A 122,854-nucleotide genomic window follows, 5' to 3' on the forward strand; every position below is an offset into this window, starting at 1 on the left:
CCGTTTCGGCGAAACCTCCGTTCGGCCGAATGAACGTTCGGTGGAAGGTCCATTCGGCGACCTGCCCGTCTGTCAAACGTCCGTTGGCGAAACGTCTTTAGGCGAATCATCCGAGTACCGATGATGTCGCTCACACTGGTACTCAGTGCGCTCGGGGAGGTTGTCTTTCTGCTCAGACCAACAAAAAATTAGAGGGAACTTTGGTTCGGAGCTGAATGAACCAATCACGGTGAGGTATACGGCTCTGGAGGGCGGGACATCGGCCGGGCTGTCCAGTGCCTCGCTCACTCACTCATTCATTCCTCCAATCAGCTGGGCGGAGGAGAAGCCGTGAGGCCGATCACTCCGCTCGGCGCGCACACTCCTCCGCTGCTCTCAGCATAGAACTGAATGAGGCGCTATGATCCGTGATCCAGCCTGTGTCAGTGTCTGTAGCCATCTCCGCGATTGAAACGGAGAGCGAAAGTGCACATGCGCCACAAACCCGCGCGACTGAATGTGAAAGATCAACCCGAGACTCATTCCAAGTGGAAAAACATATTACAGAGCCCCAGAGATGTCTCTTTCAAAGCCTGCCGTGAAGAGAAAGGTCGGTGATGAGCACAGACAGTTTCAAGAAAAGTGGGGAGTGCAATATTTCTTTGTTGAACACAGGGGCACCCCGACGTGTCCCATTTACACTGAAAAAGTTGCGGTGCACAAGGAATACAATTTGAAACGTAATTGTACTACGAGACATGCTGAGGAGTACGAAAAATACCAGGAAGATGAGAGAGCCAACCAGGTTGCCAGTCTTAAAACACGTCTTCTGAGGCAACAGGATTTCTTCAAGAAGGCTACCAAAGACAGTAATGCAGCAGTCAAAGCTGGCTACGCCGTTTGTGAGTTGATTGATCCTGTGCTAAGTGATCCCAAATGGCTCATGGACTTGGCTTTTCTTGTTGATATCACACATGAGCTTAATGTACTGAACAAGAAGCTACAAGGCCAGGGGCAACTTGTCAGTGCTGCTTATGACAACGTGAGAGCATTCTGCACTAAACTTGTGTTATGGAAAGCCCAGCTCTCTCAGACAAACCTTTGCCATTTCCCAGCATGCAAGGCTCTCGTGGATGCAGGCACACCATTCAGTGGTGAGAAGTATGTTGAGGCCATTTCGAAGCTACAGGAGGAATTTGATCACAGATTTGCAGACTTCAAGACACACAAAGCCACATTTCAAATTTTTGCGGACCCCTTCTCCTTTGATGTGCAAGATGCCCCTCCTGAGTTTCAAATGGAGCTCATTGACCTGCAGTGCAACTCTGCACTCAAAGCCAAGTTCAGGGAGGTGAGTGGAGAAGCAGACAAGCTTGGGCAATTTTTGAGAGAGTTGACCCCCAGCTTCCCTGAACTTTCCCAAAGGTTCAAGTGGACCATGTGCCTTTTTGGGAGCACATACTTGTGTGAGAAGCTCTTCTCCACCTTGAACTTCAATAAGTCCAAGTACAGGTCCAGACTTACTGATGAGCATCTTCAAGCTCTACTGAGGGTCTCCACTGCTTCCTCCCTCAAGCCAAATGTGACTATGTGAGAAGAAGCGCTGCCAGGTCTCTAGCAGCAAGGAGTAGGCAAGAGAAGCCGTGTTCAGAATATTTCATGTTCAATGTTCCATTCAAGTTCAGAAAGTTAAAGGTTAAAGAGCTGTTAATACAGACATTTGAAACGGAATAAAAATAATTCATTTTCTCTACTTAGCCAGCCAGTGTATATCTACTGTATGCTCATTAGTATTATTTGGTTTTGTATTACTGATTGATTTATTTTTTATTCATCTTTAAGTTAATTTATTTAATTCATAATTTTTTGTTAAAAAATAAAGATATTTGATAACGTTGGAATGTTTTATCAGTGCTTTTCTTGTGGAAATCCTGATGCGGCCCAGTCTCACCCAGACTCGGCCTCTAGCGGCCCCCAGGTAAATTGAGTTCGAGACCCCTGATTTAAAGCCATTTTCAAAACGGACTATGCCAGACATATGACGGGACAGGCTCGACTTTCATCATTAGCTTCGATGGCGATAGGAAAGAAGGAAGAAAGAAAGGAGGATGGATATTGTGTACAGTTAAAAAGAATTTTTGGTGAGTATAATATGGCTATATTCCTAAATAATATTTCAATTGTGGGCCCGGTTCTGATATCTGAAAAGCTCCAGTGTTTGTATTTAATCACTAAATGCTGCTAGGATGTGGACTTTACCCCAGTTTAATGTTTGCCGTTTCGCCATTGACGTCCATCGCTGTCTTTTCCCGGGGAAATCACCCCCCTGGCCTGGTTGTAATGTTTCAAAAGCTCCAGTATTTGTATTCAATCAATAAATGTTGCTAGGAAGTGGATTTTACCTAATTTTAGTGCATTTTTTGTCATTTCACGTATGGACGTATCGACGTTCATCGCTGTCTTTTTACCAGGGAAATGATACTCTGGGCCCGGTTCTGATGTCTAAAAAGCTCCAGTATTTGTATTTAATCAATAAATGCTGTTTTTGGCTGGATTTTACCCCATTTTCGGGCAATGTTTGCCCGTACTGGTGGAAAGGTTTCTTCTTACAGGTTGGAACGAAAAGCCGCATCCACTGCGGCCCGGAATAGTTTGGGGACCACTGTTGTGCTTTTGCTTTTGCTTTGTTGTTCTGCGGCCTTTGCGACTGTACTGTCTAACTTATAACTATGCCTTTTCTTGCTACTGTCACACAAGTTTGCTTCAGCAACCCCAAGGGCCAATTGATGTAATGTCTTCATAGAAAGGATCCAATTTTTTTTAGTAGCGTGTAGCGTGCGCGGTTCGGGCACACAAGGTGCACGCTGAATGACTGCATATAATCAAGCCCTGCTTCTAACTCCGTCCAATCGGTCGCCCCGCGGGCCGCATGTACAAAGTCACGTAGCACTTCCCTCCTCTGATCATATGCCTTGTATAGTACAAAGTGGTTTCAACCTCGCAGGCAAGTACCCCCCCCCCCAACTGTAGAAATACCGTCTGCATATAGGTAGTCTACCGTCGGCCGGAGTGGCCTGAGCTAATTTTTCCTCATAGGCCTTATCAGGCCCCTCAGTCATTTTGCATCACATTTTCACATGTAGGGAGTCCATACTTTCAATACCCTCAAGCGTCTCAATCAAATCAGCAGCCACAGCTAACAGGACGCTCCCCACCGCAGTCAGTGTATTATTTGGTAAGTCTAGAGCAGGGGTGGCCAACTCCGGTCCTCGAGAGCCGCTATCCGGTCTGTTTTCCATGTCTCCCTCCACCAACACACCTGAATCAAATAATCAGGATCGGTATCAATCTTCTGGATGGCTTGCTGACGAGTTGGTCATTTGATTCAGGTGTGCTAGAAGAGGGAGATATGGAAAACACACAGGATAGCGGCTCTCGAGGACCGGAGTTGGCCACCCCTGGTCTAGAGTATAATAAAAGAACGCAGGTTGGCAACCCTGCAAAACATTTAATTGGCCGTTTTGAATCTCTTTGCGTCTTTTAAACACCATCTTCCCGCCAGCGGAGGGGACCAAAACCAGGCCAAGCTGCAAGGTACTACTAACACAGAAATTTTACACGTCTCTCCTTTCGGATCTCTTATCCAAACCGGAACTGTTTCCAAACGGCGGTAACCTGACCACTCGTCGTTGTCACAAAGACCCTCCGCTTTGTACGCCTAGCACCTGGAATATCCATTTTAATTGCAGTTTTACAAGCTTCGGTGTCACACAAAAAATCTAATCAAATTCCATTCACGAACAATGTGATGTCAGGTTTAACCATATCAAATGCCAGTATTTCCGCTAAATTTAGCTCAACATCTTCATGTTGAAAGTCTTCATTCAATTCATCTTGAGCAGTCATGCCGGCTACTCATGCCGATTGGGCCTCGTTTTAGAGGCCTTCTTGTTTGGGCAATCATGCAATATATGCCGCAATTCTCCACAAACCCAGCAGGCAGCATTTTTGAAAACTTGATTTCTGTTTAACCTCCTCATTTCTTTTCTCCCATTCTTTTGGGTAACATTCCCACGACCCCGCCACCTATCTTTCCGTCGAGGAGGCCCCCCTATTCTTTTTTACCTCTTTTCAGACCTGACACCCAGGTGGTTGTCATTCCCAAGATGGCCGAGCTACGGAGCTTCATCCAGGTGCTCGCTCGCCGCCAAGAGCAAGGAGCCCGGCGCCCCCGTCCCCAAAAGGTTCATCCTCGTGGGATGGAGCGGTGGCTTGAAATTGGGCACCACGCCCGAGACCACCAAGGACGTTGTCTTCCACGGTGGAACAGCCAGCTTCTCAACCGGCGGCATGAAACAAACAATGTTAGAATTTGTCTTATTTTTGGAAATATTCCATGAGGACAGCAAATCAGCAATGTGTATTTTGTTTATGTACATTTTTCAGTCAAAATGGTGGAGAATGATAGCTCCTTTGAAGACAGTACAGTGGTTGAAAAGCAACGACGCTTAGCCACCGGGAATTGCTCTTGATGAAACCGTTGAGGGAAATCAGACTGTTGGAAGAAGAATTGACAACTGAGGCAATTTCTTGAATCTAATTTAACTATCAGAAGGATGAAAAAAGCCAAATATTTGGACATCTAGCATCAAGTTGTAGTCAATGCTTTACTAGTTATCAATTTGTGACTTTGAGCAACCATAAATGCTTTGTCGCTGTCGTCTTCAGACCCTGAACTGGTGACGCTTGCCCAAAAGACGCCACACCTACAAGGCCGCCCTTCCCCTATATTTCCATGGTTCAGTTTGCCATCAAAAGTACTAAGGATGGCCTAATGACACTAAAGGAGATCTACGAGTGGCTCCAGAACCACTTTGACTTCTTCAGGGAAGGAAATAAGCGCAGATGGAAGGTGATTACCACCTCTTTACATTCCATTACGATGAATAATAATCCTCACTGATATTTTTTTGTTCGTGGCAGAAATACGTCCGTGTCACTCTCCCGGCACAAAATGTTCCTGCGAAAGATGTTGCCCAACAGGAATGGTTTCTACTGGACCATTCGACCCGAGGCCAATCAAGGGCTCACACTGGATAAGGTGTACACGGTTTCACACACAATTTTCAATTCTCAACATAGCCTCGGTTTAATGTTGGGCTTTTTCTAAGAGGGAAAAAAAACAGTGTTCCTTTGCAGCCTGGATATAAACCGGTGCCAGCCCAATTTGTCCCTCATCAAGTAAGATACGCGAGCCAGAGAAAGCATTCAAGTCAAAATGTTTTAGTTGTTTTATTAAGGCCAAACAAGGACAAACTACAAGGGTGCTTCAATCAAACCACTCGCAAACGTGTGCAACATTTATTTCGAAACTAATGACATTAACAGATCATCAGTTAATATCGCAAACAAAACATTTCTTTACTTTAGTACAAGTAGTTATTAGTCATGTACTAGTTACATTATATTTTGCATTCTTTTTACTGGTCTAAAAATATGGGCATCGGATCGGTATCGACAAAACGTATATTGAGAAAAATCGGATTGAAACGGAAGTTAAGAAGTCAGTTCAGTCATTCCTATCAATTAATCAGTTAATATCGCAAACAAAACATTTCTTTACTTTAGTACAAGTAGTTATTAGTCATTTACTAGTTACATTATATTTTGCATTCTTTTTACTGGTCTAAAAATATGGGCATCGGATCGATAGACAAAACGTATATTGAGAAAAATCGGATTGAAACGGAAGTTAAGAAGTCAGTTCAGTCATTCCTATCAACTAGTAATTATTTTATCATGTCTTTATTCTAAAATCACAACTTTAATCTCGTAATATTCAACATATGACTATTCTCAAAATGTTACATATATGAGATACGTTTTTCTCATAGTAATACTACATGTGACTTGTCATATTGTGACTGAAATTACGTAATAACCTGATTTCAGATTTGTCGTCCTTTTTTCTTTTCCTTTCTTTGGTCCTAATACTCCCATTTTCACGATTGTTGACATTTGTCTTTTTCACAGCGGCTGAAACTCGCTGTCCAAAAAGCAAATGCTAGTGGAGGTGAGTTGCCCACATGAAATGAAGACAAAAAAGATATTTGTGTTTTGACTTGACTTTTTCTTGCTCCATGACTCCATTCAGAGGGCTCATGAAACCTCTTCTGCCCCAAATGCCATCCCTCCCTTTCCCGGTCCAGCTCCCCCTCAACGCTGCCGCATGTCGTCCTTCGTCCTCACCGGTGGGAACCAGCAGCCCCCGCAATGCCAAACGCAAACGCAGTACGAAGGTGAGACGTGAACTTGTTTAACTCGCTGACGGAGATAGACTTCCGATCCGTTTCAAGGGGAGGGTTAGGTTAGCAGCGAGCCTTCATTTGTTTCCCTCCGTCCCAGTTCAAATGAATTGGACATCAATGAGTGACAAACCCAATTGAGGAATTGAGATTTGGAGAGCAACGTAATTGGACGTCTATCAAAAACGGTCTATGTTGACACTAGGTGGCGCCCTCACAGGGTCAGGCTTTCAATGCAAAACTGCCAAAAATGGAGGGGACGCTTGTTTGCACCCCAAGACATCCGTCCGGCGCCAACAAGCGAACGGCTCCAGGCACAAGAAGAGTCTTGAAGGCCGGCAGCAGAAAGATCGGCTCCTGGTCTGCTGGCAGATCTGTGACTCCAGAACCGACACCCGCTAGAACTGAAGTACTAGAATGAGCCACTAAGAGATGGTGTTGTACAAAAATTGGAAAGTAGGTCAAAATGACCTTCGAATGGGAGGGACCTTGGCTGCAATGAAATCCATCCGCAGTCAGCAGTAAAATATGCAGATTTTGAGCTACAGAGGGTGAAAACGTTGTGAACCTTTATAAATGCGCAATTCAAACCAAAATAAATGAACAATTAATATTACCACGACAATTGGTACTGTGTTTCATGCAAAGTTAGTCATTCTTAGTACTTCCGTGCCACTGTAGATGAAAAGGTTGAAGGAAATTGAAGTGAAAATCAACTTTGTTTGAAAAGCATTAGGGGGGAAAAAGCATTATTTTTTAAAAAATATTTAGAATACATAAAAAAATGTGCCATTGCCATTGTAACCAATTTAAGAGACATTTAGCTCCTTTCAATACCAAATTGAGAATCATCGTTATGCATAAAGGGAGAAGAAATGGATGAAAGCAGGAAAATAAAAAAACTTCCCAATATGTACACATGAGCAAACTGCTTGTTGATAAAAGAACTGTAGGAGTCCAGTGGACGGAATTGCTACTTGTTGTTATTTTAATGGAGTAATTATAAAAGCAGCCTACAGCCAATTGGGAAAATAAAAATAATAAAACCACAGTCGAGTTTAGATTCTTGAAATGTGAAAATCCACCTTTTGTCATTTTTGACTTGTTCCTGACTCCTTAGCAATAATTCAAAGAAGCCCCCAACTTTAGCAGCGTCTGAACGCCCAGTTGCCAGGCGACAAACCCCGTCAGGAAGTGACAAGCCGACATAATTGCGCCCCTGTTTGACAGACATAGCGCTGTGTTCATTAGACTCAATCAAGAGATAGTGCTCCCCCCCCCCCCCAAATATAAAATATATACATCATGACCTTTTTGTCTACTCTAATCACTGTCTAATCACACCAGCCCAGAGTAACGAATGAAATATTCAAATCTGTGGCTTGTTAGCCGTATTCTCCAGTGGTTTTCGTACACACCGCTCCTCGGAATACATCAGATGTTTGATTGACAGCAATATTAGCACCTTTCCCTCCCACGCATTCCTTTGTCAATCCTCCCACATCCTAAAGGGATGCTGGCAAATATAAAGCTATTTATAGCAACTTCAGGTTGGTGTAAATACATGTTTTTGTGTGTGTCGCCAACCCTTTAAATGTTCAAATTTTAAGAAGCGAATGTGATTGCTTTTGCCACCTTTTTCTTAGACTGCCCATGGCAACTACCTCCACTCGTTCGCCATCTGGTGCTTTTCCGACAACTTTAGCGCCACCTAAAATAAAAAAAATAAAAAATGTTAGCATTGCTGAATTGTGTTGTGTGCCATTTTTAAAATCATCAGTATCTCACTCCACTCAAGTGCCCGCTGAGTTAACGCGAGCTCAATCAACGTCTGATGGATGAAGGCAGAGTATTTTGGTATTTTTTACATCACGAGGAGGCATGAAAATTTCCCTTAATTGACACTTGAAACAGGCGTCGATCCAATCTTTCATACGAATATTTATTTAAAAATCCATAGCTCGATACAGAAATAGTCATCTATCATATGTAGTAAGACAATAGTAAGACAATCAGTATTTAACCATGCTTTCTCTGATTATGAATCACAATTTACCCCCGAAAAAACAACAACAACAACTCATCAACCCTGCAAAAATCAAGAAATCTCACTGAAACGCAACAGTACATAGACACGAAATAATTTCTCTCGAGAAGGCATTGCACGAATTCCAGAAAAGTCATTTAAGGCCATGTTTGTACAATAATTTTTCATATAGACTTCAAAACACAATTTGTATTGAGCAAAACGGAACCTGTGCATCCTTTGTAAAATTGTACATGCAAACATAGTGCACACTTCGGAAATATGACGAGCATACCATAGAGTTTTTGGATAGCTTTCGAGTAAACAAAGGTCTTGTGTTTTAACACTTACGTCTAGTGAAACACTTGTAAGAAAGGCAACATGCGCACAAAATATGAAATCATTGAAATTAGATTGGTTTAAAACAAAAGGGAGTGAAAGATTTGCATTTTACGATATCATATTAAATTCTTGTGAAAGTACACTAATATTTCTGAAGTTAACCATATCGTAAGACTAAAGTCACACTTTTGTATCTTTTGGCTGGAGCGAATTAGTCCGACGTATATGGCCGTTAAGAATGGAAATTTAACTCCTCGATGCCTGCATTTACATTTACGTATACTTAAAAAACACATTGGGGGAACACATCATTACATTAAAATACAAATCAATTCATATATTTTAGAATTTTCCTAAAACTCTTCTGCCAAATAAACTTTTTGAATAAAATACTATTTTTTTAAATCTATTTAATTCTCTATACTACTCCAATGTTTTACGTACATTTGTTCATGTAAATTCTGAACCGATGGAGTTAAATTTTCAGACTTATATAACAACCTATCATTTTGTGTTCCTTCTGGCTTTGGCAAATGCTTTTCTAACCCCAAGTGCTAAAAAAATAAAACTACTACCTCTTGGTCGAGCGGGGTGTCGGCACAAAAGCGGGAAGGTAAACCCCTCTCTGGCTTTCCCACCTGTGACAGTAAAAATAAAGCCCACTCTGACCCCTCCTGTGGCGGCTTCTTTTTTTTCCCTGACCCGCCATCTTAACAACGGGTCTGCCTTGAACACGTTTGGGTAACCAAACACCCACGCACAAATAAAAAAAAATGGCACTGCTACACTAGAAAAGCACACAAAAAATACACCTTTTGTCAAAAATCCACAGCACTTGCTACAATTTTGGAACAAAAATAAAACGTTAACGGCAGTTTCGCATTTTTTTCGGGATGTTACATTAGTCCCGCACTGTGATACATCCAAACACATGCTGTCAGTCCTGCCCTGTAGTGTGATAAAAAGACTTCAATACATATTTTCTGTGTATAAATGTTCCGTGAAAATATATTAGATACTTCGGATTTCCACGTGCGATGAACCTTTGCCACGTGATAAGATTTGCCATAAAAGGCTCACAATGACGATGATATCGCAATAGGGCGATAAAGAAAAGACATGGTACATGTGTTAAGAAAGTCATTTCACAATATACAGTACAATTCATAAACCGTAAAGATTGTTTTTTTTATCAATGACTTTATCACTAGCAGATACCCAAATCCATGCCATCCCTCTCACTTCAATCGGATTGGACGTCTATGGCTATCAATGGCAGTAAGTGCGTTCATTTTGTATGTTGGGGAGATTTCATGTTCATTTTCAGTCACTTCCTGTTGATCTTAGGGCATAAAGATGACTTCCTGTTGATTTTGAATGACCCTAAAATGAACAGGAAGTGACCTTCAAATGCCCCCAAACTGCGAAGATTGGATGTAAATGCTCTGGTTTCAGTGCCATTAACGGTATTAAAGCCCAATCCAGTCAAAGTGGAGAACGTGTAGCGCCAACAATGAGTTAAAAGACACTTTTCTAGTGGAATACTTTTCTTTTTAACACCTTTTGGTGAATAAAGTATTGCGATATATCACTGTTTGGCCATATTGTCACACCCCTATCCATCACACAAGGTTTCATTTTTATAAAATACTTTCAGGTGATCCGTTTTTCACGTGGCTCACACATGCATTCATACATTTCACATTCATGAAAGAAAAAAAAGAAATCATTACATTTTCGACAAATGTTTTCTTTGCGTTTTTGACCACTGGGCTCTTGTTGCTCAAACTTTGAGCGCAGCTGCTGTATTTTTGAACACGAGAAGTGATGTCAAGAATGCACATATATACAAACCCCCGAGCGTGTGGGCATCACTGCCAAGGCTGAGAAGAGATCGAGAGCGACTGTGTTTCCATTAGGGCTGCAATCAATGATTCATTTGATAGTCAATTAATCGAAGGCTTAATCGGCTGATGTATACATTCCGTTCTTGTTGTTTTTTGTTTTTTTTACTGTTATGGGACTCATTGAAGCAAGTATGTAGTGATTTAGCATTACAAGTATGCAAAAATGGATTCATGCATTCATTTTTCGAGACGCTTATCCTCACAAGGGATGCGGGGATGCTGGAGCCTATCACAGCCAACGATGGACAGTAAGTGGGGTACACCCTGAATGGGTTGCCAGCCAATTACATGGAAGAAACAACCATGCGCGCACACAGAAAAATGAAAAAGAAAATGGGAAGGAATCTGAATATTTACTCGGTATTTCCCCCTCTTTTTAAATATTCATTAACATTTTTTTAAATTACATATATATATGTATATATGTATATATATATGTATATATATGTGTATGTATGTATGTATATTTATATATACGTATATACGTATTCATATATATGTGTATATATATGTATATACATGTGTATATATATATATGTATATATACATATGTGTATATATATGTATGTATATATATATATATATATATATATGTTTTATATAATTTTTCTAGGCCTCTCAATGATTAAGTGACTATCAAAAGAAAAAATATTTTGATTAAATTGATAAACAATGAGTTTTCAAAGAGTCGATGAACCACGGCAGCCCGAGTTTCAATTCATTTAGAAAATAACGGACAAAAATTCACTAACCAATGAGTTACGAGTAAAATTGAGTGTGGTAATTTACAGAAACATGCATGTTTTAGAGATTTATATCTCTACAGAACTCTTTCAAAAGTAAAAAAAACAAAAATGAAATGGCAAATCAGTGCAAATGGATGGAAACACAGCAGCAAGAGGGGAGATTGTAGAAGGAAGACCAACAGACAGAGAGACAACGGCACCCTCTCTATCACACGCAAAGTCTCGCTAACGCTCAACTCACCTGAAGACAGAAGAATGGTTGAAAGAGGTAGTGCAGGGCCGCTATACGCATGCACGTGGTCCAGGCTACACACATGCAAAAAGGTGGATAAACACCAGGGGTACAGCAGAGTACGGTACAGAAGGGCTACCGGGACCTGCACTACCTGACAAGCGGCAGGAAAAAGAGAGCACAGGTAGAAAAATATGAACAGTAAAAATCCTTACTGTAAACGGCAGGTTGGTTATTTACACGTAAACTCATAGTTCAGTTCAGATTTCTTTGTGTTGTCTGGGGATATTCCTTTTTTTATATATGGAAAAAAACCCTGCTGCTGCTTCTTCTCTTCTCAACATCTCGACTCCAGCTTTTTCAGGCGAAAATATACCAATAGATTCGAAGAATGCTAGGAAGTAAACAGGTAGTGCTTTTTCTCCTCCCGGTTCGGCGCGCGGCCGACGAACCGCTTCCGATCTGCCACTCGCAGACGTGGCGGCAACTTGGGGATCTTGAAAACTCGGGCTTGCTGCGCTCATATCTGGGTTTGGAGCGGCTGTCCGGGAGGGGTGTAGGGAGGTGGCGCGGGCGCCGGTTTGATCCCGCGGGTCCTCATGTAGGAGAGGAACTGGTCCGGGATCTCGGCCAAGACGTCTTTGGCGAGACGGGCCATGCTCAGGATGTGATTCCCCGTCCGGTCGATGTAGTCTCGGAAGGGGACGAACTAGGAAGGAGATATTTTCTCTTGAGGCATTTTTGTGTTCTCAATTGGTTTCAGGTCAGGTGATAGATTTTTGCATTGTCGCTCACAATCACAACAATCATAAGGGAAAGCCATTTATAGAGGAAGCCCTGAGGTGCCAACCCCGCCACGTCTCAGGGACCCCCATTAGCTTTCCGATAACGAGATGCCGTAGGCAAAAGCCAACATATATATTCCAAGCTAAATGGTCCTCTTCCCTGCTTGGAAGGCTTCCTCATGTGTGCATTTCAGCTCGTTAGAAGGAAAGCTAACAAGGGTCCCTGCTTTCGCCCACCGTGGCCACAAGGCAGCACCAGAAAGGTCACTGTGGGGGGAAACGTTCCTTGTTTTTACAGTGTTGAGTTCACTCTCTACGAAATTCTTGCTCAATAAGTCATTGCTCGGACTTCATTACTTTTAGGACGACTTACCTGAACGATATCCCTTTCTGCATATCTTCCTCTGGATGAAATCCGGACCTCATCTCCATCTAATTCAATCATGGCTGAGGATGACAAACAAGAACAAAATTTGAGTGCTCTCAAAAAAACGGTCGGAATGCGTTGCTTACCGTCAAACTCGGCAGGTCCGACTCCCACAATGATGATTGACATTGGCAGGCAGGAAGCCTGTCGGGAGCCATTAAGGTTGGAAAAATTCACAAATTAGATATTTTTTTCTTCTAATATATTTGGAGCATTTTCCGTCAAAAATGCCATCAAATGGCTAAGGCGCTATCCCACGCGTGTGGCTAATGTGCCTTAACATCATGTTTTTTACGTAACCAAATAAAGACAGGCATGTAACGAGTTGTGTCTTGTTATTATTTGTTTTTGTTATTGTGCACTTCGTGGTGAGGCTTTAATTCACATTATACTTATATAATGACAATAAAAGCTTTCAATTCAACATATACTATATAATCCCTGTGTATTATTCTGTAGTCCTTGATAAAAGGTCAAGTACCCAGGAGAGTAGATACTAATATTGATCTATATCTTTAAAAAGAAAATAAATAAATAAAAGTAACTTGATTTTTTTTTGACTATTTACTGCTCTTTCCCTCACATAATTTTATTTAAATCCCCAAAGTAATAATAAATGAGTTTTTTAATTTTTTTATAAATTTATTATTATTTATTTTTTTTAGAATTTAAATTTAAGATCCAAGATGTAGGAATAAATAAAGATAAAATGAGAATATTCAAATTAGCAAATCAGTATTTTCTTGTTTTGTTTTTAATGTGCACAAAACTCCCCCCACGGCTTCTAAATGACAAGCGGAGTGTGTGTAGAAATGCGTTGTCTTGAGGCTACGCGCAGTAGATCATCTTTTTTTTTGTCGCTCCACCATAAAGGTCACCTACAGGCTGAGCCACCCTCTGCGCTCAGTCGTTCTTTCTCTTTTTAAGATTTGTTATTATTTATTCACACAGGTGGGGGGCACGTAAAAAAAGTTATTTTTCCATTCCTATATTCCACACGCACAGGAGCACACTGACTTGACAGTGATAAAGGGGATGGACCTAGGGCGAATAATAAACACATTGTCGATTTACAAACTCTCCAGTTGCATCATTTATGTTTTAGCACGCCCAATTGCAACCCTCCAGGGAGATAAACGTAAATCAGTGGCGGTCCGTGCATTTTCTTGTAGCGCCTTCAACTGTTACGATCGCGCCGCGTCGTCGTGGCGTGATCGGGAATGGATTAGGACCCAGGCGCGGGAAGCAGGACGGGAATCGAGGCAGTTAGCTTCAAACAACATCTTTAATAAATCAACTGGTATCTACAAATCAACAATGGCTTGGAACCAAAACGGCAGCATGCTGGGCGCATGCAGGGACAGCAGTAGCGATCCGATCTTACCAAAACAGGAAGTAATCAGCAGATTGACCGCAGCCGCTCTCTCTGACGGCACGCCAGGAGGGACAAACGGGGCGCTCCTGACATCAACGTATCAATCCAACCCTCAAAAACTATTTTATGGCTATAAAACCTCTACAGCAGCTACAGCTGAGACACGTTATCTTCCATTTGCCGGTTCATAAAAAATAGCTTACTGTCTGAAGTAGGGGAATGGGTATATAAATATATAACTATATATATATATATATAGTTATATATATATATATATATATATATATATATATATATATATATATATATATATATATATATATATATATATATATATATATATATATATATATATATATATATACATACATACATCAGTGGCGGGCGGTGCATTTTCTCGTAGGGCCTTCAACGTATCAATCCAACCCTCAAAAACTATTTTATGGCTATAAAACCTCTACTGCAGCTAGAGCTGCGACACATAAAAAATAATCAATAAATCAATGCACAAAAAATGGGGTAAAATCCACTTACTAGCAGCATTTCATGATTAAATACAAATACTGGAGCTTTTCAGACATTAAAACCAGGCCAGGGGGGTGATTTTCCCAGGAAAAACATTGCCCGAAAATGGGGTAAAATACAGCCGAAAACAGCATTTATTGATTAAATACAAATACTGGAGCTTTTTAGACATCAGAACCGGGCCCAGAGTATCATTTGCCCGGTAAAAAGACAGCGATGAACGTCGATACGTCCATATACGTCCATACGTGAAACGGCAAAAAATGCACTAAAATGAGGTAAAATCCACTTCCTAGCAGCATTTATTGATTGAATACAAATACTGGAGCTTTTGAGACATTACAACCAGGCCAGGGGGGTGATTTCCCCGGGAAAAGACAGCGATGGACGTCAATGGCGAAACGGCAAAAATTAAACTGGGGTAAAATCCACTTCCTAGCAGCATTTAGTGATTAAATACAAACACTGGAGCTTAAATACAAAAACTGGAGCTTTTCAGATATCAGAACCGGGCCCACAATTGAAATACAGATGCTCCCCTACTTACGAACGAGTTAGGTTCCGAGCGATTGTTCATAAGTTGAATTTGTTTGTAAGTTGCTCAGTGCTATATTGTGTATTATAATTTATATTTAAGGCCTATATAAGTATTTTGAAGGTTTATATAAGTGCATTTGTATGTTTAAGGCTTGTATAAGTAACACGCATTGGTTTGTACCAAAAAAAACATTTAATAAAATGGAGAGAATACATACAGTACAGATGCTCCCCTACTTACGAACATTCAACTTACGAACAACGGTACATACGAACATGTCTGCAAATTGCGTTTAAGTCGAAAAATGTTCGTAAGTCCAATTTTGTATTTCGCGCCTTTTTCAGAGTAGTACTTCTTTCCGCCGCTAATACCGACGCCTGGCGCTGTGAGAGCTCAGCTCACCCAGCATCTACCTTCTTCTTCGTTGCAATGCGGAAGTGCGTGAATGTATCTCCAGTGTGCAAAGAACCTTTTTCATTTGTATCATTAAATATCTCATGCATCCATTATTGAATATGGTTGGTAAAAAGCAAAAGGCTTCTATTGAGGGAGTTGCAAGGAAGAGGCAAGCCATTTCATTTGAAATGAGTGGCAATAATAACGAAGCTTGATGCGCGTGAGAGTGGTGAGCGTTGAATCGTTCGACCGTCAGTACCATTTATAAACAGAAAGATTGAGCAGCAGGACCCAAATATTGAACGTTGCACAAAGTTTGCAAATCAATTGAATGATGCCATACAGTGCTACCGCATCATTTATGATGAAAAAAAGAAGAAAACTGCAATTGTCGTTAGATCGCTTCTTTCGGCCAGTTTCTAATACATAAATCTCTCTCTCTATATACAGTACTGTACATATTCTCACCATTTTATTAAATGTTTTTTTTAAGTACAAACTAATGCGTGTTACTTATACAAGCCTTAAACATACAAATGCACTTATATCAACCTTCAATATACTTATATAGGCCTTAAACATAAATTATAATACAAAATATAGCACTGAATCAACTTACAAACAAATTCAACTTATGAACAATCGCTCGGAACCTAACTCGTTCGTAAGTAGTGGAGCGTCTGTACTGTATACATACATTAGAGAGAGAGAGAGATTTACTAGAAACTGGCCGAAAGAAGCTATCTAATGACGATTGCAGGTTTTTTTTTCATCATAAATGATGCGGTAGCACTGTATGGCATCATTCAATTGATTTGCAAACTTTGTGCAACTTTCAATATTTGGGTCCTGCTGCTCGATCTTTATGTTTATAAATGGTACTGACGGTCGAACGATTCAAGTTGTATTCCCGTGCAACGCACATCAAGCTTCGTTATTATTGCCACTCATTTCAAATGAAAATGCTTGCCTCTTCCTTGCACCTCCCTCAATAGAAGTCTTTCGCTTTTCACCAACCATATTGAATAATGGATGCACAAGATATTTAATGATACAAATGAAAAAGGTTCTTTGCGCACTGGAGATACGTTCACGCACTTCCGCATTGCAACGAAGTGGGCAGAAGAAGGTAGATGCTGGGTGAGCTGAGCTCTCACAGCGCCAGGTGTCGGTATTAGCGGCGGAAAGAAGTACTACTCGGAAAAAGGCGCGCAATACAAAATCGAACTTACGAACATTTTTCGACATAAACGCAATTTGCAGACATGTTCGTATGTACCGTTGTTCGTAACGCGAATGTTCGTAAGTAGGGGAGCGTCTGTTTTATTTAGGAATATAGCCATATTTTACTCCCCAAAAATCCTTTTTAACTGTACACAATATCCATCCTCCTTTCTTTCTTCCTTCTTTTCTATCGCCATCGAAGCTAATGATGAAAGTCGAGCCTGTCCTGTCATATTTCCGGCATAGTCCGTCTTGAAAATGGCTTTAAATCAACACAACAATAGATTTGCTTGTGCAGCTAGCTCCAAATACAGTTTGGTAGCTCTTTGTAGTTAGCGCACTGAAAGTGGCGCACACACCCTTTTCGGCTGTAACAGGCTTGCTAGCTTCAGAGTTGACCGCCCTTTCTTAATGATGTCCATTTTTTTCTGGAAAAGTCTGTCTGGAAAATAGCTTTGTGAGCAAATCTGCAACCAAATCCATTTGTTTTCCTGCGTCGGCCATTGTGGGTGGAGTTTGCTAGTCTGGCTGCCTCACTCTGGCTTTGGCCCGCCTACTCTATAGCTAGCCAATAATAGTTGGTGAAAGCAATGACGTATCCCCAAGCCAGCAAAATGGCAATGCCTGTGAAAAAGCATTGTGGGGTTGCCAACTCGAAATCTGATTGGTCAAAAGCAACAGTCTTGTTTAATGCAGCAGAGCCCGCAGAACTGATTGTGAAGGCTTTGAGGCAGATTTCTGATCCTGGCAACAAATAATGGGTGAAATGTGATTGGTTAAATGCTTCAATATGAAAACACACCTGGAAGCAGTGCAACCAGGGGGAAAAGCAATGAAAGGAAGCTAACAGACCATTTGGAATAATAAGTATTGATGGACAAATATAATATATGATTCAGATATTTCTTAGGCCAGCAGAGAAGGCCTTGAAGGCCCTGACGGCCCGCCACTGACGTAAATTATACGTAAAAGCGGAAATACGTGTCGTAAATGTATTCTAAGTCATCGCCAAAGAGCCGTTGTCTACTGCTCTTAAAGTAGAGCTGCCACAAATGATTATTTTTATGGATTAATTTTGTGCGTGTCTCAATCACTTTAGGTTTTTGAAGTTGCCACGACCAAAATCCATCTTTGACTATAGACAAGTAGCAATGTTGGCGTGCACGCCAAAAACAAAGCGAGTGACATCTTGAGCCCTCCCTAAATGCAGTTAAAAAAATACCTTGAACAAATAAAAAATGAAATATTTACGGTTTTATTTTAAGGGAAAAGAAAGGAAATAAAAAAATTGAATAGTTAATATAAAAAAAGCACAAAAGGAAGAATTTTTAAGGACGGTGCCAGTTGCTTGATCGTACAGTATTCAAAAGTGCCTTACGTTGACAATAGACTCCTTGGTCTGGGCCATGTCTGAGATGACGCCGTCCGTAATGATGAGGAGAACAAAGTACTGCGACCCATCTTTCACTGATGCCGCATACCTACGTCCAAAAAATATTTCCACTCAAAAAGCAGCCTTGAGAAGAAAAGTCACCCCAAAGGAGGTTGTTTGAGAGCACTTCACATTACAGCACCGTACTATTTCATTATTAACTTATTTGCTGCCTTTGACGCCGATAGACGTCCAATCATTTTTAAACAGGAACAACATGCCAGCGATTGATCGCTGGATTCAACATGGGTTGCCATCAACGGCAGTGAATATGTTACTAATTTTCCACAACCACTGGCGATTCCATTGATTTAGTGCAAGTGTCATCATTTCCCCAAAGGTTACTTCACGCAATGTCGTGCTTCCAAATGGAAAGTAAACAGAAGCCTAATGACTACATGACTGCCTTTCTTCTTGCAGCAAAAATCACAAATTTGTCCTTTTTTCATTTCTCATTTACAAGCACAAAGCTGCTTACAAAAAGTACTTGGGACATTTGTGCAGTACCTGGCGACGTGGTTAACCACAGGGGAGAAGTTGGTGGGGCCATACAGTTGGACTGACTTCAGGCTCTGGTAGTAGGCTTCCATCACACCATCTATTCCCACGCAGTAAGGATTCTGAGGATTCCCGTTCTAAGTATATACCCAAAGTGGGGAAGTGAAGTGTTATAAATTTGATTACTTACTGAGATAATCTGCTTAATAGATGGTGGAACAAATTTGTGCAATTGAGTTTTTCCACACGGGTCCCCCTGCGAACATCTAGTTGACCTGGACGGGGTTGGGAGGGGTTCAACTCAGATTTGAATTATGTCTACTTTAACACTGAACGTCATCTGACATTTGATTCATACTCACCTTGCCCTAAAACCAGCCCCCCCACCCCAAAGGTCGGGGCCCAGGTGCAGCCGCACACTTAGTACCCTCCTAATTGTCATTTTATTTCATCACGGACGAGCCTGTAGTTTCTATACTCAATAAAAAACCAAGACTATTTCCTTTTTTTTTTACCTTTGACGTTTTTTTTAATAAATTCCGAATGCAATTATTTTTGACTGCCCAAAAACCGAGAGCTTGCAGAAAAAAACAAGGTCAGATATGGATTCAGCGCCCCAAAAGAGTATTTGCAAAAGTGCAACCAGTTGTTTGTCACCTAGATTAATCAGTTGTCAATTAGTACCTTATTTTCCGCACTATAAAGGCGCAACTACAAGACTTAAATTTTGTCAAAAAACGGCAGTGCGCCTTAGACATGGATAAATATTGGTTAATCATTGTATGAAATTCCCTTTAGCACAGCTCCATCTATTGGATCTATAACACAATCCCCTACTACTATAACTACTACTACTACTACTACTACTGCATCTTATAATTTAGTGCGCCTTATTTTAAGATATACATTCACTGAAGATGCACCTTATAGTGCAGAAAATACTCTACTTTTGTGTATCCTCACCAAAGCAAACTCGTGCGAGATTCGGCCGTCAGGCGGCAGTTTGGCGCCGAAGCCGAGCGCGGGGAACATCTTGTCGCTGTCGTAGTCCTGAATGATCTCCCCGACCGTCTTGAGGGCCATGGCGTAGGCATTCAGCTGGTACGGGCTCACGTAGTGGAGTGAGGTGGGCTGAGCGGGGTTACCTGTTAACAAGAAGGCGGTGCCATCGTGTGTTTGTGCACGATATCGGATCCTCGCTCAAACTCACCATTGGAAGCAGTGAAGTCAATGGCCACGGTGAAGTTAATCTGCGTCCTTGAAAGAGAAAAGCGGGGACACGGTTGGTTTATCAACAATGGTCTCAATCCGCCTTTTCGCACCATGCAAACAAAAGTCGGCCAACTGAGCCAGAGTACAAAGAAAGCTTAATAAGAAGACTGGGATTTAGCATATCGCCTATGCTTGTTAAAGTGTGCGAACTGGATGGAGCTTGTGAAGCCTCCACCCACACCACCAACTGTTCACCGTCACTCAAAACACGCCGCTCATGACATCTCGCGCTTAGAAGCAGCCGCCGGCTTTATCCTATTTGTCACCCCAGCGGGCCGTTAAGAAGTGGACGCTCTACAAGTTCTCTGTCATGGGGACTGGACACTCGTCGGTCCAGGCGGGGGAGGGAAAGATGGATAGTGATGGGGAGAAAATGGGCCTGTGCTGTACAAAAATCAAATTTGAATTTGCACAGCAAAGGTTGTACTCCCATGGCAAAAGGTTAAGAAACCTTCATAATAAATAGGAACATTTTTCTCTGACATTAGGTCCAAAATAACTTGATATCAGTGCAAATCAATGTAGACCATTAGAACGTGGAAAATAAATACTACTCTGTTATTAAACTATACACACATACAGACTTAATATTCATATCTGAACGAGACATCTCAGACATGGCGGATGTTTAAAAGGCCAAAATAACAGGAAGGTGCCTTTATGAACTCATGGGCTGCCGTTGACGGTGATGGATGACATTTCCTTATGAGACGAAGCATTTCGCTCAAGAACAAGAATAAAAGCTTTTCCGGCGCGGAACACCTGCGGCGCTCCTGGACGGGTAAGCCCAATTGCGGTTGCTAGGCAACAGCATTCGGCAAAAGTGCCCGGTTCTAATAAGCTGCATTTACCTCGGCTGCAAAGCAATGTCTTCTTTAATTATAGCTCACAATCCCGACTCCTGCTCGATCACAATAGGTTTGCCACAAGTTGTTTTCTAAACCGAGGGAAGCTTTCAAAGGGTCACGTGAAGTCCACTTTCCTCCGTTTTAGCATGAATGCACAGAGTGGCCTAAAATCAGCCGTGTGCGGTCGATTGGTCGCCGGTCTTTTGGTCGCCGGTCTTTTGGTCGCGGTCTTTTGGTCGCCCCGACCGCGACAACGGGCGACCAAAAGACCGGCGACAAAACAAGGTAAAACAACACGGTCTACGCATCAATAAAAGCCAACAATGGCTATGAGCAGTTTCACTGAGCCGACGTGTGAGTGTATAAGAGTTTGTATGTACATGCGTTGTCCCTTTAAGAAGCTACGTCAGTCAGGGTCTTAGCAAGTTCTCCAACAAAAAAACAATAAAAGTCCGGGAAATTTGGAGCTTTTCTTTAGCCTAATAATTACTAGGGCATTAAGTATGACTAAATAGTAATTCGCAGTTTGTATTTAGGGAATTTGAGCAACGATTTAAATGGTAATTATCACTTACCTTCCGGGCGACCAAAAGTACGGCAACCAATCGACCGTGTACCAAAATCAGCATCACAGGTTGCATCCCGATGATATGCTAGCAGATGTTGCGGCTCAGAAAGCATCCGAATGGCTGTACGTAGTTAGGATGGAAACATCATGAGAAGTTTGACGGAAAATCTCATTGTACTTGACAGCGAGCATGTGAGTCGCTTTTCAAATGATAATTTTTGATGCTTTGTTCTCCCTCTGGATGTCATCCCCGCACAATGTGTTCAATACGGGCACGGTTCCTGCATCTATTTTGGTTTCAATACTCAATTCAACAGTCAAAATAAGCTTAGACAATATCTGTCACCATGAGCGACAGCGCAGCCATCAAAACCATCTCCGAATGAACATGCGGCCAACAACTATTCATTTTGATCTGAGACCTTGTGAATAGATCCTTCTTTGTACGGAACCATGGGTGTTTCCAACGCTTTATCGGGCGCCGCGAAAAGATTGATGCGTCTCCTCGAATCCGTCATTTATGCTAATGCAGTCAGCTGATCCTGCTTCTAATTAGGTCCAAATGAGCAATTAGCTGATTGGGTTGTAGCGCGGCAAAGAGCTGTCAATCAGAGGAGAAGTATAGGTGTTAAAATAGACACAAGGGGGAACTTGGCGTGTTTGTGTGAAAAAGTCTGCAATTGGTTCATTAGATCTCAAATGGTAATACAGCTCATGGCATTTTTTGGGGGATAAAAACCTACCAATGCTCTACTGCAGAGATGCCAAAGGTAAGGCCCGCAGGGGGTCCGATCTGGCCCGCTGGGTTATTCTGCCTGAGGGGCACTTTGTAGTTCATTCCTACTGTACGCGTGGAATTAAATGCTTTCATTTTTTTGGACAAGGAGGCCGCCGAAGACAGGGGGGAAAAAGGTCACAAAATTTACTCATTGCCTGCTAGTGACTATGATAGATGTGCAATTCACTTAAACTGGCCATGGATGCTCATCTTTCAATGCCATTGATGGCATTAGATGTCCAATTTTTGACTGGGCCTCCGTTCATTCGCCCCTCCCAGTCGAAATTCTGCGAGTCTTGAAAAATTGAGATCAATCCCTCAATGCTCGACTGCACCCGGACATAAAATCAGGAACGTGCACAAGGTCACGTGAAGCGCGTGTTGAAACAGAATGCAAAAGTGCACAGGGGGGAATGGCCACTTCGAAGGGGGGGAATGGCCACTTCGAAGTGGGAGATGTGTGTGTTTGACTTTGGCGGCGCAGTCATTTTGATTCCCCTCTCACAGGAAAATAGATGCTATTCAGATGAGAGATTATTTTTGGCTTAAGGCAGATGGCAGTTATTGATCACTGGCTGACAGAAGTTGACAAAACATCACCATCAATAATTGAAAGAACTTTCATAGTTGAGTAGCAATTTTAGTGAAAGCAACTTGAAAGCCATGTTGTAACCACAAACCTTTTATTGTTACTGTCAAAAAATAAATATTCTGTTCTCAGTTTCCAGTAGCGATTAAATGGCACTTTTTGCAAGGACTGGCTTAATCCAGGTTAGTCCTGGGAACTGCACCTGTTACAAAACAAAGCGGTCGCTTAGATTTGTTTTGGTGTGTAAATTGTAATTGTTTCTACATCTAGGCCATCACCAAATAAGGAGTGAACGACACAAAGAGAAAAAGACACCGAGTACCTTGATTACGACCAACATTTACAGTAGCGTTTAAGTAGAGCTTTCCCAGTGAACATGTATGTGCTGTGGTAGTTAGCAAAATAAGACCATTCAAATCGAAAAAACCATTTGGGTGGAGTGAATGAGATTGTTTTCTTTCAAAACTTAAACTGATGACAATTGAGAAAAACAACAACTAATTATTTTACATTCATTGTTGTATGTAAAATATCATCAACCCACCTGTTCAAACCTGGGCCACATCTTCACATATTCATGCTGTCCCCATCAGTAATGAGCAAAGTTGCCGGAAAGCTTCCGAATATTCATATTTTTTCGTTATATTTCCGTTTGGTCAAGCTCTGTCAGCCAGCGTGTCAGCACTCTTGAGAAGAATACAACCCCAACCATTTCCCAGTTTCACACCCTCAAACAAAATCAGCAGATTCAGACCTACCCGCCCTTAATGTAGTCTAGGAAGGTGACTTCAATGTCCACGAGGAAGGACAGCAGCGTTACCTTGGGGAGAAAAATGTCAGTCAGTGATAAACTGAAGGTAAATGTCATTTCTTTTTGTCAATGTCAAGACAAAGGGGAAATTGATTACCGTCCCGGAATTTAAGTATTTTTTCTTTTTCTCTTTCTTCTTTGGATTAACCACCTGAAAACAGTGTTCTGCTTGTTTAACTCATTCACCGCAATGACAGACGCACTAACAGTAAATAGTATATGTATGTGTGTACGTGTGTATGTATGTGTATGTGTATGTGTGTGTGTGTGTGTGTGTGTGTGTGTGTGTGCGTGTACGTGTGCATGTACGTGTGTATATGTATAGTTGTGGTCAAAAGTTTACATACACTTGTGAAGAACATGTCATGGCTCTCTTGAGTTTCCATTTATTTCTACAACTCTGATTTTTTTCTCTGATAGAGTGATTGGAACAGATACTTCTTTGTAAAAAAAAACATTCATGAAGTTTGGTTCTTTTATGACTTTATTATGGGTTAACAGAAAAAGTGATCAAATCTGCTGGGTCAAAAATATACTGTTTTGTCACTGCCACGATCAGGAAGAAAACGCAAGCTATCACCTCCTGCTGAGAGAAAATTGGTCAGGCGGGTGAAGATTCAACCGAGAATCACCAAAAAGCAGATCTGCCAAGAATTAGAAGCTGCTGGAACACAGGTGTCAGTGTCCAGAGTCAAGCGTGTTTTGCATCTCCATGGACTGAGAGGCTGCCGTGCAAGAAGGAAGCCCTTGCTCCAAAAGCGGCACCTTAAGGCTTGACTGAAGTTTGCTGCTGATCACATGGACAAAGATAAGACCTTCTGGAGGAAAGTTTGTGGTCAGATGAAACAAAAATCGAGCTGTTTGGCCACAATCCCCAGCAATATGTTTGGAGGAGAAAAGGTGAGGCCTTTAACCCCAAGTTCACCATGCCTACCGTCAAGCACGGTGGTGGTAGTGTTATGCTGTGGGGCTCACGTAGTTCCCATGGTGTTCCAGGTGGCTCAGTGCTGTATGAAGAGCAATGGCAATAGCATCCTCAGTGGACCTGTTTGCTCTATAAGCAAACTGGTGAGGGTCAATTGAGGGAGGGATTGTATTCCTGATATGGCGGGCTACCAACTTTTCAAAGCAATTCATGATCACAGGCGTGAGTGCAACAGGCCTATAATCATTCATGCTGTCAATGGTTGGCTTTTTGGGGACAGGGATAATGGTGGCAGATTTCAGACAGGATGGAATGATTGGTTGTTGCAGGGAACAATTGAAAATTTTTGTGAAGACTCCAGCCAGCTGGTCAGCACAGGCTTTGAGCACCTTCCCAGGTACTCCGTCTGGGCCAGCAGCCTTCCTGGTGTTCACAGACCGCATTACCAGTCTCACTTCCTGTTGCCGGAACGTCAGTGTATTGCTGCAGGGTGGTGGTGGGGGTGTTGAGACTGGGTCTGATTTGTCAGTCTCAAAGCGGGCAAAGAAACGGTTCAATTCCTCCGCTAGTGAGGCATCTGCGTTAACAGACATATTATTGTTATTGTAGTTGGTAATATGTCGTATTCCTTGCCACATCTTCTTTGGGTTATTTTCTGTGAAGTGCTCCTCAATTTTCTTAGTATATGCTGCCTTGGCCTTTTTAATGCCTCTTTTCAGCTCAGCTCTGGCAGCTCTATATTTTATCTTGTCCCCTGATCTAAAGGCGGTGTTACGGCATTTGATGAGTGCCTGTGTCTCATTGGTCATCCAGGGTTTTTGGTTAGGAAAAACCCGTATTCGTTTATCTATAGTGACGTTGTCAATGCAGTTTTTTTATGTATGAAAGTACAGAGTCCGTGTAGTCCTGGAGGTTGTTTTGTACAAAAAGTTCCCAGTTGGTACGGGAAAAACAGTCCCGCAGCTGAGAGAGTGCGTCCTCGGGCCAAGTTTTTATTATCTTTATTTGTGGCGTTGTTTGCCTCCGGAGTGGAGTGTAAGCGGGGGTGAGAGATAGGCAGAGGTGATCTGATCCAGCTAGGTGAGGGAGGGAAGTGGCTTTATAAGCATGTTTGAAGTTAGAATAGACATGGTCAAGAGTTTTGTCTCCTCTAGTATTACAATTTACGTATTGAATAAACTTAGGTAAAACAGTCTTTAAACACGCCTTGCTGAAATCACCAGCGACAATAAAAACTCCATCGGGGTGGTCAAGCTGTTGCTTGTTTACAGCCGTTAGCAGGAGGTTAAGTGCCGTGTTAACGTTAGCATTCGGAGGTATATAGATAGCCGTTACTATGACGACCGTTAGCTCTCTCGGTAAATAATAGGGCCTACACCGTATTGCCAATAACCCTAAATCCGGAGAACAGTGAGTGTCAATGATCCTACTGTCAAAACACCATTCATTATGTATAAACATGCACAGTCCTCCTCCTTTGCTTTTGCCTGTTAATTCTTTTGAACGGTCGTTCCGAAAAAGCGTTCGGCTAGCTAGCGATACCGTGGCGTCGGGGAAATGCGGGTGTAGCCACGTTTCTGTGATGAGAATAATATTACAGTTTCTAACAAAGCTGTTGGTAGCAATTCGAAGTTCCAACTCATCCATTTTGTGGGTGATGGATCGGGCGTTGGTCAAAAAGATACTAGGAAGCGGTGCTCGGTGTGGTTGTTGTTTCAGCTTAGCAGCAAGGCCCGCCCGGCATCCACGCTTCTGTTTTCTGTCCCTTCGCCGCCTTCGACGTGCTTTGGGTGGGCTGGCTAGCCACGGAGATCCCGGAGAGTTTGTTGTGAAATCAGATGTATCGCATATCCGTCCGATAGTGATTAAATCCTGGCGACTGTAAGATAATGAACGACACCGAACTGGAGAGCATAAAGCCACTGCATCAGTGCGCGCCGCCATCTTGCATCATGCATCATCTTGCTCTTCATTGACTATAGCTTAGCCTTGAACACCATAAAACCGGACATTCTGACTGACAAACTCTCCCACCTTGGACTATCCTCTTCAATCTGCTGCTGGATAAAGAACTTCTTGACCAACCGACCACAGACTGTTAGACTTGGTCCCCACCTCTCTTCCTCCATTACACTGAGCACTGGCTCCCCTCAAGGCTGTGTACTGAGTCCTCTTCTGTACTCTCTGTACACATACGACTGTACACCCACCCACCAGTCTAACGCCATCATCAAATTCGCTGACGACACCACTGTGGTCGGACTCATCTCAGGAGGGGATGAGTCGGCCTACAGAGATGAGGTCAACAAATTGTCTTCGTGGTGCTGGGTGAACAATCTCACACTGAACACCACGAAAACTAAAGAAATAATCCTGGACTTTCGCAAACACGGCACAGATCTGGCCCCACTCCTCATAAATGGAGTATGTGTAGACAGGGTCCAGTCCTTTAAATTCCTGGGGGTCCACGTCACGGATAAGCTCTCATGGTCTACAAACATCACGTCAGTGGTGAAGAAGGCTCAGAAAGGACTCAATTTCCTCAGGGTACTTAGGAAGAACAACTTGGGCACCAAGCTTCTAATAACCTTCTATAGAACCACTGTAGAGAGCATCCTGGCGTACTGCATCACAGTGTGGTACGCTGGAAGCACGGCGGCTGACAAAAAGGCCATGCAGAAAGTGATTAACACTGCCCAGAGGATTGTCGGCTGCTCTCTGCCCTCACTGGAAGACATTGCCAGCCCTCGTTACCTCAGCAGAGCCAGGAACATCATAGGGGACCCTTACCACCCTGGTCACAATCTGTTCCAGCTGCTGCCCTCTGGCAGACGCTATAGGTCCCACAAAGCACGGACAAATAGGCTTAAGGACAGTTTTTTCCCCACATCCATCAGAACTCTAAATTTGCGATAACATAACACACATTCCTTTTGCGGTAATATGAAAAGATGTTTGGGTGGTGATCTGCCTCCTACTAGCTGACTGAAGGTAAGTGAAAGACAGTGAGAGGTAAGCGACCTGTATCCATAACAGCAGAATGCCAAATTACAAGATTCCGTAACTATCACTTATTTAGGTCTTTTGCCGAGTAAACGCAGCTTATGGAGAAGCACCACCAATTTCATCACACACAGTTTCTGGGTGTGATGACAAGTAGGCTTTTTTATTGTTGATAATGACAACAGGGCCTATGTCCGATTATTATTATTATTATTATGAAGGAGGAGGATTACCTTCAAATTCTTCAAGATAACCTAAAGTCATCAGCCCGAAGATTGGGTCTTGGGCGCAGTTGGGTGTTCCAACAGGACAACGACCCCAAACACACATCAGAAGTGGTAATGGAATGGCTAAATCAGGCTAGAATTAAGGTTTTCGAATGGCCTTCCCAAAGTCCTGACTTAACCCCATTGAGAACTTGTGGACAATGCTGAAGAAACAAGTCCATGTCAGAAAGCCATCAAATTTAACTGAACTGCACCAATTCTGTCAAGAGGAGTGGTCAAAGATTCAATCAGAATGGTTGTGGATGGCTACCAAAAGCGCGTAATTGAAGTGAAAATGGCCAAGGGACATGTTACCAAATATTAGCGCTGCTGTATGTATATTTTTGACCCAGCAGATTTGATCACTTTTTTCTGTTCACCCATAATAAAGTAATAAAAGAACCAAACTTCATGAATTTTTTTGTGACAAAGAAGTATCTGTTCCAATCACTCTATCAGAGAAAAATCAGAGTTGTAGAAATAACTGGAAACTCAAGAGAGCCATGACATTATGTTCTTCACAAGTGTATGTAAACTTTTGACCACAACTGTATATGTATATGCATATGTATGTATAACTTGTTATTTCACAGTGTACAAGGGGAATAGTCATGGGTATGAAGTAAAATAAGTGCCCTCACCTCATAAACATTGAATTGACTCTGGCCTCGTGATAATTCCCTGTAGCTGGTGCTGAACTCTCCAATAAAGTCATGACTGGGGGGGGAGAAAACTGACTCAAACAAAACACTTGCAATATTCATAAGGAGTCCATTTGTAATCAGAATGAGTTTAGGGAGGAAGTTAAACGCTTTAAATTTTACAGAAAAGGGCCCCATAGATCAAAAACAAGTACAATAATTAGCCAATAATTCTAGGATCCAAAGCCCTCCTCCCCAAAGTGTAATGAACTGCATTAGCTGCTGAGATTGATGTGAAATCAAATATTCATTTGATTTTATGATGAATTTTTTTTGTCATCCTTCAAACAGGCAAACACATTACTATCTTCGTGACACAAGATTTACCTTCCGTCTCGGTCCCAGTCGTACACCTCGACCTTGATTGTTCTGTTCAAAAAAGAAGATAATGAGGCTTTTATTTCTCCCTTTTGGAAGACACTTAAGCGCATCTGGATGAAATTCGTTTCTGGCGCTCAAGGCGCTTTGCTGCAAAAGGTAACGTCATTAAACGCAGCCGAAAAACAAAGCTATTTGTCTGCGGAGTGCTAACTCTCATTAAAAAGAGAAAGATGTATCGCCATCCATCGTGCGACTGGATCTGATGGAGAAAATGCTCATTTCTTTTGCCGGTGTTGCCACAGATTAATTCCGCAGCTTATCTCCAAGTCCAAACAGCCGCATCTGCGTCGGAAATCATCCTTTGCAGCGTACAATCGCGGCTTACGAGGATATACTGTACTAAAGAAGAATGCCTGCCTGAGGCAGATATTCTGCATTACTGTGGTTATCTCCCAATATTTCAAATAGGAGTGAGTGCGTGTCATCCCTGGCGAGGCGAAGCAACGAAACAAGGATAAAGAGCAAGAATGAGAGCGGGAGGGACGATACTTCTAATGAGGCATGTCTTTGTTCTTACTGTTACCGCACCACAAAGCACCTCTTTCCAAACAAATGACTTGCAATTTAAAAGAGCCAAAGCCGGAGTGTACTTTTCCTTCCTCCTCGTACGACGAGTGGAAAACCCAAGGCGGCGTTAATGGCCTTTGGAGCTCCGCGGAGGAGGTCTGATGCGCATCATTACAGGGCAAGAGGTAATATAGTTAAGGAGCAACCACATAAATGAGCCTCACCTCTAGGGATGGCTAAGTGGTGTGCTAAATTGGGACCAAGTAATCGATGAATCTATCGATGAATTAGTTCGATTAGTTGGCTAATCGAGTGACAAACATTTAATGTGTCACAGAATAATTTAAGGACATATAAGACAATTGTTTATGCTCTCAATAACATATATATTTGAATCACTTTCAAAAGAGCATTAAATACTAATACAAAGTGTATCTTCAAATGTAAAAGAATTGTGCTCAGACAAAAACGAACATGGGGCCTATTTCCATCGTGTACCGTACTAGCAGGGCAAACAAAATACCCATTTTACATTCTGTGTTAATAAATGAAATAAACAATTATTTTTATACTTTTTTTTTTGGTTACGACTAGCTCGGTCGTGGAACGTAGTTGGACCCAAATGCAGGGAAGCAGGCAAAGGACGAGTGCGTAGAGTGCTCTAACAAAACTTTTAGTAAAACGTGGCAAGGGGATTAAGAGAATAACAAGGACTTAGAATCAAATAACAAAACCAAACCTGACGGGAAGACATGGGGAAACGAGGAACATGGTGTGCTAACGTGGCATGATGCAAACAAAGGAGGGTTAAGCACACAACCCGACCAAGACTGACAAACGCACAGGGTTTCAATAGACAGACAAGGCTTTATTACAAAGTACACACACCTGGTCACACGAGAGAAGGGAAACCATGAGGGACACAATAGGCGAAAAGCATACAAACCATCCCAAAACGCCAACTACACAACAATTTTTAACCTATTCTCGCTAATATTTATACTGAAATCACAAGTGCTTTATACAAAGAAAATGAAATATACAGCATGTCAAAAGTACTTTTAGCATTCATAATGTACCTACAGTATGTAGTACATTTGAATGTCTCTGCGTAATTTTCGTTCCTATGTTGCAGAGCAGACCTTTAATGAAGTTTAAATAAACTGGAAAAGCAACAGGTGAACTTTTTGAGGGACTCTTCGCTATCTGCCTAAATATAGTCAGGTTGCATTTCCACTATCCTTCAGGCCTATGTTCCGTAACGATACATTGGACCGGAGATTTCAGTAAATCCTCCATTTTGCTTGAAACCTGCCAGAGGTTTAGTGGTTTCCAAGTTTAGCCGAGCTCTCATCTCATATCGCAGACTCAACACGCAGCAAATGTGTGGGAGTGATTGCCCACTGAGCATTTGTGCACTTTGCCCAGTAACACATTGATAAGGCCTAGCTTGACTCCATTGCCCAAATAAACCTATTGTGCCCACACCTGCGTTGTACTAAAGCACCCTTGGAGGAAAAACAGGACCGAAACACTGGATTTTTGCAATCCACGTCCCAGTCAGAATGGATTTGAGTGTACCACCATCAAGAGCAAAATTATACTCGAGCAAACAAAGAGTGCAATTAATTACACGCATTTCATTGTCGTAAATATAATCTGATAGAAACGTGAATTGAGTAAACAATGGTGTTTCATAACTTGACATTCGGATAATTAACCCCGTTCCAACAGGAAAAAAATGACATGGCGTGAAATATTTTGTGCGATGTTGACTCACTATTGCTTTGTTGCCGCGTTAAGAAAAAGACACGCTTCTTCTCGACAAGGCGTTATATTACATTTTATGCTCTGGCGTACCTGTCATAATCCCCATTGCAAAGAGCCCGAACGGGGATTTTGAAAGCCTGCCACACTGGGTTTAATGTGTTCTTCACCACTTCAGTTTTGTGGCAGATGGTGAACCTGAGAAGAGATATAGGAAAAAAAGATTAGTGGGGTGCGAAGTTCTGCCAGCGCCGAGGACCCCTTGCTTCCTCGTACAAATCATCGCCAACGCAAACCAAAAAAATAAAAATTGTAAAAATCAATGAAAGCAATTTTCTCTGGATGCAGAGAAAGATTCAAGCCTCACGAAACTCACGTGCTGTCCTCATTGCTCCTATAGAAAACCAAGAAGGGGTCCGACTTTCCGAAAAAATCTTTCTTGTCCAACTTATTCCCGCAAAACTGCATCATAACGGACTCCTGCGTCAAAGGGAATCAATGGCATTATTGAAACTGAGGAGAAGTTTAGGGTTCATTATAGTACTGCAAGACATTTCAGTTCAAAAGTGTTGAAAAATGAACTTTCAATGTTTTGATTTTCTGCTACGTATTCTTAAATAAAAAGGAATACGCTAGCGAAGGCTGGCCAGTTTACAGATCCGTGATACGACTGTTATTTGCACCTGATTTATGACACAAGAACAGGGTTTATTCTAATGTTTGCTTTATTTCAAGAGTAGTAGTAGCTAACTGTTAATGATGTACATTAATTTAGAAATGACTTTTTTTTTTAGCAATTTGCATGTGGATTATTTAAAATTGAATGAGTTGGATGTAAATTGACTCACCCTGCAGTTATTTAGCTCCTCGGCTTTCACGATAATCGCGCCGCATTTCTTACCGGAAATACCCCTGTAAACAAATACATGAAAACAATATTGTTAAAACAGGGCTGAACGACACAGACTAAAAATAAATGAATTTGAGTCATGATTTTTTTCCTCCTGATTTTTCTCCCTTCCCTTCTAATTTTTAAAGGAGACAATAAAAACAAAAGAGAGACAAATAGTCAAATTAACTTTTTAAACATTTAAAAAAAAAAAAATCTTCTCCCGAGGTAATAATTACACAAAAAGCTACACTTCATTCCAGTAATGAGTCACACAGGATGCGTTTAAAAAAAAGAGACTATTTTCGCAAAACAGGCTCTTATTCACATTTATGTGTCCCACCCTTTCCAGTTACAAAAAGCACTCTGTAGTGTTTGCGGGAAAGTGTCCAACGCTGTGGAAAAGTGCAGATGTTGCTAACAAATTGCGTTTTCACTTCACTGCCGCCCTGGTAGAGGTGGAAGGAGGTGATGCATGAGAGTGTGTGGGTGTTTGTCCCGCCCCCCAACCCTCCACCCGCTGAGTAAACATCACATTGAAGGGAAACGCGACTGATGATGAAAGCCGTAAAAAGGTCGTATGTGTAGCGTTATTGTAACGTGTGTGTCAAATCCTACATAAGACTAGGCTTGGATTAGATGTCTAGCGTCTACAACGGTGGCTCAGGAGGTCTGATAATCTTCCAAAAGCAAGCCTATGTTTGGCGATTAAAAAGAAAAACTGTCAGTAATTGGCTCAGGCAGTCGTTTAAACGGGCTGGAATTGGGGTCAAAGACCTGTACTTGAAAGGAAAAGTCACAGTTTTGATTTCAACACAGGGAGAATGACATACTTACGGACCACACATGAGGCTGGAAAATCAACCCCCGAAGCATCAGAGCGTGAAGGAATATTTCAAAATTTGTGTTTTACTCCATTTCAATTTGTTGGCTTTTAATCTTGCGAATGTCTGCCGACCGTTCAATAAAAAACCTTGAAACTAAGAAGCTTTAAGTATAGTGCCCGTGGAAGATGAATTCTAATATTTCCACTCAGCTCATGTTGAAGTGAAACACGGGTTAAAAGATGATTCTCACAGAAATCTCACAACAATGTGAGCAGATTTAATATTTGTACAAGGGCTTTAAAAGGGAGGAACACATTTATTGCTGCTTTTTATGCCAGATTTTTTAAATACATGAAAGAGAAAAGGACTCTTCGGAATACTTTCTGAATGTATTCAAATTAGAGTAGGAGGGAAAAGCAGTGAATCGCGCTCATCAAGAAACATGGATTTGCAATCAGTCTGACCGGAGACAGGTAATTAAGTCTGGGGCTGCGCTGGGATGCAATGACTATCTATATTGTACATTCTCATCTTGTAATCAGTGACCGGGAACATACAGCAAAGAAGATTGGGCAATCTGGTCCATTTTGCTCGTATTTTATCCTCTCTCGTCTATGATAGCTAGCGTACGAGAGCAGAAAGATACAAATAGGGGGGCGAGACGGCTCACTGAATAATCAAGAGGCAGCAGGATGCGTACAGTATATCAAGTGGGAATCTGATGGTAGTGATGAAAATGCAAATTTACAGATTTGTGGCTCAAGAGGCGTTCAGGGGGGAAAAAACGCGCAACCGTCACGCGTGACTGTAATAAACCGTCATTCAACGCGAAATAACTTTTCCAACTTTACTAAACTAGCTACCCAAAGGTGTTTCCGTGGTTGTGGCGTAGCTTTTGTCACCTCTCGTGCACTCGCTCACACGACATCGAATCCTGCTGGAGATTGATTGCACAATTAAATTAGCTGCAATTAGTTCCCCATTAAAATCCTTAAAGATCTCCCTGATGTGTACGGAATAGCAGGTGTGAGCATGACGGGGCCACAGACGACACATGCAGAAAAAAATGGAATCATAATGAACCCTTTCTCTGCCATTGACGTGGACAGGATAGGCCTTGGAGCCAACAGTGACTGCAAACTGCCAGAGTAGTAAAAGTTTCGGAGAAAGTGATTTCATTTGTGGTTGATGAGGTCAAAGGTTTCTGAGGTCAGAAAAAGATTTTTATGACGAGGTCACTCAAATTTTGCAGAGCCGCAGAAAGAAGAGGCTTTGAATTTGGCTGCTTAGGCATAAGTTTGCTCTCTCCAGAGTGCCCTTCAAATTCTCTGTGGTTTTAATCCCTAGAAATGAATTCAAAGCCTGCGTGTGGGTCTTTAACAACCGCGAACGACATTTGGAAATGTGAAGTATTTTAATACGTACTACTGTCAGATTTCATAGCTGTATGATGAAATGTATATATTTTTATTTAGTCAAGGATGCACGCTTAGAAGGCCCTTAAGTGACTTCACATACCACACAAACAATTTGCTTACAATGCTGATGTAGACTTTATGAAAGAGACACCATTAATCAGTATTGATGCAACTTTGATTCAAGAATTGGCTGACTCACCCCAGAGGTTTTTCTAATCGGCTGCCCAAAGACCCGACTACCTCACCCAGTGTACAGTAGGCCTGACCCAGAAAGTCCTGCGAAAAAGAAGCAATTTGAAAACACATTTGCTCAGTATTCAGGGCTGAAAAAAAGCAGGAGGATCGAAAATGGGGCCGGCTGACACACCCAAACTCTTTCAGCAACCCTCTTACGTTACCTATTGGGAGCTTATATTGGCAAGAAGATTGAGTCTTCCTCCCACTCGCCCCCACAGCTGTCCTCCTCTGTTCCCTTGCCACTTTCTTGCTAAATTAAATTCCAGTCTCACAGTGTGCATAATGAGACATTGCATTGAAGGAGAAAGCTATGAAGGAGGATGTGTGGAAGAAATCCCCCCATGCCCCCCCCCCAAAATAGACTTGGATGTCAGCATAAGTAAATTTGTCACATGAGAGCAGGACATTTTATGTTTGGGCGCTATTTGAGAGTCATGGCACCCCCACATCAAAAATTTGTCAGGATGAGCTAGCATCTTTGATAGTGCATCATCAGAGAGGCATAATAAATTGGGAAGATACTAAAATGAGGAAAGTATGGCCACCCAAGGGGCGAAAATAGGTTTTTGAGTCATATCAGAAATAGTAAATGAGGGAAAATGGCACTGGACTTTAAATCTGATAGTAAATTCTGCTCCTGCTCAAGCTAAATATTTTGAGGGGTGATTTTTGGGATTGGAGTTTGATATATTTAATACAGACGCTCCCCTACTTACGAACGAGTTAGGTTCCGAGCGATTGTTCATAAGTTGAATTTGTTTGTAAGTTGCTCAGTGCTATATTTTGTATTATAATTTATGTTTAAGGCCTATATAAGTATATTGAAGCCTATATAAGTATAGTGAAGGTTTATATAAGTGCATTTGTATGTTTAAGGCTTGTATAAGTAAAACGCATTGGTTTGTACTGAAAAAACATTTAATAAAATGGAGAGAATACATACAGTACTGTATACATACATTAGAGAGAGAGAGAGAGAGCGAGAGAGAGAGAGAGAGAAAGAGAGAGAGAGATTTACTAGAAACTGGCCGAAAGAAGCTATCTGATGACGATTGCAGTTTTCTTTTTTTCATCATAAATGATGCGGTAGCACTGTATGGCATCATTCAATTGATTTGCAAACTTTGTGCAACTTTCAATATTTGGGTCCTGCTGCTCGATCTTTATGTTTATAAATGGTACTGACGGTCGAACGATTCAAGTTGTATTCCCGTGCAATGCTCACCACTTGCTCGCGTGCATCAAGCTTCGTTATTATTGCCACTCATTTCGAATGAAATGGCTTGCCTCTTCCTTACACCTCCCTCAATAGAAGCCTTTCGCTTTTCACCAACCATATTGAATAATTGATGCACGAGATATTTAATGATAAAAATGAAAAAGGTTCTTTGTGCACTGGAGATACGTTCACGCACTTCCGCACTGCAACGAACTGGGCAGAGGAAGGTAGATGCTGGGTGAGCTGAGCTCTCACAGCGCCAGGCGTCGGTATTAGCGGCGGAAAGAAGCACTACTCAGAAAAAGGCGTGCAATACAAAATCGAACTTATGAACATTTTTCAACATAAACGCAATTTGCAGACATGTTTGTATGTACCGTTGTTCGTAACTCGAATGTTCGTAAGTAGGGGAGCGTCTGTAATGGATAGCACATATTCATGTTAATGAACATATATGTGTGGCACGGACAGAGAAGGTGCTTTGTCTGAATGCACTCTTTGTGAAGGGAACTACACAGCCACCTCTAGAGCCAGCCTCTGTTGATGATAACATTGGGAAGAAGGAAAGAGGAAAAGAAAAAGGCACGGTAAATTCCGTTTGTGAAGGTAGATTTTAAATTTTTGGGTGGAGGTGCCATTAAAGCAAAATATTTTACTATTGAAATATATAAATGTGATAAATTATCAATCAAATGACTCAGATAATGATACAAATTGGGTGTCGCTCCAGTCGGTGGAAAAGTCAAATATAGATTAGTTAAAGCACTATTGTCATTAAACATTTTCTGAAGACTGAAATTAATTATCGGTTTTATTATTTATTTATTTATTTTTGGCCCGGCACTTCTTGGTGGTTAAGGTCGAAAAACTACGGTAATTGCAATAATATGCGAGAAAAAAAATCTTAAATGTCCAAATCCATTTGTATCTCATCAGGGTACAGATCGCAAGTGTTGGGCTCAGGATGCGCGCTACATATTTCACATTGCTTCCCACCCGACTCCCAGGTGTGCCTGCAGTCTACACCTTTCATGTTAAAACACTTCTAATGGATTGGTTCTGCCGCTTCTCCCTCTGACACCTGCTGAAAATCTGCAACATCTAAGGAGGTTGCTCGGATAGGGCAGCCCCTCTTCCAAGCCACCACATCAGTCGCTTCTTGAACGGGGCGATTGATTTTGAGATGATGTGATAGCGAGGGGGAAGGGTGGGAAGACAGACTGAAGGAGGGCTATAGGAAAAGGAATAGAAGGAAATTTATGGAGGAACTGGGGAAATGTGATAGAAATGTGACAAAAGGCCAGAGTGGGAAGAAATGATGTCTTGGAATTTGATTTTCTATCACTACCTCGGTTATGGGGTTATAACAATGATCAATCATTGTGAATTAGGTTCGAATTTAGTGGCAGCGGCATCATCAGATGAAAAATCCAGGCCGAAACGGTGCCGTGCAAGATGAGGTACTTACGTGTTTTGACAGATTAGCACTCTTGGAGTCGACGTCGTACCTGTGGAAGGATAGAACTCAAGTGATTGGGGGAAAGAGAACTTGATGGGGAGGGTTACAAGAGCTCAGCTGGAAACACAACGTGGGATTGTCGAGGCATAACTGGGCCAAGCAGCTTGTCACCAGCAATTGCGGCAGAAGCGGCAGGGTTGCACTTGGCAGCATTGCAGGCATCCCCACCCCCTGTTAGACTGACTAAATAGACTAATTGGATGTCACACATATGATTGCAATCTATGTTCTGCACATGTGAAAGAGTAAGAGCGTCTCAGAGCAGACTGAACGTGTGTTCCGATGACCACCCGATCATTGGAGTATCAATCACGCCTGTGCCATCTCGCACAACACCCACCAAGAGAACATTTGATCTCAAAGGGCCTCCCCCTCGTCCCAATATTTGCAGAGGCTATTCAAAAAGAATTGGAGCTGATCAAACAAGCCATTCACTTGACAGTCGGTGGTCATTTTATGGTTTCGGGGCACTAAAAACTGTTGGGCAATATTTTGCGACGGTCCTCCCAAGTAAATTGGATATCAAACACTGTCAATAGCAGTGGAGGAATTAAATTCTTAGTCTAAGGCTTTGACTCCAACTTTTCTCCCCATCTAAATTTTATATCACACCTGCTATACTTAAACTACTAGTTGTTATGGCTACCCTGGCTGCACTGGGCCAAAAACAACATAAACAGAGCCGTGTACAGTGTACTAAAAAAATGTGTACACCTGAGCGTGACAGCAAAGTATGGACTGTCTACATACAAATACTTTCATATGCCAGCGCCAATTTTGATTTCCTCACGTCGCTACCTCAACAGGACCAAAGCATTAGGGGAAAATATTTTTCTCATCGATAAACCAAACATGTGATTTCAACCGAACAGCCACCGCTGCTATTGCAGGAAAATGTCCCATTGTAGACGATGAACCCAAATTGATCCTCCTAATTGAAAAGATGGAAGCTACAAATAACAGTCATTTGCCACACAAAATAGTCACAAGGATATGTTTTCCACGCTACTGAAGCAGATTTTCAATCAACTCTGAGCAGATATGACTAAATCCCAGTGGGTCTATGCGTCCATCTCCTTGGCTCATGCATTAGAATATAATTAGTCTGGTCTTAATAAAATAAAGGCGGTGAAATGCGCTCCTAATTCAATGATGGATGTAATCATAGAAGGTAAAAAAAGGATCACCTACGGGCCGTGTTTCGATTAAATCATTCAAAGTCACAAAGATAGTAGCACAGGACTGATGCAAAAACATACGAAGCCCAAAACATAACGTCCACCTTGTGCAAGTTTCACCTTTTGGCAAAGTTAATGAAGATGTGAAAAACAAAAACAAAAAAAACATTAATCTAACCTTAGTATAGTGTGATTTATAGTCCAGAAAATCTGGTAACCGAACTCCAACTCTGAAGGCTAAAATTAAGTGTCAGACCAAAGAAATGGCTGATTGGCTTGAAAATACAAAAAAATAATCCTTACTTACAAGTCAAATCGAAGGTCCTGCCGTTCTTCAAAGAAATAGTCCAAAACAAATTTCCGTACAAAGTCCGGATTGAGCGTGTTATCGATCACCTCGGTTCTCCCAAACTGGAAATCAAACAAAACATGTAAATAACATACTGAACTAAGTGCTTTAACAGGCTCTTAATGAGAGTGGCAGTGAGCGATGTGCATAAGCAACCATTTGCAGAGTTCACTCAGGAGAAAAGTGGCTCGCTAGACTATTAGACGTAGCGTTTAAATCATGGAAGCAGAGCAGCTAACTGATCATGTCAATGAGGGTGAGGCAGGTTCTGATTTGGCATTTCAAGGAGCCTATTAACAATGCGTGCGGGCGATGGGACCTCTTACAGCCATGAATAACCGCAAATGATTTTCCCGAGAGATTTTAGCCTCTGATTTCCATTTTGGAATTCATTTTGAAACATCGTGGGACGCCTAGATATATGCTCACACGCACGTTTCGGGATAAAACAGTGGCTTAAATGCCTGTTATTCCCTGCTATCAAATCAGTGGCTCTTAATTTAGTGGCTATACAAATATGAAACACTCACCTCTCTCCACTCTTTGTTGCCCATGCCTTGCATGTAGAGGACACAAACTGAAAAACATGGTCGGAAATATACATTATCCTGATCAAAGATTCAAGGAGTGTTGAATATCAAAATGAAAGTAGCAACGATTAAAATGAATAATTTGATTTGAATTCAATCTGGCTGATTTGTTTAATTGCAGCAGTGCTGGAATGGTTTATTTTGTAACTACTCTAGTTAGTTTGATTGATTTGGGAGCATACACTGCTTTCATTTAAAAAATGCTTATCTAACTTATATCAATGTCTTTCGAGTTGCTTGTTATGACAAACAAGTGTGCCTTTATGTTGACGCAAACAAAAAACACTATTGTTGTCATGTCAAGGCATGTTAAGAGATGGAGCCTTAATTCGAAATTGTGCCGTAATTTATTATTTTGCTTAAATATTTTTTTTTTAGATTTCTTAAAAAAAGAATCAAAGTAATAGAAATGTGTTTTTTGGGGCTCACGAATAATATGCTAGGTATAGTTTGCTGTGATAGGCTCAAGCGCCCCTGTGACCGTTGGGGGATAAAGGGAATGGAAAATGAATGAAGGAATGTTTAGCTACACTATATCTCCATCCATATCTGTATGTACAATATCTATATCCATATTGATATAAAAAAATGTTCAAATCTACACAATAATGTAGTCTTACTTGGGTCTGATTTGGAGAAGGTGTCTCTGTCCAGCAGGTTTCTGTGGAGATGAATGATGCACGATTCATTTGTCTTTCAAGGAAGGTGAATCTATACATAAATAATTATTTCAAAGTGTAAAAATGGGATCTCTATGTTTCTACTTTCACCAATCTTGTCAACCCACGGCAGCACGAAACACACGGACTCAGATGAATGCATAAGAATTCAAAACAGCAATTACAAGGTAGACTGAGTCAAATGCAGCGACTGCTCTGAATGAGGCATGATCATTCATTAAAATTCAAGAATAAAGCGATAACAGATACGATGGCACTCCAAAAGAACTCAAGCACGTATTTGAGTGGGGTCGCCCGATTGTCAGTGGGGTTAACTCAGTACAGCTCACAGCAGGCTTTGATGAGAAGTGATAAAGAGATTTCAGCACTCGACTGTGTAACCTTGAAGGCTTGAAGCTGACCAGCAGCCAATTTTCCAACAATCTCTGTTTGAAAGCTGTAACCGCTGGCACACTGAAAATCTCAAAAACCCAGCCTTCCGTTTCAACACATGCTCAGCATCAATCATACAATGAAAGCTCATTTAGCAAGGGTTACCCAAAACTGAATTTCAGGGATGACTACAAATACACATTACAATCTGGCAGTGGAGGGCCGTCAGGGCCTTCAAGGCCTTCTCTGCTGGCCTAAGAAATATCTGAATCATATTATATTTTGTCCATCAATACTTATTATTCCAAATGGTCTGTTAGCTTCCTTTCATTGCTTTCCCCCCTGGTTGCACTGCTTCCAGATGTGTTTTCATATTGAAGCATTTAACCAATCACATTTCAGCCATTATTTGTTGCCAGATCAGATCTGCCTCAAAGCCTTCAAAATCAGTTCTGCAGTGTCTGCTGCATTAAACAAGACTGTTGCTTTTAACCAATCAGATTTCGAATTGGCAACCCCACAATGATTTTTCATAGGCGTTGGCATTTTGCTGGCTGGGACATGTCATTGCTTTCAGCAACTATGATTGGCTAGTAGGCGGGCCAAAGCAGCCAGAGATCGCAAACTCCACCCATAATGGCCGACAGTGGCAAAAACAAATGGATTCTGTTGCAGATTTCTCTCACAAAGCTATTTTCCAGACGGACTTTTCCAGAAAAAAATGGACATCATTAAGAAAGGGCGGTCAACTCCGAGGCTAGCAAGCCTGTTACAGCCGGGAAAATGGTGTGTGCGGCACTTTCAGTGCGCTAACTTAGCTCCACAAGCAAATAGTATATTGTTGTTTTGATTTAAAGCCATTTTCAAAACGGACTATGCCAGAAATACGACAGGACAGGCTCGACTTTCATCATTAGCTTCTATGGCGATAGGAAAGAAGGAAGAAAGAAAGGAGGATGGATATTGTGTACAGTTTAAAAGGATTTTTGGTGAGTAAAATATGGCTATATTCCTAAATAATATTTCAATTGTGGGCCCGGTTCTCATATCTGAAAAGCTCCAGTGTTTGTATTTAATGACTAAATGCTGCTAGGATGTGGATTTTATCCCAGTTTAATTTTTGCCATTTCGCCATTGACGTCCATCGCTGTCTTTTCCCGAGGAAATCACCCCCCTGGCCTGGTTGTAATGTCTCAAAAGCTCCAGTATTTGTATTCAGCCAATAAATGCTGCTAGGAAGTAGATTTTACCTAATTTTAGTGCATTTTTTGTCATTTCACGTATGTCGTATATCGACGTTCATCGCTGTCTTTTTACCGGGGAAATGATACTCCGGGCCAAGTTCTGATGTCTAAAAAGCTCCAGTATTTGTATTTAATCAATAAATGCTGTTTTTGGCTGGATTTTACCCCATTTTCGGGCAATGTTTGCCCGTACGCCATTGACGTTTATCGCTGTCTTTTCCCGGGAAAATCGCCCCCCTGGCCTGGTTTTAATGTGTGAAAAGCTCCAGTATTTGTATTTAATCATGAAATGCTGCTAGGAAGTGGATTTTACCCCATTTTTGTGCATTGATTTATTGATTATTCTTTATGTGTCGCAACTCTAGCCGCAGTAGAGGGTTTTATAGCCATAAAATAGTTTTTGAGGGTTGGATTGATACGTTGAAGGCGCTACGAGAAAATGCACCGACCGCCACTGCAATCTGGAGAGAGTATTTGAAGCGACTGACTTCTCCTCAAAGCACATAACAAACGCTGGCACTCCAAATGAGCTCCCGGGTTCCCCCTGTCACTGCGTAAGACACGTATACAGGATTTCCACCTCAGAGGATAACGTCAATGATTCATAGCTCTCTCTCTCTCTCTCTCTCTCTCTCTCTCTCTCTCTCTCTCTCTCTATCTCTCTCTCTCATTCCTTTGCTATTTTCTATCTCGAGGCAAAGGGTGGAAAACTACAAGCCATCTGATTCAGTCCGATCTAGAGTCTCTCTCTCTCTCTCTCTATCTCTCTCTATCTCTCTCTCTCATTCCTTTGCTATTTTCTATCTCGAGGCAAAGGGTGGAAAACTACAAGCCATCTGATTCAGTCCGATCTAGAGGGATAAAATGTGCCTCACTCGAAACTGCCATTGTACAAGCTTTGGCTTGATTCCAATTAAAACATGCCATCGTTTTGGATTCCATTTCCTCTATTTATCTCATTTGTCCGTTGTCAACAAACACCAAGCCACATTCCAATCATGTTGAAATGTCATATGTGAAAGTAATCTGCATGAATACACGCCATTGCCCTTTTTAAGACCTCATTTATGCTGTCACCCAATAAAGAGTGCAGCATGAAATGCCTTGATGGTTATACATGAAGTTAGCAAAAAACAGTATTTAGAGGACTGATAGACATGTAGATTACATTCATTCCTCCTCTGTTTTGTTTTTGGTCCTCAATGTAACCTTGGGAAGAAAAAAAAATCTGGAGACTAAAATAACATGCACAAAGTCCCAACTGTACATGGTCTAATGCTTATTCAGTTCAATGCATGCTGACTTTGTGTTTGTCATTTTTCAGTCTACTGAATGGTCTTTCTGGAGTATAAATCCCACCAGTTAAAACAAATGCACCAAAATAAATAAAACAGACACATCAGACATTTAAAAAAATAATACCTCTGCTTCAGATCCAAACATTTCTAAATGGTGTTACACACCTACAGTTATTGCTGCACATTTATCACGGGGCACACTTTCTCAAAATCAGATCAGCAGAAGTGATAATTGCATATTTGTCATCATAAAGTGATATCCTATTGTTTTATCTCCTCTATTAACTCTACAATTAACAGCAAAGAGCAAATGCCAACTCCAAATGCCAAGGCGAGCAAGATGAGTGCTAATATGCTGCGCGGGACCTTTGTCCTCTATTTCATTTCTTGAAAAGATCCTCACACGCTTCCAATTGTTTCAAAACAATTTGATATTGACACTAAAGCCATGCGATACGACTATATATCTCACCAAGACGTCATAATACTCATCTATTTTCATTATACGCTACTGTCATGCTTCTGCTTACATTGGATGCTTTTATTCGTTTCGATGTTGGCCAATAAGACAGAATGAATTCTCTGAAGTGAAGTAGATCACTTTGGTTTCATTGCCCAATTGTTTTTTTCCCGCCAAAGAAATTCAATTGTTTGAATTCCAAATTTAGACTAATCGAAAGATAAAGTCAACAAGTCTCCACTACTGTTTTCCATTGAGTCATACACCGGAATCCTTAACCTTCGACGACGTCGTCGGTTTCACGTATGCAGAAGCAAAACGTTACATGATTTTTTTTTATTGTAAAATTTTAATAGTTATTGATCTGAGTGAGTATTGATCATTTCTTTTTGAATACTCTTTGACAAGATTCTATCATTTGATTAATTGGGACTTTAACTTTGCAGTTCTGCTCACGGCACATAGCAACAGGGCAGGAATATTCTGGCAAACGTTGTGCGAGACTGAACACGACAGGGTTGCTCCAAAGTTGGAAAACAGGTCACAGAATATACATCCACAAGCACCTGTCCGCTGCTAGCAAATGACCCTCCACCGCTTCTTTCCCTTTGCATTTTTCATTGGTCTATCCAATTTGATGAGCAACTCTGCGGCGACCGACTGCAGCGGAGCATCAGCAGCTTGTATTTTCTCTCTGCTCCTCCAAGAAGGCTGCCCTAATTCTTCCTGACAAGGGCTGGGAGAGCCAAGAGAACATCTCTACACCGCCGTACGCACGGCGTCGCCTCACGTGTGCGACAAACTACACATCCGTCGTGTACGACACACGTCTGTCCCAGCGGCGTTTCACCTTAATTGCCTTTGTCACGCCGCTTTCACTGTCACTTTAGTCTGACCGGCCTCCATCACCGCATGTCGTGGGTTAAATGCCGTCAGATGCTTTGCGTGTCGGGAAACGTTAAAATTAATACAACGCTATACATATATTTTTGATGAATTGTGAGCAGTGAGGCCCTTATAGCGGCGTTATGAACGCCAAATGTCTGTTCATGCAAGGGGATGGAGAAAAACGGCGTTGGCACGCTATGGCTTAGGGTGCTTTCCTATAAGAGAGTTAGACAGACTGCCTGGAGGAACTAAGACTGTTTCGGTGCTACGTGAGACGGCTGGAGGTGACTTTATCAAGCCTCGCTTTTTCTCTCCCTCCACTTCTCATTGTAAACAAGTCTGCGAGGTTTGGTCGGCGTAAATGAAGGCATTTTACTAGGCCCACGGTCAGAATTTGTCTCCTCTCTGGACAGCCGCTGAATGCACGTTTTAACAAAAAGCTGATTTTCTGCTGAAAAATCTATGTATCCTGCGGGAGCTGATCTACATTCATAAGAAGGAAATGTCACAGTCCGGCCCAATGCTTGCGTGTGCTGAAATTGTTATGGAATTTGTTATGGTCAGTGTTATGGGTGGGAACCTCTGATACCATTTGCGATACGAGGCTCACGATAACTTTATTTCACGATATGGCGATACAGAAATGATTGCTGTGAGGTCATGAAATCATTGTGCAATGTTCTAAACGACTTATTGTTAACAAAAAATAAATAAGCGGAATAGCAGAACTGTGAGGATGGCAGCGAATGAACACGATTCTATTCACTGCCAACCGGAGACAGATTGGAGATCTGTGGGCATCAATGGCAAAAAAATTAACCTGTGCGTTAATTTTGTCTTTTGGAATTTCTTGTTAATTTTAGGTCACGTTCGGTTGGTTTTGAGTGAGCAAGCAAAGTCATGGTACAATCTGTTTTAGGGTAAAAAAAAAAATACAATGTAGCCGAGAGAGGAAAGTTGCTTATGAGTGGCTGCCCTTGTGTAAAATAAGACCATATCAGTGTGACTTTACCTTTACTTATATAAATTCCCCTAAAGCAATATATAATAACAGGGTGTGATGCATTGGTGACGCAAATTGTGACATATCAGGTTTTCCAACCTCGTATTTTCAATGTTACATGTCTAGTTGCGCTGGTAACTCACACAATCCGGCGACTTGCCCAGCGCACCAGTCGAAAGAAAAGAGCAACAGAGGGAAAGGGGTCGATAGTAATTTCCTCACACTGCCTAAATCTTTACTGCTTTGACTCTGAAAGGCAAAACCTGATTACACAACACTATTCCGGCGCTGGTGACACACATGAACACACGGCGCTCGGCTAAGGATCTGTTATTCGTCCAATGTGCCGACTCAATAGATCAATTCAGGGCCGCCTCGAAAGGTTCCTCCGATATACTGTTGCCTTGTCTCACTGATTGCTGCCGTTATTGTGCTTTCAATCAAAAACAAGCAAACTACTGCTGCTAAGACACACATTAAACAAGAGGCAGAAATGTGAATATGGCGTCGTCAAAGGCATTCCTTCAGATCCTTTTGTGCGTCTCACCTGCACTTAACGTGACTCTCTGCGGGCAACCCCAAGGCGGACTCCGACGAACATTTTCTTCAATCCGGGACTGGCTTGAAAGGTTTCTCCGATATACTGTAGCTTTGGCTTACTGATTGCCACTGCCATTGTGCTCTAAATAAAAAAACAACCGAGCTCCTGCTGCTAAGACGGGCATGTAAACAAGCGGAAGAAATTAAACCAAGGCGCCGTCACACGCTCTCATATATATCCTTTTGTGAGCTTTGCCTGCATTTAACGTGATTCTCGGTGGGCAACACCAACGCGGACCCTGCCGTATGCTTCCTGGAATCGTTTTCAAAAAGACGACAGGTATCGGAGGTCACTGAGGACCAGAAAAGGTCAATGCATTTTCTTCTTGTCGGGGCTCCGAATTGAACAGTACATACTGGATGAAAAATAAAATTAGATACGTGATACGTCTCACCCAGGGCACAAGAAATTGGAATTGACCATCAGTGTGAACATGGTGTAATATTTTAGACAAGTCTGACAGGCAGATAAAAGGGAATGGGTGGAGAAAATAGAAATGAATACCTTCAAGGGAACTTTTTCCGTTTCTTTTGTCGACTTCAAATGACATCATTACGTGTCATTATCTATTTTCCCTTGGTAATCTTTCAGCTTCAATTCCATGTGACACTACTACAAAAGCAGGCGAGTGAAATGCATTCAGGGAGAAATCTGGCCTTACATGACCTACAATTGTCCAACTTACTTTTCATGCTGGCTGTGCCCCAATAACCTCAAGGAGACTCACTGGTACTCTATGATTAAATTACCTAAACTCTCCTGTAAGCCAAGACTGGCATTTTTGTAAACAAACAGACTATTTACAATGCACAAAACATATTGTGTCAACAATGACCAAAGAAAGAATAAGCAAGCTTGTTGGCTTCTTTAAACTTATACTTTCCTCTGCAAAAAATAGCCTTTGTGTTATTATTGTCAACAGCTACAAAGTTTGCTGACAGTTTTAAGACTGTAACACAAAAGTCAGAGATAGATGTGGTAAATGGAAATGGTTGACAGAAAAACATGTACGGGTGTTGGAGAAGAAAAAAAACTCAGATTTTTTTCACCTTATAATTTTTTTTTACAAATATATAAAATGGGAAAGGTCATGAACTTGACATCAGAGTATTTTAATCTTCATTTCATAAGTAAGCATGGCAAAAGGAATTAGTGTGTTTATTTTTGCCTATGGGAAATCCTTAGCAACGATCTGTTGTACAAATATCATTGATCATTTATTGACAAGGCATTGCATTTAGCAGGTAGTATCTGTAACATGGTGATCGGTCTTAAAAATGGGCAACTCTTTCCACAGTATTTATGATGGGTTTGCTTACAAAAGCACGCACAAACAAAAATTTAGGTGATTTGAAGTGAAAGTTTCTGAGGTTAGTTTATTCAAAAATCTCTGAAGTTTTAAACAATGCTCCTTTCAAGAAGGGTACTCGGTCGTTTGGTCGCCGGTCTTTTGGTCGCCCGGAAGGTTATTGATAATAATTTAAATCGTTAATGAAATTCCCTAAATACAAACTGTGAATTATTATTTAGTCATACTAAATGCCCTATTAATTATTAGGCTAAAGAAAAGCTCCAAATTTCCCGTACTTTTATTGTGTTTTGTTGGAGAACTTGTTAAGACCCTGACTGACGTCCTTTCCTAAGGGGACAACTCATGTACATACAAACTCTTATACACTCACACGTCCGCTCAGTGAAACTGCTCAGGGCCATTGTTGGCTTTTATTGATGCGTAGACCGTGTTGTTTTACCTTGTTTTGTCGCCGGTCTTTTGGTCGCCCATTGTTTGGGTCCGGGCGACCAAAAGACCGGCGACCAAAGGACGGCGACCAAAAGACCGGCAACCAAACGACCGCACACGTTCGAGAAGCATCTGGTTTCAGATGAATGACTCACAAAAGTCCCTGTTGCATGTGGTTCGGGCTATAGCGAATTCTCAGGCATTGATCGGCACAATTGCTCCAGACTACATCTGGCTTTTCCTGTTCCAATAGAATCAAAAACATTATCAGAGTAAGCTTCAGTTGCAGACTGAAAGGTGGGATAGGTCAATATTTTTCTTCTAGCTTTGCACTCTTCCCAATTCCATCGTGCATTATGAGTCCATTAATTATGAATATCAAATTGATGAATGCTAGTCACTTGTTTACAAATCATCGTGTCTTCCTCAAAACCCCAGTGAAAGCATTGAGAGCAGCATATGTGTTAACTTCATCTGAATTAGGAACACCCTTGCGGCATATTTTTGCACAAATTACACACATTTTCACAGAGTGATTTTAACATTTACGTCTGCAGTGTTTCTCACGTTAGGTTTATTATGAAAGACAAAGGTGATTGTTTGCGACACATTATCATCACTAATACAATGCTGCTCTGAATTTCTCCCGTTTGTTAGATAACTTTGTAACCATGGAGATATTGTACATTGGCTGGGGTGTGGAATAACGACACGCCGTATGCATCACGGGTTGGAGAGGCGCGCGCTAGTGGTGGCATTTCAGCTCTGCCTCAGGTTGGAGGTGGGTGGATGGCCACCATAATACCCCCCCCCCCCCCCCCCCCCAACATCACCACCAGCACGTTCACCCTCCCGAGGGGCTGAGAAGCCAGGTGACTCAGACATGAGCAAACTCTGCCAAAACATGTTCATGAAATCTGCTGGAATAAAATATGAGGTCTACTAGGGATGTCCTGATCACATATTTTTGCAGGCGATTCGAGTCACTCAATTTATAGATCTGCTGATTCAGGGTCCTGTCATGTGTTAAAAAGGGAAAATATAGCACAGCCAAATGTCTTTTTGCCTTATTCGAACAAAGATATGCAACATTAAAGTTATATAAAAGGGTTATTGGAATAAGGTTGCAAAAAAATAAAGTTGAAATATTCGGTTCTCATAAAAAAAATAACATAAGCCCCCGTGATTGTAATTTTATTGACTTTAACAAAGATTGCTTTACTAGTGTACAAATAGATAGAGTATAAAATGTACTGTATAGGTATTTTTTGCAATGTAACTCTGAATTATTTTAATTTAGAAAATAAATAATGCAATGAGAGGAATTGAGGTCCGTTGATTGTGATTTTTTTTACCTTAATATTGTCGCTGGAAATTTTCTCTTAGCTCTGCAAAGGTTGTTTTACTAGTGTAAAATAAAAATATAGTATGGTATTGTATATGATTTTGTTGCAATATGCCACAGCATAATTTTGTTGTTTTTTGTCCTTCATATTTTCAGTGCCATTGACAGTTCTAGACATCAAACCCATTTCAATTGTAAAGGCTGTCATTGAGTGATCATGTTTTACTGCTACTGACGGTGATAGACATCCAATCCAGTTTGACTGGGCCTAAATCGCTGTCAGCCCTCCCAGTCAAAATGGATTGGATATCTATCGCCCTCAATGGCTGCCAGGAAGCTAATACTTTAAAATGGATATACAGACGCTCCCCTACTTACGAACGAGTTAGGTTCCGAGCGATTGTTCATAAGTTGAATTTGTTTGTAAGTTGATTCAGTGCTATATTTTGTATTATAATTTATGTTTAAGGCCTATATAAGTATATTGAAGGTTTATATAAGTGCATTTGTATGTTTAAGGCTTGTATAAGTAACACGCATTGGTTTGTACTGAAAAAAAAAAAACATTTAATAAAATGGAGGGAATATGTACAGTACTGGAGAGAGAGAGAGAGAGAGAGAGAGAGAGAGAGAGATTTATGTATTAGAAACTGGCCGAAAGAAGCGATCTAACGACGATTGCACAGTTTTCTTCTTTTTTTCATCATAAATGATGCGGTAGCACTGTATGGCATCATTCAATTGATTTGCAAACTTTGAGCAACGTTCAATATTTGGGTCCTGCTGCTCGATCTTTCTGTTTATAAATGGTACTGACGGTCGAACGATTCAAGTTGTTATATGTGCAACGCTCACCACTCTCACGCGCATCAAGCTTCGTTATTATTGCCACTCGTTTCAAATGAAATGGCTTGCCTCTTCCTTGCAACTCCCTCAATAGAAGCCTTTCACTTTTTACCAACCATATTCAATAATGGACGCACGAGATATTTAATGATACAAATGAAAAAGGTTCTTTGCGCACTGGAGATACGTCACGCACTTCCGCATTGCAACGAAGAAGGTAGATGCTGGGTGAGCTGAGCCCTCACAGCGCCAGGCGTATTAGCGGCGGAAAGAAGCACTACTCGGGAAAAATACAAAATTGGACTTACGAACATTTTTCGACTTAAACGCAATTTGCAGACATGTTCGTATGTACCGTTGTTCGTAAGTTGAATGTTCGTAAGTAGGGGAGCGTCTGTACATTTGAAATTCCTGTTTTTTTTTTTTTTTTTACAAGCTTCTGATCCTCTAAAAAAATTACTTTTCTGATTACATAATAGGATCTGGGACATCTCTCATCTCTACAATAGAAAAGCACATCAAAACAAGCCTGGGTAAGCAGCAAGATGTTTGAATTTCTATAACCGCTCATTAGCACCATTGCTTTGGAATGTGCCATGGCAACAACACAGCGTTTCGAAAGTGAAAGTTCTGTTGTGTTGCTGGAAAACCCCCAAATGGCTGAACCAATGGAATATTCGACATTCTTTTTATGATGTCAATCTTGGTTTCCAGGGTATTTGTTATTGCATGCTTGGAGCCATAATGCACTCTGATACTTGCACTAAAACACCATATCTACCTCACGTGGGGTAAAGCGAGACCGGTTTGACAAAAAACGCACATGAAAAAAAATCCTGTGCAAAAGTTGTTATACGGCGTACACAATTTGAAATGATCAAAAAAACTATCAAATATGGGAAAATCTTATAGGTTGACAGGTATGAGGAAAGTGTAACTTGAGGACAAGTGCGTCGTAAAGTAGAAACGACATAGGCCGAGGACAGTGTAACTCGAGGACTCGTTGTATTGCGATGAAATGGCTTGGGAAAACACCATCACTCCAACTTAATGAGTTTTGAGACATTTATTCTTTTTTTCCTGTAAAATATTCATAACGAAGCATCCATATGTTGTTGTTTTCCACCTGTCAAAAGCGTTTGCCAGCTTAAAAGGGGGCAATTCCTATCTTTGAACAGAAAAACGTTCTCCCAAAAGATTTTAAACCCACACGTTGTCTTTCTGGCGTCATGTCACACGACATCACCCACGTGCTGTATTTTTAGACAGAAATCTGCGTCATATTAACAACTCAATCAATGTCATTAATGTCGATGGACGTCAAAAATGTCATCGGCGTCGCTCCTCCGTTGCCACCCATTTTGACTGCCAAAGTTCGAACTAAAATCACGTTAGCGCTAGTATTTGCTCGCTTGTGAAAACTGGTTTACAAATCCTGAAACCAAACAAATTGGAGGTTGACGACTTAAAGTGTCCAGTGAAGGGAAATTTCGAGTTGAAACTGGGCACACGCACGCATGCAAACTTGGCCGCACTTCAGTAAACAAAGATTTGGTAAGAATTGGAAAGAAAAACAAAAAATGAGGGTAAAATCCTACCTGCACGACACCGTGATTTCAACTTTGGTGGCTGGTAAGGACGCGTTGAGAGGGTCGAAGTCCCCTATCGACGCCATGTTCAGGAAACTGTTGTTCATCCTGTCAAAAAGGGGTTTGTTCGCCACTTTTTTTCGGCTTTTGCGATCCGCCCCTTTCTCCACTCCCTGCGGACGGCGGCGAATGGGCGACGCGGTGGAATGGGAGCCGTCCCCGGCGTCGAGTGGAGCCAAAGTGCGGAAGAGAGAGCGAGACGAGCGCTCAGCTCGAGAGTCGTGCGTGAGTGATGTCACTTCTCTCTCGCAAAAACAAACATTAGCACGAGGACGCACAATAAAAGGCGTTTTTTTTCGTGCACATATTCACGTTAAGAAATTGAAAGGTCGTTTTTTTGTTTTGTTTTGGAAATAAACTACTGAAACAGGGCATTTTTGTCGAAACGCCGAAGGGAAAGGGAAACTGACTTGATGAATTAGTTTGATGGTGAAGAACTGTGTTTTATTATTGGCATAATAACAACATGGCTGTTTTGCGTTTTCATTACAGAAAGATAATGTATTTGGTTTTGTTGATTTAAAAAAATCTTGTTTTGACACAAAAAAATCTACACGATCATGCATGCATTTTTGTCATTGGTAACATCAAAGTGAAAGCTGTCTGAGAAATTCATTCATTCTTTATCTGAGCTGCTTATCCTCACAAGGGTCTCAGGGGTGCTGGAGTCTATCCCAGCAAACAATGGTTAGTAGGTACACCTACTGGCCAGCCAATCACAGGGCATTTGGAGACTGACAACCACTACGGACTGTTTGGTGAAGGGCAATAAATTTATTTTAGGCAGTGGCGGTCAGTGCATTTTCTCGTAGCGCCTTCAACGTATCAATCCAACCCTCAAAAACTATTTTATGGCTACAAAACCTCTACTGCAGCTAGAGCTGCGACACAAAACATAATCAATAAATCAATGCAGAAAAATGGGGTAAAATCCACTTCCTAGCAGCATTTCATGATTAAATACAAATACTGGAGCTTTTCACACATTAAAACCAGGCCAGGGGGCGATTTTCCCGGGAAAAGACAGCGATGAACGTCAATGGCGTATGGGCAAACCTTGCCCGAAAATGGGGTAAAATCCAGCCGTAAACAGCATTTATTGATTAAATAAAAATACTGGAGCTTTTTAGACATCAGAACCGGGTCCGGAGTATCATTTCCCCGGTAAAAAGACAGCGATGAACGTCGATACGTCCATACGTGAAATGACAAAAAATGCACTAAAATTAGGTGAAATTCACTTCCTAGCAGCTTTTATTGACTGAATACAAATACTGGAGCTTTTGAGACATTACAACCAGGCCAGGGGGGTGGTTTCCTCGGGAAAAGACAGTGATGGACGCCTATTGTCCAGGCATTGGTGTGGAAGATGCTACCACCTACCTGATGCACAGGTCTCTTTCACACCTGGAGAACACGGGAAGCACGCTGAGAATGATGTTTTTTGTCCTCTCCAGTGCGTTCAACACCATTCAGTCGGCCCTACTGAGAGGGAAACTGGAAGAGGCTGGAGTAAGGAACCACCTAGCCGCATGGATCATCGACTTCCTCACTGACAGACCACAATATGTGAGACTCCAGGACTGTATGTCTGATGTGGTAGCTTGCAGCACAGGGGCCCCACAAGGCACAGTGCTCTCCCCACTCCTCTTCTCCCTCTACACATCGGATTTCAAACATAATACAGACACCTGCCACCTCCAGAAGTTCTCTGACGACACCGCTATTATTGGACGAGTGACGGACGGGAACGACCTGGAGTACAGGGGCGTCATCACAGCCTTTGTTGACTGGTGTAGGCAAAACCACCTCTACATCAACACCAGTAAGACAAAGGAAATGGTCATCGATTTTCGGAGGAATCCTCAACAGACCACTCAGGTGAACATCCAGGGTACAGACATTGAAATCGTGGAGAATTTTAAGTATCTGGATGTTCACCTCAACAACAAACTAGTCTGGTCCACAAACATAGATGCCCTGTACAGAGCCAGAGCCGCCTCTACCTACTGAGGAGTCTACGGTCCTTTGGAGTGTGCAGGACACTGCTGAGGACTTTCTACGACACTGTGGTGGCATCTACAGTGTTTTATGCAGTGCTCTGTTGGGGATGTGGGAGCACGGAGAGGGACAGGAACAGGCTGAATAAGCTGGTCAGGAGGGCCAGCTATGTTCTGGGCTGTCCTCTGGACTCTGTGGAGGAAGTGGGAGAGCGGAGAATGCTGACCAGGATGATGTCCATCATGGACAGCACCTCCCACCCCCTGCATGAGTCTGTGGAGTCCCTCCGAAGCTCCTTTATCACTAGACTGTGGCACCCTCATTGCAGGAAGGAGCGCTTCTGCAGATCCTTCCTCCCATCAGCTGTCAGGCTCTTTAACAAAACAAATGGCTGAGTGTTAAGACCTACCGTATGAATGCATGTATATTTATGTGTATGTATGTATATATGTGCTAAGCAACACGCTTATTTATTTATATATTTATTCATGTATTTATTTATTAACTTACTTATTACCTATCTATTTATGTCTAAAATGCCTTTCCTATTCCTTTATCCTCACCCTCTTGCTACTGTGACAACGAAATTTCCCAAATACGGGATGAATAAAGTTATCCAATCCAATCCAATGGCGAAACGGCAAAAATTAAACTGGGGTAAAATCCACATTTTAGCAGCATTTAGTGATTAAATACAAACACTGGAGCTTAAATACAAACACTGGAGCTTTTCAAATATCAGAACCGGGCCCACAATTGAAATATTATTTAGGAACAGTGGCGGTCCGTGCATTTTCTCGTAGCGCCTTCAACGAATCAATCCAACCTTCAAAAACTATTTTATGGTTATAAAACCTCTACTGCAGCTACAGCTGTGACACATAAAAAATAATCAATAAATCAATGCACAAAAATGGGGTAAAATCCACTTCCTAGCAGCATTTAATGATTAAATACAAATACTGGAGCTTTTCAGACATTAAAACCAGGCCAGGGGGGTGATTTTCCCGGGAAAAGACAGCGATCAACGTCAATGGCACCCTTTTTTAATGACGTTTTTTCAGAGGGCTGGAACGAATTAATTTGTTTTCCATTCATTTCAATGGAAAACGTCCGCTCGAGTTACGAGAATCTCGTCATACGAGCTCAATTCCGGAACGGATTAAGCTCGTATCTCGAGGTACCACTATAATTCGCGATCATGCGATCAAAATTTCGTGATGCGACCAAGCCAGGTCTTTTTTGCATATCTTTCGTGTATAACAATATTTACGAGCACGGAAACTATTAATTCAGACGAGTTTCTCCTAAGACCAGGAAACGCACAACGCGCATGCGCGGGCAAAAAGAGGGCTTTCTGGGTAATGAAGTATACTCGTGCACACAACACCCATAGGCAATGGCAACCTTTCTCAGAATAAAACTTCATTACCCACAATCAATACGTGGGTAACCTCAACTATTGTATTTCCTGTTATTCTTTCTAAGGAAAGAAGCTCCCGCGATCATTCTTTAAAGACTATTTCTCGTTGGCAAGTGATCGTGCGTTATCCTATTGTGAGGACATTTGTGTGCATCATTTTGGGAATATTTTGAAGGCAATACAACAGCAAACAGTCCATCGATAGCGAACGTGAGGGTGGAGGAATGGCAAACTGCCAACCCGGAAAACGAAGGTAACAAAAGATTACAACAAAATTAGAATTCAGTTTTGTGTAAAGTTACATTAAACGTATGTTTGAGTGTCTGTATATATTAATTCAAGTTAATTTAAATTTGTTTGTTCCGTTTACGAGTGCGTTGTCTTAGAAAAACAATCGAACCCCACCTCCCCCCCCCCCCCCCAACGTCTCTGTCTCCCGTCGGCGAAATCTGCCCAATTTTAGTTAGATTAAACACATTTTATTACTATTAAACCACTAGTTATGTGTTACTTTGTTAATAGATGGCAAATTAGAAGAAATAAAACATTTTTTCCAATCCAATATCCTGTTTTTGGTGTTTTTTCAGAGGGCTGGAACGAATTAATTTGTTTTCCATTCATTTCAATGGAAAACGTCCGCTCGAGTTACGAGAATCTCGTCATACGAGCTCAGTTCCGGAATGGATTAAGCTCGTATCTCGAGGTACCACTGTATATGATTCAGATATTTCTTAGGCCAGCAGAGAAGGCCTTGAAGGCCCTGACGGCCCGCCACTGTTTAGGAATATAGCCATATTATACTCACCAAAAATTCTTTTTAACTGTACACAATATCCATCCTGCTTTCTTTCTTCCTTTCCTATCGCCATCGAAGCTAATGATGAAAGTCGAGCCTGTCCTGTCATATTTCCGGCATGGTGCGTTTTTAAAATGGCTTTTAATCAACACAACAATATACTATTTGCTTGTGCAGCTAAGTTAGCGCACTGAACGTGCCGCACACACCATTTTCCCGGCTGTAACAGGCTTGCTAGCTTCGGAGTTGACCGCCCTTTCTTAATTATGTCCATTTTTTTCTGGAAAAGTCCGTCTGGAAAATAGCTTTGTGAGCAAACAGAATCCATTTGTGTTTGCTTCTGTCGGCCATTGTGGGTGGACTTTGCGATCTATGGCTTTGGCCCGCCTACTAGCCAATCATAGTTGGTGAAAGCAATGACATATCCCAGCCAGCAAAATGCTAATGCGTATGAAAAAGCATTGTGGCGTTGCCAGCTCGAAATCTGATTGGTTAAAAGCAACAGTCTAGTTTAATGCAGCAGAGCCCACAGAACTGATTGTGAAGGCTTTGAGGCAGATCTGATCTGGCAACAAATAATGGCTGAAATGTGATTGGTTAAATGCTTCAATATGAAAACACACATCTGGAAGCAGTGCAACCAGGGGGAAAAGCAATGAAAGGAAGCTAACAGACCATTTGGAATAATAAGTATTGATGGACAAAATATAATATGATTCAGATATTTCTTAGGCCAGCAGAGAAGGCCTTGAAGGCCCTGACGGCCCGCCACTGATTTTAGGACCATGATTGTTTTATTACCATAATAACCCGGCTGGCTATTTAGCAGTGGCGGGCCGTCAGGGCCTTCAAGGCCTCCTCTGCTGGCCTAAGAAATATCTGAATCATATATTATATTTTGTCCATCAATACTTATTAAATAATTCCAAATTGTCTGTTAGCTTCCTTTCGTTGCTTTCCCTTGGTTGCACTGCTTCCACGTGTGTGTTTTCATATTGAAGCATTTAACCAATCACATTTCAGCCATTATTTGTTGCCAGGGTCAGAAATCTGCCTCAAGGCCTTCACAATCAGTTCTGCAGGCTCTGCTGCATTAAACAAGCGTCGATAAGACTGTTGCTTTAACCAATCAGATTTGGAGTTGGCAACACCACAATGCCTTGTCGCAGGCATAGGGATACGTCATTGCCTTCTCGCAGGCGTAGGGATACGTCATCGCTTTCACCAACTATGATTGGCTAGTGATAGAGCTAGCCAGAGCTAACAAACTGTATCTGGAGCGAGCTGCACAAGCAAATATGTTGTTGTGTTGATTTAAAGCCATTTCCAAGACGGACTATGCCAGAAATATGACAGGATAGGCTTGACTTTCAGCATTAGCTTCGATGGCAATAGAAAATAAGGAAAAAAGAAAGGAGGATGGATATTGTGTACAGTTAAAAATGATTTTTGGTGAGTAAAATATGGCTATATTCCTAAATAATATTTCAATTGTATGAAATTCCCGGGGAAAGTCGTCCTCCGGGCCCGGTTGTAATGTCTGAAAAGCTCCAGTATTTGTATTTAATCAATAAATACTGTTTTCGGCTGGATTTTACCCCATTTTCGGGCAATGTTTGCCGGTATGCCATTGACGTTCATTGCTGTCTTTTCCCGGGAAAATCACCCCCCTGGCCCGGTTGTGATGTCTGAAAAGCTCCAGTATTTGTATTTAATCATTAAATGCTGCTAGGAAGTGGATTTTACCCCATTTTTGTGCATTGATTTATTGATTATTTTTTATGTGTCGCAGCTGTAGTTGAGGTTTTATAGCCATAAAACGTTTTTGCTGAAGGCGTCACTAGGAAATGACGGACCGCCACTGCTATTAAGTATTCCTTCCATTATGATAATGTATTTCCTTCGATTGACAACCACATTGACACAAGCTGTGCTAAAAAAGTAAACTTATGATCCATAAAATACAACAGTACCAAAAGATAATACATAAATGCTGGTGCTTAAATGACACATCCCATCCCTTTACCGACATATGGTGTTATTGCCCTTATGTCAACGCCATTATAACAACCAATACTACAAACTTACTCAGATGTCACCTTGCTTGTGATTCTCATTGACTTGCACTTTTATTGAAAGTATATTAGATATTTCCTCCAGGCAAATCCCAGGAGCAGCCATTATCATTCACCTCTCTCACTCCCACATAACCTACATCTACCTGCTTTAAATTCCCAAATTGATTCTTCCAACGAGGCACCAGATATCATTTTCTTTCAGGGCCACTACCCTCTCATTTTCCCAGGTAAAAAGCCTTTTAAGAGGCATATCAAAAACAGACCCCTTCCAATAATCTTGGTGAAAACGTGACGAGCTGCCGAAGGGGGGCACGCTTAGTTCAGATTAAGTGAGCAAAACCGCACTATCACGGCTCATCAGTTCTGGTCATAAAGCAGCAGCAGCAACGTTGGTATTTTTAGCCGCATGATTCATTCAATTGGGAGCTCGGGGCCGGAGACGGGTAGATATTGACCGGATCCACCTGAACCATGCTGTTTGCAATTAACTGCTCTTTAATTCTGTTTTCTTTCATAATTAATACAGTATTTGCAACAAATACCCAGTAACTCTCCAACTTTTTATATGGTTCATGATATTATCCTTATGGAGGAAATCAATTCAACCCAGTGAGTAGTCCCCCCCGATCCTTTGAGACCAATTAACGCATTGCCGGTTTAGTATATGAACATTAAATATTGATTTTTCAGTTACACTTTTCCGTCTCTTTTCTCTATAATTCACGAGGAAGAATAGTGAAAACTGCTTGAGTGAAAAAAGTATAAAAGTCATATAAATCCTATTTTAACATCAGGCAAAAACACTTATTTCTCCTGAGTACATGTGAATATACTTGGTTTTATTACATTGCCAAAAGCTTTTTTCCTCGCCTTGTTTTGTAAACTGAATGCTAATTTAGAAAAGTTTCATGGCTCATCATGGCGCTTTGCTACCATCATGTGGACAGTACACATACATAGAGTTTCATCTTTTTTTTTTTTACAGTACAACAGTACAATACGTATTTTGAAATGTATTCTCACACTGCAGCAAGGAAGACAGCAACAATATTTACACTTAAGTGTAATTTCAAAAGTGAAAAAGTCAAATGTACAATTTGGGAATTTGGTCCTTAGGAATCTCACTCAAGTTCAAACGGAAGATGACACATCTGACTCACATTATCTGGATATATGAAGAAATGCTTAATGAATGGTGCACGACACGAACACAAATTTCTTTTTCTGTTGTTGCTGCATTAATAAAGCCTTAAGGCTACAGGTATTTTGTGAAAGAAATCAGTGTCTTGACTGACAAAGTATGGGGAAAAATGCTTTACTTTAATCTCCTGAGTTATCCTAAACTCTCGTGGCTTTAATTCTGTTCTAAAAGAGTGTAGCTACCAGAAAAAAGTGGCAAAATGCAGCTTCAGCATTATTTTTCTCCTTGGGTTGACAGGGCAACGACTAGGAAGAGGGACATTTGCCCAAAAGTGTTGCTGGGGTAGCGAAAAGTTCATTAGAAAAAGTTTGGAAATGTCTTTTTCAATACACTCCCTCTGCAAGAGATCCCTTAGCTTCCCAAATCTTCACTGTGCGGTCGCTAGGTAAAACAAAATAACAAGGAAAAAGAATCATGAGTGAAGTTGTAAGGAGTAATTAGCCACGAAAAATGACAAATCACCATGCGACTTACTCCGAGGCAGTGAAGAGATGACTGCTGTTGGTCGCCAGGCTATTAATAGGGCTGTCATGTCCTTGGACGTGGCCGAGGGGCGCTAGTGAGTCAGCGTGCCACAGACGGAGGAGTCCTCCCCTGCATCCGCTGAGGAGAGCAGACGATCCCGGAACCACACCCAAGGCACTGACCCAATCTATCTGAGCACTGACCGACTGCCAAAGAAATGTTTTGCCTTAAAGGCCAGCAAAAAAAAAGTAACTTCAGTTTACCTGCAGCAGTCGCTTGCCAGCCAAGTCCCACTTTTTGATGGCGTGATCTCTTGAACTGGTGTAGGCAAAGTCCCCGCACAATGCTAGGGACTCCACGCTGTCCTGATGAGAAGGATCCAACGTATGGCATGAGCTGATACTCCCTTGCGCACCTTCCGCCACCTCGAACATCTGCCAAACAGATATTTTTGGGCCCTTTTAATCCAAACTCAACGCCACGTCTCCTTCTGGGCCTCCCTTACTTTGACATGATGGTCTCTGGAGCCGGTGAGCACCAGATCTTGTCCGTGACCCAAATTACCGACCGTCAGACACGTGACCGCTCCTAAATGGCCGGTCAGCTTCCCCGTGGACGCGAACCTAACACGCGAACAGGTTTTTATGAATTTGACGACTTTATGCCCGATTCGAACACGGTCGACTCACTTTCGGAAATCCCACATGCGCACAGCGTTCCCGGCGGCGGCGTACAGGAAAGAAGCGGCGGGATTGATGGCTATTTGGTTGATCTGACATTCTCCTGGAGGGATGGTGAAACTGCTGACTGAAGAACAGGTGTCGCCTGGACCGACTTGACCTGACGCCCTTGAGCAACCATTAATTTGATAAACAACCTGATCTCCAACTTGATGATTATGGTAGCCTGCGTACTTACGTAAGTGTGCGTATACATTTTGCACAATCCCGTATGTCCCACACTTTGATGTATGCAGTTGAAACAGTAAAAACAAGGCTGGAGGTATACCTGTAGAATGACAAAAAAAGAGGAAAAAAATAAATAATAATAATAAATACATTTAAAACAAATCAGACGAGCGCTCGCCGATTGGGCCAAACAGAAATTCTCACCTGACTGAGACGACGCTACTAGGGTGATCCGCTAAAGACATGATCTCCTGTCCAGTCACCAAATTCCACACTTTACACGTTCGGTCTGAGGGGAAATTTGCCATCAGTGAGGACAGGGTATATTTCCAGTTTTTCAACATTTCACCTTTGGATCCTGTGAAGAGAAGATCTTCCGTGGCGTCCACGCTGAGGATGGGCTTTGTGTGACCCTCAGCAATGTGGACACATTGGAATTTGGATGCACGGTTGGTCTTGGGGGGCGCTACGGGGTTAAATAAGCCTCTGGAAAAGACGAGGTAATAATTAGGTGAATCAATCGGTGGTTTCAATTTTGCATTAAAGGTCAGAACAGTTCAGTTGTATTTCACTTTTATAGACGATACAGTAACAATCAGCTATTACAATTCAAGTGAGTAAAGTACTCGAAAGTGTTTTCAAGCTTTTCCTGTGAGTTGAAAGGAATACTGCGAGATTACGTGGAGTACACTACCTTACTCCTCGGACGGGAGTCAATGTATCACTACTTCATTTGTTTGTTCATTCACCGCATCCCCCCGCTTCAAACGGATTGGACATCTAGCACCCTCATGTCTCACCGTGCCATGATAGTAATAACTTTACATGAGAGTGAGGATGTTTACTTTTATCTTTATACTTTACTTACTTATTGACTTGGTTCATTTAGACTTAAAAGTCTGAATTCTGAGAACACTTAAAATCTGAATTCTGTGTTTAAGTCGAGAATTCAAACTTTAAAATCAAAATTCTGTCCTTAAAATCAGAATGCACATTTTTTTCTTCAGTGGCCTTAAATCCTCTTGCATAGTTTTCCTGTTGCTAAATTTTTACAAAGAAAATCATACCTATGGCAGTCAAAAACAGGACATTCATCCAATCTGAAAAAAAAGACAAAACAAAATTAGACAAAGTATGCATCACGTCATGTTTTTAGTAGACATTCTTACTCCGTTTTCGCTTCACTTTCTCTCGTTTTAGGAAATGTTTGTCCCTTTTCTTGCAACTTTCTCCGTGTGAGCGGCGAGCGCTCAAGCTGCTTTCTTTCAGCACCGTTTGTGGGCGACCTGGCTCGCAATCTGTGGAAATTTGAATTCTTAGGAATTCGAGGAGTGAGGCTTCAAAGCTAAATATAGCTAAAACACTCTTACATTCCGGATAGACATGTCGGGGATTCGCAGCCCGGGTCCGCAGGTGCTTCGAGGGGAAGCAAAGGACCCGAGAAGTCTTCGACAGGTGAATCTATTGAAGTGGCGTAGAGAAGCTCCATCTGTGTAGTGGTTCTCCTGCGCGCCTAGCGAACCAGCGGTAGCAGCAGTAATTTAAAAAAAAAACCTAAATTCATCAAATACGGCGAGATTACGTGCAGTACACTACCTTACTCCTCGGACGGGAGTCGCCACATAACTTCATCATATCTGATGGTAGCATGCTGAAACATCACATTTTGAAAAGGGGACATTTTACTGGCTAAATGCCTATTAAAGTCCCACTGTCGCATTTTTACACACTAATTAAATGATTGCATCTTGACAGAGTATTAAAAAAATAATGATCAAAACTCACACATAACTGCAATAAAGGTGCAATTAAAAAAATGGTAATGGTGCTATGAAACTAAGCACAACAAATACATTGGAGGGAAAGAAAAGGTAACTGAGGGGTTTCCAGCAGGTATACATCGTGACCTTGCTGACAAATTTCTGTTGTTACGATGGAAAACTTTAATCTATGCAGATGACTCAATGGAAAGCGGTAGTTGAGACTCGTTGACTTTATCGTGCGACGAGTCGGAATAAGAAATTGTGTTAGAGGAGGAATTAAGTCCCAAAGGACATGATTCCGGGGACATTTTACTATACAAGTTCAAACTAAAATCATAACACGGTGCAAGTGGGTGAAAAACAGAGAGCGCCTGACAGGAATTCATCTTGGGCCCCATTAACATCGGATCTCGAGCACCAAGTGTCTTAAATGTACGCCTCTCGACTCTAAAAGCAAGATAGCGAGATAGAAAAAGTAATTTGTCATCTGAAAGTATTGAAATCAGGATTTTCTTGACTCGTGCACTTTTGAACTTTTTGAACTACAGGTTGGGCCTCCGTTGAATCCAATCTATGGGATTCCGTAAAGTAACCCCTGAGGTGACTTTAATGTGGGTTTAAAAGCACCTGCTCTCTGCAACTGGGCTGGAGGTCGACTCATCGCTGCTGCTTTCTTCCCCATTTTCTACAAAATAAAAACACAATGAACACGTATTTTTAGGAATGACTTTTTTGATTTATTTGTGGTTTCATTGCATGGAAGAAATACAACGGAAGGTCTGACGCAAGTTAGGGTGCAAAGGGAGATAAAAACCTTGTGTGACAAGAAACACGTGACAAGATTAGACACAGAAGGAAATAGACAGCTAAAAGACCAAATGATTTTCTAACAAAAGGGTCAGGCCAAGTACACAGAAGATTCCTTCTTAGGAGTGTAGAAGTGAGAACCTCTGGAAAGGTCCGACTCACCTGGTGATAGGTAACCTAACTCTTGAGTTCACAGAAAAACAGGACAAGAAGAGATCAAAAACCCATAGACGAGATTCCAACCAACCAACCAACCACGCAAATTGTGTACGGTGCCAAAGTTTCAGACCTTGGAGAGCGCTCCCCAGCAGAGCGTCCAACTCTGGGTTGATCTCGGCTTTCTCCTTCAGCATGTGGAAGAGGAGTTGGTTCTGCGTGGCGCTGTTGATCTCCGTCTGCTTCAGCCGGCCCTCCATCACCTTCAACTGGGAGTCCTTCTGAGCCGCCTGCAGTCCCTGAAGTTTGACAAGAAGCGGGTTCTCACACCAAAGGGACGTTTTCCCACCTCGCCTCCGTCACCTTATTGATGGCCATCGTCATGAAACGATCCAAAAGAAAACGAGCCTCCGATAGACTACACGAGCTGACCACTGCCGTCAATTCCACTGCGTCTCCTTCCTCCTGCGACCCCAAATCAATCGAGCATGGATTTTTGGAGAAATACTTCAAAACTAATGATGGCGGCAAATTTACCTTGGCTTCCTCCATCTGCATGATGTTGGCCTGGCAGTCGGCGATGCTATCGTTGATGTAGTCGATGTTAGCGCCCAGAGACTCCAGCTCCTCGTTTAAGGAAACTAGCGAGCGCTCGGCATATGGAGCCGCCTCCGCCACCGCTTTGGTTTTCTTCCTGGTCACCCGCTCTTTCCGCTTGGTCAGTTCTTCTCTTTGCTGGAATGGAAGGAGAGGTGATAGCACATACTCACACAGAGAGCGCAATTTTTAAAAAGGTTACTACCTTCATGAGGCGATACATGTCCGTTTCCATGTTGGAGATGGTCATCCGCTGCATGATGATGTTGCTGACGCGACGCTCCAATGACTGCCATTTGGCCCTGGGGGTCCGGTTGAAGTGGCTACTTCCCATCCGTACTGGAGAACTCCTGAAGGTAAAGGCTGCTTGTTTGGAGATGTCTTTGACAAATTACTTCGAGACACAGAGTTCAGATGCTCCACCTGACGCCATAGGACGTCAACATTCCCGAGGAATACGGCCTTCCTGGAGCATTCCGATGGGATGAATCGGGAGGGGTTTCGGGTATGCTAACTTTTCTGTTGGCCTTGCCGGACACTGGCCTCACCTGCCGTCTCAGAGCTGTCACCTGCAAAATAAAAGAAATTCAACAAAAAAAACAAGATAATCCACACAAAAAAACAATAATACAAAAATAAACGTCACCTCTTCGTTCTTCCTTCGTAGGATCAACTCTTGCTGTCTTTTTTGTGCTTCGAGCTGCTTCACTTGATGCTGTAAGAAAGGTTTTACCTCAAGTACTTTTCAGGTTTTGTCATACCTTGACACTTTCCGCACCTCAGCTCTACGGTGGTCTTTCTTCAAAGAGGCAATCTCCCTGTTCCTCTTGCATTCGGTAGCCCTGTTACGCTCCTGTTGTTCCTTCATCTGACGCATCAGCGCTACCTGGAGGTCAAACATATGACCAAGCTACGTTTTCTAGCCAAAAGAATTGCAAATAATGTGGCAACAAGGCTTCTTATTATAAAAATAAATGAGAAAGCTACCGACCCAAAGGAGCAAACATAGGAGCAAACATGGTGCAATCAGACCAAAGTCAAACCGTTGCAGAAAAATTACATACATTAAATACATTTATGTGTATGTATGTATGTATATATGTGCTAAGCAACACGCTTATTTAATTATATATTTATTCATGTATTTATTTCTTGACCTACTTATTACCTATCTATTTATGTCTAAAATGCCTTTCCTATTCCTGCATCCTCACCCTCTTGCCACTGGAACAACGAAATTTCCCAAATACGGGATGAATAAAGTTATCCAATCCAATCCAATCCAAAAACGTTCCCTACTACGTACTAAATCATGTGCAAATGAAAAGAGCAAGAAAGAAAAAATCTGTTTTGTAAGCAAAAAGACAGGTAGCGCAAGTGAGAGTGCCATCGAGAGCTTAAATTTAGGTAGCGAGAATGTACAAATAGGAAATTGTAAACTCAGTAATGTCGAGTTTTACTTTTCGGATGACTTTGTTTGCTTGTGTTTGATTATTTTGTTTAAACTATTTTCTTGGGTGCAACTTGTAATGTTTTGCATGATTTCAAAAATGTGTAAACATTTTTGTAAATATTTTGTGGGAATCTTTTTCACGATTTCTGATTCCATACCAAAAGTAGTCATGAAACAAAGAAACAATCTTACTCTCCAACCACTTTTCAGCAATAACGGCAAGTTTTTTTTATTTTTATTTTTTTTATTGTATTTTTCTTTTTTATGCAAAATAACATAACTCGGCCGTGAGTCTATGACTCCCTGTGTTTTGGAGACATTGTATTTAAAAAAAAAAGAACCTTAGTTTTCTTCATCTCGGTGACGTCGACCTGCAGTTTCTTAAGTTGCTTCTCGTACTGTGACTGGTTCTTGAGCAGGCGCGCGTGCTCTTTCTGAGCCGACTGGAGCTTCTGCAGCTCTTTGTTCATGGAGTTAAGTTTCCGCTCATACTCTGCCTTGATCCGCTTTGCCTTCTCTTCCGTGCCCGACTCCACTGAACCTGCGGGGAGCCCAATTTGAAATGGAATGGCATCCCACCTGGGGCGCATGAAAGCACAGGCCATTGTATTCCTTCTCACCCATGTTATGTAGCACTTTATCCCGCTCCTGCTGCGTATCTCGGATTTTATTCTGCAGCATGACCAGCTTGTGCTCGTACTGCTGCTTGAGCGTGTGGAGGCGCCTCTGGCTGTTCTCCAGCTCGTCGATCAGCTTCTGCTTGATGGCGATCTCGCACGTGATGTTGGCCAAGTCGGCCTGGACGTCGTCGTCTGCCACCGGAAGGCTCTTGTGAAATCTCTCTTTGTATAAAGCGGTTCAGGTTTTTTTCAACAACAAAAAATTACCCTTGTCTTCTAGCTCCTCCGATTCGGAGTCCTCGGACGTCTCCTCCCCCGCTGTGTCCGAGTCTTGTTCCTCGCTGTCGCCTTCTTCGCCTTCTTCGTGGTCGCTGCCCCCCTTGTAAAATGGAAAAAAAATGCAGATTTCAAACACTATGTGTGCTGTTAGTGGTATACATTGGAAAAAAAATTGCTACTTCAAAAAAACATTTGTCTCCAAGTAAGCATTTATATCTGAATGCTACCTACGAATTACAGGAATACATCAGATGACATATCTGAAACTAGAATTTAGACACAATCTTGGTGAGACTGATTTTTTTGCAGTGTAACTACAAAGCTGGAGTTACTAAGTATCCGTACAAAATGGTAATTACGTACCTCTGCTTCATTGCTGCCTCGTTCCTGGTCATTGTCTGGAATTTCTTCCTTGATAACACTGGGGGGAAAAATATGTTTTAGTACAAAATGCAATTTCTTGACAGATTTGCTGTTGATTTTCAACCAAAATCACTTTTTTTTATTTCTGTGTGATCATCAAGAATAGAACAGGATTGCCAGACAACAAAGGAGAGCAAAGCCAACTATTAGATAGTGTCGGAAAAGTCGGGGATTAGCAGTGGCATGCTTTTCAAACGGGAAAAATCTCCTGAAATCCTTCAATTCAATTACGCGCTGGTTTATTGTTGCAGATGAGGTGAAAGAGAGTCTTTCTGTTGTTCACCAACATCTTATTTGTCAACAATTCCGCATTCTCGGAGCAAAGTAAAGCCTTTTCGGCCTGTAATTGAAATGAGGTTCAGGTATTTGTCTTTCTGTTTCCTGGGTGGTATAGAGCCAACCTGGCATCCTGGTGGCGAGCGTTCTATTGGCACTGCCTCAGTCTTCGGAAAGAGGATTCAGAGTTTTAGAGAGGTAAAACAATAAAGATGAAGCATGAAAACGAGGGGGGAAAAGCGAGCAAAATAGATGAAAAAAAACCCTGACCTAAAAATCTACTTTTTTTTACCTTTTTTTCTTCTTCCTTTCCTTCTTTTTGAGCTTCTCCAGGTCTTTTTTGGCCATCTCGATGACATCTTTGGCCTCTTTGTCAGGGGCCAAGAGGGCCGCGGAGAAGGAAGCGGGGCCGGTGTAAAGCGACGACCGAGTGGAGGCCCGCGAGAGGTTCTTCCTGAGGTTCTCGTTGAGGGCCTCACTTTCCAAGAGTTTGGCTCTGTGAAGGTCGGCCCATTTTGTAATCATTTAAAACCACAGGGAACGGAAATTGGAGCATCTTTTTGGGATGAATGGAGAACCTGAGCTCCTCGATTTCCTTGATGTAGTTGTGTATCATGTTGCCGATTGCCTCGTTGCCTTCACCTGACAGTAGACACCGAGCTTCAAACGTTTCAATTGCTTTATCCGTTTACAGTAATACCTCGTTCATCGCGGTTAATAAGGTCAAATACCTGCCGAAATAGGTGATTAACCACAAAATGTTTTTATATTCCCTATTTATTATTATTTGAACTTTTGAAACCCAAAATGGCGAGCGATGGCAGCATAAGTGTCCCCTTCCTTGTATTTCCCTCCTCTTCCTCACTCGTGGGAGCCGCACTAACAAACACTGCCCTCTAGCAGCCGGTGAAATATTGAGACTTGCTCCCCCTCATTTCGTGTTTGTATTATTGTTCCCACTCTACACTTTTCATTTAAATTTGGCGTATCTAAGACGCGATTTGGTGAGTCTGCAATAGTCGGTCAGCGAAGTGGCGAGGTATTACTGTACATGCCGCCCTTCCCGTTAGCCAACCTGCTTTGGCAAGCGCCTGATTAGCTCCGTCGCTGAGGATTTGAGTGAGTCGAGCTCGCTGGGCGTCGATGGTCTCCTTCATGGCCTTCACCCTCACCCTCAGATTGTTGTTGTCCATCTGCAGCATGGCGTTCTCGTGGACCAAGTCATTGATGCCCTCCACGCCGTCCTCGCCCACCGTGCGCTTTCCCTGGATGAGAAAGTCTCCGTCAGTACCCCCACTCTCGACCTCCGCGTCGGTTTGACACCGTCACCGTTTTGTACTCCATCAGCTCCATCTGCAAGCGCGCCATCTCCGTTCTCAAGGCGCTGATCTGCTGACTAGCTCGATCCTGGTTCACCGTGACCTTATTTTTGATATTCCGCGCCCGGTTGGCGTACTTGAGGGTGTTGAGGGTCTCCATGAAGTCGCGATCTGACGGGCTGATGCACGCAATCATCATGGTTTGACTGGAGGAGGCGTAAAAGTGGCGGGGTGGGTTCCTATTTCACGCAAAGGAGGATCAGAAAAGGCAGTGTTTTTTTCCACAAACCTGTTGCCGCCAAGCGAATCCTGGAGAAGCCGCGTGAGTTTAGAGTCTCGGTAAGGCACGTGGGTGGAGCGTTTACTCCTGTCGCCCAGGGCGCTGATCACGTTACCCAAGGCCAGCTGAGAGAGAAAAATACAACGATGATTGATAGACATCCAATCATGCCTCTTTCCAAACTACTGCTGTGAGTTTGAATGGTTTTAGCACAAGTAGACGTCCAATCCCTTTCAACTGGGAGGGACAGTCTCTCAGCAGGCAAATGGAATGGATGCCATTTGTTTGATATTTTGCTCAAATTATGGAATAGTTGAAGATTACCAGACCAGTATTTCACATTACAGAGTATTTTGAAAACTATTTTAAAGTCAAAACAGATTGAAATAATACGTCAACAGCAATTGTATAAACCACATTACTGAATAATCAAAATAAAACAATTGAATGGAATTCCATATAAATAAAACCATACATTTCACATATTTTAAGACAATCAGATAAAATGGGAAATCAATTGACACAATAACATAGATCTATGAAATAAAAGAAATAGTAATTCTAAAAAACACATTAGCAAATAATAAAACCAAAAATAGATGAACTCTTTGATGCCTATGACATGAAAAGAATCCAAAGATGGCGCCGTTCACGCGGGAGCCAGTGGCAGTAGCTCTGTACACTTATGTTTTTCGTTTTTACAGCCCTTCTATCTTTTTTTAATTACATTTTAATATTTCTTAATACATTCCTTTTACTTTACTTTGTACTTTATACTTTAATGTTTTTACAACTTTCCTTGTTCTGTTAGCCTGGCTTCTTTCGGCTACTTCTTTTTTGGAACCATTCAGCCATGCCTACGCTGTCACACACATGGGACTAGCTGTTACAATACGCAGGGGAAGGAGCAACACCTCGGTGTCGCCGGAGATTCGGAGCTGGACAAAAGTGCCGGGAGAAGAGGCAACGCTTCTGACCAACCATTCCATCGTGGGATAAGATGGAAGAGCTGTCGGTGCTTACCAGCAAGTCGAGGTACCCTACTCTGCTGCTGTTGTCTTCGGCTCCAGACTACTGAGGAACTGTGCGGATGGGCTTGGAGGAGTGACTCTGCATGTTCTCTGCCTTGGTCGCAGTCTGTAGGGGTTCCCCATCTCGTGGAGGACTTCCTGTGTGTGGTTCCAGTTTTTGTCTAACTTTACAACATCTTTTTGAGTCTATCCGTTTTTGCTACCGAAACCAAGATGGCACCGTTCAAGTGGCAGCCGGTGGTGGTAGCTCCGTCCACTCTTGCTCGTTTTGTGTTTATGCTCTGGTGATTCTTAATGATCCCATTGACTTTGATTTGCTTTGTACTTTGTGCTTTTGCTGTTCTTCGGCCTTTGCAACTGTACTGTCTAACTCAGGGTTAGGCAAATTTTTCGGCCCGGGGGCCACATTGACTTTAAAAGATTGTAAGGCGGGCCGGGTCAGCACAAGTTACGATACATATAAAAAACTGCATCCGATAACAGTGCATATGAAACATAAACAGAAAAAAGGACTAAAGTATGAACATACTCATCACTCATTTGGGATTTATGGGGTGCCTTCTTGGTTTTCACACACGTACAGCCAAATAACATCAGAATCCTCTGTGCCATCTTCTGGATGTTTGGAAATTTGGCTGCACTTAATGAAGCCTAAAACTCACAGACTTTCAGAGAGTTGAACTTGTCACATTGGAGATCAATCAGTTCCAACTGCAACTCCTGTGGAACCGTTTCCGGGTCTTGTGAGAAAGGACATGACACCAGCTGTCAATTTTTCCAAAATCACAAAACCGACGGCAGAATTGCTCATGCAGGTCATCCAATGATTTCCTGTATTTTTTCACATCCGGGGGCCTCTTTTAACGCAACCAGTGTTGGGAAATGAGCAAATGACTTGTCTGATATTTGCTTGAAAAATAAAACCTGCTTGGTTTTGAAGGCGGATGGTTTGCTTGCATTTCATGCACAAACTGTTTTTTCTCTTGTAGCTTCACATTCAGCTCGTTCATGTGTGTCAGGATGTCCACAGTAAAAGTTAAATGTTCAGAAATGTGTCAGTATTCTCAAGTAGCTCCCACACACATTTACATACTTTTACTAGGCTAGTGCGCCATCTATCGGGGAAATGAGGCTATTGGATTGGAAAGGGATAACTTTATTTATCCCGTATTCTGGAAATTTTATTGTGACAGTAGCAGAGGGTGATTAGACAGAACAACAAAGCAAAAGCACAAAGTAGAAAGCAAATCAAAGTAAATGGGATCATTATGAATCACCAAATCAGATCATTAAGACAGAAAAGCAGCAAAAACACAAAACAAGCAAGAGTGGACGGAGCTACCGCCACCGGCTGCCACTTGAACGGCGCCATCTTGGTTGCGGTAGCTAAAACAGATACAGACTCAAAAAGACGTTGTAAAGTTGGACAAAAACTGGAACCACACAAAGGAAGTCTTCCACAAGATGGGGAACTTCTGCAGACTGTGACCGAGGTAGAGAATATGCAGAGTCACTCTTCCAAGCCTATCCGCACAGTTCCTCAGTAGTCTGGAGCTGAAGACAACAGCAGCAGAGCAGGGCTCCGCTTCCGGCCTGGTAAGCGCCGACAGCTCTTCCATCTTATCCCATGATGGAATGGTTGGTCAGAGCATTGCTTCTTCTCCCGGCACTTTTGTCCAGCTCCGAATTTCCAGCGGGATTGAGGTGTTGCTCCTTCTGCTGCGTATTGTAACAGCTACTAGTCCCATGTGTGTGACAGCGTAGGCATGGCTGAATGGTTCCAAAAAAGAAGCGGCAGAAAGAAGCCAGGCTAACAGAACAAAGAAAGTTGTAAAAACATCAAAGTAAAAAGTATGAAGTACAAAGTAAAGTAAAAAGGAATGTATTTAGAAATATTAAAATGTAATTAAAAGTAAAGATAGAAGGGCTGTAAAACACGAAAAACAAATAAGAGTGGACAGAGCTAATGCGACTGGCTTCCGCGTGACGGCGTCGTCTTGGAAAAATAAAATAAAAATTAAATTATAATAATTTGGACAACGTCGGCGGGCCGGATTAAAAGGCCTAACGGGCCGTATATGGCCCGCGGGCCGTAGTTTGCCCATGTCTGGTCTAACTTATAACTATGCCTTTTCTTGCTACTGTCACAATGAAATTTCCCGAATACGGGATGAATAAAGTTATCCAATCAATCCAATCCAATAATAATAAGAAAAATGTAGACAAATAAATACAAAAACAAGGACAAAGCCCCAATAATTTTATACGAAAAAAGATTAACAAATGAAAAAGATATATCAATCAATCAAATCAAAATCAAATCAAAGCCTTTATTGTCATCATACACAGCTGCGTATAACAAAATTGGTGGTGCTACTCCATAAAGTGCGTTTTCCCAGTTAAAAAAAACATAAATAGTAATATAAGAGTATAAAAAGTCACATCCTGGCTAGGTAAATTCTAAAATATTGCACAGTCTAAGATATTGCACATTGTTATTGCACACCCGGAAGTTATTGCACAGAAGGGATTGTGTGTCGTGCTAACGCAAGTTCAGAGTCCTGATGGCTGTGGGAAAAAAAAACTGTCCTTAAGTCTATTTGTTTGTGCTTTGTGAGACCTGTAGCATCTGACAGAGGGCAGCAGCTGGAATAGGTTGTGACCAGGGTGGTATTGGTCCCTGACAATGTTCCTGGCTCTGCTGAGGTAGCGAGGGCTGGCAATGTCATCCAGTGAGGGCAGAGAGCAGCCGATGATCTTCTGGGCAGTGTTGATCACTCTCTGCATGGCCTTTCTGTCTCCTGCCGTGCTTCCAGCGTACCACACTGTAATGCAGTATGCCAGGATGCTCTCCACAGTGGCTTTATAGAAGGTTACCAGAAGCTTAGTGTCCAAGTTGTTCCTCCTGAGTATCCTCAGGAAATGAAGTTGTTTCTGGGCCTTCTTCACCACTGCCGTGGTGTTGGTTGACCAGGAGAGCTTGTCCGTGATGTGGACCCCCAGGAATTTGAAGGACTGGACCCTGTCTACGCATACTCCATTTATGAGGAGTGGGGCCAGATCTGTGCTGTGTTTGCGAAAGTCCAGGATTATTTCTTTAGTTTTCGTGGTGTTTAGTGTGAGATTGTTCACCAAACACCACGAAGACAGTTTGTTGACCTCATCTCTGTAAGCAGACTCATCCCCCCCTGAGATGAGTCCAGCCACAGTGGTGTCATCGGCAAATTTGATGATGGAGTTAGACTGGTGGGTACAGTCGTATGTGTACAGGGAGTACAGAAGAGGACTCAGTACACAGCCTTGAGGGGAGCCAGTGCTCGGTGTAATGGAGGAAGAGAGGTAGGGACCAAGTCTAGCAGTTTGTGGACGGCTGATTAAGAAGTTCTTAATCCAGTAGCAGATGGAAGAGGATAGTCCAAGGTGGGAGAGTTTGTCAGCCAGAATGTCCGGTATTATAGTGTTGAAGGCTGAGCTATAGTCAATGAAAAGCATCCTCACATAGTTCCCGTGGTCCTCCAGGTGGCTCAGTGCTGTGTGTAGAGCTATGGCGATGGCGTCCTCAGTGGACCTATTTGCTCTATAGGCAAACTGGTGAGGGTCAACTGAGGGAGGGATTGTATCCCTGATGTGGCGGGCGACCAACTTTTCAAAGCACTTCATGATCATAGGCGTAAGTGCAACAGGCCTATAATCATTCCGGCTGTCAATGGTTGGCTTTTTAGGGACAGGGATAATGGTGGCAGATTTCAGGCAGGATGGGATGATGGATTGTTGCAGGGAACAATTGAAGATCTTTGTGAAAACACCAGTCAGCTGGTCAGCACAGGCTTTGAGCACCTTCCCAGGTACTCCGTCAGGGCCAGCAGCCTTCCTGGTGTTCACAGTCTGTAGTACCTGTCTCACTTCATGTTCCTGAAGCTCCAGTGTACTGCTGCAGGGTGGTGGTGGATGTGTTGAGACTGGGTCTGATTTCTCAGTCTCAAAGCGTGCAAAGAAACGGTTCAGTTCCTCTGCTAGTGAGGCATCTGCGTTAACAGACACATTATTGTCATTGTAATTGGTAATATGTCGTATTCCCTGCCACATCTTCTTTGGGTTATTTCCTGTGAAGTGCTCCTCAATTTTCCTTGTATATGATGCCTTGGCCTTTTTAATGCCTCTCTTCAGCTCTGCTCTGGCAGCGCTGTATTGTACATTGTCCCCTGACCTGAAGGCGGTGTTACGGCATTTGATGAGTGCCTGTGTCTCACTGGTCATCCAGGGTTTTTGGTGAGGAAAAAACTGTATCCGTTTATTAACAGTGACGTTGTCCGTGCAGTTTTTGATGTAGGAAAGTACAGTGTCCGTGTGGTACACGGTCGATTGGTCGCCGGTCTTTTGGTCGCCCGGAAGGTAAGTGATAATTACCATTTAAATCTTTGCTCAAATTCCCTAAATACAAACTGGGAATTACTATTTAGTCATACTTAATGCCCTAGTAATTATTAGGCTAAAGAAAAGCTCAAAATTTCCCGGACTTTTATTGTTTTTTGTTGGAGAACTTGCTAAGACCCTGATGGACGTAGCTTATTAAAGGGACAGCGCATGTACATACAAACTCTTATACCCTCACACGTCGGCTCAGTGAAACTGCTTATGGCCATTGTTGGCTTTTACTGATGCGTAGACCGTGTTGTTTTACCTTGTTTTGTTGCCGGTCTTTTGGTCGTCGGTCTTTTGGTCGTTGTCTTTTGGTTGCCGGTCTTTTGGTCGCCCGTTGTCGCGGTCGGGGTGACCAAAAGACCGGCGACCAAAAGACCGGCGACCTAAAGACCGGCGACCAAAAGACCGGCGACCAAAAGACCGGCGACCAAAAGACCGGCGACCAAAAGACCGGCGACTAAAAGACGGCGACCAAAACACCGGCGACCAATCGACCGCACACGGTCCGTGTAGTCCAGGAGGTTGTGGTGTTCAAAAAGTTCCCAAATGGTGCGGGAAAAACAGTCCTGCAGCTGAGAAAGGGCGTCTTCGGGCCATGTTTTTATTATCTTTATTTGTGGCCTTGTTAGCCTCCGGAGTGGGGTATATGAGGGGGTAAGGGACAGGCAGAGATGGTCTGATCCAGCAAGGTGAAGGAGGGGTGTGGCTCTATACGCATGTTTGATATTAGAATAAACATGGTCTATAGTTTTATCTCCTCTGGTGTGACACTTCACGTACTGGATAAACTTAGGCAGAACAGTTTTTAAACATGCTTTATTGAAGTCACCAACGACAATAAAGTCTCCATCGGGGTGGTCAAGCTGCTGTTTGTTTACAGCAGCTAGCAGGAGGCTAAGTGCCGTGCTAACGTTAGCATCCGGTGGGATGTAAACAGCCATTACAATGACAATCGTTAGCTCTCTAGGTAGATAGAAGGGCCTGCACCGTACTACCAAGAGCTCTAAATCTGGGGAGCAGTGAGTGTTAATGATCCTACTGTTGCAGCACCATTCTTTTCCCTGATAATTCTTTCGAACGATCATTTCGGAATAGCGTCCGGCTAGCTAGCGATACCGCGGCGTCGGGGATTTGCGGGTGTAGCCACGTTTCCGTGATGAAAATAATGTTGCAGTTCCTGACAAAGCTGTTGGTAGCAAGCTGAAGTTCCAAATCATCCATTTTGTGGGTGATGGATCTGGCGTTGGTCAAGAAGATACTCGGAAGCGGTGCTCGGTGTGGTTGCTTCCTTAGGTTAGCAGCTAGGCCCGCCGGGCATCCGCGCTTTTGCTTTCTTTCCCTTCGCCGCCTCCGTCGTACTCTGGATGGGCTGACTATCCACGGAGATCCCGGTGGTCTCGAGATGTCCTCGGGGATATTGTAGGTCCGTTGGTAATCTGTTGTGATGGATATATCGCATCTCCTCCCGAGAGTAATTAAATCCTGGTGACTGTAGAAAAAGTTTGCCTCACAGATGTTAGTAAATAACGATAAGATTGAGAAAACAAAACACCAAACTGGAGAGCATAGAGCCGCTGCACCCGTGCGCGCTGCCATCTTGGATAGAAGGCAAAATAGAACGTTATTTAAAAGTAAAATTTTCAACAATTCAAACGGACAGAAAATAACTTATTGGAACCAGTTTCAGACAAATACATGAAACATTGTGCCAAATGATGGCATTTTGATCTCCAGAATGCTTAAAAAACAATGGAAAAAAAAGAATAAAACGTCATCTTACCAGTCCACAATTGATGGAGATACCTTCCTTGGCCCGGTCTCCCGTGGCCCCGGTTCTCTTCAACCTTTCGGACCCGGCCAAATCCACAAAGTGGAACTTTGCCGACAGCGTCTCAAACTCGTCGATCTCCGAGTTGCCAGTCCGACGGTTGTCCGTGGCGTTCTCCTGGAGCCAAGGTGTTTGATAAAACCACATTAATATTGGTCAGGTAGTATAAAGTGAGACGTGATGGCACTTACATTGTCGGGGGAACACACCCGAACTTGGCACAGGTGGATGGTGAAGATAGCATGCGAGCGAGAACTCTGCACGTTCATCTGAGTGCTCGCCGTGGTTCTGGACAAAGCGCCGAGCTTCAGACATTGCATCATCTAGCGCATGAGAAAGTATGTCAACTAAAAAGCATGTTTGGAGTCGGACATCCTCCTCGGGCCTCTCCCTCTAACCTCTGCGGCGGAGGCGACACTTCTAGTAGTGACGCCGACCGTGTAGATACCGCCGCTGGCGTCCTCGTGGATGCGGACGCTGGACTTCTGCCGCCTGGCGTCCGCGTCCCGCGTGGCCTCGAACAGGTCTACCACATCCTCGTTGTACAGCTGCAAGTTGAAACGCGAGTCTGACTGTGTCTTGTCATTCCTCATCTTTCAGCTGTCCGCTTTTCAGTACTCGTAAATTCAGCCGGTTGACCGCAGAAGCGCCGATTTAATGCTTCGAAAGCGGACCGAAGCGTGCTTTTGTACCTCCAAGAATTGAGCGTTGATCTTAAACTCCGGGACGGGCTTTCCCCGCTCCGCGGCGAGCTTGCGGCGTTCCTCGATACCCCGGAACAAGTGGTTGACGGCCCTGGGGATGATTCCCAGCTCGTCTTCGTCGATGCCGACGTCGAAACCGGTTCCCATGGTGTATGTCTTCCCTGAACCCGTCTTTGAGGAAGACACAGTGTATCTTTTGAAACCCCTTTATTCCAACTAAATACTAGGGATTTGCCCGATGCGAGCACGTGATCTAAAATCGGGCCCGATTGGAGGTTCGGAATCGGGTAAAACAATATCGGGTGATGAAAATGACGCCAAAAGACGCTCCAGTTAAAATGGATGGGGCGTCTATCACAGTCAATAGCAGCGAAACCTAGTTGAAATAAAAATTTTGAGAAGATCGGAATCGGGTGAAAAAGATTGGGTTTTTCCTTTTTTTGTTTTAAATACAAGGGCTAAAAACCAACATGACAGATGTTGTCAGGATAAACAAAATTGTTTTGTTTTGCTCAACATTTTTAGAAGACCGGAATCGCATGGAAAAGTATGCTGTTTTTTTACATGAATACAGAAAAACCAAGATGGACAATGATGTTGTTAAACGAAAAAAACCCTAAATATATTAATAAAATATTTAATAAATTGCTGAGGTATTAAACTGCAACTCACATCGGCAGACTGCGAAATCAGGAGACTATGTGCAATAATATGGGATCGTTACAACTCTATTAAATACCATATTTTTTGGACTACTGTTAGGAGTAGCCTGCTATTGTTTTTCCCAACTCTCGTTTGTCCCTCCTGCCTTGCCGTTGTGTCCGCGCAGCTGCGCGTGATTCAAAATTAGTCCCTGATGTGTCTATTTAAACCCCACTGAGTTTAATGTCATTGTCGGATCGTCTGCGTAAATTCCCTTACCATTCAGCCACGCCACCTTCCCTAGTCCGGTTTGGTTTCATGTTTCCTTTCACAAGTCCTTGTTATTTTGAAAGGTCCCTCCTAAGTTATTAAAGTTTTGGTTATGAGCACAATTTGCCTCGTCCTCACCTGCTTCCCCGCAACTGGGTCCTAATCCCTCCTACCTCGCCTTGACGTCTCCCGTGGACATAACAACTACAAGTCACACTTTTTTTGTACTTTGGGTGCAACTTGTAGTATGAAAAATACGGTAGTAAAAGTACAATGTGTTTTTTTCCGCAGAGGAGGTCAGTGGGAATGGGGTGGTTATCATGGTGATTTCAATGGAATGCGACGAGGGGGCTACTCCCTGCTGGATCCCCCTGAAAGAGACGCTGACAGGATTGCGAGTGTGTGTCATTGTCAAAACCACACCTGTGTGAACGGATCGTTTGTCGGCATGTGAAAGCCTATTGAACGCGGGTCATTAAAGGTTGCGGGGGGAGGGGTGGCATTTTCTTTGTGGTTTGGGGACTTAAAGAAAAGCTAGCGTTCAAGCCTTTTTCTTTAAAAAGCTTATGTCGTAACAAAAGAAACCTTGCCTGGCTTCAAATTACTTTCATTGAGAAAACACCCTGTGGATCGATTTCAACTTTCAATCAACAAGTTCGATTTAGACGACGGATGCAAGATGAAAAAAGAACTCACCTGCCCGTATGCAAATATGGTTGCGTTATATCCTTCAAAGCAGCCCTCAATGAGACTTTCAGTGCATTGGCTGTAAATGTCGTCCTGTTGCGCGTCCATGTCGAAGACCAAGTCATACGTGAAGGCCTTATCCTTGCCCAAGACCACCTGCGGCTCCCCGGGCATCACGTATGTGCAAATGTTGCAGCCCTCGATCTTTTCGCGGGCCAACTGAGGACGAATCCTGTTGGGGAAAGTCAAATCTGATGAATTCTTTTTTTAACTGTGTACAGTAATACCTCGTTTATCGTGGTTCCAAGACCTTCCGCAAGAAGTGATTCAGTGTTTTTATTGTGTCTATTTCATAGTATTTGGACTTTTAAAACCCTCTTTCTCCTATTATTTAACACCCGAAGGTAGGGACTGCCCCCGATTGGCCAGTGAAATACTCTCCAATAGTGACCCTATTATCCACGATAAAGTTTTCATAAATATATCCAAGCTGCGATATGGTAAATTTGTGGCAGTCGAACCTTGGAGTGGGGAAGTATTACTGTATGTGCAATTTGTGTTCATTCATTTCATATTATAAGTACGTAGCACAAGTTTCATTCATTCATTCATTTTCCATAATGCTTGTCCTCACAAGGTTTGCAGGGGTGCTGGAGCCAATATACATACTGTATATATCGTCATGCACCGCAGCATTAATTTACAGAATTTCATTTACTGATTAATCGTGATCTATCATGGGGCTCTGATACCGTTAATCATTATTTCAAAATGTTGTTGTTTTGTAGGACACGTGAGTAAATTCTAAGGGAAAAACCAAATGTGTCAAAGTTGTTTGCCTATTTTCATTCCAACTTGAAATGATCAAAGTCTGTAAAACACGTTTTCAAAACACAGACGTCAGCAAGTGTGTACTGTACTTTAGCATTTCAGCTTGCCTCACAGTGCACCCGCTGTTCAACAGTGCAAACAAAACCCGCCCTGGGTTTCATTAAGAATCCCCGTTTCTCGCCCTTGGATAAATGTCAGGTTTGACCTCATTTCCTGCTTGGAAAAGTCTTAGCCTCTACCGACTGAAGATACCTGAAGAGAAAGTGAAATTACTTGATCATTAATATTTGCCCATACTGGAACTTGCGTGGTACGCATTTGGACTTTGTATCCAAAATAACGTGTGTTTGTGTGTTTTGCATGGCTAAGATGTCCCCATTGATTGGGGCAAACAGTTTTGAAAGGGCGCTTTTAGGATGAAATGTTGTACTGCAAGCATTGTTGACTAAACTTTTTGTCAAATTTGGCCGAATTTTTTTCACCACAGTTCAGCGAAAATAATTTGGAAAAAAAAACGACAGGCTTGTCTTTTAAGCACTAAATCCACCTTTTAGGACACACACAAGCTCCTTGTCCAATGTTTTCCCTCAGAAATCCAATACTTCTGCCCCCTTAACGCTCACCCTGGCCATCGCATTGGATAGCAGCCCACAAAGCGCAAGCGTAAAAGCTACCTGACACATTCATTTGACAGTTTCACTCATGAGGAGGAGATTAGAAGAATACTTTCAGCTGGGAATTCCTTGTTTGTCACAACTGAGGTTCCAACTCTCGGGCTCATTACTGCGATTACAGTGACAGCCTCAGAAACAAAACAAAAAATCTCTCACATGCTCACTAGATGGAAGCCTAGTAGGCCAAAAGCCCCCAAAAATCCGTCATTATGACAGAAATGGCGAGTTGCCGGTAAACCAGCGGTAACACGATGATGTCATTTTTCTGGAAACGAGTACTGCAATGTGTCATCACAAGGAGTAGAGTATCCGGATACCATATTTGATTGCAAAGGTTTGATATTAATGAAGGATATTTCTGCATTTTCCTTGGTAACTCAATGGCTGTTAATTCGCACCTTCTAGTCAAAAGAAATTGGACATGTATTCATTTTCTGAACCGCTTTATCCTCACTAGGGTCAGGGGGTGCTGGAGCCTATCCCAGCAGACTTCGGGTCAGAGGCGGGGGACGCACTGAAACGGTGGCCAGCCGATCGCAGGGCACGAGGAGATGGACAATTTTGGAATGTGGGAGGAAACAGAGTACCTGGAGAAAACCCACACATGTGAACTCCACTCAGGTGGACTGACCTGGATTTGAACCCAGGAACCCAGAGCTGTGAGGCCACTGTTTAAAAAAAACAAAATACTTTATTTATTTATTTTTATTCATGCATCGGAAAGAATAGGGCATACTTTGGAATAGTGATTTCAATGTGAAAATTTCAGTGTTGTGAAAACACTATTAGCAACAAAAGTGACGTGGTACCTTACTATTATTTTGATAGTCAACTCATCGTAGTCGTCGTAGTATCCGCTGCTATTTGAAGCACAGTCCGCGGGGGCTGAGTGCAAGTTTTGTATACATGATGACACACACCTAACGTATTAAAAAACGCCTTTAAGTCCAATAAACTGTCGTCGTTATGTAATAACGCCATGCAAATATAGTTTTCTTTTCATAGCAGGTTGAATTCTACTGCCCGAGGATGAAGAGAGTGAACACAAGTGGGGTGAAAAGAAGCAATCAGCATTTGGTGCTGACATAAAGAGTCTTTGTTGCAAAACATGTCCACAAATAGTCCTCCTTTAAAGTGTTATTGCCAATGGAAGAAAGAAAGGTAGGAAGAATTGGTGTCTCAGCTTTTTTTTGTACTATCTTTTTATCAGAAGGTCATTTGGAAGCACGAGAACACTAATAATCATGATCGGGAAAATTTGAGCGATGACATAGCAGCAGCTGGCAGATGGCGAGCGGACTGCTTCGCTTCAGTTCGCTTGGGTTATCATGAATATTCATCGGGGATGACAAAAACACACGTGCTCAGTTTTTGACCTCAAACACGATGAATAGTAATGGTTTTGCACTTAATAGATATCTAAATAATGTTTTTTTTCTTGGTACTACAACAACTAATCTATGAATTTCATTTAAAGAAATACTTTAAAGATAATTTAAAGAATATATACTGTGATTATTTAAGTTATCGACCATCAATTAATCAAGTAATTGAATGACCAGCTTTTTTTTCTGCAATAACATTTAGTATTTGGATCCTTGGCCCCAAGATAGCACTTTCAAAAAAAACATTTAATGACAAAATAAAATAACTCAGTATATCTTCAAACTAAGAACGACAGACAAAAACTTAGCCTTAGCCTCATCATTTTTAACAATGGTGCCTTGAGATATGAGCTAAATTAACATATTTTTAACTCACAACACTACTTGAAATCATATTTTCCCATTAAAGTAATTGGAGAAACGAACACAAAGGTTGAAGAATATTATTAAAGTCATTTGCTGAAACAATGATAGCAACAAACATCTGATCAATTTGAATATGAAACTGTTATATTGTCTGTCCACCCATGTTGCACGACCATTATTTACCACGACCTAATATTTTTAGGACGTCTATTGCCATTAATGGCTAACAACCCCCTAGAAAAAAAAACGTCTGACACTCTCACATCTTAAAAAACTCCCCCTCGCAGAAATGCGACACGCTTTCTGAGAGAGTAAATTTGAATCTAGCAGCTCAATTATTAAAAGCATGGTAAGGTCCAAGTTTGGCCTTTCTGGACTCTGAGCATATTTTCCTCTAAACTTGAATAATCATACATATGTGACTGAGGCAATAAGTGACATATTTACTCTGCTTGTACGTCATTTATCATAAAAGATGATAAGCTTCAATGCAACTTTACTTTACATAATTTGGATGAGACCTTGCAGGTTGTAGCAGGTGCTGACAGGCAACACACAAACACACAGATACACGCCTAATTTAACTATTAAAAGCCAGGGAGGGGCTCTCATGTGTTGTCAGACTGTGTTGTAGACTGCCTATAAGAATGTCACAATGGAGATTTATTACATGAAACACACCACATAAAAGCAGTTATTTGAGGTCTAATAGCATTGGATAGAATTAGCTAGCAATGGTGGGAAAGAGTCTCACCTTCATTAAAAAGTAGTGGCTGGACATACACACCGAAATAGCATTGGAATTTCCTATTTGAGTTCACACGAGAGTTAATTTGGAGATCTAATCAGGTGTTTTTAGACCAGATAGAAAGTGAAATGTCATCAAAAAGAATTCTATTTTTATTCTTTTTTTTAACTGTGGAAAATGGATCCCAGTGGAGCTACATGAGCACTGAGGCTATTTCATGAGAACAATGAAAGCAGAAAGGTGGGAACCTGAATCCTCTGCCTTGAGAAAAAACATGGTATTAAAAAAATACATACATTTGGCCAAGAAGTAGGCAAATCACGTTTTGAATGAGAACACTTTCAATTCAAATATATAAATGTTAAGTGTTTGCACACTAAAATTAATATTGATAAATTAAAAAAAAAATGCAACAAAAGCATAAAAAATTGAATTTTAAAAACAGAAACTTCAATCAATTGAAAATTTTGAATAAAAAAATAATAAAATGAATGTGAAATACAACAAGGAAATGAAGAAAATTCCCAAATATTAACAAAACATCCCAGCAACAATTTAAATACAACTTTAAAAAAATATGCATGCATGGAGCAGGTTTCCACAAAGTAATCCAATCACATGACACATCAACATGGTTGCCACCCTGATTATCGTGATCACCCCCCTGTTCAGGCATTCACCAACACTATTGTTAATACAAATCTCACCACTGAGCTTCTTGCCATTAGATTTGTTGCTGTTTAAATTCTCCCTGCAGACATCTCTAAGCCAGTGACTATCAACCCATGAAACAAATGCCTCTATCCAATTCAATACATCAATTTCTGCATCTGCTTCTGTGGATGGGCTTTTGTGTGTGGCGGTACCCGAAGCATCCTTACCTCAGCGCCACGCGCACCGAGCTCTCATCCGACCCGCCGCTCATTGTGCCCCGGGGAAGAGAGTCCAGAGTCCGGTTAAAAATAACGCCCTTTGCCCCTTTATCCTCTTAAGAGACGCTAAGCGACGTCTTCAGCCTCCTCCTCCTCCTTCTTCTCCGTCGCGTCTCCTTGAAGCTCCCATTGGATAAGCAGTTCACTTTCGGGGAAGGGAGTTTTTCACTAATCACCCAGGCGAGGATGGTCGACCATTGTGAGGTTTCATGTCAGCTTGCTCGCCGGTTCCTCGGAGATGATCGCGCAAGACGCGTGAGTGAAGGGGTGAGGGAGAGATTGTGACGTGAGAGGACACGCCCACTTTTCCCAGCAAGGGAACGACATCCTGAAAGGAACGCCATATATCATTATAACATCATCTTTACGTTCGATGTTTGAACATAATTTCATTGGGGTACTCAAATCATTTGCAAAAATAACAATTTAAGAGGATAATAAAAATACAAGTTTTCTTTTTATTCTGACAAAACCTATTACGCAACCCAACGTTTACTTCCCATTAAATAGCAAATCCTTTTTGTGAATTTGTCGCCGTCTAGCGGTAGAGTTTAGAAATGACCGTTTCTACAACAAGAACTTCATTTTTTTTTTAAATATTAGTTTATAGAACGCCTCCCAGTCAAAACGGATTGGAGGTCTATGACAGATACACAATTCACCGGCAGTCAGTCAAAATTTATTATTACAATGATTGAATTAATTCAATTAGCAGAACTGCCAAATGTGGATTTTGCGATGATCTGCCCCTACTATGTGGACGAAATACAGTACAGACACTCCTCAACTTACGAACGCAATTGGTTCCGAGCGATTGTTCATAAGTTGAATTTGTTTGTAAGTTGATTTAGTGCTATATTTTGTATTATAATTTATGTTTAAGGCCTATATAAGTATATTGAAGGTTTATATAAGTGCATTTGTATGTTTAAGGCTTGTATAAGTAACACGCATTGGTTTGTACTGAAAAAAAAAACATTTAATAAAATGGAGAGAATATGTACAGTACTGTAGAGAGAGAGATAGATTTATATATTAAAGAAACTGGCCAAAAGAAGCGACCGAATGACGATTGCACAGTTTTCTTCTTTTTTTCATCATAAATGATGCAGTAGCACTGTATGGCATCATTCAATTGATTTGCAAACTTTGTGCAACGTTCAATATTTGGGTCCTGCTGCTCGATCTTTCTGTTTATAAATGGTACTGAATGTGCAACGCTCACCACTTTCTGACGCGCATCAAGCTTCGTTATTATTGCCACTCGTTTCAAATGAAATGGCTTGCCTCTTCCTTGCAACTCCCTCAATAGAAGCCTTTAGCTTTTTACCAACCATATTCAATAATGGATGCATGAGATATTTAATGATACAAATGAAAAAGGTTCTTTGCACACTGGAGATACATTCACGCACTTCCGCATTGCAACGAAGAAGGTAGATGCTGGGTGAGCTGAGCTCTCACAGCGCCAGGCGTCGGTATTAGCGGCGGAAAGAAGTACTACTCCGAAAAAGACGCGAAAAACAAAATTGGACTTGCGAACATTTTTGGACTTAAACGCAATTTGCAGACATGTTCGTATGTACCGTTGTTCGTAAGTTGAATGTTCGTAAGTAGGGGAGCGTCTGTATTGCACCCACTCAATACTGGACCAAAACAGTTTTGAGTTATTTGCACCACTGCATTATTACAAGGAAATATTATTTTCGCTCTAGTTTAAGAGGAAAATACTCTGACACGTGCACAACAAGATCCAGTAGTAAAGTAGTGGACAACACCACCAATTAAAGAATCCATTAAAATAACACCAGATGCACTGTTAACATGCTCAGAAATTCGGATTTCTGAATGAATTTCAACATAAAACAACTCCAATTCTTAAAACCCAATGAAGAGCATTGGTTTCTCCTGGCACATCCCCTGAATTGGCAAGTACAGAGATTCCATGCAACTTTATATTTATTTTGTAGCATTAAATTTGCTTTGTTCGCCATTGAAAAAAATGATTCTTCAGCATCTAGATTGCTTCATTCGATGTGCACTGGCACTCCAGTCAACGGACTCTAAACGTGAGAATCATGTTGCCATTCCTGACGCTTTATTAAACTCAAGTAAAAACTCACATTGTGGGGGAAATAAACCAGCAGCTAAAATCCTGATCAGGGCAGCATTTGCAGTTTTTTTGTTTAAACACACAGTTTTACAGGAAAAAATAAAATTATGATGTGAATGATTGTCCTTCATCATCAGCCAAGGGATTATTTTTAATACCTGGACATATACTTTTTGTCCCTGGCATGTATCAGCAGCAGAAGCATTGGAGGAAAGTTCCGATTTACTGTGAGACTTAAATTCATCATAGTCTGAGTAGATTTAAAAGTACTTTTGGGGCAAAAAAATAAAAATAAAATAATAATAATATATATATATATATATATATATATATATATATATATATATATATATATATATAAACAAAAACAAAAACCACAAAATGTTGTTCATTTAAAACAGGGCTACTAAAACACATTTTGGTGCAAATCCAGGAACACCTCCCCCACTTTTTTTGTTAGGGGGACCTCTGAGGGGGGCTTTTCAAGTGCATTGTGTTTGTTCAATAAAGCAAAAATCCAACATTTCAGGTCAGACCTGTGTCACTAATCGCTCGGGTAACTGATTTTATGGGGGGAACCGGCGGGATTCTGCAAAAAAATAATTAAAAAAAGGCATATAGTGAAAGAACACAAGATTAAACGGCACTTAAAAAATAAGTAAAGTGCTATGTTAAAATTAAATATTGAGAACGTCACCTTCACTAACTGTGCTTAAAGTGGTTCAGAAATGATAAATCAATTGCCAAAAAACTAAGTAAAAAGAAACACCGGCGGGGTTTTGATGAAATGATGACCAGGCTCATCTAAAAAGATGTTTAAAACGGAGTCACTTGTCGGCCGTTCGGAGCACCGAGTCGTCACCCAAAATCTTGCAGAGCTCGTTGAGGCGCTGCTGCATTTCGGGGATGCCGGCCAGCTGGCTCTCTAGACGCTGCTTCTCCTCGGTAAGCGATAGCCGCGTGGCCGTGTCCAGCTGCTCGAAGCGCCAGCCGCCCTCGCCGTCGAACTGCAGCAGATGCGTGTGGTATTTCCTGCCGAGAGAAGGCGATGGCAAAATGGATGGGAAATACCACATTTGGAGATGTCGAGAGGGCGAATGTTTACCATAACGAAGGTCTGTGCGTGATGGACAGCAGGGAGATGCCAGCGTCTTTGGCGGCCTGGAAAATTTTGCCTTCCACGTCGATGCTAACGGCACTGGTGCACTCATCCAACAAGGCATATTTAGGCCTAGGTGAGAATGCGCTATTTTGAATTCATCGTTTCAAATCATCCTTTCGTCCGTCTACGCGTGTTGCGCCGCCATTTGTCGGCGGTATGATAAGCTATTTGGCTACAATTTACAGCACTAAAAAAATTCCCAAAAAGTATTACAGGTGTCCTTACTTGTGGTAAAACATGCGTGCCATACCCATCCGTTGCTTCTCGCCCCCGGATAGCACGTCCTTCCAGTCCAGCTCGGCGTCCCAGCCTCAAAAGTGAACAAAGAATTTTAAAACGATAATGATGTTCTAATACAATAAAACAAGGCTTTAGAACACAAAAGCCGTGGACTGTTGGTAAAAAAAATGACCCCACTTTCAGAGTTTATACCTCCTTCCCTCGTGACAATATGGTTGAGGTTGACGATATCCAAGATGGCTTCAAGGTCATTGTCATTGAGGCCTCTGGCAGCCATGTCGTCAACTGAATCGGGATAGATCACCTGGTCCCGAAGAGAGCCCATAGACATGTAGGGCCTGAAAAAAGAATTCGTATATGGGTACGTAAAGTAACATGTCTGTCATCATTTTTGTAAATAATACGAGCACGGCAGGTGCCAGGTGGCCATCTCACTTGAGTATAAAATATTTACTACTGCATCTGCTTCAAATTACACTCAACCAACCTGCTTCAACATATCAAAAGCATTGCACAGATACCATATTTTTTTTTATTGGTGACGACACCCGGCTGTTTGGTATTGGCCGATATTGTACTGATGTCACGTTTTTTTGAAAAGTACGACTGTAACTGTTATCATGGCTTTGTCTGTCACTGCGTAACTCATCGTCTGCTATTGATAAACACACATTGAAATTCACCGTAGAAGTATGAATGGACGCGACAAAATAGGGCGACAAGTTTCCCCCCTTTTTTTTACAGTCATTATGGGTGGGGCAATCAGTGATTGGAAACTAGATCTCAAAACGTGCATATTACACAACATTGCCATGTTATTCCTTAGTACTCCCCATATTCACGTCCCTTTTCGATACTCCGATTTTGGAGTATTGGGGAGTATCAGATTTGATCCCAATATTGGCGCTGATCCAATAGGGGTATGTTTTCAGAGCCATGCCCCTTTTTACAGCCTAATCCTTCATCTTTTCTCAAATGTTATTCGCGCACAATGGCAAAACTGGACCATGTGCATGATTCTGATTGAACTGAAAATAGTTCAATATTTATTCGAAGTCCCTGTTACAATGGATTGGATTACAGACGGGTTCGTCGAGAGGGCGCTCAAACACTGTGGCGATAAAAGCCTGTTCGGTAGAAAATAGTCCGTACCTCTGCGGGATGTAGAACATATGCTGAGGGGATGGTTTGTGAAGGCGTCCACTGTAAACTGGCCACAAACCGCTGAGGATGCGGAAGAGAGAGCTCTTACCGCAGCCGTTGGGACCCGTGATCAATAGGTGCATGCCTTCTTCCACCTGAAGGGCAAATGATATAGCATCCACATATTAAAAAAAAAAAAAAAAAATAGCCATTACGCTACTATTCACATCGATTTCACCTTAACATTGAGGCTGGACACCACGACGTCCCCGTTTGGTGTGATTATGGGGACGTTTTCACACACAATGCCATTTTCCACATCGATCGCTTCACCTGAGCCGAGAAGGATCAAGAGAATCCGGGTTATAATAATCCCTTCTTATTTGTGCTGGAAATGTAGCATGTACCCTTAATCTCCAGCGGGCCGTCGATGTGCATCTCTGGCTTGCTTTTCTTCTCCCCCCTGTTGACAACGCTCAGCGACGAGCGCTTGTAGACGCCCCTCTGCACATCCTCGAACACGACAAACATGTTGTGGACGCGCGCGGTGTAGCCTGCCAGTTCTGTCACCTGTCCCAAATCACACAAAGTGAGAGTGACAAACTGTAGGGTTCACTGATTTTTGGTAGGCGATGACGAAACAGGACGTCCGCCAGCCATTTATGGGACTTTACGTTTGTTCATCATGTGGACAGTGCAAAAAAAAAAGACAGAGTGAGAGAGACACTGGTAAAGATCAACAGATGGAGGATTATTCACATTAAAGCTAAGCCCTGAGAGAAGGAGCAGCAGCCAGTTTCACTCAATTCTATCCCTAATAGCCTTAGAATGATTGTACAAATGGCGCCTCGAGATAGAGTGTTTCTTTCAGTGAGATTATGGCAATGTGTTGAGACTTGCCACCTGACCACTCATCAAACCACGTGTTTGTGGGCGTGAAGAACGACATCTCGGGAATACAAGCAATGCGTTGCCGCCTATCAGCCGCTCACACCATATAATCAGAGGCGAGATGTTGACAAGACGATGTGACATGTTGACACCCAGTCTGAGATTTTGCCTGAAAAAAAAACATCGGAGACGGAATCACCAAACACTAAATTGCGTCCTCACCTCTTTGTAGGACGACATGATCCTCTCGATAGCGTCGGCCCCCGAGGCCAGGAGGTTTCGGGCGGTGGTAAAGGCCTCTGTTCTCTCGCTCACCATGCGATGTGGGTGGCCATCAGCAGATTCTGGAAAGCAGAAAATGGACAAAAGCTAAATGTTTCGTTTTCGATTGATTTATTTCTCGTTCCCGTTGTCCACCCGATTCTTGCGTTTCTCCGTTCATCCTACCCAGATGTTACCTATATTCTTTTGCCACTTTTTGGGGGTCATCGTTCACGACACGCACACCCTTTATCTAACATTCCAATACCGTTGTCAGCAAAGCCCGTGCCGGTGATGATGGGCACAGCCACCATGACGAGCCCGCTGCCGCTCCACACGTACTTCATGAGGAACTGCTCGATCATAATGTACCAGAGCCGCTTGGAGAGGATCAGGTTCATCTGCTCGGCCAAAGCGCGGTAGCACTTCTGGAGTTGCCGCATCTCCACCTGGTTGGAAATTGGAAGCATTTCAATGAAAGAGGGGGAAAATAGGTATACGGGCGGGCTCACTTTACCGTGTGTCCTCTATAAAAGGCGATTTCCTCCGCGTTGGCGATGATCCTGGAGTGCACGTAGCGCAAGTGCCCCTTCCGATGCGCCTCCTCGGCCACCAGCTTCCCGAACTTGGGCGAGCAGGCGCGCAGGACCTTGGCGGTGGCGAAGACCACCAGGCCAGCCAGCAGGGTGGGCCCGCTGGCGTTGGCGCCCCGGGAGCGAGCCGTTTGGATGAGCGTGTAGGAGGTGAGCATCACGTCCAAGACGGGCTTGGTGAGGTTGGAGTACAGATGGGCCACCGATTGGGAGAACATGAGCACATCCTCGGTGAGTGACTGGTCCGGGTTGGCCAACCTCCCGTCCATGTTGCTGACTCTGTAGTAGGTCTGATCTGTGAAGTAGGTCCTGTAGGCGTGGTTGACCAGGCGGGTGCGGAAGGCCAGGGCGAGCTTGCACTCCAGGAAGCGGATGGCGCTGTTGACGAAGGTGGCGGGGATAGCGATGAGGAGCCATTTGATGAGCTGGACGATGAAGCTCCTCGGGTGCTTCTCCACGATGGACTTGACGATTTTACCGTCCAAGCCGGCCACGTAGATGGACAGGAAGGTCCTGGAGATCAATGCCACGGAATGCAAGGACAATAAAGCCAGTTCCTTGGACAGCAGCTCGGGGAAAAGGATTTTGGCCAGTTCCAGGATCTGCTTGAAGAATTGCGCGTTCACCCCGGGGGACGTCTTGGACGGATCGGCTGCATCGCTGCTGGACCGGAACGAGCGGGCAGATCCGTTTTCGCCTTCTTTTTTACACAGATGGCCGTGGACGAGCGGGTAGAGCGTTTTCACGCCGTAGGCAGCAGCGGCGAGGAACACGGCTCGCTTGGCTACAGCCGTGCGCTCCCATTTCACTTTGGACGCCGCATGAAGGATGTTGGACATTTTAAGCAGCTTTAATCGGCTCCGATGGCGGTCCCCAAAACGCCCATAACTCTAAACGTCACTCATCGGGTCAACGTGGGAAGGAAAACACCGCTGGGGACCGCAGTGATGCAAAAACAATCCCCCAAAATATGCTCCCGACTCCCGAGACGTACCGCTACATCCTGGTCTAGAGTTTAACCCGTCATTTGGGAGAAACTATACGTTTCCGGGGTTGCCTTTCAAAATAAAACGTCTATTCGAGTGTATATAATGGCTTTTGTGAATGGCTTACTTGGGGTGGGGGTGGAAGACGACACTGTTAGGAATGTCAGGGAAGAATTTTTGGAATTATTAAAATATACTAAATTGTCGGTGCAACACAATCTTGCACATCTTATTGACGACCCTCTCCAACCGTTGTATACGTACCACGACAGGGAAAAGGCACTAGGGGGCGCACTGGCTGCAAAAAAAAATCTCCTTTGGAGGGGATGGAAAATCATGGAAGGCAAACACCTAAACTTTAGGTTATAACTTTAGATATATCATGTTAACTCTTGTGCAAAATACCCAAAGAGTTCTTTAAACCAAATCTTTGGCCATTTTGCACAACAGTTAACATGATATAAGCCTACAGATTCCAATGTGGATTAAACTAATCTGCAAAAGTACAGTTAGACACTCAGATATGAAATTTCAGGTCATTTCTTTCAAGTGAAACTAATTGTAATCTCTGGAAATCACAGTTAAACCACACATTCGTTGGCAGGCAGTCAACCCTCTTGGAGGAATCCACTCCAAAAGAAGAACACTGACATTTTGCCCCTGTTAAAGCAGCGAAATGATGAAGGGAAGAAAACATACATTTTGCTGGTTGAGTAGGACTTAAAACCCCAGAGCATTACTTATTCACCTCTTTATTTCTTACCCCTATATGGACACACTCAAATATATCTTTTTGTAGTAGAATATAAACTCTAGCCCAACATTTTACAGCTCGGACATTAAATATACGAGACATCACTCTGTCTTTCTCTACTCGGGCGAAAAGTGTAGAAACGCACAAGTTCACATGAAAAATTACAGTATACACGACCGTTGAACAGGTAAACATTGTTAACACAACTGCTAAAAGGCTAACACAATACACCAGGGGTCCCCACACCGGTCCTCGAGGGCCGCTGTGGGTGCAGGTTTTTGTTCCAAACATCCAGCACAGAAATTTTGACCAATGAGATTTCTGCAGAAAACAAGAAGCACCTGACTGCAATCCACTGAGTGCACTTGTAGGATACCAGATTGGTGAAAAAAAGGTGTCCTCTTTCTGGGTTGGAATGAAAACCTGCACCCATTGCGGCCCTTTGTGGAATAGTTTGGAGACCACTGCAATACACGGTGACAAAGTGCAGCCTGTAGGAGTACAAAATTATATATATATATTTTTAAACCACGTTACATGGTTTGATGGCAGCTTTCCAAATACAAAGTACAAATATGTCAATATTTGCACACGTGAATGAAAATGAAGAATGTTTCGTTCAGTTCTGTTTGCTCCCTCTGGTGCTACGCAAACTAACCACTGCCATCGCTCTTTGTGAAATTTGCATTTAAGGCGTTTATAACTATTTTGTGATCGCAAGTGTTCAATTAGACTAGTGAATTCTCACATTTTCACCACTTATACGCCAAATTCTACATGTAGAACACGGGAAAAACACAAATTTGATCTATTTCTAGATAAGGCTGTAGTGGAAGACCTAAAATAAGAGCCACAACAGAGAAGTTAAAGTTAAAAAAAGGGATCGCATGTACTTTTTGGATTGAGAAAGGCCAAGAGGCAGCACAACAAAACACAGGTTTAGAGATTAGCTTGTCAGATGAATACTGCACTTGGAAATGAAGTGAAACACCAAAAAATGAGCTCTTCACATTAGGAAAATCTGCCACACGTTCAGTGCTACTAGTTTTGAACAGAAATGTTTCCATATAACATGCCACATTGAGTGGACGTCAATATAAAATGATAAATGTTTGTGTCCATGAGGAAGACGCGCTGTCTCATTACGTCCTGATTTGACGTCTGTGGTTCTTGAGATTTGTCTCCAAATTTGGCGTTTATTCAGAGGACGAGCTGACAAAACATTCACCAGGTCAACCACACGCTCCCACGCTAGCATAACAGGGCATACATTTAATCAACATCTGACGCATCGTTATCCGAGAGATGGTAGTTTGACCCCTTGACCCGGATGTATTCCACCTGCCGGCCCTCGTCCGAATCGGACGCGCCGCAGGAGCAGAGACGGTTTTCGAAAAGAGCTTCGATCTCCTCCAGCCGGCAAGATTTGGTTTCAGGAAGGCAGCCGTAGATGAAGATGAAGCCCAGGAAAGCCATGCCGGAGTAGAGGAAGAATGCACCTGTGGGGACAAAAGAGGAAAATAAAAGCGTACATTTTGTTTATTTGCTTTCTCGAGAGTTTTGAGATCACTCATGAACCAACAGTGGGGGTGTACCAATCATGGATCGATTGTCAGCGCTGTAAAAGGTCATTTCCTTCTGGTGTGAGGAGAAACCTGCTGTCAACGTGTATCTCGAATACTAACAATATCGTGGAAAGGCACAATATTTTTGGGCACACATTTAAATTTGTAAGATAAAGAATTCATCACACTGCGAAATATTTCAACGTGTAATTTCTAAATTGAGGATTATTGCTTACAAATAATGACAATGTAAAATTCAGTACCTCCGAAAATGTGTACAGTGGTACCTCGAGATACGAGCTTAATCCGTTCCGGGACTGAGCTCGTATGACAAGATTCTCGTAACTCGAGCGGAAGTTTCCCATTGAAATGAATGGGAAACAAATTAATTCGTTGCAACTCTCTGAAAAAAAAACACCAAAAACAGGACATTGGATTGAAAAAAATGTTTTATTTCTTATAATTCACCATATATTGACAAAGTAATAAATAACGAGTGGTTTAATAGAAATAAAGTGTTTAATCTAACTAAAATTGGGCGGATTTCGCCGAGGGGAGAGGGGCACAAAAGGGGCGGGGGGCTTCGTTTTTTTTTTTCCACACAACGCACTCATAAACGGAACAAACACTCCACCCTCACGTTCGCTATCGATGGGCTGTTTGCTGTCATACTCTTCCCTTCAAAATATTCCGAAAATGATGCACACAAATGTCCTCACAATCGGATAACGCACGACCACTTGCCAACGAGCAGCAGTCTTTTATCAGCGATCGCGCCGCTGCTCATGGGAGCTTCGGGGGCGCTGGCTAGCGGCGCCTTTTAGCTTGTAGCATCTGTGTTCGCATCCCCTCGAACGGCGCCTATGATAGAGTGCCATTGCCTGTCGGCGTTGTGCGCACGAGTATACTTCATTACCCAGAAAGCCCTCTTTTCCCCGCGCATGCGCGTTGTGCATTTCCTGGTCTGAATAACTCATCCGGTGCTCGTAAATATTGTTATACACGAAAGATATGCAAAAAAAAATGCCATGGCCACCTGGCTTGGTCGCATCACGAAATTTTGACCGCATCACGGGCGAATTATTCGATCGAAATTTCCCCCGTAAGACGAGCATTTTGTATGATGAGCGGTCGTATGACGAGGTACCACTGTATTTCACTTCAAACCAAACAAATTTTACACATAAATTCTGTTCAATTATGAACGAGTACCCCATTTTTCCTTCCTCTTTCTGTAAAAATGCTATTTCCAAAATTGCTAAATTATGGTCACGTTATATCAGTTTGTTTCTTGTAATTCATCCTTATCCTCACAAGGGGTCACACGGGAAGGTCAAAAACCACCAGGGCTTGAACGCTCAATCTCCGAAGCGTGAGGGGAACATACTAACTATCAGACTATTGTTATTTTCCAGATTAAACTAAAAACATTCAGCATCAGGATATTTGAGGATCAGAAATTTGAGGAACTGACCATAATAAGTGAAAAACTGCGCCAAATGGAGGAACGTCAGTGAAACCAGGACATTGAAGGTCCAGTTGACGCCGGCTGCACACGCGTTCCCGGTACTCCTCGCCCATAGTGGGTAGATCTCAGAATTGATGGTCCAAGGCATTGGTCCCATTCCTTAAAGTAGCAAAATACAGCTTAACATGTGTCTAAAAATACTCCAAACAACAGGTTGTTTTACTCACCTGGTGCAAAAGCAGCCAGGTAGAAGATCAGTCCTAGCAAGACAAGCCAGGAGAAGGACGTGGGGCAGTAGTTGTAGGCCCAGTAAGTGTGTTCGCTCATCTGGCTGGAATTCGAACACCTGTGGCGAGCACATAGAGTGGCTATTTATATCCGATTCCAGCACACACCTGCATCCCGTGCTGTGACTCACCTGCCCCACGCAGCCTGCTCAATGGAGGCCTTATTGACCGGCACACAGGAGGAGGCGAGCAGCGCCGAGCCGTTGTCATGGTAGCAGAAACCGCAGGCGGGGTCCAGCATGCACGGCTCGCACAGCCTGAGCCAATGACAATGAAGAATCAGCCAGTTTAGGAGCCTTTTCATTGAATCATTATTATCATTTTTCTCTGTACAATCCCAGAAATGTTTGTAATCTCATCATTAAGAGCTATCGAACGCAGCGCCCGCTAGTTTTTGATGGATGCCCCATTTGTTCCAATTTACCAAATGGCTTTCATCACGACAACACTTAATGGACTGCAGGCAGCACAATCAAGATGAAGACAGTGGCGAATTAAAGGGATGAGTGCTTTCACAACACCGCCGCAGCTTTACCGAGCTCAATTTTCACTGACCACGCGTGAGAGCAACATGGGGTTCCCGTGTAACGACACTTCTGAGAGGCTCGTCTTAGAAAACAGAGGAGTCACCATACTATAATGAACGCCTGAGCATGATGAACCCTGACCTGCGCTCATTATGTTTTGGCTCAATTTTGAGTACTCACTGATACTTCAGGCAGGTCGAGTTGGCAGTGGAAGGGTTCAGCGGGTGGAAGGTGACGACGGGACTGTGCTGGGCCGACAATAGGAAGCCCACCGCTAACAGACACAAGCCCAGACATGTGCCTGCGGGGTAAAGAACCCCCAAATTAACAGTTACATTTTACTGTAAATCCACTTAGGAAATAATAACTCTGCAGAGAGAAAAGTTCATTTTCTATGATTAATTACGTTTCATAATCCCTTTATTTGTTCTTCATTTATCTTGAACACAAATACTATATACAAACTGATGCATTATTGATTTTTTTATTTTTTAAATTAACGCTTGGTCTGTTTCCGTCTTACCTACGATGCTGCCTAGGGTGAGCTTCCGCCGTCCCACTCTCTCGACTAGCCACACTCCCAAGAGAGTGAACAGGAAGTTGGTGAGGGTGGTCAGTCCCGCCAACCAGATGGCTAGCCGGTCATCCCGCACGCCTGACATCTGCAGAATAGTGGCGCTGTAGTACCTACAAGCCATACAGACAAGGAAGTTTGTACTTTTGTGTTGCTTCTGGGAATTTATCATGCAAACCAAGTATTCTTTTTTGCCTCAAGGTTTACAAAAAAGTCAAAAAAGCAGCCCGAGGGCCAGATCCGGCCCACCTCATCATATTGCAAAAGTGAACTATATGTGTCAACTTCATGTTTCATGCTAAAATTTGAATGAAGATTTTGGACATATAGAGAATATTTACTTTTCTTTTCAAAATAAAAAACATTGAAAGAAAAATTCAGGATATCTGTCAGAGAAACTGTCAATTCACTAATCGAATATACAGTTGTGGTCAAAAGTTTACATACCCTTGTGAAGAACATAATGTCATGGCTCTCTTGAGATTCCAGTTATTTCTACAACTCTGATTTTTCTCTGATAGAGTGATTGGAACAGATACTTCTTTGTCACAAAAAACATTCATGAAGTTTGGTTCTTTTATGACTTTATTATGGGTGAACAGAAAAAAAGGGATCAAATCTGCTGGGTCAAAAATATGCATACAGCAGCGCTAATATTTGGTAACCTATCCCTTGCCATTTTCACTTCAATTAGGAGCTTTTGGTAGCCATCCACAAGCTTCTGACTAGCTTCTGGTTGAATCTTTGACCACTCCTCTTGACGGAATTGGTGCAGTTCAGTTAAATTTGATGGCTTTCTGACATGGACTTGTTTCTTCAGCATTGTCCACAAGTTCTCAATGGGGTTTAAGTCAGGACTTTGGGAAGGCCATTCTAAAACCTTAATTCTAGCCTGATTTAGCCATTCCATTACCACCTTTGATGTGTGTTTGGGATAATTGTCCTGTTGGAACACCCAACTGCACCCAAGACCCAATCTTTGGGCTGATGACTTTAGGTTATCTTGAAGAATTTGAAGGTAATCCTCCTTCTTCATTATTCCATTTACTCTCTGTAAAGCACCGTGCTTGACGGTAGGCATGGTGTACTTGGGCTTAAAGGCCTCACCTTTTCTCCTCCAAACATATTGCTGGGCATTGTGGCCAAACAGCTCGATTTTTGTTTCGTCTGACCACAGAACTTTCCTCCAGAAAGTCTTATCTTGTCGATTTGATCAGCAGCAAACTTTAGTCGAGCCTTAAGGTGCCGCTTTTGGAGCAAGGGCTTCCTTCTTGCACGGCAGCCTCTCAGTCCATGGAGATGCAAAACACGCTTGACTGTGGACACTGACACCTGTGTTCCAGCAGCTTCTAATTCTTGGCAGATCTGCTTTTTGGTTATTCTCGGTAGAATCTTCACCCTCCTGACCAATTTGCTCTCAGCAGCAGGTGATAGCTTGCGTTTTCTTCCTGATCGTGGCAGTGACAAAACAGTGCCATGCACTTTATACTTACAAACAATTGTTTGCAATGTTGCTCTTGGGACCTGCAGCTGCTTTGAAATGGCTCCAAGTGACTTTCCTGACTTGTTCAAGTCAAGGATTCGCTTTTTCAGATCCATGCTGAGCTCCGTGTAGCGTTTGTGGGCATTTGCATCTAATGAGCCCTATTTAAATGGCCTCAGAGAAGTCACCAGCTGTAGTCATTCATAATCACTCACAAGAGGTCAAGAGGCCATGCTATGAAGCTAATTTCACCGACACAACTTTCTAAGTCACCAAAATTGCTAATTCGTGTTGCTGTATGTGTATTTTTGACCCAACAGATTTGATCACTTTTTCTGTTAACCCATAATAAAGTCCTAAAAGAACCAAACTTCATGAATGTTTTTTGTGACAAAGAGGTACCTGTTCCAATCACTCTATCAGAGAAAAATCTGAGTTGTAGAAATAACTGGAAACTCAAGAGAGCCATGACATTATGTTCTTCACAAGTGTATGTAAACTTTTGACCACAACTGTATGTGGCAGGCTCATCGGCAGACATAGCGGCCCTCGGAATCGTAACGACGACATGGGGTGTGACAGAAATGAGTTTGACAACCCTTGTTTAAACTAAACAACCAAAACAGTTTTCTTGCTTTTCACACGAGTGGCCCATGATAGAATTTCAAATCATGACCACGGGATAGGACGCTGAGAAAATGTACTTTTTGCATCCTTTACATCAACATGTAGCATATACTGTGTCTAGGTCAAACCTTGTCAAAACAAACAGGCAGAAAGATGACAGATGTGAATGACAGCTGGATATTGAGACGGAGTGGTGGGGATTCGATTAAAAAAAGGGTGAGACAGATGAGCTAGAAGATGCTATCACCTTGTCTGGATCATTGGAGCACTACGGTCCCATGCTCACTCAAAACTGAGAGGAAAATGCGGTATTTTGAGCAATGTTGCGCATCAAAGGGTTAAATGTCATATTGACAGTAACAAAAGTCATTAATTTATCAATAGCCCTGGATTTTCAAAAGATAAACTCTTCCAGGATGAAATAACATGGGAAATTAATGTGAGTCATTTTGTACCCACGTTTGTGCATTGGAAGAGTTGCACGTGTGTCAAAGGCTTAATAGCATCTGCTCAAGTTGTGTATTAAGCAAATGAGAGAGTTGTGCCTAAGTGGTGTGTTTATATACTTAATGAGCTTGAGTGTGTGATTAGAGTGATAATGGGAATGTTCCTCATTAAAAAGGGCTATATTTGCTCACAGAGAGGAGGATGGGATTTGATTAGGCCGCTTATAAACATAAATGGATTAACCCAATCTAAAAAAGAAAATGTATTTCTTGACATTTACAACATGACATTTGTCTGTTGGAGCATCCGTGCCATGTGTCAACTTTGACACCCTCTTGAAGAAAGTAAAAAAGACGTACGTCACTAAATGGGTAAAACCCAGACGTAAAATACCGCTACATCTATACGTATTGACACATTGTGAATGTTCTTGTCAAAGACTGGAGATAAGAAATCACTGGCACCATCTTGATGACAAATCATTGTCAGTGCATCATGGAAGGAAAGGATAAGGATAAGGACAGATGTACATTTAAAGAGAGACAGGGATTTTCTTTACGGATGCCACTTCCAAAACAAAATAAAAAAAACTGCATGAGTGCGTACACTATTGGCTCAGCTCTGACGGTTGCCAAGCAACAGCACGCGTCCTCAGATTGTTTACACAGCGCGCTAACGTAGTTCATCTGAAAGGCGAGACTGACACAAATGAGAATGATGGAGATGGCGAACTGATTTGATTTCAAATGAAACAAAATGTATCAGTCTAGATCCGTCCATTCATGTCTATTTTCATCCTTCTGCTTTGAATTTAAATCAGTTTGTCACTAATAGGCATCCAGTCTATTCTAACTGGAAGTACCGACAGATGGAACGGTCCGTTGCTTTGTTCTCCAGTAATCTTGAACACTAGCATACAGACGGACGGAAACAAATGTTCTTATCGACGACATTTAAACAGCCGACCAATTCGACTCAACTCACATCACTGTGTTGATTCCGGAGAGCTGCTGGAACATCTGAAGGCCACAGCCCACCAAGAGCGCTCGCCGCGTGGGGGGGTAGGTAAGCATGCGCCAGATCACTGGACCATCTGGAGATGGAAAACACAGGACAATTAAATTTCTAAGGAAACGCCCTGCTAACTAAACGGACGAGTTGGATTATTATGCATGACATCTTTTTCTAAATCATCATCGTATATCTCTTAGACTAGATATGCTTCCAGTATATGATGTGTTATTAGTTTTGAATATCCAGCAGTCTTAAAGTCATTCCAGGGTGACTAAGATGACAAAAAACAGGCAAATTTATGGTACATTGAGCACAACACATCATAGGTGAGCACTGTTCAAAGTAGCGTAATTAAAGATAATCCCCGAAAAAGATGCTTAATGAGCTGTCCGTGGTGCTGATAGCTTTTTCTTTTGTTTTTCCCCGGAGTAGCAAAAGTTGTAACAGGACGAAAGAGAGACCATAGTGGACTTTGAGAGTGATAAAGTCGGACAAAAATGAAGCCCCATATCCTCAAACCAATGCTGTCAAAGAGGAAGCAGCTGTGTGTAGGAGGACGCTCCCCCGAGAAGGCTTCTTTCAGAAAGGAAAGGCCAGACTTACACAGCAGTGTACTTCTGCGCCGACTGTGGCTCTTTTGGAAATATCTTTGGTTTGGACAGTTAGGAAGGCAAGTCAGATTCAAATGGATGAGGCAAGTAGAAACTAAATATGCTTCATTTTCGAGAAAAAAACTAATAAACCAACAAAAGGTATACAGTAGAGAACCAAAACCATAAAGATTGAAAGTACCAAAAGCAAGAAGTGAACAGGGACCATGACAAGTACCTGAACAGTAACCCAACAAAATACAGAACAGGGTTAATTGCAATCCATTTATTTGTCAAACATAAACAGAAAGGCAAATGAGGACAAAATCAGTTCCAAAACAATAAGCATATATTTTTTTCTAGTAAAACTCTTAAAACTTCAAATTCATTTTGACCGCAACATTACGCTCGTACATCACAGTGGACAGAAAACAATACAAAATGCTGTAAATATTTCCCTTGAGCCTTTTATTAGAGTTTAATTTTTTTATTAAGACTACACCACATTATGAAGAAGTGCTCCGGACGGAAAAAAGGGACCAGAACAATTTTCGTATGTCCTGAATGGTGGAGCTTGAGCTCTTGATCTCCAGTTATTTGATTATCAAGATTTACTTGCCCGGTGTTGCCATCTCACAAAGAAGAGCTTTTTTTTTAAAATCTGGAAACAGTTTATCGATCAGATTCGTAGGTTTCACCCCCGACAAAGAAGTGAGTTGGACGTGCATGCACGGACTCAGGTTACGGGTTCATTAACTCACTGGAGAGCCACCTTAGAGTAATTCAATCAGATGAGATATTGAAAGCGACTGGATGGCGGGGGTGCCAGGGGGAAAACAAACAAACAGGGAAACCTCCAGCGTTGCGAATTGTGAAATAATTGCGGGCCATTATAACCTTTCTAACTTGGTCTTGTTTACAAAAGGGCGACTTTGCATTGATATCGCAGTTACACAACTGGCTGCCCAGTAATATGTACGATTGGTGTTCCTGAGGACTCAAACGCAAGCCCTCCACCGTTTTTGAATTGAATTGAACTGAATTATTTTATTGTCATTATACAGGTATGAGATTTAAAAGTTTCACCACGAAGTGCACAAATAACCACAAAAAAAATCAATACTAATTTGCTACTCTGAACATGAATTTCCACATTATTGTTTATTATGAAATTATTTACACTAGATAAAATAATACTAATCACGACTGCACTAAGATGTGAATACAATTTGTCCTCATACTGCAGCTACATGGATTATACAAGACGTTCTTCTTGAGAGAAGACAGAAAGATAGTTTTTCCTTACCCTGTTTATCATTCACCACAGGGACTCTTCAAATATAGTTGTTCATTGCCAACCCGCTTTCAGGAAACACCTCACGCCACACAGCCAATTACAAGACCTGCTGAGCTTCATTAGTCATGTCGGATATATGCGTTTGCTGCTTGCTAATGGAGCCTAAGGTGGATACACGGCAGGTATGACGAATGGCTGATTCTTGTGTATCATTGAATTATGCCTTGTTGGTAGCAGCTATTCACGAAAGCGCAATCAAAGCACGAGGACCTTGCACAGGTGACGGAAAATTGCCGCAATCAAAAATGAAAGGCTTAGTGGGCAACCAGTCGCCCTTTCTAATTATTCTTCCACTCGACTGCTCTCATCTCACCACATCATCAGAGAAAGATCACGCCACCGCATACTTGACACTATTCGACAGCGGGGGTCAAAACACATGCTAAAAATGAAAGAGTCACTCCTAAATTGGTGGGAAAGTGGCAGCCTGAAATACTGCCGTTAAAGCGTGCGCTCGGTTGGCTGGCTCGGTACCCCTTCATCCATGCACGGTTGGGGACAGTTATGGCATGTTCAATTATTCACCAGACAGAAGAGCGAAAAGTTGGTAGAATGCTGTTTTATTTTCCATTTTTCAGATTTTTCTTGCTGCTGTGCAGAGCATATTTGCAGGTGTCAGAACAGGTTTATTTTGAATAAATTTGTTGTTTGTTTGCACCAATACCCTTTTTTGCCTTGTTTCCCTGAACGTGGGACAATTCCACGTCTTCAGGGCAACACCCTGAAAGTATAGGGTACTTAAGCATGACCCCTGAGGCCCGCCACTTGTAATTTTGATGGCAGGTACAATGTGCCTGACCATTCCAAATGGAGTCAAGATTTACACTCATTGGTTGTGTTTCTGTGCCAATAAAAATTTTGCCCAATTTTCCACTAGGGAAAATTTTAGTAGCATATGTCAATGTTAAAAAACTGCAGGATTTTTTTTAATGAACAACAAATGAGTAGAATTCTGTACTTAAATAATGCACTGTAAATTATGTCTACACCATTTTTGGGGGCAATAGAGTAGTTTCACCTCAATATAGTTTTAAAGTTGCATTCTAATTTTAGAATGTGAACATATGAAGCACGTTGAAACTAATTGTAACAAAGGGGTTTTGTTTTTGTAAATGATGGCACTTGAAAACGATTGAAACATTCCCAAATGAAAATTATAGGTGAGAGACAATACTGGCTAATGGCTTCATTCCCCAAAGCAGACATTTTAAATAGAGTCAAACTGCATATCAGCCTGGTCCGTTTTTTTTCATCATCTACTTTAAAAAAAACTTTTTCTGACTAGTGAAAGATAAATGGATTTTGCTTTTTTAAAATAGTTATTGGTGGCCTTTGTGCTGGCTTAAAAGAGATCTAGTAAACTGGTCAAATTGTTATTGCCTGTTATAACAGCACTGCTTTGATAAACTTCTGAACGTTTCCCAAATTTCGCAAAACTTCCAATTAGCAGTGTTGAATAGTTAGAGAAATCTTTATTTAGTTGAATTAATAGTCCAATTACTGGCTTACAATAGCATACAGGAGGTGAATCTTGGATAACATGATGTAGCTACTTTTAATGAAATTAGAGCATTTTTCCAACTCGACTCCTCATTCTATTGATTTGGTCCAACAATAATAAATAATGAATGCTGAGCACCCTGAAGTGCTTGTTAATACGTAAAAGATCAATGCCTTTCTTCGAGTCTAATGAATAGACAATCGATGCTGCTAGCAGCGATGGTGCACTGCACAAAGGATTCATCCGGAGCATTTGAATTTGGCTCAGTGTTCCTCTATGTAGAAGCCAATGACTCGAGTAAAGATGCAGATAATTCCCTCCTCTCCCCCAGTTTTGCAGCCTACGTCATTTCCCAGTTGGGACGCGATGCTTTTTCGTCGGTTTTTACAATCGGATCATCTCACTGCATTAAAGCGGAGCACGTCTGGAAGCGCCTCCGTGTTTGTGAGGGTGAAAGAGGCAGCGAAGAAGATTAATAAGCGGAGCGTCTCGTAAGCTAGCATTGCGAGGCCAGATTTGGAAATAAATTAGACAAAAATCAGTCAAGAGGCACTCACCGGCAATTATTACTGGGTGTACTCCTTTGAATAGTTTAAATGTCAACCACCGAATATTGCTCGTTATATTCAATGCAAAATTTAATTCAAATGAGAATGCGCTCAGCGGCAAGTCCGTACGTTTCGGCATCCCTCCAGCAAAAGCGGCCGTGCTCTCATTATCATTTCTGCGCAGATTTACTAAACAGGCTTAGGGGCCGCAGTGGAGTTTGACAAAAAAAAATGCTCAAACACAGTGAATTATTAATAGTCGGTGAGAGAAATAGAGAATCCAGAGATGCTAGAACCTCCAGGTCGTACGTATCAATGTGAATAAACCAACTGATTTAATGCTCTGTTAGCTCATATTTCGGATCTAAGTGAAAGAAAGCTTGTTATTGTAGCTGGTTCATTTCGTCAAATTTTCAAATACTCTAATAATATTGCTGTTTGTCTTTTGTAACAGTTCTTCTATTGGTCTGATGATGGTTAATAAACCTAATAAGCACTTGCCAATCACATTACTCAGTACCTGCAAGCAGAAATTAATGTAATATGATGATTTTGTTTCCAGTTAGACTCTAAGAACAGAATTCTAACCCAACTGCCCAACCGAAAGGTAATGAGCGTAAAACGTCTAAATATATGATTCAGACATCTGGAATCAGTAGCCAAAATCAATAAGTTCTCTATTTGACACAAGCTCAAACGTTTCGGTATGTCACAGAGTCTTCAAATAAAACATATGGCATAAAACATAAAGATCCTCGGTTTTCACCAATGATACCAAAAACTGGATACACTTCTTTTTGGGTTCATGAAGGTTCACTGATTTCCTGATGCATTTTCATAACCTTTCCTGCCTTTCTCAAAGGACAAACCATTCCATTTTGCAGCCAAATGGACAGAGTGTTCCCATCAGTCATTGTCCAGACATACCCTTTGAGATATGTGTACAAATTTTTGAGGTGAACATAAGTGAGTCAGTCAACTGTTCCAATTCATGAGCACGCCATGCTTCAGAAATCAATGCTATAATATGGGACCCACGCTTGTTGTGAGTTGTAATGACCTTCATTTATCATCATCACAAAACTTACTTTTTCAGTCATTTTCAAAGACATTTTTGCACGTCGGTGATGTTTTTTTCCCTCAATATATTCAGACGATGATATGCACTTTAATTATCTGTGGTGAGAGGGAGAAAAAATGGGATGGCGGGGCGTTCCCATGGTAACGGTATGTCAGGAGGGGCACGGTGACAACAAGCATAAAGAGATTGGCCAATCCTGTTGAAGGGTTTCAGTCTCAGTGGCTATTCCTATTTGAAATTGATAACAATGGTGCAGCATTGGTAGTGTTTATTGGTAAAAACAGGTCAGTAAAGAAGTGAAACATTTTACATGTATTTTACCTATTTTGGAGTCACACGTGATAACAAGAGAATATTATCTGGACTATAAGTCTCACTTTTTTTATAGTATTGCTGCGAGGTATACAAGGTGTGACATATAGTAAAAAAAATATGGTCTATTATGCCTAATCTCAAAGCAGTTTGGTAGTTAAAATAAGGGCATTTTAGATGTAGAAGTCCTTCATGTAAAGAAGCATTTTAAAAAGCCCTAAAGCGCAATGGAGTATTAAAAAATAATAAAGGCAGAGCAATAAAGCAGCAAATTAGAGTGCCAAAATAGCTCTTCCCTGCAATCTGTGTACTTCACAATGTAATTCCTTTAATTGGACTAGGGTGTTTGGCAGGCACCCACAAACACTATTCCAAGCAAAAACAATAGAAGGGGACACAAAAAACGTACATTCTAACAAACGTTGCTATATTGATGAAAATAACAGGCATTGGTTTCACCGAGAAACAAATACAGTGGTACCTCGTCATACGACCGCTCGTCATACAAAATGCTCGTCTTACGGGGGAAATTTCGATCGAATAATTCGCCCGTGATGCGGTCAAAATTTCGTGATGCGACCAAGCCAGGTGGCCATGGCATTTTTTTTGCATATCTTTCGTGTATAACAATATTTACGAGCACCGGATGAGTTATTCAGACCAGGAAACGCACAACGCGCATGCGCGGGGAAAAGAGGGCTTTCTGGGTAATGAAGTATACTCGTGTACACAACGCCGACAGGCAATGGAACTCAGAATAAAAATTTACCCACAATCAATACGTGGGTAAGCTCAGCTGCTGCATTTCCTGTTATTTTTATCTAATACGAGGAGTATTATATTACTTCTCGTTGGCTGCTCATAAGAACATCAGGGGCACTGGCTCGCAACAGCATCCCCGGTAGCAACTCTATCATAGGCGCCGTTCGAGGGGATGCGACCACAGATGCTACAAGCTAAAAGGAGCCGCTAGCCAGCCCCCCGAAGCTCCCATGAGCATATCCACATTCCCATCGCCCGCAGGCGGCACCTCTCACTGGTCAACGCCTACATCCCCCCGGCGACATCGGATTATTGTCCTGCCCCCCAAGATTTCTCCTGGTTAAACTCGCTCCCCACGGAGCATGGCCTGATCTGCGGGGATTTCAACGCACACCACCCGACCTGGGATATACTTGCCAAGACAGATCCCAGGGGTAACGCAATCCATCAATGGGTCGATGACCATGACCTAACTCTCCTTAATGACGGCGTGTGGACACGGACTGCCAGATACCAACAAGGAGCAGGCATGAGTGCCCCCGACCTAACGATCACTGACCCCACCACGGCCGAACATCTGCAATGGGAACCCATCGACGAGATGACCTCCGACCAAAGACCGATTCTGATTAGGTGGAACCGTGCTCTCCGTGTCGAATGCCAACAAAGAAGAGTACGACCCAACTTCTCGAAAGCTGACTGGAAGAGGTACCGTACCATCCTCATGGATCGCCTACCCGTAATCTCCGCAGCAGCCACAGCCCCGGAAAAACTCTCCCTCTTAGTGCAACACATGAAAGAGGCAGTAGCACTTACAATACCGGTCAAAGTTATCCGCCAGAAGGAGCTCCCATGGCTGACACAGGACCTGAAGGACCTCATCCGTGAAAGGAATCGACTACGTCGAGACCTCCAACAAAATAGGAAAGAATGGATAGCACTCTGTCAACAGATCAAACAAAAAACCACTGAAGCGAAAAGGAACGCATGGCGCTTACACCTCACCAAGATCGCCGAGACAAGATCTACGGGACAAGCCTGGTCCTTAGTAAAATCCCTCTCAGGCACCAAAACACAACAATCTGGCGAGTCCCTGGTCTACAAGAACAAGGAGTACGTGAGTGACCGAGCCAAAGCAACAGCATTTATCAGGGAATATGCCTCGGTCAGCGGACGCAAGAGTGACAAGCGGAGCAGACGAGCAGTGCGTTCTATACGTACAGCTACCCGCAGACTGCTCGGCTCACCGCGACAAGTCCTCGAGCTCCCGTTCACCGATGCTGAACTGCAGACAGCGCTGTCCCAACTTAAAGCGGGTAAGGCAGCTGGACCCGACGACATAGCCCCGGACCTTCTAAAAAATCTTCCGGCAAACATCCTTCCCGAACTACTCCATATCATCAACACCAGCTGGCTAGAGGGCTGGTGTCCACAAGCTTGGCGAGTGGCCACCATCATCCCTTTCCTCAAAAAAGGGAAGTCACCAAAGGACGTTGGGAACTACAGACCCATCGCCCTCACCTCTACGCTTAGCAAAACAATGGAAAGGCTCATCGTGAACCGTCTCGCCTGGTGGTTGGAAGATAAACAGCTTCTCAGCCACTGGCAAGCCGGTTTTCGAAAGGGAAGAAGCACGACGGACCAGGCCCTGCGACTGTCGCAGTTCATCTCTGATGGCTTCCAGTCGACTCAACGGCAACGCACGCTTGCAACATTCTTTGACTTCAGCAAGGCATTCGACCAGGTATGGAGAACAGGTCTCTTACAAAAAATGGCAGACCTGGGGGTCCCCTACCGCTTCATCAGATGGATCGCCAACTGGCTCACAAATCGCACAGCCAGGATCAGGATCAACAATACCAACGGCAGGAGCAGAACCTTCAAAGAAGGGCTCCCCCAAGGCTCGGTCCTGTCACCCCTCTTATTCATCATCTACATTAATGACCTCCTCGACAAGTTCAACGACTCCACCCTGGTCAGCGCCTATGCAGACGATCTGGCTCTTGCTTGTCGGGGTAGGAACAAAGAGGAGGTGGAAAGCAGACTTCAAGCGGAGGTGGAAAAAGTCTGGAGGTGGAGTTCCGAGGCACACCTAAACCTTAACACCACCAAGTGTGAGGCGTCATTTTTTAGCCTGGACTCAGCTGAGGCCAAATGGCAACCAAAGATCTTAATAAATGGCGCCACCCTCAAGCATAACCCCACCCCCACTTTTCTTGGCGTATCTTTTGACCGACAACTCACGTTTGCAGAGCAAGCGAAAAAGGTCCGCCAAACCATGTCCAAAAGAACGAACCTCCTCCGCAAACTCAGTGGCACATCCTGGGGTTGGCAACCAAACGACCTTAGAACGGTGTATATTGCCACCCAGAGAAGTCTTGCGGAGTACGCAGCACCGGCATGGGCCCCCTGGCTGGCCCAAACTCACCTCAAATCCCTCGAAACCGCCCAACTGGAAGCAGCCCGCGCCATAACCCACCACCTCAGGTCTACCCCCACCGAAGCAGTCCTACATGAGGCACATCTCACACCCCTCTCATCCCGCCTCAAGTTACAAGCACTTCTTAAGGCGGATGCCTGGAACCAGCTGCCTCCTTCTGATCCCCGACACCGCCTCCTCCATGAAAACGTTAAAATGCGTTTGCAAAAGAAGCCAGACTGGCGATCATCGACCCTTCCCCGTCTTACCGCTCTCGAACTCCATACCCCTTGCACATACTCTTCCCATCCCTGCCCACCCTGGCTATTACCCCCCCATCCAAACCGCCTTTACCGCAGTCTCTAAACACATGCCGACCATCACCCAAAGAGATAAGGCAGAAGAGCTCATCAGAAGCATGGGTAAACCGGACCTACAGATCTTCACAGATGGATCCACCAAAGAAGGCACTGCGGACGGTGGTGCAGGTTTTGTCGTCATTAAGGAGACTGCAATCATCCACCAATGGCATGGTGCCACTGGCAGCCGCAGCAGCTCCTACCACTCTGAAAAAGTGGCACTGACCGAGGCACTCTCCTGGCTGAGGGAAACAGCAGACTGGCAGACATCAATTATCCTCAGTGACTGCAAATCGCTGGTCCAAGCCATGGGAAACCCCCATACGCAAGACCCCGCCATTCGGAGACTTCAGGGTGACATCGCCCTTTTCCCTCCGCCTAAGCGACTGCAGCTACTGTGGATCCCGGGCCACTGCAACATATGCGGAAACGACCTGGCTGATGCCCTAGCTAAACTTGGCTCGTTAGATGACCAAACCAAAACCCCCCCCGGACGCAGCCACAAGACGTGCCATCATCCAACGTGAAGATCGCTCCCCCCCCCTTTCCCACCCCCGCCTTCTGCAGACCTACACTACAAAAGTCACAGAGGAAGAACTTGCCCTATCGAAAGGAGACCGCACAGACCTGATTCGTTTCCGCAGTGGACACCACCCCCTGCTCCGCCGTTGGCTCCACCTTGTGGGGAAATCCGACTCAGATCGCTGCCGCCTGTGCGACGAGGAAACAGAGTCGTCTGAACACTTATGGCTCCGCTGTCCGGCCTTAATGACCGAACGCTACCATCGCGGCTTGGGCAACTCCCTGGATGAACTTATCCGTGTTCCAGTGGCAGCCCTAGCGCTGCTGAGGGTAATCCTCAGGCGCCTGAGGTGAAAAAGAAGAAGAAGAAGAAGAAGAAGAAGATGAGCAGCGGAGCGATCGCTGATAAAATACTGCTGCTCGTTGGTGTTGGAATAATGATTCAAACCTTTTAAATCATTATTAGTAATATTTAATTAAAAAAGGAAAAACATCTTTCAACAAATTCTGCTTACAACTTCGAAGGAGATGCCTTGTGACGTCGTCTCAGTCCACAGTGCATTCTGAATTGCAGTAACTGAATCATTGTATTTAATCGCGACATTCGAAAAACATGTTTATGTAATCAGTACAATAACACCCTAGATGTTTAGAAAAACAACAGTGTGAGGAATGCATTATAAGGTAAACAAAGTAGTATTATAACGTAAACAAAGCCGTATTTTCAAATCTGCTGTTGGAGTCTCGTCATAACAGTCTCATTGGGTCCTGCCGGGAGAAATGTCCGTAACACTGTGTCCTCTTTTCTTTTTGTCCTTGAGGAGACGAATGTGGAGGAAAAAGTCCATGTTCCCATGACTTGATTTATAGCCTTACTACTTATTAAAAAATGCTTACAACACATATAGAATATTCCATAATAATTCTAACAGTTGGCAAGTGGTCGTGCGTTATCCGATTGTGAGGACATTTGTGTGCATCATTTTCGGAATATTTTGAAGGGAATAGTACGACAGCAAACAGCCCATCGATAGCGAACGTGAGGGTGGAGTGTTTGTTCCGTTTACGAGTGCGTTGTGTGGAAAAAAAAAACCCGAAGCCCCCCGCCCCTTTTGTGCCCCTCTCCCCTCGGCGAAATCCGCCCAATTTTAGTTAGATTAAACACTTTATTTCTATTAAACCACTCGTTATTTATTACTTTGTCAATATATGGCGAATTATAAGAAATAAAACATTTTTTTCAATCCAATATCCTGTTTTTGGTGTTTTTTTCAGAGAGTTGGAACTAATTAATTTGTTTCCCATTCATTTCAATGGGAAACTTCCGCTCGAGTTACGGGAATCTTGTCATACGAGCTCAGTCCCGGAACGGATTAAGCTCGTATCTCGAGGTACCACTGTACAGTTAATGACAAGAATCAACCTGATAATACTAACAGAAACACCAGGCAAGATGCCAAAATGAAAACCAACTAGCTGCATACACAACGAGCCTGCCACCATTGCGAGCGTGTGCGCGTGTGTGTGTGTGTGTGTGTGTGTGTGTGTGTGTCTGTGAAGATAATGAAGGTTCCTCTTCACTGCAAGACACACGGCCCCCAGAGAATGTTTGGATGGCACAACTGGCAGACACATGGTATTCTCAGTTGTCAAGGTTGATTAGATCGGGGATGAAAGCGATTCCCTCGCCTCTCTTCAGTGACTGGCCACAACAGTGAGAGACGTCTGTGTGCGTGGGCCAAGGGGAACTCTGGAAACGTAAGGGCGTGTTCACACCAGAAAAGCCCAGTGGCGGGCTGTCAGGGCCTTCAAGGCCTTCTCTGCTGGCCTAAGAAATATCTGAATCATATATTATATTTTGTCCATGAATACTTCCAAATTGTCTGTTAGCTTCCTTTCATTGCTTTTCCCGATCAGATCAGATTTTGAGTTGGCAACACCACAATGCCTTGTCACAGGCGTAGGGATACGTCATTGCCTTCTCGCAGGCGTAGGGATACATCATCGCTTTCACCAACTATGATTGGCTAGTGATTAGCCAGAGCTACCAAACTGCATCTGTAGCGAGCTGCACAAGCAAATATATTGTTGTGTTGATTTAAAGCCATATTCAAGACGGACTATGCCAGAAATACGACAGGACAGGCTCGACTTTCAGCATTAGCTTCGATGGCGATAGCAAAGAAGGAAGAAAGAAAGGAAGATGGATATTGTGTACAGTTAAAAAGGATTTTGGGTGAGTAAAATATGGCTATATTCCTAAATAATATTTCAATTGTATGAAATTCCCGGGGAAAGTCGTCCTCCGGGCCCGGTTCTGATATCTGAAAAGCTCCAGTGTTTGTATTTAAGCTCCAGTGTTTGTATTTAATCACTAAATGCTGCTAGGAAGTGGATTTTACCCCATTTTAGTGCAATTTTTGTTAGTTCGCCATGCACGTCCATCACTGTCTTTTCCCGGGAAAATCACCCCCCTGGCCCGGTTGTAATGTCTGAAAAGCTCCAGTATAAGTATTTAATCACTAAATGCTGCTAGGAAGTGGATTTTACCCCATTTTAGTGCAATTTTTGCCGTTTCGCCATTGAAGTCCATCGCTGTCTTTCCCGCGGAAATCACCCCCCTGGCCCGGTTGTAATGTCTGAAAAGCTCCAGTATTTGTATTTAATCAATAAATGCTGCTAGGAAGTGGACTTTACCTCATTTTAGTGCAATTTTTGCCGTTTCGTGTATGGACGTATATGGACGTATCGACGTTCATCCCGGGGAAATGATACTCCGGTCCCGGTTCTGATGTCTAAAAAGCTCCAGTATTTGTATTTAATCAATAAATGCTGTTTTCAGCTGGATTTTACCCCATTTTCGGGCAATGTTTGCCGATACGCCACTGACGTTCATTACTGTCTTTTCCCAGGAAAATCACCCCCCTGGCCCGGTTGTAATGTCTGAAAAGCTCCAGTATTTGTATTGAATCATTAAATGCTGCTAAGAAGTGGATTTTACCCAATTTTTGTGCATTGATTTATTGATTATTTTTTTATGTGTCGCAGCTGTAGCTGCAGTAGAGGTTTTATAGCCATAAAATAGTTTTTGAGGGTTGGATTGATTTGTTGAAGGCGCTACGTGAAAATGCACGGACCACCACTGGGAAAGCCCAAAGTTCGTCCGGAACAAAATATCATGGACTCTTTATGGTTTGATGCGGTTCCTTTTCATAATTTTTGCAAGAGTCCTAGGAGGTGACCACGAACCACGTATGTGCAAGCATTGTTCAATCATTGGTCAAAACAGAGGTAAAATAAATGATAGAGCTCCATTGTGCTGCACTCTTGCTCATAAGCTTTTCTCCTTTGTGTTAGTGCTAAACATTTTAAAGGTATCTGCATTTTTACGTGTATTTTACAGAATAGTTATTATGTTGCCGTCTGCCTAAAATATCAAGTAGACATTGCGTCTTCTAATTGCTCCACGTTGAACCCTGTTCAAACCAACCCAAAAGGTTTGCAACTATTCTCTGCCAGTAGAGGTCTAACAACTGTATTGTCATGAAGGACTAATTTATCTGTCACTCACCCTGTCCTGCCATAGCCTTCCTTGTCCACCCTGTCTCTTGGATGTCTATCACCGTCAATGACTCCAAAAAGGTGAATAAGGAACTAAATATTCATCGATATTTATTTTTGTGTGCCCGCAAGCTTCACCGCTTTTGCCGACACGTGCGAATAATGTTCTTAGGCACGGTCAGCGAAGGAGAACAGCAGGGAACTCTGCATCATGAGCACGCGTGAGTACAACATTCTCTATTTTGGTGACAAGCATACTTTTCTGTTTTACAATCTTTAGCTTTGTCCCGTCTCACCTCCTCCGCCGTCCTTCTCCTCCTCTTCGATGCCGTTCTTAATGCTGTCGTACTCCTCGTCAATGTTCTGGTTTCCTCGTATCTGGCTGAGCACGCGGCGGGCCTTCTGGGTCAGCCCCTTCTGAATTAGCCAGCGAGGGCTCTCGGGCAGGAAGAGAAATCCCACAAACTGGACCATGGCGGGCAGCACCGATAGGCCCAACATGTACCTGGAAAGACGGAAACAGGGTGTCCATAGACTAATTCTAAAATTTTGACGGGAGGCTTTTGACTCCTGTCAAGCTATTTCCTTCCCAACAACAGGGGGCTCATTAAAATCAAACCCTGGGGGGAAATGTCAAGGCTTAATTTAAACCTTTCTTCTGGAAATAACCTTAACATTTACGACAAGCTGCCATTTAACCGTCATTATATACAGAGAGTGTGCACGACTCTCTTGGAGTTCATGTATTTTCACCAGTTTTTGATTTCTCCACATCGAACAGGGTAATTTTTTGCGACGGGCAATGAGGGCGACTCCCCAAGGGGATATTTATTTGGGGGCGGATTAGAGCCCTCCCCCCATAACCACCAAAGGGTTGTCTGCCCAGATCAGATGTCATATCCAAACTACAAAAATATTTAGTGTCTAGACTCTAGATTGAACAGATTGACCCAGCCCCAAATGCAGAGCTGATTCACAGAGTAATCACAGTGAGTGGGAAAAATGTTCTTACAAGCTTTACAAAATCAAAAGTTTGACGTGGCTTAGAAATCCTAAAAGGACTAAATGCTGAAGAACACGAGTTGACTCATTGAAAATCTAAATTGACTGGAAAATGAGCATCTTCAATTTGGAATAAAATATTCTTTTCTGCTCAGGCAAACGCTTCAAGGAGACCTACACCTTCATGAATAATACCACCGTACAATTTTGAAAGTAACATTGGAGCCGCGCGTGAAGAAGAAACAGCAGTCGTTATCTACTGACATTTCACAACTCAGCGTGGGCTTTTGTTCATACCCAAGAAGGGACAACGGGACAATGATAAAACAAATCAGATAAGAGTCTACTAAAATGTGCAATAATGGCAATTTGTGAATAGTAGAAATGTTGACATTTGAGTTTATCCCGGAGTCAGATCTTCTGGCATTTTCCATAATTGGACCAGAATTCAGTTGATATGTAGCGAAACTTGAATAGAGATTAAAAAAACAACAACAACAACAACAACAAAAACACAGGTCTGACCTCCATCCGTCACGCTGCAGGTAGCTGAAGGCGCCATCCACGACGCTGGCGGTGAACTGCCCACCAGTGATGAAGAGGGTGTTCACGGTCACCAGCTGGCCGCGGAGATGCGGCGGCGACGCCTCAGCGATGTACACGGGCACCGTCATTGACGCGATGCCTGGTGGCGGCGAGAAAGATAACACGGGATATGTATAGTATTACATTTGCCAGGGCCAGTCAAAATGAATTGGACGCTGAGCGCAGTGATCAATCGAATTTGCTATGAATGTAACTTGAGATAGGAGTTTGCTCTATTCGCGGTAGAAATGCGGCCATTTATTGATCAAATCGAGCAATTAAAAAAATACTTCAAATGAAATATTACTTAAATTCGAGTGGCATTGTCATAGTTTGTTTTGAAAGTGCTGTGTTTAGTTTTATTGATTTGGGAGGATACACTACCCTACAATGGCAATAGTTGATATGACATAACTCTGGGATATTTTGAGACAAGATTGTGAATTCGTGAAGAATTTGTAATTTACAAATTGTGTAGCATCACTCATCGTGGAAAATGTTCCGCAACGCATTAAATGTTTGTTATTACCAATTATTTCAATAAATGATATCTGTAGGCCTAATTAACAGTTCACTTGGTTCACACAACTCCCTTACAACCCCAACCCCCCTCATCATCCCATCTTATTCCTTCTACCACCCTGGCCCTTATGGCCTACTGGCTACCTGTTGCTATGACAACCAACTCAGGAAACCTGCCCAGCCGTCTCCAGTAAGGCACCGCGTGGCGGCTGCTTTTGGGACGACAAATCCGATAACCTTTTCTACCCCCCAACCACGCGGGCCTGACAGAGAACACTTGTACTCTTTTCATTGGGAAAAGAAGTTATGAAGCTAGATGCCCCATTAACCCCAAATTTGTTGGTTTTGTCCGAATTTTATTCTATTACTGAGTGTAAAATTCCACATTCTAGGCTGCGTTTGCCACATCCAAAACTGACCCCAATGTGTTAGCAATGCAATGTTTTCTTGCACAAAAGACACGACGCAACTTCGCCTCCATCTGTATTCTCCTCATTAAACCAATTTTCCTTGCCCTTGTTTCATTGAACCGCATTTTAGGAGAAGGTGATGAACGATCCTGTCCATTCCCTTCGTTTCGGAATAAAAACACGTATGAGTCGACAGGGGAAAGGTTGAAAGTCACTTGACATTTTTAGCTGTGGTAAACAAGAGGGAGCGTGGCTGTCTTTTGGTGGAACAACACTTTTCAAGCATTTTATCAAGTGATTTTTTAAAGGGTTTTTCTAGAAATACTACAGCACAACGGTGTTATTCCTCACCACTGTTGTTCACATTGTCATTAACGAGAATCGATTTTTGGTCCCCACACAAAACTCGTCTTCGTGAACTGGCCTCCAAGCGGGAGATATTCGACCTGCCGTCACTGACAATGAAGTTAACAAAGGCTAATTAGGACTCCAATGTGAGGGACGCAGAGCAAAAACTCTTTGGATAAAGAAATCGTTGATTCCAGAGTGAAAGAAGAAAAAGCCCCCTGAGCGGTGATTTAATTCGGCAGAGAGGAATAGAATAGTGTGTTCAGTCTTAATCAAATTCGGGAAGATCTGTTTTGTCTCCAACTGAGTTTAGAAGAAAGTCTAGGATATGAAATGGCATGGAGCAGAGCGCTGACATCAGTATTTGCTATTAAAATGCCTGAGAAAATGTTCAGTATTTCATAAAAAATGCATCCATGGATTTTCCATATGATTGTTTCATGTTGTAAAATGAGGTGTACAAAAATGTTATCTTTTTTCAGAAGAAAAGAAATCAAAGAATGTGAGGGCCAACTTCAAATCCTTGTTAATTAGATGATTGAAATTGGGTAAAAATAAAGGTCAGAATTTTACAATCTTAATTTATATGTATATATAGTTGTGGTCAAAAGTTTACATACACTTGTGAAGAACATAATGTCGTGGCTCTCTTGAGTTTCCAGTTATTTCTACAATTCTGATTTTTCTCTGATAGAGTGATTGGAACAGGTACCTCTTTGTCACAAAAAAACATTCATGAAGTTTGGTTCTTTTATGACTTTATTATGGGTTAACAGAAAAAGTGATCAAATCTGCTGGGTCAAAAATATACATACAGCAACACGAATTAGCAATTTTGGTGACTTAGAAAGTTGTCAGTGAAATTAGCTTCATAGCATGACCTCTTAACTTCTTGTGAGTGATTATGAGTGACTACAGCTGGTGACTTCTCTGAGGCCTTTTAAATAACACTAGACAATAGAACACAGGTGTCAGTGTCCACAGTCAAGCGTGTTTTGCATCTCCATGGACTGAGAGGCTGCCGTGCAAGAAGGAAGCCCTTGCTCCAAAAGCGGCACCTTAAGGCTCGACTAAAGTTTGCTGCTGATCAAATGGACAAAGATAAGACCTTCTGGAGGAAAGTTCTGTGGTCAGAAGAAACAAAAAATGAGCTGTTTGGCCACAATGCCCCAGCAATATGTTTGGAGGAGAAAAGGTGAGGCCTTTAAGAGGCCTGAAGATTGGGTCTTGGGCGCAGCTGGGTGTTCCAACAGGACAATGAGCCCAAACACACATCAAAGGTGGTAATGGAATGGCTAAATCAGGCTAGAATTAAGGTTTTCGAATGGCCTTCCCAAAGTCCTGACTTAAACCCCATTGAGAACTTGTGGACAATGCTGAAGAAACAAGTCCATGTTAGAAAGCCATCAAATTTAACTGAACTGTACCAATTCTGTCAAGAAGAGTGGTCAAAGATTCAACCAGAAGCTTGCCAGAAGATTGTGGATGGCTACCAGAAGCGCCTAATTGAAGTGAAAATGGCCAAGGGACATGTTACCAAATATTAGCACTGCTGTATGTATATTTTGGACCCAGCAGATTTGATCACTTTTTTATATTCACCCATAATAAAGTCATGAAAGAACCAAACTTCAGGAATGTTTTTTGTGACAAAGAAGTATCTGTTCCAATCACTCTATCAGAGAAAAATCAAAGTTGTAGAAATAACTGGAAACTCAAGAGTGCCATGACATTATGTTCTTCACAAGTGTATATAAACTTTTGACCACAACTGTATATATAGTTTTTAGCTAATAATTCATTGGCTGCCGTTGACGGTGAGTTCCAATCCGTTTTGACTGTGAAGGCTGGGATACTCAATGGCAACCTTCCTAGTTAAAACATGTTTGACGTCTATGGCAGTGAATGAGTTAAGGGGTACAAAATCATCAAGAGGTATCGGATATTGTATCATATATTCATTTTTGCATTTTGAACAAAAGTAAACTCATCGGAAGTTAACTATGGACCAAACGCTGATTAATCGTGATTCAAAAGTGTATTCGACCGCAAAAATTCTCTTGAAATTTTACGCTCAATTCATCCCATTGAATTTATTTTTAGATACGTTTTTTCATACTGAAATGCTACCATTTTCTACAATGCTTTTAAATAATGGTGAGACACTAATTAAGTGACTAACTCCATATAGTGTTAAATCTAATAAATGCAACAGAATGAAGATTAAATTTAAGATTCTTATATGGGTTATGTTCATCTATGTTTTCATTTACTGCCAGCCAATGCAAACTGTGTGGCGGGTTTGCCCGCGGGCCCTAGCTTGGACACCCGTGTTGTAAAGGAATACGGAAACATTTTGAAATGGTGAAACATTAGTAGTTTAAGGCAGATGATTCAAAAGATTCAAATATTGTTTGGCAATCACGCTAACATGCGATGGCAAAACACTGCTGGTTTAAAAGGTAATTTAAACAATAACTTGCCAAAAGATGACTAACCAGATGCAACAAACAGCTATGAGTCTTGCTGCATGTGTGTGTCTGTGTGTGTGAGAGAGAGAGATTTCCTAGTTGAATAAACACTTCCTTTTGCAGCGGGTCCATTTCAGAAATGCTAAGATTTTGGAGTCTCAGGTTTTGCAATGTAAATGGGAGAACGCCACTGAGAGTATAGGGCCAGAATAATAGTGCAGCATGAAAAAATGTTTCCTTAATAGCATCTTCTGGCGGCTAATTGCAATGCCACAATGAATTTCCTGTTCCATCAAGGCCACGTTCATGCTTGCTTGTGTAATGAATTCATCAGCATTGGAAAAGATTTTGATGACGGGGAGCAGAAGATATGAAATTAACAAGCAAAATGACCTAATAAAGGACTTGATGATTGCCTCCCCCCCCTGCTTCCCCCCAGCAATCTACAAACAAACAGTGCTTGATTGTGTAAATGTATACTCTACTACTCCTTAATTTAGAACGGTTTATTTTGCAAGAAAGAAAATGATTAACATCTGGGTTTTGCATTGTAACTAGAGCCTCAAATGATTATTTGAGATAAAACAATAATACAACAGGTAATCTGCTCGCCACTTCATCAGAGACATTAAATATCTGATGGTATAATAACTTTCAATGGCAAATTGTCTGCAGTTACTCCCTGCTATGCATGTCAAGTCAGTTTGCAAACAAGCCTGTCCTCGGAAAGAGCGAGGGATTCGTGTGCAGCAACATAAATAATTTGGGGACATATGTTGAATTGTGATCAAGATGTACTAAAGCTGTGAGTAAAAAGCTTTGCCGTGGAAGAAAGTGGCAGCAGAGAGCATTTGAAATATCGACATCTCATCAAGGCTTTCGGGGGTGCTTTGACTTTTCCTCTCCTTTCATCATGCAATAGTGGCCTAGCAAATCTAATAAAGATCCTCATGATTATAACGGAAAAGGCAGACAGTTGTCTGGGAGATCGCTATAACAAGCATAGAAGAAAGACTTTCAAATACAATCCCCCTCAAAAGTGCAAAAAATGTCCCAGCAAGATTTAAATATGTCCGATGTTGAAGTGTTCATTCTGGCAGTGGAAGTTTTAACACTAGGATTTCCCAGCATTACGCCAAATGAAATTTTAAAGGAATGCTGAGAAAATTAGAATTTCCAGTGAGTTGCAGCACAGACTGGTGAAAAAATATGAGCCAATGTGATGAAAACAGAGAAAATGGCGATTAGGTTCAATTAAAGTAACAAAAAGGTCGCAGGTGCTGTTTATTTTTGACAGTACAATATTGGCTGTCATTATTGGCGATGGACAGCCAATCCATTTTGACTGGTTGGATTGTACATCTAATACCGTCAATGGCAGTGCATCATGATCACTCATTGTCCGCCGCCCCAGCGGTAATGAATGTGTTAAGGTTTAAACATTTTGCACTCGTTTTCTTTTTCAATGAGGTACTGAATCGAGTTCATTAATTTATCTTCCATAGTGTGCATCCTTGTAAGGGATGTTGGGGGTGCTGGAGCCTATCCCAGACAACCTCAGGCGAAAGGCAGACTACATCCTAGACTGGTCGCCAGTCAGTCGTAGGGCACGCGTAACAATGTTGTCAAGACAATTCAGAAACTTTTTGTACTTTAAAAGTGGGAAATGACTAAAAAAGGCACCCATTTTTGTGTATTTTTACTCTGAAATTCTGAGCATGGCTCTCAAGGAGGAATATTTGAAAATATGAACTGTTTATGGCTCTACCTGTCAAAAAGGTTCCAGACCCCTGCTCAACACCACCATGTGGCCTGAATCAAGTTGTAAAAGTTAATTATAATTAATCATTCAGATAATAGTGTTGTATGCCGCAAATCAGCGTCCAGATTGGGGTTAAAAACATATGTTTGTTTTATCTTGCATGACATGACAACTTTGAAGCAACTTTACTTGACGTTAATATGATGCCAAACAAGCCAAGCACAGAAAAGTGACAAATTTGGCTTCTCACCGAGCCCCACTCCGACGACAATCCTCCCGGCCAAGAGCACCTCTTTGCCCGGCGCGCTGCTGAGCACGATGCCGCCGACGCTGAAGAAGAAGCTGGCGAGCAGGATGCACGCCCGACGCCCGAAAAGCCCGTTGAGGAGGGCGCCGAGGAGGGCGGCGACGGCGGCCGCGGCCACAGTACTTGAGATGAGCACCTCCTGCCACAAGGCACTCAGCTCCATTTGCTTCTTAAGGAGCAGCATGGCCCCAGAGACCACTCCGGTGTCGTAGCCGAACAAGAACCCCCCAAGGGCGGAGAAGGCGGACAGGACGTAGACGAAAGCGGGCGTGACATCCTGCATGAACTGCTTGCGCGCAGCCCGCTCCAAATCCCCGGTGGCGGAGGGCACCGGGGCGGCGCCGCCGCCGCCGGAGGATGCAGCCACATGCAGGCTGTTGACGCTGGCGTTGGACGGAGTCTTGATGAGGCTCCGCTCTCCGCCGTCGCTTGCTTTCCTCCAGCGCTCGCCCATGAGGTTGCTCATACTCCGCAGGTTGTAGTCATGGTCCGACTGCTTTCGCGACATATGGGATGCGCAACTCCCAAACACTCGACTAATCGACGCCTTTTCCCACCACTTGGGAGTGTCAGCAGCACGGCAAAGTTGCGCGCATCTCCTCCCTGTGGTCCTGATGAGAGAGTTGGAGAAGACGATGTGGCGCTCTTCGTCATCGGGCGCGTCGGCGTGACGCAAAGGCTGCTTTATTTTCAACGACGGGCCCAGGCAGGGCGTTATCTGACCCAAGTTTAGTATCTGCACATGGCAAAATTTGAAAAGGCACGTGAAGCGAACCTCTAATTATCGTCTCTTATCGGAGTCATCGCACATCGAACGGAACCGCCTCATGTCACTTTCCATTCATTTATCTCAAATAAGTACATGGATGTTTTCAATGGGGTTGTTACCCATGACTCAATGGGAGAATGCTGCCCCCTGCATTATGTACACTGTAAAACATCAGGATTTCACAATGCTCTGCCTGAGTACTTTTGCCCACAGTAACTTGGACTATGCTCACTATTTCATTGTTATTATTTCATTTCTCACTGCAACCTTAACAAGAAACCTGCTAAATATCACACTGCACCTCGTCAAACATGGTGGGAGGGGGCATCTTGGCCAGAGGAAGAAAAATTGCAAGCTTAAACACCTTTTTTTGTTGTGTCACACCTAAAATTATTCGGCAAGGCATTAAATGATTACCCCTTCATTCTTTATGACTGAAAGAATCGATAGCCGCAGGGCTATTGTGCATGAATTACGAGCAACTTACATGAAAACTCAGCCATTAAACATATGCCTATTACATCATAAATCCAGTGGCAGTGTAGCAAAGACTGATTAAACGCACGCAGCTAGGCAGTCTTGAACATTTCCTTAATGACACAAATGCACTCAGGGGTCAAGATGATCGACGTGCGGACGGCTGAGTGCAAAAATAAAAAAATAAAAAATAAAGGAAAATGGCTCCATAATGAGCTTTGATTGGGACTGCATTAAAGGGGAACTACAGTTGCCTTTTGACAGCTTTATGGTTAGGTTGACGATATGATGTTTTACATGGATAGTAATGTTTCAAATAAGTAGTTCACTAGTCAATTTTGCACCACAGGCTTACAATCCTCATATTTATGTTACTTGGGTAGTATCATTTTAGAAGACAAATTTTGACCCAAAAGAAAAGTATACATGTTTCAACATAGAAACACCAATGACACAAACCCTGAACCACAAAAATGGAATAGATAAATGAAAAAGTATCCAATAATCTAAATTCAGTGCTTAGATGTCTTAGATGTCTTTTGGCCTTTTTACAATTGGCATTTAATTTTTTTCTGGATTATTGGATTACATCTAAAACTGGATTTTTCTAGAAATTGGTTGCAGTAAGAAAAATTTGTATTGCCCACTGACACTTTCTTGACGCCAGAAGGGAAGCAATGCAGAACGGTCTATGCCACCAACTCGACATGGAAAGGAGGAATAATAGTCAAGACAACTGGTAATACAATTGAAAAAGAAAATATTTGGGGTGGCCTCTCGTGCGCCCTCAAATAGATTTCTCCCTGGGCAGTTGCCCACATTGCCCATCACAAAAAAACAGTTCATTATAGTACAGTGGTACCTCGTCATACGACCACTCGTCATACAAAATGCTCGTCTTACGGGGGAAATTTCGATCGAATAATTCGCCCGTGATGCGGTCAAAATTTCGTGATGCGACCAAGCCAGGTTGCCATGGCATTTTTTTTTGGCATATCTTTCGTGTATAACAATATTTACGAGCACCGGATGAGCTATTCAGACCAGGAAACGCACAACGCGCATGTGCGGGGAAAAGAGGGCTTTCTGGGTAATGAAGTATACTCGTGCTCGCAAAAGCATCCCCAGTAGCAACTCTATCATAGGCGCCGTTCGAGGGGATGCGAACACAGATGCTACAAGCTAAAAGGAGCCGCTAGCCAGTGCCCCCGAAGCTCCCATGAGCAACGGGGCGATCGCTGATAAAAGACTCTGCTCGTTGGCTGCTCATAAGAACATCGGGGGCACTGGCTCGCAACAGCATCCCCGGTAGCAACTCTATCATAGGCGCCGTTCGAGGGGATGCGAACACAGATGCTACAAGCTAAAAGGAGCCGCTAGCCAGCGCCCCCGAAGCTCCCATGAGCAACGGTGCGATCGCTGATAAGACTGCTGCTCGTTGGCAAGTGGTCGTGCGTTCTCCGATTGTGAGGACATTTGTGTGCATCATTTTCGGAATATTTTGAAGGGAATAGTACGACAGCAAACAGCCCATCGATAGCGAACGTGAGGGTGGAGTGTTTGTTCTGTTTACGAGTGCGTCGTGTGGAAAAAAAACCGAAGCCCCCCGCCCCTTTTGTGCCCCTCTCCCCTCGGCGAAATCCGCCCAATTTTAGTTAGATTAAACACTTTATTTCTATTAAACCACTCGTTATTTATTACTTTGTCAATATATGGCGAATTATAAGAAATAAAACATTTTTTTCAATCCAATATCCTGTTTTTGGTGTTTTTTTCAGAGAGTTGGAACGAATTAATTTGTTTCCCATTCATTTCAATGGGAAACTTCCCCTTGAGTTACGAGAATCTTGTCATACGAGCTCAGTCCCGGAACGGATTAAGCTCGTATCTCGAGGTACCACTGTACATTAAAGCCACTATCCATTCACATCATCGGTTACCTTGGCGACAGGCATTTGTAGTTGACATCCAATTGGGTGGGTACATTTATTCCACTTTGAAATGTGCATGTATTTTAAACACTGTTACTTCCAGCTCTCAAATGAATATTTGGAGAAAAAATAAGACTGTCAGCATTAATCTACGATACTACTCTGTATGTAAACATGATCGGATTAAGTAGCGAGGGTTTCTCGATAAGAGAAAGCCATTGTTCGGGACTATCAATAGGGCAGGAAGACTTT

General features: G+C 42.5%; 5 protein-coding genes across 16 annotated transcripts; 1 reads left to right on the forward strand and 4 right to left on the reverse strand.

Moving 5' to 3' along the window:
• The first annotated feature begins 3,510 nt into the window (after positions 1 to 3,510).
• On the forward strand, positions 3,511 to 6,874 carry LOC144069067 (uncharacterized). 3 transcript variants are annotated; one of them, XM_077594136.1, is made up of 7 exons: positions 3,511 to 4,343; positions 4,426 to 4,561; positions 4,708 to 4,891; positions 4,963 to 5,080; positions 6,013 to 6,052; positions 6,134 to 6,278; positions 6,490 to 6,874. In XM_077594136.1, the coding sequence occupies exons 5-7, from the start codon at positions 6,041 to 6,043 to the stop codon at positions 6,684 to 6,686; spliced, it is 354 nt and encodes a 117-aa protein (XP_077450262.1). In that variant the 5' UTR covers positions 3,511 to 4,343; positions 4,426 to 4,561; positions 4,708 to 4,891; positions 4,963 to 5,080; positions 6,013 to 6,040; the 3' UTR covers positions 6,687 to 6,874. The 3 variants fall into 3 exon arrangements, with proteins under 3 accessions (XP_077450262.1, XP_077450264.1, XP_077450263.1); XM_077594138.1 differs by having other exon boundaries at positions 6,505 to 6,874; XM_077594137.1 differs by lacking the exons at positions 3,511 to 4,343; positions 4,426 to 4,561; positions 4,708 to 4,891; positions 4,963 to 5,080 and having other exon boundaries at positions 5,781 to 6,052.
• A 726-nt stretch (positions 6,875 to 7,600) lies between these two features.
• Positions 7,601 to 51,724, reverse strand: LOC144069244 (copine-8). Of its 9 annotated transcripts, XM_077594464.1 has the most exons (21): positions 51,456 to 51,697; positions 40,000 to 40,040; positions 39,320 to 39,366; positions 38,748 to 38,851; positions 37,212 to 37,251; positions 34,487 to 34,563; positions 32,002 to 32,065; positions 31,530 to 31,633; positions 31,247 to 31,351; positions 28,826 to 28,867; positions 28,439 to 28,514; positions 23,701 to 23,754; positions 23,551 to 23,612; positions 19,948 to 19,994; positions 19,701 to 19,882; positions 18,747 to 18,874; positions 18,186 to 18,288; positions 12,836 to 12,893; positions 12,696 to 12,769; positions 11,547 to 11,691; positions 7,601 to 7,995 (listed from the first exon to the last, which is right to left on the reverse strand). In XM_077594464.1, exons 1-21 carry the CDS (start codon positions 51,551 to 51,553, stop codon positions 7,883 to 7,885), a joined length of 1,764 nt encoding a protein of 587 aa, XP_077450590.1. In that variant the 5' UTR covers positions 51,554 to 51,697; the 3' UTR covers positions 7,601 to 7,882. The 9 variants fall into 9 exon arrangements, 8 of the variants coding, with proteins under 8 accessions (XP_077450590.1, XP_077450592.1, XP_077450589.1 ...); XM_077594466.1 differs by lacking the exon at positions 11,547 to 11,691 and having other exon boundaries at positions 51,456 to 51,696; XM_077594463.1 differs by lacking the exon at positions 7,601 to 7,995 and having other exon boundaries at positions 8,202 to 11,691; positions 51,456 to 51,696.
• A 6,898-nt stretch (positions 51,725 to 58,622) lies between these two features.
• LOC144068925 (kinesin-like protein KIF21A) lies at positions 58,623 to 83,143 on the reverse strand. 2 transcript variants are annotated; one of them, XM_077593858.1, is made up of 36 exons: positions 82,821 to 83,143; positions 77,945 to 78,167; positions 76,325 to 76,507; positions 76,031 to 76,180; positions 75,824 to 75,955; positions 75,585 to 75,749; positions 68,361 to 68,476; positions 68,082 to 68,277; positions 67,828 to 68,017; positions 67,331 to 67,394; positions 67,045 to 67,248; positions 66,417 to 66,474; positions 66,042 to 66,153; positions 65,775 to 65,966; positions 65,496 to 65,695; positions 64,480 to 64,587; positions 64,348 to 64,416; positions 64,125 to 64,270; positions 63,907 to 64,051; positions 63,642 to 63,839; positions 63,468 to 63,569; positions 63,238 to 63,403; positions 63,111 to 63,131; positions 62,769 to 62,826; positions 61,975 to 62,029; positions 61,749 to 61,891; positions 61,548 to 61,676; positions 61,446 to 61,478; positions 60,728 to 60,864; positions 60,583 to 60,667; positions 60,389 to 60,478; positions 60,160 to 60,318; positions 59,976 to 60,093; positions 59,734 to 59,904; positions 59,480 to 59,676; positions 58,623 to 59,386 (listed from the first exon to the last, which is right to left on the reverse strand). In XM_077593858.1, the coding sequence occupies exons 1-36, from the start codon at positions 82,862 to 82,864 to the stop codon at positions 59,329 to 59,331; spliced, it is 4,617 nt and encodes a 1,538-aa protein (XP_077449984.1). In that variant the 5' UTR covers positions 82,865 to 83,143; the 3' UTR covers positions 58,623 to 59,328. The 2 variants fall into 2 exon arrangements, with proteins under 2 accessions (XP_077449984.1, XP_077449985.1); XM_077593859.1 differs by lacking the exon at positions 63,111 to 63,131.
• A 1,547-nt stretch (positions 83,144 to 84,690) lies between these two features.
• On the reverse strand, positions 84,691 to 90,298 carry abcd2 (ATP-binding cassette, sub-family D (ALD), member 2). Its single transcript, XM_077594319.1, has 10 exons — positions 89,199 to 90,298; positions 88,950 to 89,130; positions 88,643 to 88,764; positions 87,937 to 88,099; positions 87,768 to 87,862; positions 87,539 to 87,684; positions 86,579 to 86,724; positions 86,372 to 86,456; positions 86,090 to 86,215; positions 84,691 to 86,016 (listed from the first exon to the last, which is right to left on the reverse strand). Exons 1-10 carry the CDS (start codon positions 90,111 to 90,113, stop codon positions 85,812 to 85,814), a joined length of 2,184 nt encoding a protein of 727 aa, XP_077450445.1. The 5' UTR covers positions 90,114 to 90,298; the 3' UTR covers positions 84,691 to 85,811.
• Positions 90,299 to 90,996: 698 nt separating this feature from the next.
• LOC144069220 (proton myo-inositol cotransporter-like) lies at positions 90,997 to 120,243 on the reverse strand. Its single transcript, XM_077594407.1, has 10 exons — positions 119,369 to 120,243; positions 113,546 to 113,705; positions 112,315 to 112,523; positions 98,977 to 99,085; positions 95,385 to 95,548; positions 95,042 to 95,162; positions 94,466 to 94,591; positions 94,275 to 94,393; positions 94,054 to 94,206; positions 90,997 to 92,513 (listed from the first exon to the last, which is right to left on the reverse strand). Exons 1-10 carry the CDS (start codon positions 119,931 to 119,933, stop codon positions 92,287 to 92,289), a joined length of 1,953 nt encoding a protein of 650 aa, XP_077450533.1. The 5' UTR covers positions 119,934 to 120,243; the 3' UTR covers positions 90,997 to 92,286.
• Between the last annotated feature and the right edge of the window lie 2,611 nt (positions 120,244 to 122,854).

The sequence above is a fragment of the Stigmatopora argus genome, chromosome 23 (assembly GCF_051989625.1).
Source record: "Stigmatopora argus isolate UIUO_Sarg chromosome 23, RoL_Sarg_1.0, whole genome shotgun sequence".
NCBI classification, from domain to species: domain Eukaryota; kingdom Metazoa; phylum Chordata; class Actinopteri; order Syngnathiformes; family Syngnathidae; genus Stigmatopora; species Stigmatopora argus.

Bases quoted from the DNA above. Each gene is read 5' to 3' on its own strand.
- LOC144068925 (XM_077593858.1), bottom strand. From the start codon at position 82,864: ATGAGCGGCGGGTCGGATGAGAGCTCGGTGCGCGTGGCGCTGAG. The intron at 61,479-61,547 runs GTAAGAATGTCT...CTTTTTTTTCAG, and splicing joins GAAAGTGAAGCGAAAACGGA to ATTGGATGAATGTCCTGTTT. The intron at 60,094-60,159 runs GTGAGTCGACCG...TTCGCGTGTTAG, and splicing joins CGCATGTGGGATTTCCGAAA to GTTCGCGTCCACGGGGAAGC.
- abcd2 (XM_077594319.1), bottom strand. From the start codon at position 90,113: ATGTCCAACATCCTTCATGCGGCGTCCAAAGTGAAATGGGAGCGCACG. The intron at 89,131-89,198 runs GTAAAGTGAGCC...ATTTCCAACCAG, and splicing joins CCTTTTATAGAGGACACACG to GTGGAGATGCGGCAACTCCA. The intron at 86,457-86,578 runs GTATAAACTCTG...TTCACTTTTGAG, and splicing joins TATTGTCACGAGGGAAGGAG to GCTGGGACGCCGAGCTGGAC.
- LOC144069244 (XM_077594463.1), bottom strand. From the start codon at position 51,553: ATGAACAACAGTTTCCTGAACATGGCGTCGATAGGGGACTTCGACCCT. The intron at 40,041-51,455 runs GTAGGATTTTAC...TCATCTCCACAG, and splicing joins GAAATCACGGTGTCGTGCAG to AAACCTGCTGGACAGAGACA. The intron at 12,770-12,835 runs GTAAGCAACGCA...TGTCATCCTCAG, and splicing joins CGGACCTGCCGAGTTTGACG to CCATGATTGAATTAGATGGA.
- LOC144069067 (XM_077594136.1), top strand. The intron at 6,279-6,489 runs GTGAGACGTGAA...TGTTGACACTAG, and splicing joins AACGCAAACGCAGTACGAAG to GTGGCGCCCTCACAGGGTCA.
- LOC144069220 (XM_077594407.1), bottom strand. From the start codon at position 119,933: ATGTCGCGAAAGCAGTCGGACCATGACTACAACCTGCGGAGTATGAGC. The intron at 95,549-98,976 runs GTGAGTTGAGTC...TATGGCTTGTAG, and splicing joins TCCGGAATCAACACAGTGAT to GTACTACAGCGCCACTATTC. The intron at 95,163-95,384 runs GTAAGACGGAAA...TTTACCCCGCAG, and splicing joins CACCCTAGGCAGCATCGTAG to GCACATGTCTGGGCTTGTGT.